The following is a 144,179-nucleotide window of genomic DNA, read 5'->3' on the forward strand; positions in this document are numbered from 1 at the left end:
AAAAGAGGCTGACTTTACAATACAGAGGTTATGGCATGGATTGGGGGGCTCTCCCTTCTCCTTTAGGCACAGCTCAAAATCCAACACCACAGCCAAAGTTTGAAAGGAGTTTAGCACAAGTGGACTTTGCCTTTTCTGAGGCAATGACCATCTGAGCACATCATCACCACTCCAGCCAGAGCAGGAAAGGCACATCAGGGCCCCCTGACCTTGGCCCCCCAGCCACCCGATGATGTCCTTCTGCAGCCGAGTCATATTTTTAGGTCTTTCTCTCTGCTGATTCATTAGGGGAGCTAATGTTCTCCAAACTGCTGGGCTTTCTGACCCTCGAGGTGTGCACGCCATGCTCTTCTGATAAATATAGACCACTTCAATTACATAATCTGTCTAATAAGCAGCATCCGTCCTCCCTGCAGGCAGGCAGGGACCAGGAACAGAAATGCCTCTGCCAAGGGTGTGAATGGATGCCTTGCTCTCCATTTTATTTCCGTTGTTTTCTGTTTTCAATGACTTCCTGCTGCATCATCTTAAAGACTGACTCAGTGAGGGTCCATGGCCCTGGAAGTAGTCCAGGTTCAGGGCGGCCTCTCCACTCTGCCCATCACTGCTGGTGTGGGGGGCAAGGCCCCTCTTTCTAATTCTCCCTTCTGCTTGGGGAGACGTGGTAGAGTGGGAGGATTAGGATTTGGAGACACTGAGCTAAAAGTTGGCTTTGTTTCCTAGCTGGATGTGTCAGAGCCTTTGGCAGACGAGGAGTAACCCAAGGACTTATACCGAGGGGGTGCAATGGTGTGTCAGTGGAACAGACACCTGGCTTAGCTAACAGAGCAGCAAAAGCACCTACCTGTGTGCTGTGTCAGGCTTGAAAAGTGCATGTGCTTGGCAGTAAAGATGCCTTGGTATCAAGGAGTGAGATATCAGGAGTCAGGCTGTGATCTTACAAGATGAATGTCTGATAACTTTAGGACTTGGATGTGACTGCAATGGCTGAGTGGTAAAATGCAGAGCAATCATTAAAAACAGCATTCAAAGTATAGTGTGAAGCACATTATTAATAGACTTGACAAATGCATGTACAAATGGATGATTTCTTTTTGTGCCATGGTTTTTAAATCCTGGCCTCTGGTTCCTTGTGGCACTTGCAGCAAGATCCCTGCAGAGAGGATCCAGGGAAAGCAGGTCTGCCCCACAGCAGGAACTTTCTTTCCTTGAGGATGCAACCCTTGTATCATTTAGGGAGAGAAGGAGCTGTTCCCATCAGCTGCAGCCATGGTTTGGCACCGCTCAGCCAGGCTGGCTGCGAGCAGCATCATGATGGCAGAGGGCTGTCAAGACAGCTTGAGGGATATTTATGACAATGACCACTCTACTTATATTTGTTGTTCCTGCTGTGCCAGCATCCAGCATGTCCTGTAATAACTTTAATAGCTTTTATGCAATGGCTAGGAATGATGAAGCTAATTCAAGATCAGGTGTTTAACCTCCCTGGTTTTATTCCTGTCTTTATCTGGTCCCTTCCAGCTTCCCTCACTGTTGGATTCAGGCTGAAGCGGGGGGAAGAAGGCTCATCCCAAAGTGGTGGGATCTGCTCTGACCTTCACACAAGCAAATAGCCCTGTTTTGCACCCAGACTGTGCCTCTCCTGACATGCTGTCAGGAGGAGATGTCTCCAGTCCTGCTGAACCACCTGGGATGCAGGTGTGTGACACATGCCACTGGGCAGTGGCAGAGCCAACAGTAGAGTCCAAGGTCTTTGCCCCAAGGTCCACAGTCCCCCTGTGGGGCCACGGATCTGGGGCTTGTCCCAGCCTCCAGCAGGGGACACCAAGCCTCAGCACTCCTTGCCTGCAGTGCCCTCCTCTACCTCCTGTCCTTAAATGATGCAGAAAGTCTGCTAAGGACTTTCCTGCTGGAAGGACTCAGCAGGAAGCAGTTAATGCAACCTCTCTTGTTCATCCACGGGACTGATGTCCAATGGGTAATAAAACCACAGGCTCCTTTCTCATTAATCCCTAATTATGCTCTCTCTCACTCACAAAGCACTTTCTGTCATTAGCAGAGGAAAGCTGAGAGCCTGCCTTTAACCTTCACATGTTGTGAGGAGGCAGACCTGAATGCCTTGCTGTGATCTTGCATAAAACATCTCCTGTGCTGCCCCTCAGGGGCTTCTGGAAAAGAATCTCCCTTTCGCCAGTGCAGGCAAAAAGCAAAACCTCTAGAGGAGCACAGCATCTGTAGAGAGAGGCTGGAGATGTCCACTGGATGTGACACCTGGCCACAGAGTGACCACGGGATCAGGATTGCCCTTGCCCTGCTCCAAGAGCCCTGTGATGGACCAGAGAGGCCTGAGCCAGCTGCCTTGCCCCTGGTCACTCATCCCAGTGCAGGAGTAGAGAAGGAGACCAGATTAATCCAGGAGCTTCAACACCTTAATTTAAAGCCAGGCTGGGCATGAAGGCTGAGGCACCCCACATTCTGAGACCACACAACATCCTTCACATGGTGCAGGAGCAGGAACTGTGAGAGAGCAGAGATCACAGCTGGACAACAACTCCCAGCTGTGTCAGACAATAGGATGAACTCCTGTAGGGGGGGGAAAGTGCTGAGCATGTGGTAGGGACAGGCCCAGGCAGCCCCCTGGGTTGCAGTAGCTGGAATTTCTGTGCCAGCCCTCACTGCTGCTGGCAATGTGGCATTTGCTGCCATTATCCTGCTGCATCCTGCGCTGTCCTGCCCTTGTCCCAGCCAAGGCCTGGGACCAGGAATAATACTTGTCCCAGATGGACATGCAGCAGCAAACCCACAGGTGAGTGTTAGAGCCTGTGCCAGACAGAGTCCTGCCTTGCAAAAAGGTGCCTGTGCTCTGTCCCTGCCCTGGGCCCACATCACTCATAGCATCTCTGCTAAGAGCACCAAGGCCACCTGAGGGCTGCTGGTCAGCAGGTCCTTTCCCAGGCTGGCTGAAGCTCTGAGATCCTGTGGAATGATGCTCCATGTCCCTTTCTACTTGTGTTAGCCATGAGGATCTCACGTTCTTCATGCAGATGAATGAGTGGTCAGGTGCCCACACCAAAGCCCAGTGTAGGTGAGGAACTGGACCCAATCTCTCTCCTTGTGTGTCTCCAGGGGCAGACAAGTGCAAGGAGCCTGCAGTGTCAAGCAATCCTCAACTTCTCCTTTGTGAACTTGGCCAGCACAGCCTGATCCATGTAGGACAGTGGCTCCAGCATCATTATTGTCCCGCTTCAAGCAACAGAGGGTGTCCCAAAACCTTCTCATCTCTTACTCCTTGGAAGGAGAGAGGAGAAGGGAAGGCATAGAACAATAAAGGAATCACAAAAGTTTTGTTTGCTGCCAAGATGCCAAGAGAGGTTTAGAGCAATTCCTTTAAATGCTGTTTTTGCTCCTGCAGGGATTGGTGTTAAGGCTTGTGAGAAGCACCACAATTTCAGACCCTGACCTGCCTATGTCCAGGACTCTGCATGTTTTTCTGATCATCAAGTGCTGGAAGGTTTCCCTGCTGTGACCTTGAGGCCGACCCACTGACTGATCATTTGTGCCCATCACAAAGCACCCTGGGAAAGTGGGGACCTTTGCTTAGGTAGCTATAAAAAGGGCACTTGAATGAAGTGAGTTCAGAGCTGAGTTTCAGAGAGCTCCTTGAACAGCACTGGCAGGGGGTAAAAAGCTGTAGGAAGCAAACCTTGGGACCTACCAGCAGGCAGAACAACTCCACTTGAATGATTTCAGTGGATAATCGGGAAGGGAAACTTACTGTGCCAGTGGGGAGGGGGATGATGAGGCAGCTTCTTGCCAGGAAGGTGAGGAAGCACCTGGCTGCCAGGCAAAACATGGATTGCATAAGGCAGCACTGTTCCAAATGATTTTGCAAACTTCCCTGGAAAGGGGGTAGCTTCCCATCCTACCAGTGGGAATCTTACTGACATTGAGGGATTATTCTATCCTTAAAGAACTCAGGGTCTTGCACAACTGACAGGAAAAGAAGCAGGAGGAGCCATTTGCATATCTCTAATAGAAGGACATCAAGTGAGAAATGTGAGCAGAGAGAGGAGACAGCAGTCTGAGTAGCTACAGGGACAAACAGGCAATGCCAGCATTGGTGGGCAGCCTGTCAGAGAGAACAGAGAGATTCCTAGGGCAGTCCAATGGTCCTGCTGGGAACCACCCTATGCTGGATATTCTTTCTCTTCTCACTTTCTCAAAAGACATTTAAGTAAAGAAGTATTTTAACACAGACATTTTCCTTCAGCCTCTAAACCAGGAACACATGCTCCCAACAGCTGCACCCAGCACTGGCAGGAGCCAACATCTTCCCTAGCACCTCTATCCTGTTATCACTAACATTTCCCTCCTCTTTGGGTTCAGTGCTAATCTACATCCATTCCCCTGGCTGACAGGACACCCAGCTGTTCAAAGAGCAAAGCAAGCCTTGAAGGAAGGGGAATAAATAGTGCAGGGGGCAGAGGGCAAGACCCAGCAGTGATGTTTGTGCCAGGTTATGGCTCTGCAGAAAGCTGTGCCTCCTGCTCCTCCCACAGCATCTCCTCGTGCTCTCACACCATGCAGCAGCTCATCCTCCTTTGCTACCTGTCCTGGGGATGCAGAAGCAATGCTGAGGACTCAGCCCCTTTAGCTCTTCTCTCTGGTAAAGCTGAAGGTGCTTCTCTGCCCCTGAAGCTGTGGGTGAAGGGGCCCTCGCCTCCTCCCTCAGGAAAGCAAGGTGGAGAGAGAAATGCAGGGAAGACGCTGCTGACCACCAAAACCATGACACTTACCTGCACCTCCACATCTGCCTCTCCCATGCAGCCCAGCAGGAAGAACCTCAGATGCAGCAAACACTCCCCATCTTCTACTGAGAGCAGCAATGCCCACATGAGAAACAGTCCTCCCAGACAAAGAACTCCAGAAAAGGGATGACAAACCATCTGGAGGCCCTGCTGTAATGGAACAAAAACATCTACTTAAAAACTCGGGGCCTGATATCAACTCCTGATAAAACTGCTTGCCCAGCAAGGACAGAGGCAAACTCTCTCTCCCCCCATGCCTCAGCCCAAACCCTCTAGGGTGACAGTGACCCAACCAAGTTATAAGCACAGACCGTGCTCCCTGCTCAGGAGCATTATCTGCTTGAGATCGCTTGCAGTGTGATTCTAAGTTCCCATTTCCTCAGGAAATAAGACCACCTTTCCTCATTATATGGAGCTGCAAAGGAGGGGTTTGGGGCAGCTGGAGGGTGAAATCTTTGGCCTCCATTACTAATGTTTTATGTAAGGACAGGTAAGACAGAGAAATACATTTTTTCATTGCATAATTTTGAGGAAACCAAGAGGAAGAGACAACCACCTTTGGAGAGTGACAAGTCATTAATTTTGACTTTGCGGAAAGGATTTGAATGCTCTGAGCATATATAGACATGGCCAATGTAATTTCCAGCTGCAGAAACTGCTACCAGGGTCTCTGTTTCTTCTTTCTGCCACAGGATCCCTGCTGGAGATGTGGGTATTTCCCTAGGGCTAGCACAGCCAGGCTATTCTCACTGGGTAATGAGGAGCTGAGAAACACAGCCCTCTGTCCCCACACCGGATTAGCACTCAAGCAATGGCGAGAGAACTCAAGGGCCCTGTGACCTGAAGTTACATTAAAGAAAGGCCCTCTAGGAATGTGAACCTTGCCATAGATGGTTTTGTGTGTCAGTAATTACATGGGAGGTAACAGAATACAGCTAAAATGGAGGACATACCCACCTATCACTACCTAAGACAGGTTATTCTTCAGCAATCCTGGTTAAGCAGCACAGCAAGGCTAAAGCTGAGCTGTAGTTCTTATACACTCAAAGGTTTCTATGCCTCTTTACATGAAGAAAGTGGAAGGGAGGGTAGAGCCAGGCAGCCTTTTCCAGACTCCCATGGAGAGATGAAGGGTTCTCCTCCCTCAAGAGCCACAATCCATAAGTCAAGCATGGAAATAGACACCAGTCTGCCCAAGCCAGCCAGCCAGACATATGATTGAAGACAAGGTTTGTTCCTTACAGGTGCAGTAAAAAGAAAACAGCAAAATTAAACACATGCAATGCTTCAGGTCTTTATTGTTGCTGTAGAGTAACTGGTACATGGTTAAAACATTCTAATAATATCATCAGTGAAATCTGAAAACTAAGGCTTTCTGTAGGTTTGTAGTGTCCTGGTGTTTCCTTTCACACAGTGCACATATAAAATCAAGTTATCAAAACACAGATCTTTTTTAAACAACACCATTTGATGCAATGCACAAAACTAGGAACTACATTTCCTATGATCAAGACAACACCTTACAGACCAGCTTTGGGCCTTGCAGCTTTGAAGTCAAGAGAAAAACATCTTGGTCTGACATCCTGCTACCCAGATGAGCCTGATGACACACAGAGATGGCAGGATTTCAAACTTCTGTTCTGAGCAGAGAGAAAGAAACCCCCTGATGCTGATGAGGAAACATTTGATTGAACAAAGGGGAGCAGCATCCTTAAAGCACAGCGTTGATCCCAAACAATGTATGCAAGACCCAGCAAGACCTGCAGGCCCTGCAGACAGAGCTCAGAGGGGCAGCTGCTGGGACTACAAGAGAAGGTGAACTGGGACAAACCTGCTGCTGAGTGAGATGAGACCCAGTGCCAATCCATGTCCCATGGAAGAGGGCTATGTGATTCCTGGAGTACTAGCACCTTTATCCCAACAGCATTGAAAAAATTTCCAAGTGATTCATCCAGCACAGAATCACAGAATGATTTAGGTGAGAAAAGATCACTGAGTCTAACTGTAAACCCAGCAATGCCAAGTCCTTAAATGCCAGCTTAGTGATCTTTGAAAAGGGAGACAGGGTAGGAACAAAGTAGTCTCCAAGAAATCTGTATATCAGAACCTTTTGATTAAAAAGCTACATTTTCACCAGAGGGAAAAAAAGCATTCACAGAAAAATCTTCCCCCAGTTCCTTAATCACTTTTTAAACAAAGAAGCTTCTCCATCCACAAAACTTTTAGTTTTTATTCAACATTTTTCCTATCTTGCATTTGTAATTGACCTGAAAAATGATGCACATAATCTAAACATCTATATCAAACACAAAGCCAACATCCTTCCCTGTGAGAGGAGGACTCTTCACCTCCCACCCACTCTGCATCATGGAGTTGGGCACTGCAAACATGACATTACCAGCTGAAAAGTGGATTATTCTTTCTCTTTGATCCAAACACATGAGGGAGGAAGATGAATTACAGATTTTGCAGAATGTTTTTACCACATTACAATAGTTTACATGTTGGGTCCAGCTGGGAGGAAATCACTTGTAAGGGTCAATGATGGATTGCACTGACTTCATTTTTGGAACCCAACTTTAATTACACAGAGACATAAATCCGGCACTGTGCCAGGACCAAGACTCGCACTGATGTTCTTGGTACATCTGATGACACCACAAAGTTCTCTGAACAACCGAGAAAAGCGTAGCTGGTATTTGATGTCACCAACTCATGGAACCTGTCCTCTGAAGTCATTCCTGAAGATGATGTTAAGGCTATTGGAGTAGGCTGGCTGTGGTTACTCCTGTATGAAAGCACAGCAGTGGCTCAGGACAGACTGGAAGAAGCCTTTTAGGTCTCCTCTGCATTAACCACAAATGAGGTTTTTAGGTTTTCCTTTGCAGTGGGTTACCTGAATGTGCAGGGTATTGGCAGAAGAAAAGACAGGCTATGGAAGTTTAAGCTGCAACCATGCCTGTGATATCACAGAACTGCTTTAAAAAAAGACCTCCTTCCACTCATGACAATGCAACACCAGTTGTCAGGTACACAAATACAGATATGAAAAAATAATTAAGCAATATAACCCTAAATATAAACCTACTTTTATTTATTTTTAAGAAAAAAGGGATTAAAAAATTTGGAGTAAACCAGATGGCTTCAAGTACTTTCCACATAATAAACAATTAGTTATTATAAGCATAGATTAAAAAAGACTTGTCACCTTGCAAGGGACAGTTGAATAGAGGCTGGTGATTTGTCAAAAAAATGGTCTTTAAAATAAACACACTAGACAACATGCTTAGTGTTGTAATTTCAAAGCAAACAGGTGTGTCCACCATGCTGACCCAACACTTGAGACACACAGCACAGTACGAGGTACATTTTGCACTCTGGACTTTCACATTTCATGGCCACGCCACTCAACAAATGGAGCCAGGCCATCTAGGTCCAGCTCAAACAAGCCCTCATGCAATAGAAAACAAATATTTAGTAAGTCAGGAAGGTTTTGCAGCAATACAATTGTTCAAGTTGTCTAAAATTTTGGAGGTTGCAGAACAATTTAACCTGAAGACCTGAAGTATCTAGGAAGTGCTGGCAATGATTTTGTCTTTTTCTAGGTGAGCATGAACATTACTTTTATTATATATGACAAGGGCAAAGTGCCTTGCCTGAGTTTACGCCTTCAGGTTTTGTGAATGTCATGAAAATAAGGGAAAGTACCAAAAGTTGTGAAGGAGGTTGAAAAAGTAATTATGTCATCAGGAAACAAAGCCAGTATGCAAAGGGAAGATGCAGCTGTTCCCTGCGCTAAGTCCAAAACTCAAACCCATCTCTTGTACCACCAAGGAGAGAACCATTGCATTTCAACAGGTCTGTCTCACAAGAACAAGCAATCTTCCTGCTTACGTACATGGACACATGAAATGCCAAAGGAAACAATGTGAAAACCAAAATTAATACTAGAAAAAAAAAAAAAAAGTAGTATCTTGCCTATTCTGAAAACTAAATAAAATGTTTTCAACCAAAGAATGTCTACAAGGTTACAAGGAAGGCTTTTTTAAAAACATTTTCCAGTTACTCAGAGACAGCTATTTTTGCCTCTGTGAGAAAAAAAATACCAATAAACCAATAAAAAACCAGCTCCCCTATCCTGCAGCTCTGCACACTACAGTAGGAATGAGTCTCCCACAGCTAACAGGGAGACTAGAACAGTATGAAACAGAGCGAGAGATAAAAATTTAGCTGCACAGGTCTATTAAATAATCAGCAAACACTTAAATGGAGGCAGAGTGAGCACTGTACTGATTTCTGTAGTATGACACAAGACTGCAAGGCTTAAAAATCCTCCTGAGTGACCAAGCCAGAATAGTTGAATAGTTGGTAGGTTCAGTAGTGTTTGGAAAAGCTTATGCAAAAATAATACTACAAAATAAGTTTGAATATTTGAAATAGAAAAAAGAAACAGAACAATTTCTCCTTCGACTTTTATCTACCGTCAAAACTTACCAGTTTTCCAAATTCGGTGCTTACTTCACACCAATGTCACTCTAAAGAAATCATACATCTGCCTCTCTTTGCTGAACTGTTTGGGTTTCTACATGAAACTTCAGCGCACATCACATTTATTAATGTCCTTATGATTGTTCAGTAATCCAGCAATTTTTTTCTTAATGACAGCAGAATACAGTTGCTAGTTGCTTGTGAGAGCAATGTTGAAATTACATTCAGAGATTAAAAACTACCATTTTCACGTGTAGCAATAACTAACATTTTTCTTTCTCTTTACAGAATCGTGTGCAAATGTCTAACAATGGCGGTAGCAAAAGACACTTCTCATGCAAAAATTATTCCCTGTGCATAAAATTTGCAGGGCATCTCAAAACCACCCTTCCTTCGCCCCGGAACTAATTGATTTTTACTTTTGTGTCGTGAAATTTCTGTTGCTTTTTAAAATACTGATGGCAAGCGAGTTCAATGAGTTCCAGCCCACCAAATATCTTTTGCTGCACAACGAAGAAGATGATCATGGCTGCAAAGTACCACTGTGCAAAGCTGTACAGGTAGAGCAGAGCCAGCATTCCCAGCGGGAACACCGTCCAGTAGAGGAGCGAGGCGCACTTCACCGCCAGGACCCTGAGCTCGGATTTACAGGGCGGGACAATGCTTTGCCCAGTGGCACTGAAGCATCTTCCACCTTCATAGAAGTGTCGCAGTCTCTCCTCTTTCTCTTCCCAGCGCTGCCGGCACCAAAGCTGCAGCTCCTCCTTGGAAGTGGGCACTGTGTCTATGGGGTATCTCTGGACGTGGAAGTGAATCTCCTTTGGGAAGTTTCCTTTCAAAAGGTGCTTCTCTGTCTGAGGAATGTTTTGGGGGTACGCCACAGTTATGTCATGGATAGCATCGAGGTTGTCACCTAGAAGAAAGGTTTAGGGGGGAAAAAGATCAGTACAGATTGTGCAACATTCAGAATACTAATCTGTTTCAAGACATGATTGAAAACTGTCAAAATTATGGCAGAAATCCCAGAGATACATTAACTGTGCAGACTGTGTTTCATCTGCTAGAATATCTGAAGGCTGAAAGGTCAAACTTTTCCCAATCATTGCCCATTCTAAATCTGAACAAAAAGCTTTGGGAACAAGATTATACACGGTACAAACGAATGCAGAATTACAATAGTAAGAGAATTAAGTCAAATGTAAAGGAGAGAAGAGGCACATCTGGTCTTGGATAACAAGTACTGTATGCGAGTCTGATGTTCAGCTGTTTGGGTAAAGGGAACACAGCTAACCATTCAAACAGCAATTGCACATTAGAAATTCAAGGGGCTATTGATGAAAAAAAAACCCTAGTCTTCATTAGCATGCCTGAATGAGCCAACATTTTTTAAAGAATATCAGTATTGCCAAAGCAGGGCTTGCTAGAGCATCCTTGTACGAAGTGTTTTTACATTTTGCACTTTCTAAATACCGTCTTTATCCCCCAGCCTCTGAACAGACATTCTTTTTAGATTTCATAAAGTAAATTCTGCTAGTGTAAAACTGATCTAAAAATAGGCATGTGGTGCACTGGACGTTGCGTAACTGCTTAGTTCTGCCAGCAGTGATTTATGTTGCTGTTTTTATTTGGCTGGCTAGCTCAGGGCAAAATAGAATTGGAGACTAAAAGCTGTCTCCAGTTGCAGCAATTGAAGACTTTTGTTCTCACAGATGATGCCACTTCTTGCAAAGATGATCAAAACCTACTGTTTAGCCCCACTCTTCATTTTCATTTCCTCTCCTTCCCTGGCATTTTGGTTTTCCTTTACAACCCTAAAAATGACAGGGCCAGAATAGAAAGTTACTTTAAAAGGCCATGTTCAAAATGATGAATCTAAAGTTCAACTCCAAATATCACAAGAGAGGAAAAAACCGTATTCAGCCTTTCAGAGTATTTTATAACTGTGCTGTCTTCAAGCAATCTCTCTCGGACAGTTTTGTGGTTTTAAAGAGATTTATATGGCTCCTTGGAGGTCTATCAGAGCAAAACTCAAGATTCCATCTTTTGTCTAGCTCTGGGATCACCTCTGAACTGAGCAGATAATCCCCGTGTTCTGCACAGGTAAAACCTATCAGATCTCTTTTTTTGGCATCAGAGATGCCATAATTGATCATGTCTTAGAAACTCAGCCCTTACAAAGGGAAATAATTGGCAGCCTGTTGCACCTTAGCACAAAACATTTTAGTTTTGAGAACAGCTCGCATTTTAACTCCCCTATTCCAAAATTCTACCATCAGATTTATAGTCATCCTGCAGGACAGACAATCCCTTACTTCCTGGCCCAACCAGGGGAAGGGCTGCTATATAAAAGTCCAAGACATTTCCATTCCTTACAATCTCCTTCCTCCTGATTCTCCATAGCTCCCCAGGTCTAGTGGAACATAAAACCTACACACTTTAAAAGGGAGGCTAGAAAAGTCCAGTCTTCCTGCTAGCCTTGCATCAAAAAAGGCTTTTATGAAATGAGTTTTTGACCAGATGAATTTCTTGCACGTCTTGCAGTCATTCATGTCTGGGCAGCTAAACCATCAGTCTGCCAACTACATGAACTACTTGAAAAATCAAGGCTTTACACTTAAGGGCCACTGGCACACAGACCACAGGTAATAAACGATCAGATCTGGTTAAGACACAGATTTTCTGACTCTTTGCAGGCAGGACTCCCTGCACTCACATAGCTGGTCTGATGTCTTTAGCACACAGGTGTATTTCTCCCCATGAATTCCAAAAACAGGGAAGCCTCTACTCCTTGCCTATGGATCCATTGCCCCCTGAGACAAGATACCTTCCAGCAGGGCTTCCCACCAGACTGCAGAAGATCTAGACTACATAATGGCTTCTTAGTTAGTCACCCAGAACAAAGCTGCAAGAGCTGCACAGAGGAAGGTGGATGTTACTGCTCTGACATTACACATGGGGAAATTGAGGCAAAGAACGATCACATGGCCTGCTCTGTGTGTCCAGCTGGAACCAGTATCTCCTAATTCCAGGCTGCAAGGTTCACCTGTGAGAGTGTATTTTACATAAGAAGAAAAGAAACTTCAAAGGTATATTTATCGTGTCTGAAAGAACAGAAATATCAGAAAGAGAGAAGACCAAAATACCAGGTTTCATATGCAAGAGGCCCCTTGCTTGGGTCATCCATATTTAATAACTCCACACAAATGGCAGCCTGAAGCTTTAATTCCCTGGCAAGGCAAGCTACAAGACAATCTGCTAAAAGGAAGAAAAGCCACCAGAGGAGACAAAGATAGACCATTCATGAGAAAGGGACAAAATTCCCTTAGGCTAGGTTTGATCAGGCAGCTCTGAACCTCCATCCTTTGAGCATCTTTGCTGTCACTTTCCCTGTGAAGTTAGGCTGTTGTCTCTGCAATCTGGAGATATCTAACCACACATATTTCAGATCCATAGCAAAGTGACAGTCAACTGGAAAATCAAGTGATAATAAGTGAAGACATGGGGCAATCACTGACTTCAGGATGTTTTTTCCAGCTGAATTTGAAGACCAGCTTCAACAACCTGTTTCTGCTTGTTTTGAAAAAAACATTCCGCATGAGAAACCACATCATTCTACATCTCTAGTGGGTCAAAAAAAAAAAAAAAAAAAAAAAGTAAGCAAACATATCTGTTCACAGCTCAGAGAAGCTGAGGAGGACAAAACACTTCTTGCAATATTTTCAGTGACCTCTGAAGAATTGTCTTTATCCTGTGAGTATCCATGACCCCTTGAGGAAGGAATAAAGGACAAAGGAAATCAAATAATGTTCAAAGATTTGCATCTGAAATCTAATTAAGCTAAGAAACTGCCATTTAGGCTAAAACCTCACGCAGGTAGGCCAGCTCCTCAGGACAAATAGAAACACCAATTTCAGTAGCTTTACAGTTCCGTGACTTTCTTCCTGCAGTAGTAGAACTATGTATCCTTCATATGCAAGAATAATATTTTGTCCCATGCTTTATAAGAGCACCTCAGAAAAGGAAAGCTTACTGCAGTGCTCAGGAGTGAATATAAAGTTTATTTCTATCTATTGCTAAGAAGCTGTAAACTGCACAACATGCAACATGCAGACGATGATTAAACCATGTGGCAGTCTCCATTTTGGGATGACAAAACGCCTCAAAAGCACTATTCTTTAACTTACTGAACTTTCTGTGCCCAATCAAAGTTATTTATATTTCTACTCTGTTTATACACCACATTACTTCAGGCAATTACAATGCACAGCTGGTTGCTTTGGGCACTGGACTCAGAGGTGGCACGGGGAGAACTTGACCAGGATCAGGACCAAAATACCAGCATCAGAGAAAGACACGGCTTTTTAAAAACCACTTCCAAGGAAAAATGAGGATGTTTTCTTTCACTACACCAGTTGTTCAATCAGAATTTTTATCCTGCAGTATCTGGTAGCCCCATACAGCTCAGTTTCTGCAACCCCCTCCCCCAGCAAGCCTGAGCACACATTCCCAATAATCTCACACACAACATATGTGCACTATTACACTGGCATAGCCAGCTGGCATATTTTATCTCATAACTTATCATAAACCTTTACAACCAAGAGCCTCTTACTAGGGTCAAAACAAAGATGTTACAGGTAAACTGAAAATCACTTTTAAGTGTGTGTTCAATAATAACCATGGCAGCACAGTATTTTAATTCCAGGGGAAAAACCCCTGAATGTAAAAGGCAGGATTAAATGACTTTCAGCTTCCTTCAAACACATTCACAAAGAGAATATTGCAGTGCAGCTACAACTGGAGACAACTGCCAGAGGTGAAGCTCAGCCCTACAACACAACCCCGAGTAAATGGGATGGACCCAGCCCCTGGTCCTGAATGGATGGATGGGCCCATTCCCTGTGCTAAAGCTTTGCTTGGGAGCTCAAGCACGGCCTTTTCCTCAGTTCTGACTCACACCAGCCACAAGGACGCTTGCTTGCTCCTACCCAGTGATGCTAAGCAAGCTCACTGTGAGACAAAGGGACCTGTACAAGCCAGGGCTACAGTAATGACTCAGAACAGGGGCTCTGAAAGCCAAAATGACCACCAGTGAGCTAAAAAAGAGGATGGCCCCAAGGCAAATCCATGCAATGAACTGCTCGAACTCTCAGCAGCCTCAAAGGTGAATTCAAGTCTCCTTGGCATTAACAGGGGTGGCTATTACCCATTTCCATCCCTACCAAGAATCTCAGCAGCCCTGATTTGTCCTAATTTGGTTATCATTGACCTTTACACCTCACAAGGATTATACTGGTTCTTTCCCTGCTCTGATCCAGCAGAGAGGATGCTATTCTTAACCAGGGTACATCACAGAACAGCAGCTGATGAGCCACCACGGGGAGAGGCACATGAAGATGCTCTCACAACAGAATATTAATTCTTAAATTAAGCTGCTCTGTTGAAAGTGGAGCCTATATGTGAGGCCCTTGTCCATCCTACCTCCCAGCTCAATATAACTGCTTTCTGCTGCAAAATGACATACCTGTCCTTTCATTGCACAGCTCCAGATATTTCATACATTTCCAGGTATTCATTAAATACTGGCTGTTGCTCACCCACCTGTGCCTTTATATCCCCCACCCTAATCACATTTCCTTAGGAAACCTGATAGGAGGAGGCCTGGCACTTCTGTAGATAAACTGATCAGCAATATAATGAAAGAAAACATGGAAACAAGTAGAAGAAAACTTGTCAGGTTATACAATATCTGAGTATTTTATGTTAGCCTTAAACACAGATATACTTTTGGACATTAAAACAAAAGCCATCTAAAACTGCTTACTGGGAAATATTACTGTCTTGGCTCACTAGATTTGAGTGATTTTTTTTTTTTTTTTTTTTTTTTTTTTTTTTTGAGAACACAGTATCAGGAGGGAGCAGCTTCAAGGATTTACAGCTCCTCCTGGGAAGTATCATGCTTGTGAGGATTTAAAACTTCAGGCAGCCCTCTTTAAAGCAGCGGTGTCAGCTGGGGTTAATCTAAATCACTTTCAACTCAGTAGTTATTGGAAATCTTTTTTAGGTAAGTGTAGCAATCAAATAAGCAAACAAAAAAAGACAGGATGATAATGCTGCTTTGATTAACAGAGAAGAATGATCCTGCATACCAATTCTTTGTCTACCTATCTGATTTTCCACTGGCATTGTGATACAAGGAGAGAGGGAGACCTTCCGCCTGCTGACACTAAGGAGTTAAGGACACTGCACCTCTTGGTCCCTGACGGTGGAAGCCAGGGGAAAGGACAGCTCTGTCTGCTTTCTGCTGCCCAGCAGGAAGGAAATGTGCTCTGGGTGCTGCATACAGGAGTAGAGGACTACTGGGATCCCATACCAGATACCTCCAGCCCAGACATTACAAAGATCAAGAGATGTAAGGACAACCTCACAGCTATCAGCAACCATTACATGTGCTTAATTCTGTTGCTACATACATTTAAATCACATAGTTTTGTAGCCTGATGCTACATCTCATTAATATGTAAACAATACCACTAACTGAAGCTGCTGAGAAGCAGCAGCTGAGAGGGTGGTGGTGGGGAAGGAGATTCCATTTGACTTTGAAACCTCTGTAAATACCTCATTTAATTATTTTAAGACCAGAGGGAATGTTATCATCATCTAATCTGATCTCCTGAATGACACAGGAGCTTATGCAGAACACTGCTTTCAGTTTTGCCATGGGATGTGGTGAGACAGACATGCTGCACTGCCCTAAAGCTCTCACCATGAGATAAGCAGTTCCCCTAATTAATCAGGGGGGCGTGTATGTGTCTGTGTGCATTATTTTTGTACTTCCACTTCCTGACCACGTAACTTGGCTAAATTAGTGACCTGTCTGTTCACAGAGGTAAGTGGTGGTATGATCTGTCAACCTTGGAAGTTGCTCCTGAACACGCTAAATCTACTTAATTGCTGAAATCTCAATATGAAACATGGCTTTTACAGCTCAAACCCCTTTAGTAGCTCTCTGAATCTCTTCTAATATTTCAATATACTTTTCAAAGCATGAGTGCTGGAACCAGTAGAATTTTCCAAAATGGCCTCATTAAATCCATACACAGGCATCTAGTACTAACATTCCTACTTGCTTCTTGTTTTTCCACTCTTACCTGTGACAGAGCCTGAGATTCTCATTCCTTAGGCTGGTGTCTGCTAATTGGCTCCTGGGCTACATCCAAAGCAGTGTAGCCAGCAGGTCCAGGAAGGGGATTCTCTCCTTCTGCTCCACTCTAGTGAGACCCCACCTGGAGTGCTGCATCCAGCTCTGGGATCCCCAGCATTAGAAGGACATGGGCATGTTGGAATAAGGCCAGCAGAGGCCATGAAGATGCTCAGAGTGCTGCAGCATCTCCGCTACAGATAGGCTGAAAGAGTTGGGGTTGTTCAGCCTGGAGAAGAGCCCTGTGGAGACCTTAGAGGTCCTTCCAGTAGCTGAAGTGGGCTACAAGAGAGCTGGAGAAGCACTTTTTACAAGGCATGTAGTGAAAGGACAAACACAAATGGCTTATGTGAGGAAGGGCAGGGTTAGATTAGACACTAAGAACTTCCTTACTGTGGGTGTGGTAAGGCACTGGCTCACGTTGGCCCAAAGAAACTGTGGATGCCCCACCACTTGAGGTGTTCAAGGCCAGGTTGGATGGGGATTGGAGAAACCTGATCTAGTGGAAGGTGTCCCTGCCCATGGCAGAGGGCTTAGAACCCAATGATCTTTAAGGTCCCTTCCAGCCCTACAATTCTACAATTTTATGATTCACATTTATTGCTTGAACACGTCTCTCCCCTTGCCCTCTCCATCGATAAATTTATAAGGAGGACTGCAGTTAAGCCTGCCAGCTCCCCTCCTCCTCTCCAGACCAAATCAGACGGTTTAATATGGAGCAGTCCAGTTATGCTATCAGAAGCCAGTACTGTGGAAGAACTAAGAGCAGATCAAGAAGTATCTTATCCTGATCTGCAAGGTAAGATGTATCAAGTGCTAAACTGACCCTTAGTTTGTGGATTAAACTGGACAAAAATCCAGGGAATTGAAGCAAAACACAGAAGATTTAGCTCAGAATTATTGCAAGCATTGTTTACACAGCTGTGCTTTACAGGATACATACAAGTATGGGTTATGGTGGTGGACTTCATCTGTTTCAGCACAGCTTACAGCCTCCACTAAGGTTTCACAGATAAAACTCAGCCTTGCCATCTCTCCAGCCTTGGGGCCTCTGCCCCTGCTGCTGTCAAAGTCACAGCCAGCTGGTTTGAAACATCTCACATGGCTCCTGTCAACACAAACCCATTAATGACTTCAGGAACCGAGGCTGCCTGTTAAAAGAGGAACGAATCTCTGTGCAGATGAAGGAAGGATGTGCATGGGAAAGGGGGGGATCCAGCCACAGCAATAGGGAATGATCCAGGGCTCCATCCACAAGACTGCTCAGGAGCTCCTCAGTTTTCCCTCCCCAACTCTGAAGGGTTATTTTACAAATTGCAAAGGAAAAGCTGCTTGAGCTATAAATAAAACACAAAAATATGTGGAGAGAAAGGAATGAAGGGATAAAAGGGTTGGAATAACAAGTTATTTTCAGTCACTGGAGATGACCAGGCAAAACTGACTCACCACTCTTTACTCTATCATTCCCAAACTATATTTATCAAATCCAGATAACAAAAATGCCATGTTTATTCCCTTGCCTGCATATCTGCTCTCTCCAAGCCTCCCCTGCTACAAGTCTTCTCTACACACACATATGGGATTTGGTTTTCATAGGTATGTTACAAGTTAGGTGGAAGAAGACATTGCTGTTTCTAGACTTATAGGACACCACTGTTTTTTCAAGCAGAAAAATGGTATTTCATGTAACAGAGAGATACTGACACACTGGTATGCAAGTTTCCAACTCCTCTGAGCTCAAACATGCATTTCCTGGCAAACAGCCAACCAGCTCAAAAAGAATCACAATTCTGCTTAAAATGAAGATAATTTGCTACACTTCAGTGAAATCTTTTCAAAAAGCATCATGTGTACTCTACCGTGTTACAGTAAGATGTCTTGCTAGGTAGGCAAAGGTACCTAAATTAGGAAATGGCTGAGTTACTTCTATTAAAAAAAATGCTAAACTAGTCATCCAGGTATTTCTGGAAAGCTAAGTATCATTACAATTAAGCAAAAATAAAGACATCAGATATCCTTAAAATAAATAATACACAGACATACAGAGCTTATTCTTCTCTTTAAAATAACAGACTACCCATCTAATTTTTCTGTTACTGCTTGGGCATTTCAAATCACTGGGAATCTGGGAAAGAAATAATCCACCCCAATGTACATTTTTTTGTTGTCTACTTGAATGATAATCTCTCTCCAATGCAGACGAAATTGAGCATCAATCTCTACAACAGAAAACACATTCCTATTTGAGGCAATCCAGTTCTACCAGAATCCAGCTGTTGTATCTGCAATTTCCACTGCTATTTCTGACTGGTTTCACTGAGTTAACAGTAAAGCAAAACACTCTGAACAGTTTACATACACAACTGTCATACCAATGATGCTCAACATTGCAGGATGTTACTGCTAGGTAAACAATGGAGCTGGCTTAAACCCTGGAATTTTTGGAGAAGAAAAGTGGTACATTTTTAAAGATGCAAGCAGTAGCATTTTGTATAAACTGTTGTGCTGTAGTACAACAGCATATGTAGGTTTTTGGGATCCCAATTAAAATACAAGTGTTAAAGACGTTATACTTCCCAATCTCCCTGGTCTTCTTATTAGATGTTATTTAATTCCCTCAATTCTTCCAAAATCCTTGCTCATACTCTTTTCAAATGCTTCTATCTCTTTTCTATACTTCTAGGATTTGTCAGCATGTAAAGCAGGAATTTTCTCATAATTTTCTCATAATTTTTAATAATTGCCTTAAATAAACATTATGCCAAACATGCAGACTGAGCGTGCAACTTATTTTGAGCCTTGTCTTTGGTAAAGTCACTACAAAATCAGCATGAGTCACTGTGAGTAGAGAAAACCAATTCACCACAGATACTCAGGAGGAAGTAGCTGTGGCAGTTCTTACTCGGTAATCAAGAGATCTAAGTGCACCCTATCTCCTCGGAAATGCCACGGATTCCTGCTGTCCACGGCCCTCACTTCAGGCCAGTGGAAGGGTGCTGCTATGAACAGCACAACACCATCCACTGCTGTACTGCAACAGCAGCAATAAGAAAATAAACGACGACTATTCGAGACAAGACATTTTATTCTTGGCTTCTAGCACGTTACAACTATTCTTTTTTATACTTCAGATATAGAGGTCTGCTTCCTTTCCTCACCTGTGTTTCTCCCTTTCTCCATGCTGCAGTGAGCACCCTTTCCTTCCTCCACCCCGCAGCCTGTGCTCACTACGCGCAGCCAGCCGCTAGAGAGAACTCTTCAGCTGCGCACTGACCGCACACCGCCTCCAGCCCTGCCCCTCCGACCGGCCCAGCCATCACTCTCGGCCTTAGCAGCCCCAGGAAGGGCAATCAGGAACCAGGGGGCAACTCTGATTCCGTGCAATATGACAGATTGCCTGGATGATATACCCAGTGCCATTACATTTGGGATACGTGACACTAAAAACGCATTTTGAGATATTTGCCATTATAAATATGGCCCATCCCAAGCCAAAACACTAAATGAAAATCAAAATACCCTGAATCAAAAATAGAGTATGAACTGGATATTGAAAAAAACACCTGCTATCTGCCACCTCAAATGTTTGAATGGAGTGCTTCTGCTGCTGTCCTGAGCTGATCTCTTGCACGCCTCACCAATTTGTGCTATTGCCATTCTTGGTCACAGTGGTTTGTTTTCATTTCTGTGTACAAAGCAGGAGGAATGCAGAACAGCACCAGCAGCTCCACAAGAAGGCATAATTTCAGCACACAGAAAACAGTGATGCTTATAAGCTCTCTCCAATGAATATATACACTAAAGCCATATCAACGATTCAGTTTAACCTTGACTTTGAAACCCAGGACAAGTATTTTGCTCTGAAAACATTTCATTCTCTGCTGTTAAAATAACTTCTGTCAGGAGCATCTGTTTTATTTGAATTTTCAGCTAAGGCATATTTACATAGAAATGGGCTCATCTATACATCTCAGGGAGGGAAAATGGTTTGGGGTAGAAAAGCACTCAGGTTTCAACTCAGCAGCAAAGCCCTAGTCATGAAAGAGTCAAGAAAACAGAGCCTCTAACATACTTTAATCTTCCCTTCTTTATTGTAACCCTCTACATGTAACTTAGCCTTTTGAAATTCAACTCTAACACTGCTAATTCAATTTCCATGTTTTTTTTCCACTGCTGGCTGACCACACAAACCATAGAGCTCCCTGAAACAAGAGTCTGCAGCACTGCGCAAAACAGGCATTAAGACCCATGGCTGCCTGCACCAAGGTATGAACTTATAGTTCCCAATCCCCTGGTGCTAAAACAGTTTCCACCAGACCATGATACACACAAGTGAACAAATCTTGTTAAATTTAATCAGACCAGTACTTGGGGGAGCCATCTTAATCAGAAAGGGATTTAATGAAAAGCTGCAACGCCAATGAATACTCTTTAATTACGACTGACTAATATTTATTCGCAAAGAGGAATTTGTTTCAGGATTAGTCTGAGACCTGGAAGAAGCCAAAGACATCAATTTAATAATGGAATGCCTAATTAAAGTATAATGGAAACCTAATTGTGATATACTGCTTTGTAGCGCACAAGATTTATTTAGAACAATTGCTTTTCACTGGGCTCATTAGGGAAAGTTAAACAAAACACGGTAGTAAAAAAGAAGAGGGAAAAACAGACACACTGGAACTTCCAAGATGATTATAATCAACTGATGAAAGACAGTGACATATTTTTCAGATAAAACACTGCCATCCCTCCGCAGGCTGTGATTAACTTTCTAAAAAGTATAATGATTATATTACATTGTTTCTTTCCTCCCTAACGACACAGGATCATACCCAAACCCCATTGCAACTACTTGGTGGAGCTCCTCTGATGGAAATGAGCCATAACATTGGAGGGTCTAATGGCCTCTGGATCCTCCTCATGCAGAGAAACCTCACATAACACAACCACCCTCCCAGCTACTATGGGAGAAAGAAAAACCAGTGCAGACCCCTCCAGCCCTTCCTACCTGTAGGAATTGACTGCAGGACTGAATGTTCCTGATCAGGATGCACTTCTTTAAGAAGGGATGGCCCTACAGGTACCCATGGCACATAACTGAATGTCTCCTATTTTTTTTTTTTTTTAATAAATTAAAAAGAAAAAAAAGCTGCCCAATCAATTCTTCTTGCAAAACCAAACATCCTCCTGATGGCATCTTGGTGGCACTGGCATGGCTGCTCCCACAGAACACTGGGCTGGTTGCTACCCCTCCCTTCACTCAAGCCAAGGTGAAGGACATGAGCTGTTTATCCTGCAGCACATTTCTAGAGTGTCAGAGCAGTGTTTATTCCCTTCACTGCTAAAGTGGTAGGAAAACTGAAGGAAGTGCTCCTCCACCCAGCAGAAAACAGACATAGGGAGGTCCAGGAGCAAATGAGCTTCCTCTGACAGTGACTGCTGGAAGCACTGAACAGTTCTCTCAGCTCCAGCCCAGTTATGGAGATGTGAGAATGGCTGCACCAACAGAAGCTGTCATGACAATGCCATAGAAAAGAGAAGGGGATGCTACATACCATGGGATGTGTGAAAACACAGTACACCATGGCCTTACAGATGCATGAGGAATTGCAGCACTTTTAAATGCAAGGCAACAAAAAGATCTGTCTCCAGTGATCAAACTATTTGCTAATGTTTTTTCCCCAACTACTGCTATTCGTAAAGATTCTCAGAAGAATTACACTAAAGTCAATTCCTTGAATGAAAATGAATGAAGACTGCTGGAAGTGCCTGGATAGTCATTCCTGTGCCCAGACAGAAGGTGAATTTTGGGCACCCATCTGGTATTTCCACTTGTGTGGTGCTGTCAGTCTGCCAGCTAGAGAAGCAAAAACTGAATTTCTTTTGCAAGGACAGCCAAAGAGTCAGATACTGGCCAGTGGTTCATCTTCAGATCTGGTCTCAGTGTCACAAGAACAAGACTGAGAAAGGCCATTTATCCCAGTGTGCAATGGCCCAACACTGAGCCAATGTGCTTCTCTGCTCAAGGCAGAGACAACCAGGTATAGGGTCATCCTCTATGCTTTGTACCTTTGAATTAAAGATGTGTACAGCCATGGTGTGCTGGTTTTTATACTGATCAGAAGGCAAACCCATGCTGGCAGATGAAGTCACAGATGAGAAATGTTGTAAATCCTTCTTGCAGACCCATCTTTACACAGAAGTCTAAAATTGGTTTCCTAAAAACATCTGCTAAAAACTTCCATTTCTGAACTCCAGTGGAACATTTAACTCCATTGGCACTGCATGCCAGAAAGCTCTGAAAGCACTCATCACTAATGTTTTTAACATTGCTTTTTAACACAAATATGAGTATGTACATAACTAAACCACAATGAATAGAATCAACTTAGGCAGTTGAATTTATTTCATAGGAGTTACAGAAACAAATGGCCTGCAATTTAAAAAGCCCATTGTTGTCAGTACACAATTGTTTTCCTTAAATATTTTAACTCAAGGAAAAATGTAGCCCCCTGAATTTCACACAGTGTATGGAGAGGACAATGCTTAATTAGAGGGAGAAACTATGTGTCACAACAGAAAATCCTTCTGAGCAATGTTTTCCACTAATACTCTTTGCTACACCTAACACATTTGAGTTCAGAAACACTTGCCCTCAAAACTATCCGAACAATTAATCTATCTGCATGTTGCTCCCCTAAGGCTTACCACTGAAAGCACAAAAGACATCACAAAAATCTTCATTCCACAGCTTCCTCCACTGGGAGATCCCAAGGTGTACAGGAACAGCAAACAGATGGGAAACACTCACACTGGGAGGACATCCCAGAAAACTCCATATTCCTCAGCAGAACGTTGCTATTTTCCCTCAAGTGCTCCTGAACATAACCCTGTTCACTGCAAACAACATTTAACCTTGCTAAATTCTGCCTCAGTTCCCATGGACAAGCTACACACCATCTGCACAGCCTTCAGAGGAAGACTGCTATTCCCACTCATATTTGGCCTATGGACACAAACAGCTGTGGAGGGCTTCTGGCAGGAGGGAAAGGACAAGAGACCTCCTGAACACCACTGACCACACCAACACCTCTGCTCTGGAGGAATGAGAGCCAAGGAAGAGACCCAGCACAGGGATGATGGAAAACTCTCAACTGCCTTCAGGAGGGCTCTGCTGTGGTACAGCACAATGCTTTCACCAGCCAGGTGCAAATGGATGTCTGCCATGTTCTGTCCCAGTGGGAAGGGAAAAGGCTGTCCTTACAAGCAGGAACAAAGAAGTTGCCATTGGGTCACAAGCAGGTCAACAAAGGTGGTGAGAGAGTTGAAGTTTATCTGAAGAGCATAATCTTTCTTCTGAGGAAGAATCAGGCTTTTCAAGAGCTGCTGAATGATGAACTGCCAGTTAGTCTTCAAAAAAAACTGGGGTGGGTGATGAAAAATCCAGTGTGGCTTGGCTGAGCAAAGATAGTTTAGCTCTAAGAGGTAATTCTGGTCAAAACCTTTCTCTCTTCGGGCAAACACAAGCCAAGGAGAACTTCAGTAGCTTTGATACATTTTTGAAACATGGAATGCTGAAATCACTCAGTATATTTGCTGCCTAAGTAATGGTGACACAAGCTACCTCCCACCAACTCTTCCAACTGCCCTGCTTCCAGGAGCACTAAAACAAATAAACACAGCAAACAATAAGCAGTTACACCATGAGTATCTCTGGAACTACACACACTTAGTGACTGACACAAAAGAAATATAAACCAAACAGTAAGACCTCTTATTTTTATTCTCCCAATGCCATGTCAATCCACAGTCATGAGTTCATGAAGTGATGACAGAAACAGTAACTGTGTTGCTCTATCATAGAAATGGCCTTTCAAATATCCAGGCTACAACAAAATTCATTTGGCCATCTGATGACAACTGTCCAAACACCTGCAGTAACTCATGTTTAAGTGGCCTGCATGCCAAAGTTATAAATTTTTTTATTAGCTTATAAGACATTTTGTAAGACAAATCAAACACAGTGTTAGAAGAGTAAGTATGCTGCTGCAGGAACAGCTAATGTCTCAGGTTACAAATGGAATATTTTTCTAGATCAGTCTGTGATCTGAGAAATCGTCATAGTATCGCTCCACTCTCCAACTGCAAACATGAATGAATAATTCTATCCATAGAGTAAAACCCTGGCACATTTTGGCATTTTTAATTGACTAGTACATTGAGTTATGGCACTGCCTGTGATGAAATAACATTGTAGGCAAGAGACCCAAGATGGAAATGAATTGGCTACTGTCCATCTGTCTTCACTGACTTTCAAAACTTCTCCCTCAACACTAAGAGTGAAAAATTAGGTACCAAAATGTTTTTAGACTCACTGGTAAATTATCTTACTTAATCTGAAATAGAAAACTTACAGAAGTTTGGAACGCTAACTTTATTCACACCTTTGAAGCTATTTTGGCTACTGCTCAGTTACAATTGCAGGGGACATTTCTATATTGCTCCCTGTGCTACACATCTTCAGAGAAGTAGCAGAGATGTACACAGTAGGAGGCTGATAAAACCACATCTCCACTGCTCTCCTGGCAGAGTCAGGACAGGCAGGAGGGCAAATTAACTACCTGTTCCTAGGAACTTACCAGGAACACCCTCCTGGGGCAAGCAGCAGGGAAATCTCACGGAGACTCTCAGAGGGAAAACTTCAGGTGTGTCCAGTGCTTAGCAAGGATGCCCCCCCTAATTTGCTGTATTGGGAGCTGGTGGTCTTTGTCCTCTCCAGCCAGGTTAACAAACACCAGGCAGACCCTACACATTGTCCAAGGTCCTGCGCAGGACCACATGCCAGCAGGGCCTCAGTGGGATTTGTACAGTGCCTGAAGTGACAGGATCAGCCAGGGGGGAGCAGGAGGACTGTGCTGCTGAGTGTTGTCACCAGCCCAGTCCCAAGTGTGCCATCAGAGCACTCTGGCTGAGCAGGGCACTCCTGAGCCTAGCAGCTCCACCAGCCATGGGTCTTGAGCAGCCCAGGCCCTGAGGTTTGGATTGACCATCTGCAACAGGAGCAAACAGCTCATCCATCTAGAGATGCCACAGACACACTAACACACAATAATCATTTACACAGCAATTTGAAAAATACCCAAGAGTGCTTGTAACTCTTAAAAGGAACTGCATGCAATAAAAGTGAAAAAGACCAGATGAACAATTACCTTCTCTTGTTTTCCTGCACTGAAGACACACTTCTACTGCCAAAAATTGAACTCAAACTATGATGTACAAATTCGAAGTACACAACCAGAAATGTATCCCTAAAGCAAGATGAAGATGACTAAATGCTGAGGAAGTACTTATTATCAAGGAAGGATTCAATAACATTGAGAAGACCATGATTTTGTTCTGTCATAAGCAGTAGTTCAACTAAAAATGTTGATGCGATAGCTGATCTATGTAGCTGCTTCTGATTTACCACACATTGCTTTCCCTTCGTGATCCAGGGTCTGAAAATGTTAGCCAGTAACAATACCTGTCTCACTTTTAAAGACTGAAAAAGGGAACAGCAGAGCAAAATACCAGTAAATGCATGATGCCCTGAATTCCTGACTCTTAAGTATACATTCTCAAAGGGCTGTTTTAAGGAAATATTTACTTTTTGGTTGTTATGGTGATCATCTTTTCACAGCAGTTTATAAAAATAGGGATGGCTAAAAATAAAAATCCAAAGGAACCTAAGGCACTAAAAAGGAATATGGCATGCGGATTTGTCTGCTTCAGAATAAATCTGCATATAGTGTCCTGCAGCAGCACGTTTTACAAAGGGAATTAAAGCCATGAAATTAACATTTTAATGAAGTAGAGAGACCATTGACGTCAGGACTACTCACTGATTGTTGCTTCCAGGTGGCCTAATGAGATGAAAATGGAGTTTATATCTTCAGCTAGTCTAAGCCAGCCTTGTTTTGTGACTGTGACTGAATTTAAACGAGAAGATACTGCTGTGTGCAAACATGTCTAGGCAGTTAAGTCGCCTTATCAAATCAAGGCATAATAAATGCTTGATTTTAAATATTTTATGTTAAGAAAAGGGATTTCAGTCTTCTTTTCACAATTCAACACAAATGGAAAGCCCAAGTCTTATCATTAATTGTATAGCGTGCGACAGCTTTTGTGCTGGTTGCTCCAGGAATTCCCATATAAAATTTTTACTGCAAGATGTGCTCGTTTATCTATCCAGGCACAGAAAATATTCTGCTTGCAAAGGTGAAATAGGAAATTGTAAATCCAGCATAGCCTGTGGATAACCCACAGTGAGATGTTTTGGCACCAGAGGCATGTCAGGCATTAAGGCACACTGATGGAAATGTGAGACCACCATATATTGTGAAACACAATAAACACAATATACAAGGAACTGCAGCACTTCATAAATTCCATGCTCCTAAATGCCACAGAGCACTGTGTTTCGTTTTCTGTCTTCACTATCCATAGTGAATAGATGTGTATAGATATTTTTCATTTTTTTTATTAGAGGAATGAAATGACACTGGTTTTGCTTTAAATACCGTATTTCTACCTAGAGAACAAGACAATCATTGTGCTGGGGACATACCCTCACAATTTCTGTGAAATTCTGTGAATAGTTTAGAACTGTTTCACTTTTAACCCTCTGACACCATATCAAAAGATAAATAAAAAGCCTAACCCTTAGCCAGTTTCTTAAGACCACACATATTATTTAGGTCTAATTCTCACTTAATTCCTGAGTTGACATGTCTGTGAAGCAGTCTTCAACAGTTCTAATTTCTCACTTCCAAAGATGTCCTGACATGCAATCTGCTACTGCTGTTATAATTTATCAGCAGTAGAGACTAGCAGGGCTAGAGAAACACAGACAATAAATTGGCTTGCTTTCCAACTCAGCTCTTCTCTGTCTTCTAGAGGGGATTTATTTTAGATATTCTCTATTTCATCCATTGCAACATACAACATAGTTTTAGGTTCATAGCAAGAATAAAGGTAGCCCATCAACAGCTCCTTGCTCTTTTTAAAATCTAAAAACCTCACAGGAAAGCCTCTTGTTTCTCTGCAAGATAGGACCACTAATATTTACTACTTTTAGCAAACTGCCTGTAAGCCTTTTATAGACATCAGCTTCCAGGCAAGACACATCTCTGGATACAATATGTATATTTACATTCCTAATTTTTTTTCTTCTTTTTTTCCCTCTTCCCCATGGGAACAAGGACTGTTGCACATGGATTACATTTAAGGACTCTAACTAGGTTTAAAAAATGGCCTCACTGGTAATGTAAGAGTCATACCATGCCTAAGCTACCCCTAACCCCTATACAGCATGGCCAAACAATTTTCCTGCTTGTGAGGGTGGAAATTTCTAGAAATTTCATCCTGTTTGAGATCTCGAGATCTCCAAGAAAGCTGGTGAGGGTCTTTTTATAAGGTCATGTAGTGACACAAGGAAGAATGTTTTAAATTGAAAGAGGGTAGGTTTAAGTTAGGTACTAGGAAGAAATTCTTTACTGTGAGGGTGGTGAGGCACTGGCACAGGCTGTCCAGAGGAGTGGTGGTTGCCCCATCCCTGGAAGTGTTCAAGGCCAGGATGGATGGGGCTCTGAACAACCTGGGATAGTGGGAGGTGTCCCTGTCCCTGGCACGGGGCTGGAACAAGATAATCTTTAAGGTCCCTTCCAACCCAAACCATTCAGTGATTCTGTGATTTTACTGGGTATGAGGCACAGAGGCTGTTTGGAAGGACTTCATGGAGCGTGGTCCATGCCCTGCAACAGGAAAGGGAAAGGGACTGCTGGGAGCAGGAGGTGCAGCTGGCAGACATGTATGGGGGATGCTCATGCATCATCAGCACAATGAGCCATGTTCTCACAGCAAATAAACACATCTGAGCTCAGGACTGCTCTCTTCCTCCTGGGAACACCTTGAATATGGATCTTCTGATCTGCTGCTTGGCTCCTTTAATTGTTGAGACAACTGTCCTGGACAGAGGGCTAGACAAGAACACAAATATTCAGTATGCTACCAAACCAGAAGTGTAGCCTGTTCAGCCTGACAGCAAACACCTTTCCCTCCAAAAGGAGATTTTCAGCCACTTTTATTCTTGGGATGCAGGTGACCCTTACCAATCCAGCAATATCCCATCTCTGAAAGGAACTATCTTGTTGTCTCCTGCCCCACACTGGATGCTCCCTTTGCTTCACCACATTCTGCACTGAGTCCTTTCAGCACATGGAGTCAGCAGAAGCCAGACTTGCTGAAGAGTGGTACTGGGGCTGCTGAGGAATCTGAACCCCTGACTATGGATAGAAATGGGCCATAGGTATTCCTACTGCTAGCCTGTGGAGCCAGGGAAGTCCATCAGGGTGGATGCTATAGGAGCAGTATATTTTCTTATTAGAAACCCCTTCCTTCCTCCACCAAAGAGGGTAAATGCTGTTTCCCCCATCCACCCAAGATGTGGGTCCAGGCTTGTATTCTCATGGCAGAAGACCCAACCTGCAGCTGACATCTGTTGTGTTGGTAAGATGCAAAAACAAGATTACACAGAACACAGCGTCCTCCTGGAATTTGTATGAATTCTGGGCCAAGGGTTGGGACATTTTTTCTTCATTATTCTCCCATTGCCCAGCGTAGCATTTTCCTCTATTAGTTGCTATTGCCTAGAAGGAGCATCTGGAACAAGTTAGGTAGCCAGAGGAGAGTAACAGACATGAGCTCAGTGTGTTCCCAAGACCTGATTTTCAGAGATACAACACACCTGCAGCTTTCAGCAAATTCATCGCAGAGCTAAAGGGCTCAAAGTTATCTGAAAAAATCGAGCCATGCTGATTAAACCTCTTGGGAAGTATGCCACTGCTTTGTACACACCACACTAAATGCTTGGGAGACTTAGGAACATTTACTCTAAGTATGGATTGCAGTATTTCAGCCTGGGAGGTGACAAAGACATGAATAACCTCAGCAAGATCCACATCCGAGAAGGATGTTCACAAATTCCTGGCTAGCAACAGATGGAAAAACAAAGGCATGGAACCACAGCTGTTCCTTTTCTGAAATGCTGAAGGGCTCAAGAGGACCTCCAAGCTACAAACTGCAGCAGAAGTGAGGGGCACACCCTCCCTCCTCCCTCCAGAGGTGTAAGCACTCACTCCATCCCCGCAGACAAACATGCACATCACTGCTGCTCAGAACCCAATCTCTTCACCGCTGACAAAACAAAAGAGAGACTGCATTACAGAACAGGTACCTCCTTGTGCTTTATCCCTAAACTAGGTGAGAAGACAACAGCAATGATGGACTCAAGTTGTCAAGAAACTGTGGGATTTAGCACTTTTTAATTCTTCCCCCAGTATCCTTATGCATTCACTTATCTAGAACAGCAAAAGTTGCTGCATGTTCCTGAAGTTAAAAACTTTTAGGGAGGAAGAAATCCATATTAAATATCACCCTGTGCCATCAGTCAGTGCTCAGCTGTGATACCTTCACACTAATAAAAAGTGTTGTCAATAGAAGATACTCAAAACAGCAGTGCCTCACGAGAAGACTGGAATGAGGACTGGGCTATGCCACTGCCTCCAGATGCATAGCCTTGAACTCCTGGATATTGGAATGTTACATATTCCATCTTATAAGCAAGATAAAAGTGCAAACACAAAAACAAGTGGAATACTTTCTTAGGCTTTTTTTTTTTTTTTCCCTTTCTTTTTCCCTTTTTTTTTCTTTTTTTTCTCCTCCACCAACAGAAAAAAAAAAGGCAGAACTGAATTAAATTTATAATTTCAGGTTTGGGGGTTGTTTGTTTTATTTCTTTTCGAAACTGAGGTCCTGTGCTTTAATACAGCAATGTTACAAGATGTTTCCTGCCTCCCATCAGCCACCCAGCTCTTGATCCTAACTGATGGGGAACTGACAAGACACATATATTCCTTATTACACTGCAAGATGCTTAAAGCTCCCTCTATGACATATTGAGCTGATATTGTCTTAGTAAACAGTGCATTTCTGCCTTTCAGTGCTTTTCAGTTTCTACGTAAGAATTCCTACTGAAGGCTTAATACATACACTTGTAAACTGACAGATCAACCAGTGCTAACGCTTGATGCAACATAATTGCTTCTGCTACAGAAAGCACTGTTGAAAATAAGTAACCATGTCCAAAGAAAGAAAGAAAGAAAGAAAGAAACAACCCCTGCTTTGCCTACTCCTTCAGTCTTTCTTCCTTGAGTTTATACTGCTTTCCAAATGGCAAAGTGCTTGACCGAAAAGTTAACTGCAGAGACAAAACTAGTAACCAAATCCCACCTAGGGTTGTTTATCAGAAACCATCTGAGGCCTGAATGCACCTATACAGTAATAAAACTCTGAGTAAATGGCTGCAAAAAACCTGGTTTAGACAAAGAGATTTGCCATCAAATTTGCATCAAATGTATCTTTTGGAAAAGACAAGCCTGAACGAGACACAGGCATTCTCCACTGTGATTTTTGTTACAGGTATGAAAAAGTAGCTATAAAATGATGCTTAATGCATTTTCTCAAAACCAGATTGTAGTCTGTGCACCTAACACTTGGAATTTACAATGCTTTAGGAAACAGGAGTATTTTTTCCACACGCAATGTGCACATGAAACATGCATGCTTAAACCTGTCTAATTTTATTTTCTGCCTTTATGAAACGCATCTAGAATTTCCATCCTCAATTACACCTAGGATTCTTTATTGCAAATGATGTGACTCACCCCTGTATAGGTAATCTGCCAAAAACTGCATGGCAGGCATACTACTGGCACCCCTGCACATGGATTACCTCAGTCCCCGCTCTCCCACCCACCAAAAAGTGATCAAAGATGTTTCATGCTGCTTTTTGGGAATGCTCCCACCATGTGCAAAATGGTGAAAGATCTGCACGGAAACAATTTTCTTCTAGGGAGGATCCATATCTTTTTGTCTGTTTATCACGTGTTCTCTGTGCTTGGCAGATATGAATCAAACCTTTGGGTCCTGGTTGGAACCTGCAGAACATTATTAAAATGCAATTCATTACAACAACTTTCAGCTTTATGGATGAATTTCAAAACCATCCCGTGGGTTCCAGGGAGGCTCTTACTAGGACAGAACACATAATTTATCTTTAAAATTACCCAGACTGGTTGCTGAAAAGCTTGGTTCAGGTTTTTAAATTATTTCTATGATGTTTCACTGCCTGTTTCTGAAAATTAGCTTCTAAGTGTAGCAGATTCACTTTCTCCTGTTGCTTAACTGAAGTACTTGGCAGTTTAAGAATACCTCACTCAAACAGAACTTGAGTTTGTACTTTTCCCTCTCTCAAGTGGAAACAAGATCACACAACTAAATGCTATGTTCACTTCTTGCTTCATGCACAGAATTGCAATTAAATGCTAACCTCATACATTCAGAGAGATCAACCAAGGTTTCAGAAAAGATATTTTTATATTCCACTCCAAAATAGAAAGGAGATGGGCTATTTGGAAAAAAATTATGCAGCCACTCTGAATTGAGGATGATTGCATTGCATTTGTTGAGGAAAAAATCTGCATCCCTCAACCACATTATAGCACTGGATATCCTGCATGTGAAAAAGACCCCAACCCAGTTACTACACAGAAAGATGGCAAATTTTGGTTTTGAGAGAAATGCAAAGCCAATTGTAACCTACTTCAATAATCTGTAAATATATTTTCATATAACAAACCTTACTAAATTAGCCTAAAAAGGAATGCAACTATAGTTTTAAAAATTTACTATTTTTAAAATAGTAAATATATACACATCATATACATCAATATACATCAACTGCTCATATGGAAAACTACATATAAAAAAAACCCTCCTTATATATATATATGCAGCTGTATCTATTTATCTACATGTCTTAAAAAAAAAAGCAAGCTGAAGGTTTTTATTCCTGTGGTTTCAGGGTAAAAAAATTATTCAAAGTGGATAGAAAGTCACTACTGACAGCATTTAACAAAATGTGCAAAATACATTTGGAGAAAAACACAATAAAATAGAAATCTGGCCTGTTTCTTTTTTTTCGTTGACAGGGTAACTAATAAAAATATATTGTGTTTCAACATGTTTGAAAGAAAGAAGATGCCTGCAGAAGATGAATTACATAAGGAACGCTGTTTGAATTTCATATAAATTGTTTTATTTTTATTTTCAGAAACCTGAAGCACTAACAGTCCCGAAATCAGATGTGCATAACTTGCCCTGTGTATTTTTGCAGTCCCTTGACCACAAATGAAATTGCTAGATTAGGATCTAAAATTTTAAAAAGCCCCTTTCACCTCTTGTACCTGTTTATTCATATGCATGGCCACCAGTGCCTTGAACAGTTGACAACTGCGTATGCTTATTAATTTTCCCTGTGCCAGCTCTTTCATTTCTCCTTATTTCCTGCAATCCACAAACCACACTGGTGCAGGCAGAGGAAGCCATGAAGTGGCCAAATGAGCCTGCTTAGGCAATGAGTAAGAGAAGCAGAGCATTATATAACGTGTTATTCTCTCCTCTCCAATATTATCTGATTTTCCCAGACACAGTTTAAAAGGATGAACACAGACCCCATGTGTCTCTCTGTTTGCACACACAGTTGCTGTAGCAGGACACAGGTCAGGTGAGTGCACACTGTCATTCTGGAAAGTACATCTGCATATCCCGACCTACAGAGTTTGCTATAAGCCCACCTATCTTTACTGCTGTAATTTTTAAAATCAGCACTAAAGGTTATTTTCACAGATTTGACTTAGCTCATGATTAAAAGTATTACCTCTAACATTTACCAAAAAGGACTCCTAAATCTTTGTTTTTTAAAATCTGCCAGTGAAGCTAGGAAAACCTTGGCTTTTTTACAGTTCCAAATTGAAAAGATTTAAAGAAAGATAATACCTTTTAAGTTGCATCTCACAGACCCTTAGTCCTCACTGGAAAATGTTTATATAACATTTCCAAGTTATTCTATGTTGATATATAGACCCTGAATTTTATTAACAGAATTTAGTGTGATCAAAATCCCAGTAGGGTATGCTGACATTGCTCTCCCTCCAGCTGCTCCTCTCCATCTGAAATGTTCTCCAGTCCATAAACAGGAAAAACTACTTAGAAGCCGACAGCTTCATACGCTGCAGACACATGTGTCCCTGCAAATGTGCAGTTTACAATATCAACAGCTGTATGGAAAAAACCACCCAGAAAACAAAAAGGAACATTTCATAACAAGATTAAACAAAAAATAAAAAAAAAAACCAACCCTCTTAACAATTAAGCAGTTTTTCACTGAAGAGCTGAAGCTTATTACAAATATCCTGTATAAAAGGCTCAGATTTTCCAGATGCAGAAACAAAGATAATATACAAAGACAGATGTCACTCTGAAGATGATGCTGCATGCAAAAATGTTAATTTTCACATCTACTAAAACACAACAGAGAGTGTGCAGGAGGTGGAATCCTTCTGCCAAATGGACAGAGGAAAAAAAAGAATTTCAATATGGGATCTGTCCAGACAAAGAGGTCAGAGAAAAGAGAAAGGAGAAAAGGTCACATTCAAGCTTTTAATAGGCAATAATATTTTCTGGAGGATATAATTCCAAAACTATTTGGCAAAACTTCAGGACATCCATCAGCACAAACAAAATGAGGGTCAGTTGGCTATTCTGTGAAATATTGAGCATTTTATGAGTCATAAATTTAATAAAATGTGGATGTGCTAAATTTACTCCACTCCCAAGTCACACCCTTTTTTGGTAACCTCTGTCCATGATAGTTTCCAATGCATCAATAACTGGAACCCTCTAAAAAAACTAAACTCAAAGGAATTAAAACTGAATAAAACCAGACAATACATGAAAACTTAAGTCCCATTTAAGGTTACAAAACAATAGGGTAAAAACTACACACAGACACACAGACACAAAAACCCCAGATATGTCATTTTTGCTACAGGGTTGTAATTAGTGATGGAAGAACCAACATTTCACAAGGCTCCCATACTTGAAGGAGCAGAATCTCATTAAGAGTTTTGCTAGCATCTGATAGATGTTTTGCACCTATTTTACTGAAAACCCCAATTTTTAAGCTAAGCAATTTCCTCACACACCTGGTATATGACACTACAGAGCTGCAGAATGTGTCCCTTCAGTCTGTCTGCCCACTGCCACAGCTCACTAAAATAAATTTGGCTAGACACAGATTTATAGCATGTACAAGCCCATGCTCCTCTCTGCAGTAAACCAGCAAAGATCTAGGTGATAGAGTCAGAGCATTTACATCTTTAGGTGATTCCTAGATAGGCTGGTTATTACACAGTTTATTTGTTTTTTGTATTTCTTCCTGAAGCAGCTGCTGACCGAGTTTGGATATGAGTTTTCTTTCTTTCCTTTTTAAAAAGACCTTTGTCACTGCACTACAATGTCCTCTCAAACCCCATCCTCTCAACCACAATTTCAGAGGACAGGGCTCTGTTTCCTGAAGTCTTCAAAGGGAGCATGGGAGACTTGCTGCAACACCTCTCCTTTGCAGTGATGTTCTTTTTATTTTGACCATGAGTTCCTTGGTTCAGCATTTAAACTACAGTTGAACAAAGAAAGAACTATACATTAAAAAAACAATAAAACAGAGCAATGTGTCCCAAATAAGCCAGACTTCATGTGAGTTACACATGGTGGAGACTCAGGCACAATTTACAGAGGGCCTCACAGACATGCTCTGTTACAGTTTAAAATAATTCCTGGAAGAAAAACAGTAGTGGCAAAGGGACAATCTGTAGATCCCAATACTTTTAATACCTACAAATTAGTGTGAGTCATGAAGAAAATGCTGGGAGGAGTGGGAGGGGAGGGGAAATTCAAGAACTAATTCAAGAAACCACCAAATGGAAGCTTTAAGTCAACCAACACTTATATGTTCCCTTTTCAGGAAAACAAGAGAGAGAAAAGAGGACAGGAGGCTAAATAGAACTGAAACTGGCAGAAAGTCAGGTTCCCAAACAAATCTTCATGTAAGAAACTACATCAAAACCACTGATAGATTAATGGACATTTAAAGACACTGTTTTAAGGAAACTCTTCTGTGGCTGAGACTTTGAATTTCAAGCTCCAGCCAAGAAAGAAAAACAAGAAAAGTGTCTCTTATTCTTGGAAATTCAGAGGAGAAAATAGGTTATCACCGTTTTACAAGCATGACAGCCTGTATTTTGGCGTCCTTCAAAAATCACATTTGTTTTTATATTCACTTATTACAACTGACTGCATATTTCCTTGGGAGTTTCAATTCATCAGATGTTTTCAGAGAAGCTACAGCAGTCAGCACAAAATGAACGATTTCTTAAATTGCCAGAACAACTGTCACCACAGGTGACAGATTTTGCATTAAATACATGTAATTGCTCTTCACATCTCTAAAGCAATCTTCTGAAAATACTCCTGCTTAGTTTAAACTCTTAGGATGGTCAAGAAGAAAGGCATTTGCTCCTAAGGCTGTGCCTGTTTCCATTGTTACCCTAAAGCTGCCTGCACCCAGAGGTTCAGCTTTTACAGCTCCTTTTGAAGTACTCACATGTTAAACTTAAATTATGCAATCTCTTGCAAAACCACTAAAATTGCAACTGCTGGTAAGGCTACCAAACAAGCTTATGAAGTAAAAAAAGAGTTGTTTTGTTTCTGTCTAAGGGATTTTGTTTGTTGGTCTGGAGCGAGGAGGATATTTGCTCATTTTAGAAAGATCCTATCTCATATGAAGCAGAACAGACCATGTCATGATTTTATCAAAACCATTTCTTTATTAGGGTCATTACAACACACAAGCCACTGCTGGCTTATAATTTCAAATTAAATAGCTTTAAATACAGGATAATAGCCACATTTAGTGGAACATTTCGTTTCTTTTGTTGACTCCTGTTGTTTAAAAAGCAAAACAGAAATTAAACAATATGTGTAGTATTTGTATAAGAAAGAGCATACATTAAACAAAAACAAGTGATGAAGCTCTATAAATTCTGGGAAATATGTTTTATCTTTTGGTATTTCTAACACATTCATTTTCAAAGGGAGACTAATCTCAATACAGAGATTACCAGTATTTTACCAAATTATTTTATACCAAGCACAGTGGTTTTTTTGAGCTTTAAAAAAAATTAAAATATAACAAGAATGCCACAACCTAAAATATATTCTAGAGAAGAAAATGGTTTAACTGTTCCTTGTTAAATATTTGTAATTAATTGCTTTGCCAGGTTGGATGGGGCTTTGAGCAAGCTGGTCTAGTAGAAAGTGGCCCTGCCTATAGCAGAAGATGGAACAAGATTATTTTTAAGGTCCCTTCCAACCTAAACCTTTCTATGTGTCTGAGATTCACTGGTTTTTGGAACCCAACAAGTGGCTCAAAGAACTTGAGATAATAAGAGATGGACCAGAGAGTATTAGAAGGCATTTACATTTGTTAATAGCTGTGGGTTATGTTTTTGATTCATCTGTATCAACAAGACATGAGAAATTTAAAACCAGCAGTATCAACACCTAATATCAAGCTGACTTCTAATGAATTCATGTTTTTTCCTTGATCAGTAGAAATAAAGCATTGAACTCTCAGCAACCTCTGCTCATGTACAAGAGGAGACAGCAAATACTAAATTTCATGAGATGACAGTCAACTGGAGAAAAAAAGAACAGTATCCCAGAAAATGGCAAATGTACACCAGATTTACCAATTTATTCTGTAGTCCAGCAAACACATGAGTGTGAAGAGGAGGTTTTGCAGAGATCTGGACTCGTCATGTGCCCACCCCCCATGAAAGAAAAACAGTTTAATACCCGTGGTCTTTTCAGATGTATCAAACTGAGTCATGTGCCTTTTCATGCATGAAAGAATCAATTATTTTCTTTTGCCAACTGGACTGATTGCCCTGCTGCTTTAGATGAAGTTCCAGCACTTAAGGTGGCATTTTCCACCGTCATCAGAATGAAACAGCTTCAACCACCTCCCTTGCTTTCTGGCTGTGGCATTGTAGGTTTGCTCCGTCCCCCTACAACCACTGCTATGACATCAGGATTTGCAGGCCAGATGGTGAATCACATAAGAAAAATTCTCCAGTTGTAAAACAATCCTTTTCCTGTATTTTTCCCCAGTGGCAGTTGCTGGTTTACATGCACATAAAACTACACAGTTGGTTACAAAGCTTTTGGGTGGATTAATAATTCCCCATCCCCTCCACCCCAGTTGTGTAACTTGTTGAGAACCAAAGCAACTTACAAATGGCTTCCTGGTTTACCTTTACTAAAGTTTAGCTGGGAAATAAAAACCTGAGCTTAAAAGTGCAAATCCACACATTCTAGCTAAAAAAAAATGCAAATACTTGACTGCATGTACGGTGACAAATTTGTCTGTATTTCAAGAGTTGAACTAATTCACCCCAGACTTGCAAGAGAAGCAGAAAAGCAGTGAGAGCTGGATTCAACTTGGAAGGCAGCAAAATAACTTTACCCATAAAGGGCAAGATGCTATTAGTAACAAAATTCTTCACATTCTTGTCACAAAAAGATGTTTCCTATTGCAAGACGATACCCTAAGAAACCAGCCTTAGATGGCTGGACTGGGTCTGCACAGTGGCAATGCCAACACAGCACACGTTCTGCCAACCAAGCAAAAATCAAAGTAGGACAGATTGTACAGTCCAGATTAGGCCATTTCATCTAAAAGGAAATGTCCCTGAACACCAATTTTATGTTAGTATGAAACAACTCAGATGACAATAGCCAATTTATTTTACTATAAAGCAGGCTTAGTATCGCCACATTACAATTTCCCAACTCTTTCATTACAAGAACCTACTGTAATTGCTATGTATAACAACAAGTTTAAACTTCTCGGACTGAAGTGGTTTAAATTTCCAGGCTCTTTCAGACTTGGATCCCTTCTTCTATTTTTTTTAAGGGAAGAAGGAGTACCACAATCTCAGTAAAAGCAATTCAGCTATATCAAAGACTGAGGCTATGGAAAAAATGTTTTTGTTACTTAAAAAGTCACAAAGAATTTCAGATGGTTTGCTCTTCGGAAAGGAATAACATCCCCAAGCCTTGGAACCAGGACTTGAAGTTTGGCAGGAGATGGTATTTGTGTCAGTAACATGCCTTCTGCCAACTTTCAAGAAAACATCCCAAATTTGGCCAACAACTATGAGCCTTTGAAGAATCTTAATTTTGCACATGCTCAGCAAACATTTGTAGAGTTTGCAGCTGAAATTTAAAAAGAATTTGCCCTTACTGAGTATTCTCAACTTCTGGTCCTTAACTCATGCACCATTCCCTCTGAGTAAAGGACCACGCTATAGCCCCATCCCCTTGTGGCTCCTGCATGTGGCCACCCATGCAGCACGGGGAAGGAAGCCGTCTGATTCAAATACAAAGGGGACAACTATTTAACAGCTCTTGAAGGGAATCTGGCAACCAAAGCAGAGACCCAGCCTGTGGAGGGAGGGTGGCAATATCTGTTGTATGGTTGGCAGCTGATTTAGTGTTTGAAAACATCAGTAATGAAGAACATTAGGTTGTAAAGTTAATTTCTCAGATCTAGGGAAATGCCAGATCTAAGGTTGCCTCTGCCTCCAATATAATGGATATTATCTTTAGTTCTGTGATGATATACTACTTTGCCCCAGGACCTGAACCTCCAGTGAATCAGGGCTGTCTAAACAGCTGAATGCAGGAACTTTGCTTCATCTGCTGCATAAAGGTCTGCAACAAACAAAACAGAGGGAGTGGGGAGCAAACAGGACAAGATCAACTTTAGGCAGCTGAGTCTCAAACCAACCTTCATGCTAAATAAAATCCAAGATAACTGCATGCTATTTCTGCCTTTTTCATAAACAGACTTGAATTTCCCATCTTCTGGCTGGGCTGAGTGCATGTTTCTGGGGTCTGTTTTGCAGCGCTGCTGAGCAGGCTGAGCTGCATGGGGCATGGAAAGCACCCTGGCTGGAAAACAAACCCACAGGTGGCTGAAACCACAGAGCAGACCTGACCTTAGTATTGCTGCACACATCCATTTCCCACACACATGAGAAATACAGGCATTGTGAAAATAAATTCTTTCAAAATCGGGAAGCACTCCAGCACGAGAGCAGCAAGCAGCAGTGATGCTTACATAGAAAATCTGTTTTCAGAGAAGAGTTTGAATAATGCAGCACATAAGCCCCAGGGCCACACACTGAAGAGGAGAGGAAAACAAAATATTTTAAAAGTTGCTCCTTCAGTGAGTGCTCAATGAGGCAGAGGATGTGTGTGTGGAGAGAATGGCATGCAATCATTTAGCTAAAGACCAAATAATCTCATATATACATGTAAGAAAGCCAAATTAAGATTCCGCAAATAACTTTATAATGTTTGTCAACTTCTGAGTGTCAAATTTTCCAAACACTGTACTTTTTTTTCTCTTTCTCTTTTTAATTTTGCTTTCACTGTTGGTTTCATCCAATTAAAATTACCAGTTCTGCAACTAATGAAATGAAATAAACTTGTAAGATTTGTAAAAACTTGTAAGATTTAATGATATTGGATACAGAAACATGTTAAAGAAATCTGGGCTCAGTCAGAAAGAATACGTTAAGACTTTCATATATTCAGTTTTGCACCAGCTTTTAAATTCAAAGCTCAAACCTATATGTGCAAGAAGATTCAAATTTTATAATGCCATTATCAATTCTTAGCACTTTCCATGCATAAAACCAGTGTTCATTAGCACCTATAAAGCTAATTCACTATGATTTTTCTGATTCTGTTTCTCAGACATATATAAATAAAATTATTAATTTATTTTAGACTTTAAATCCATGTGAAAGTTGTAGATTTGGAGACAAGCTAAGGAAAAAAATAGAATTTTGTCATTTTGATTTTCAGCTCAGTTGTTAAAGCCTCATCCACAAATTTTGCACATGTAAGCTATTTGCAATAAGAGCCTATTTTTATTTTAGCCATTATAATATGAATTCAGATTATGCTTTTAATATTTGTTAATCATCCCTAATACAAACACTTTTCCTCAGCCCTTCCAAAGTTATTCAAACCTTTGTAATACACAGCACTGTATAACACAGAGGTAAAACACTGTGCCCTGCATGCCTCTGGCAGTTTATTTGCTGATGAAGGACTCCTATCTTACAGGAAGCTGAGTGGTGGCTCAACTAATCAAATTCTGCAGTAGATTAGAAGGAAGGAATAGCACCAAATTTGCAGCTTCAAGCTGAACTCTCTGTCATGACAAACTCTTTGACAGGCACTGATCTAAATGCCTTGGGATTTGTACTGCAAACTTGAATAGCCATATGCTTACCACTGAAATGTGCCAAAGGCAGCTGTTCTTTCACAGGGCTTGAAGTTTGTTTACCAGTACATATTAATAAAAGTACATTTAATAACTGCTTTAATAACTTTCTCCCTGCCCCTCAAAGACTAACAGCTCCAAGAGAGTTTTAGAAAGTATACAGTTCTACATCTGAACTTTTTGTGTATCCATGGAAAACTCTGAACTGAAGTAATACGAGGAGCATAAATAAACCATGCATAAAGTCATTATAAACATTGCCATCTATCAAGCAACCTGCAGCAGAAGGCTGAAGACAAATGCACCTCCTGTTTGAATTTTTTGTTCCTCCTCAATGCTCCTCAGTTTTTATTCTCCACTCAGTCACTACAGGTGAGCTTTCTTTCTTTCAGATAACAGGCTGGAGCTGAATTTGTGCTGGAGCTGTGCCCCAAGGAAGCTGTGTGGTGCACCTGAACCCACCCCCACAGCATGTCCACCTCTGCCAGACCAGTCTCACAACACACTTCCTTGGGAGGAAGCACCATTTCCACTACTTCCAAAAAGTTTTGGAAATAAGTTAATCCTTACACAGTCTTGGCATTGACTATGCTTTCTCATCACACTGATTCAACACAAACCCTTTTCATCATTATAAGAGAGAACATAGACATGAAACCCCCCAAAGAATTAAATTAGCTTTTAAAAGTCTAAATTGTCTGATTGTTTCTGGACAAGATGTTACCTATGAGGACCAGGTTTTTAACTGTGAATAGAGCAGACATTAAGGTATCTACCCAGGAAAAGACAGTTTAAGAAGAAAGGCTCTATTTCAAGTGTGAATTTGCTGCTTTGTTCTATTCAAATGAAAAACAGTGTTGTTGCTTATTATATTGCCACTTTCAAAGTTGCTTAATTTACATAAAAATTAACTAGACTCTTCTTTTGCATGCATCAAGTATTCATGGTTAGCTATCTATGTATATTTAATATATTTCCATGTCATCATCCATTGCTAGGTAATTAGTTCCTGGAACCCTTACTGTGTTTCAAACGGTGAAACATAAGAAGATCTTACTTAACATCAAGTTTCCATTCAACAGATGAGTAGCAATTTCCCCCTCATCTTCACCTCTTCTGTGTTTTGATTCTATTTTTTTTCTGATGTTTTACATTTAAAGGAGATGCACATTTCAGTTTCACTCAACTGAGTTCAAACACATCTAAAGCTCTCCCCTCCTTTGTACTGCCCCTTCTCAAAGTCATTCTACCTATCCCAACATACTGACATACAAGATATGCAGAGAAAGCCTCACCAAATTTAGAATAAACACATCAATACCTGTTTGACACACTGAGATTTTAAAAATTGCTATATATAGACATTATACATTTTTTTGTCATATGCAAGAACACATGTAACTCTCTAGTACCGTCAATATGAAATTTTCTACTAACTTCAACAAGGGAGGGATTCTGGAAAGATCTGATGGTCAAAACAGACACCTAAAATTACCTTAAAGCAATCATGTGCTAAAAGCCACTGAAATTTCTGGAAAGGAATTTCTAGATAATTACTAGATAAGACTGAATTGCTAAAAAAAAGCCCCAAAACATTAAAAATGTTTGTGCTTTGACAGTACAGTAAGACTGAACAATACCAAGATATTGGAATAGCTGGGGCAAGATTTGACAAAAACAACTTTGCCATTTCCTTCCCTCTTAAGATACCTAAAACAGTTTGCATTTCTGGGATTAGGTTCCAGTCACATCTGCTATTCCTGGCCTAGACACTGCACCAAATTTCACCTACACTTAAAGGTGACTACATGCTGTTTGTTTGCTAGCAGAGACTTAATCTTTTTTCCTTTCCAGACCTTTATTTTTAAGGCCAGTCAAAAAATTATGGCAAAGCTACAGCTGGGCACCTGCCCTCCAAGTCTCTGCCTCCTGCCCAGAGCATCACAGAACTTCTGGTACAGATGTTCCTGTCCCTCACACATCCTGAGCTTTACTCACACATCTTCTAGGAGCTTTTCTCAACATAGATCTACCTTCCGATCTTATCTATAAGATCACTGAAGCTAGAAGCAAATAAGCAAATTCCTTTGAGACTGACCAGCTGGCTGGCTGTCACCTAAAACACAAGTTTGGGGGGACTCTACTGTTCATGACTGTTCATAAAGAGAGCTCATTGAATTTCACTCAGAATGTGGGTGCATTATTTACACTGGGGTGCATTATTTATTTATATATTATTATATGGGGTGCATTATTTACACTGAACAAAAAAAAGGAACCAAGTATATCTCAGCAGTGTGAAGTTGGAAAGCTTACTGTCACAAATGTCTGTTGTGTGGCAAGAAATTCTATCTATTGTATACTGGATTAAAATATTATTGTACTGGGCAACTTCAAGGCACTAGAACAACCAGGGCTGCCCTGGATAGAGGAATGAAGAGCAGAAGTCTCACAGAGGCTACAGAAAGGTCCTTCTGACAAACGCTTGATGTGGAGTGACTTTCTTTAATATAATTAGCAAAGCATCATGTTTTTCATGCTTGAGAGAGGGCCTATCCAAATTATGGCTTCTTGCAAGAGAAGAAGTTGAGCATAACACACTGAAACTACCAGCAATTAATTGCACTGTAGTCAGTTCCAGAGCAAGAATATTGTGATGGGTACACAGAGAAGAAATGTTCAATAGCCAAAATCAGGAACTGAGATTTCTTAATTCTCCTGAACTTGAGAGTTTCCTCCCTCTGCTCTCAGATGAAGACAGAAAAAAAAAACCAAAAAAAGAGGTGGTGCAAGAGAGAAGAAACACTGAAGAATGAACAGTCTTCTGCAGAACTATGATGCCACTTAGGACACACTTGCAGGTCTATCTGAGGGAGGGGCATCAGGACATGCAGAGGACAGACCCACAATGACTTAGAAGTATTACATGGAAGTGTATTTGGATCGTTTATAGCAGGGAAGTGTAGGAAGAGAACCTTCCTAAAAACCCTGCTAGCTCTAACCAACTATGTGGAAAAGGTTGAGAATTTGGATGACCCTGAGCTATTGTGTAATAGCACACACTGTAAATCACCTAAAAGATCTTACTGGCTGATAAAGAGGTAGCTGGCCATCAGGCTAAAACCTAAGCATGTCGCTGTTCAGGATGGGGTACACTGGCAAAGGCACCAAATTCCAAAGCTGCTGTAGGCTGCCTGAAAGGCAGCTCCATTTTAGCAGAATTGCATTCTATGGTATTATGACTGGACTTATTTGACCATTGTGATGAACACAAGTGCTCTGTGGTGCCAACAGCTACAAAAAGGCACTATGCCTCCTCCTCTACCCCTTCCTTGTCAGCAACTTGCATCAGATGGCTTCCAGTTAATCTATTTCAGCACCAAGGTCATGCTGATAAGAATCTGCTCCTCTGGACTGGATTGCTTCAATCTCATTTTACCTGGGTTGATAAATCAGAATGTTTAAGATTTTCGTGTAAATTTGAACCACAGATATGCAAATATATTAGTTAGTGCTCTTTGGTTTTGACCAAAGTAGAGTATTATGGAAAAACAACAGAAAGAATAATTTATCTCATTGATGTCAGCATTTTGTTTCTCTTGTAACTTAAAGTAACTCCTTTGGTTTATTCTTATTTAACCAGGCTCCCTAGTGTATTTATCTGGTTCTGAACATTCTTTTGTATAATAAACACTGCTGAAAATAATATCTTATGAATTACAATAACAGCTTAAGACACTTTATCCTTACACTATTCTAAAACCATTTTCTGATAAGTCAGTCACATTTAGATATGCTTCAAAATTCACCCAACATTTTCAAACACAAAATTTGTTTCCCCAGACCTTATTTCCTGTGAGTAAGAATACCTGGTTCTCAGAGTTCATTGTAATGCTAATGAAAACCTTTTTTCATACTGACTTAGTTGAAGGATATCCTGTCCTTCTGCTGCATTATTAATACTGCCAAACCACTGGAAAACTAATTGCAAATGCCAATTCACTTAGTGCTATCATACGGCTCTACAGAATTTTCCATTTTAGCTACAGTGTGTGCAAAGTAGCAGACAAATTATATTTTACTTGCAGGTCTCAACAGTCTTTGTTTATTTTGTGACAAAAACCTGACCAGCATACTGTTCATGTTCCTATTTGTTTATAATTGGTTTCTTAGTGTGTTTAGTATTTTTCAGAGAATGATTATTGTGAAGTGTCATCCTTCTGGGATTGAAACTATGCTGGTGCTCCTTTTCAAGACACCTCTTGATTTTTTTTCCACATCAGGTATGCATAGCAAATTCCAGGGAAGAAAAAGCAATGTGACATTTCTGGTCCATAAAGCATAAGTAAAATTTTGTAATGAAAGTTAACAAAGAAATATATCACTTGAAAATTAGAAAAACTTTTGTGTGGTCTTTTATTTCTTTGATTGATTTGGGGGTTTTGTGGTTTTGTTTTTTTTTTTTTTTTTAAAGAGAACAAAATCTGAGAGCTAGATGCCTATTATGCAACCATGTGCAAGTATCTCTTTGACAGACTGTTTCCCAAAGTGAAGTATGTATTACTCATGGGCATAAACCCCATTATTGTATTTACAAGATGTGGATGTATGTGCTGCTGTGAAAGTATGAATGTTCAAGCCTCTAATTTCTTTCATCTATCTCCACTGCTTCCATCCTTTCATATTTGCCACAACTCTTCTACTAAAATAATGAAAATATCTCAGGAATGTGTTTCTGGATAGCAAAATATTTTGAGAAAACAATGCTGAAATAGCAGCTGTAGAAGAGTTACTATAGAATATTTGAAAATGAAGGCAACATTTCAGGAGTTATGACCAGATACTCCCAAATTCTACCTCTCTCCAAGGAAGAAACTGCATTTCCTCAGGTTCACAGCTCTTGGGCTCTTCCAGAGAATGTTACAGATTATGGAATTTTCTTTATCCTTTCATAGCTTCTCAGACAGCAGATCAACCTGAAAGTCCTGCCAGCAAAAGCTCTCCATTCTGACTTTTTTTTACTGTAGTTTGAAAGGAAAAAGCATGAAATACATTGTTAGAAGCTAGTCATTCTATGCAAAGAAAATACCAAACTGGCAAAACACGTTTGTTCTCGTTCCAAAGCGAACACCACAAGAGGGCTGCATTCAATCTCCCTTCCTGAAATTCCCATTTCTCAGTGTTTAGTTATGCAATCTGAATGCTCGACACTTTCCCCCAGTGTTACTTTGAAAAGAAGCAGTGCCCTTTGAGGCTGTTTCACTTGTAGATCAGGACAGGGCATCCTGGACAGCAGATGTTTGAACAGCTTCCAAGCAATGTGCACCTACTTAATCAAGTTTCTCCCCTCAGCCAGCTCAGAGGCAGCAATGGGCCATCAGCACGAGGCCAGTGGAACTCATTCTGAACAACAATCTCTTCAGTTTGAGTGCAAAGCAGCTCTGGTCTGCCCATGGTGATTTCAGTCAGCTGAGAGGGAGGGGCAAAGTAAAACCATTTTGCTTGTAAAAAGTCATGGGGAATACATCCTTATGCATAAATTCATAAAGGCTAAGTAAGATTTGTTTTCTGTAAATCTGTTAATGGGGTTTTTACTATATGATCCTCATCCTAGACAGTTTGCCAAGAAAGATGGAAATCTACCACCAGAAATCCTCAATATACATACACACAGTTCTGTATGTACACCTTACAAGAAAAAGCCCCACCATTTAAGTCACAGACACATTATAGCCTATCAGCATTTTGGCTGTTCAGTTTTAATGAATTCTGTGCTGTCCACTACTATTCAAACAAGAAGACATGAAAAAGAATATGCTGTTGGTTGATTACATGTGCCAGAATACAGAAAGGCACAAGGCTGAAAGTCAAGAGAATTTATCCCTTCAAGAAGGTGAATAATCCTTTGAAAATGTTCTATCCTGATGTACAAAACTGCTATTATAAATCAGAAAATATGTATATATTTGAACATTGAGTGCATACTTACCTGTGTGTCTCAGTGTGTAATGTCAACTGAATTTGTCAGCACCACAGGTTGCATAAATCCTGGTGAATCTCCACAGCCTCCATGGTTTGGAATGTATTATTAACAGGTTTATTAAATATTTGCGATACTGTGGGCATTCAGAGTGCACTGTTTGAGACAGCTGTGGCTTAACTGCTACCTGTTCCAACAAAGCTTATACACCAGTGAGATAGGTGTTTCAGACACACCAAAACAAAATCCCTGCCTCAAAAAGACAGGCCTCATAGATGGGGAGTGAGCAATGGGGAGGAAAGAAGAAGCCACAGAGCTGCTGAGCATATGTTTCATTTCATTCTCTGATACCAGCTACAAAAGCAAGCAAGCAAAGGGCTGATAGGCAGCTTTCAGGTCTGTTGGAAGGAATGCTTTTTGAATAAGTGAAGGCAGAAGTCAACTGGTTAAATCACAATGGTGCTGCTGACAGGATGAACCTGCAGAGCACTTAGACAAAGAATGCTTTTGAAGGATGATTTTTCAAAAAAAGAACACTCATTCTTATAGGATCTTAAATGGGACTTATGTCCCTAAGGCCCGCCCTCTGTGTTTGGCTTTTAAACACCGGTACCCATAGCAACTTCAAGGCAATGCAAACTTACCATTCCTCACAAATTCCAAAGTCTCTGAAGCATTTTGAAAATGCCTCTCTTCTTTTTATTTATTGTGCATGCTCTTCTTTTCTCCCAATAGATGTCCTTACTGCCTACCATGCCAGAATCCATCAGGTCAGGCTGGCTCCTTTCAGAGCAGAGCAGTTGAGGACTGGTGATCAGGAGAAGCCCTGCTCAGGTCCCCACTTCTGGAATTATTTAATAATCATCAAGAGCATTTACTTTTATTGCTGGAGTGTAAGGGCAACAATGACTATCTATGCAAACAAAATGACAGATTTACATAAGTCTAAATATAGATTATAGGCATTTCAGAGATGCTTATTTTAAGATATTACTTGTTTTTAATGGTATGTAATAGAATTAAGGAGAGACACTACCGACTCAAATGTATATTGAAACAGTTCTCCAACTCTTAATTGGTAATCATTCTATAAATAAATGAATTTATGGGAAAATATATTCAAACCCTATTTCTGAAATATACTTCATTACAACACTTAATGCATGTTGCACTTCAAACTACTGGCATGGCACACAGGCAGTAAAGGGAAACCCTTCCTACATCCCACCAATGTTTAGTGAGAACACAGAGTCAAGACCTTACTTCCTGCCCTCCAAAATCCTGCAGTTCAGAAGAAGGTTGACAAAATAAGTCCCAAAGACAGGAATATTTCAGATTACATGTAAAGTGATGAATGAGGTGTAGAGTTGAATTTATGCTGAAGTTTATGTTTTGATAAAAATCTATTTTAAAAAGCATTTATGCTCTACTACAATTTTTCCCAAGCTCCTCTGTCCCCTGATGTTTTTCATTTTTCAGTATCAGTTCCATAGCAACATCCAGGATTCATGGCTGTGGCACTCCTCAAACATCTCTGGAGCAGTGCCTTTGAAAGCGATTGCTAAACTCAAGGATCTGAGTCAGCTCAGAAAAGTCTGAAGCTGGGCTCATTTTTTATATCCTGAAAGTAGTGGCAGGGGACTGGGAGGAGGGCAAAGGGAAGGAGAGCTGAAGCTGTAACAGCAGAAAGGAATGAAACAAACAAACTACTTAAGGTTTAATGATACATAAGCAGCATATTTTGCAAGTAGATGAGACTGAAAGCTTTATTACTATCTTACAGTTTTGGAGGCTATATCTGAACACTTTGGGAGATTCCAACATTTCCAGTAACTGAAAGGATACTCCATGGACCTTCTCCCCTGCCAGTAATTGCTCACATAGAAAAGTGGTTATCAAGAATACACAAAACACATTTGCAGCAACCTTAATGCAGCTGGAAATAAAAACAGCTAGCATCTGCAAAAAGTGGAAGAGTGGAGAATACAAAAAAATGACTAAGAATCTCCTGTACAATAGGACTCCTGATTTGGGATTAGTCTGTTCAGCCTGTAGATGCTGCTATTTTTCTAATAAAACACATCAGGAAACATCATCTCCTAATGGAAACTAAAACAGTTAAAAAAAAAGAGTATGGAAAAAGTATGTTTAGGTTCCTCTCTACTCAAGACTGCTTGAAGCAATTATCTGCCTCACTAATAAACTGAGCTGAGAAATGGGTAAGCTGTGTAAAGCATGTGGTAATAACATGTGAAACAAGTAGATGCCAATACTACTCCTCTGCTTATAGGAATTAATTTCCACTTCAGCAATAATTAAACATGCTACCAATCCAACCAACATCACCTGCAAATTCTTGGATCATTAGCTGACAAGAATGAGGAGTAATTAATGAACTTGTACTTTACCTCAGGCTCACCTATTGTCTGTCCTAAGTCTTTAAAAACAACCATAAAGCTCAGTACTCAAAACACTCAAATCAGTGAACAACCTTTCAAAACACACACCCAGAGAGATGCTGACCCAGTCTAGACCAGTAGATACACCTTGTCACTCACACACCTAGCCCACCACCTAGTCAAAGCACATTAACTACTAGAAAAACCTTTCTTAAAAATATCTTCAAGAGGAAATAAACATTAGATTAAAATCAAACAGCAGGAACATTTTCATAATTCTGAAGAAATTAATTCTAGTTTTTCCTGAAAAATCATTTTTCCTGAACTCATCGGTGGCCAAAATTCATTTTTATATATGCAATCTGATGAGCTAGCATCGTTCCAGGCCTCCAGTTGAAGCAATTAAAAAAGTCCACACTTGCCAAACATTACCACATTGTTACCACAGATACTGTGTATTCTGAGTCAAGGGAAAACAGTGGAAACCTCTAATACCACTGTGGGGTAACTGCTGGCAAATGATAACTTTTTAGTACGGTTACCACTGCAACTATTAATAACCTATGAGGAGGTAAATGGAAAATGATCCACTGCATGGTGTATCTGCTTGTCACAAGCCATGACTCACACGTGAGAGACTGCAAGGGAATTACTGCAGTAGGTGGATGTTGAGAGGCTCGAGAATGTAAAACCTGAAATATTTCCGATGAATACCAAAGATGTGTGGTGACTCAAATATGTCACCCTGCAAACACTAAAGGGGCAGCGATTCTTACACCATAAACCCTCCAGTGAAAGGCTGTGCTCCCTTCTCAATAGCAGTGAGAAGTGGAAAATGGAAAGGATAGAGGCTGACAGAAAAGAGTGGTTCGGAAAAAGCAAATCCTTCCCAGGAGAAATGAAACAATGGACTGTTTTCCACAGAGGTGTGGCAAGCAGTGCAGAATGTTGCTCCAGTAAGACATGAAAGAAGAGAAACAGAAACTTCAACGTGTACCAAAGGCCAGAAAATATCTAACAGAAAGCTGGTGCTCATTCTGAGAAGTACATCACAGCCAACACACGCAGATGTTTTCAAGACATGGTAATCATCAGCGGTTAACATGATTCTGGAAAAAGTCGAGCTGCCCTTTCCCATGTTCAGAGTACAGAGACGACTGTCAGCATTTGCAATAAAGCACAACAGCCTGCATCCGATTTTCTGCTTTGCTGAATTTCACAGACATGCCCAGTGATAAAAGCGTGCTTTTGAACCAGGTCCCTGCTTTGTTATTTTTTTAATACAACTAATGCTATGAATTTTTTACTGACATACAAAAGGCATAAAAAGTATGCAAGCTTCAATTTACATACTGATATTTCTGTATCAAAGACTATGCTATTCAATGCACAGGATCCAATTCTCATAAAAGCAGATCAATTACAGCAGTCAGTAAAGCTCTAAGACTGCATTTTCAGCTAAAAACTTCCTCAAAGCTCTTTCACAATAGCTCAGTAATTTCAGAGTACCAGTCTACTTAGTAACATGACTCTGGAAGGAACACATGCACAGAGGAAAAAGAAATAGTGAAGAAAGAATTTCCTTGCATTGAGGGAGTGATGGTTTAGAGCTGCTGTTTAATCTCTGCAAATCTGATGAACATATGGGTGAAATTAGTTGATTGAGGACCCAAAGCTCAGGCTGATGTGGACACTTATGTTTTCCTATTTCAAAAACAGACTGGTTTTAGTTTACACAACTGAGCAACCAGCACAAACAGGCAAGAGCTGCTTTGAGAGATGACAGGGCTGGTCAGTGTGCAAGTGCTGGCCTTGCCAAAATCCACAGAAATGTTGGCAGTGGCCCAACATATAATTCTAGGAGTCAGAAATCTGTTCAATCACAAAGAGGGAGGCTAAATTTCACTGAAACAACAAATCTAACCTTTTCTGTCATTTGATGTGAGGTCTTTTTACGTCCTGTACCTTTGTTACACACAAGACAAATTATGCACAATCCTGGAAACTGCTGCAGTCCTGCTACACAGTTCTGTTTGAGCACATAAAACCTCTGCAGGAAATTCAGCAGACACTTCTGCGATTGAGACCCACATGCCTCACCCAATACATATGTGAAGAGGAAAGAAACTATGTAATCAAAATCAAAAGCAGTTTATTTAATATGTACATTTCTTCATTCATACACCCCTCTAACCATGGCCTGAACATTTCAGTTTATGAGTAGACCTGATTTTCACACTCATATCCATTTTCTCCTTAAGAAACATAACACACTTAGAAATTGGTATTACTTTGACTTGTGCTTGAAAAAACAAATAGCACCTGTTTTGTAAGCTGTAGGTGCTTTGGACATAAGTGTCATCAACACCAGAAGACAGGCCCTTGGCAGGCAGTCTCCTGGTAGCATTTCTCATTGATGTTTCATCAACTCATTCAAGCAATCTCCTGCCTCTCTTTTAAAGTCAGAAAAAGAAAATAAGAAAAAGTAAGTAAAAGTAAGAAAAAAGTAAAAAAAGTAAGAAAGTACGTAAAAGTAAGAAAAAAGCTCTGTGTGCTCCTAAACTCTGGCTACTTCAAGCTGAACGGTTTAACTCATAAATATTCTTGGTGCACAGCAAGGATGTCCAGGCACTGCTCACAAAGACCTGCTGCCTAACCCTGGCTACTTCACACCTCAGCAAAGGGGAGCCAAACTGTGTGTCAACTTTCAGGAACTGTTAATCATAATCTCCTACTGACTGCCTTTTACACTGATCTGCAAATCACAAACTGTCTCTCTACATCATTAGCTCAAAAGTGCCACATAAGCAAATTGTACCAGAACCCAAATAAATGCCACAAAGAGTTCAGTACATAAATATGCATATCTGGATACTCTACTGACAGAAAATCTGAAGCTACACTACTACTGAGTCTACATAATGGTCACTAAGCATCCCAGGATGAAAGCATTTACAGTTTTACATAGAGATAACCTGGACTGAACACCTAAAGAAAACTTTCCTGCCTTAGCAATGAATCTGGTTGAATGAAGCAACTGTAAAACCCAGGTATGAACATTAGAAGACATTAGAAGATACTGATTAGTTTCAGCTGTGTGTATAAACATTAATTTTAGGGCAAAACTGTCATTTCTGAACCAATCATGGAAAAAGGATGAGAATCAGAGTTTCTTTCCATCAGTAAGGATGTGCAATGAAGGCAAGCATGTTAAATTTGTATCTTTGTTTATTTTGGGATCCTGCAGTTGTCAGATGTTATCTGCAATATTTTTTTCAGTTGGCTAATTATGAACCAGATATAAATTCAAAGCTGAAATACTATAATAAGACAACTAATTCTGACTAGTCATTATACTGTACAACCAGTAAAATATGAACCCTATAATGGGAACTTCCAGTCCAATATATCCAGCTGTTAAAGACTGTTGATGGCTGTAGAGGAAGGGTCAAAAAGAGGTCAGTTTAAATTTAATGTTGGCAGAAATTATTGTCTACAAAAGCATGAATAATTTTCTAATGATGCTTTAAAGTGTTAGCTCTGTCTTAACACTTACTGTTTATTTAGTCCTGAGAAAATGCTTAAAAGCCATGAAGCAATTTTAAGTAAACATTTGTAAACAGCTATTTTCTCTTGACAGACTATTTGGCTACAATTACAGATATTATGTCAAGATAATACATGTAATTCAATGAATCCAGACAATACTGAATCAAATCAAACCAATATTATTTTCCATCTCTTTGAAACTGAGCATTCAAGTCAGCTGAACTTTCAATGTCATTTGGCACTTCAGAAAAAACTTTGTAAAATACAAACAGGTCTGAAAACTTAGATGTCATTTCTGAGTAACCTCCTGACCTCTTATAGAAAGATCTCACAAACTGGATCTTCAAGAGCATTATATAAACCACAAATGTTTTCAATTAACATTATTAATGGCATGATTTTATAAAAGTCTTATTTAAATTCTTTTGCATTTCAGCCATTTTCAAAGTCCCACATTTTGTAAACGGGGATGTGTTACTTTAACCCAAGTTCTGCCAAAAATTCCTTCATACATAACATCTACTCAAGATTTCATGCTTTAAAAAAAGGATTAAATACAATTTTAGGAGATGGTTTAAGAGAGGGATGAACTAAAAAAAGTAATGATCAATCCTCATTTTGGAGACTGGAGTTCACTTTCTGTTGCTCATTCATATGCTCTTACTCTGTCTTTCAAAAATGCTCATCTTTATTCCCCAAAGAAATACACAAAAAAAAATCGAGTTGCTTTGTACCAGGTGCTGATTGAAATCAGGATTCCTTACAGCTCAGACAAGACAAATTATTCACTTGATCAAGTGAACAGAACTAGAAAGAAGCAAATCACCTATTTTATTTCTCTTAGCTTTCAATCAATAGTCAACCAACCAGGTATCTCTTGCTTGAAAACTAGCAACAGCTGAAGTCCTTATTCTCTTGAGTATATGCATCATTAATTATACATCTAAAGCATGTTCTGTGTTTACTCTTGGGTGATTCTATGGTTTCTATGAACGAGAAAACAAGGTGATAATTTAAAAGTAAAACAATGTATTTACTGTTTTGGCACCTGAACATAATGAAAGGAAAAAACAGTCAGCTTCTATGTGGGTTTCTGTTTAGAAGAGACAGCTCAGGGGGGAAGAGCTACCACTCAGATGAACCAGAATGGAGAAAGAAAAGGTATGACTCAAAAGCCCCTTGGCTATATACCACTTAAACAACTTTTATTGTTTTTTGGTGGACGTCATATAGATCTTTTTTTCTTAACTCCCATAATCTCAGCAGTGACTTAGAAAACATCACAGCAACATATATGGGCCAAAGAGACCAGACAGTTGAAATAATGACCCTATAAGAAAGAGTAGCCAGCCAGAGGAGTTTGAGTGCTTTTTGCCACCTGTGGAAAGCAAAGAACAGGTAACTGCTCGGTTTATGCGGGCAGGGTGCAGACAGTGCTTCCTCCAGGAACAAATCATTTGCACAGATACAGGCAAAATTTTATTTAAGGTTATTTTCACCTGATTCTTCATTTCCTATTCAGAAGGGTCACTAATAGTATTTTTTATATAATAACAGGTAATCCTTTCATGCTACAGCTTGTGATGCATATTAATGAGGCTTCTTGCCAAATTAAATTCGTTTCGTGAACATTTGAAAAGCAGTTAAACTTCTAAAGACATTTTTCCCCTTTTTTCATCAACCTATTTTTGGAGCAAAATAATGTACTCAGGCCTGAAGAAAAGACACTTGAGCCTCAGGAATGGAAAACAGCCACGAGCCAAAATGTATTCACAGGAGAGCTACAGGGCAGAAAGGTTGTCATCTATGCACAAAAATACTTTCAAAGACGCACACATGATGTTAAAATCTCCACCACTCCCTCCTGCATGTTGAAGTGACACACACTTCGTGCCTGCAGGTATGAGCAGTAAAAAAAGAAAATAAATCTGTTTTTATGATTATTACTATGACTGTTGCATTAAGACAATTCAGAAAAGGAGACTCAGGTTAACACTATATCCCTTGACTGCCCTGGTTTTTATTTACTACTGCTAGTATCAGAAATTAGGATTGTAAGAAAGCATTCTACCAATATAAATTATAACTCAAACCAGAGCTGCACAATAACACCAAGTAGTAACTGGGCCAACTGCATCTGAATATCGACCTTGATATCTATATTGTACAGATGAAAAGACAGATATAGATTTGCACATCTATATGATATAATGAAGTATTTTAAAGTCCAGCAACTACAGCTGGGTTGCATATATATACATATATAAAAAAACCCAAAACTTTTCAACACAAATGGTCCCCATTTTGCACACTTGGAAGCAGTTGAAAACCAATTCGTAAATTAACAAAAACCAAGTACTTTAAAATGTTACTTGAACTACCTTCTCACACACAATTTGCTACATAATAGCATACAGTTATAATACATATAGCTTACAATGCCTATCAAACTATCCAATATCTAGTAAATTCACCACAAAAGGGACATTAATATTTCACACAATATTTGCCTGCCTTAAATAAAAAGGAGACGTAAAACCACTTCAAAGGCTGGACCGTTATTGTTTTTTCCCCAGCTTTCTACTGCATAGAATCAGTTAATCAGCCTCAAATATTTTCCTTTTTATAACCCAACTGCCTCATTTGCAAAGATTGCTCATAGAGCAATGGAAGAGAAAAACATTTTTATAAAATTAGAAAATTATTGTATACCACAAAGCTTGCTCCTGCAGCAAATACAGAAATTTTTTAAAGTTATTAATATTTCAAGTGGAAAACATTTCTTTAACTGAAAATTTATTCCAGGTTTGAAATACTGTTATGCACTAGGTTAACTTAATGCTGTGAAGTTTTAAGTAAAGCAAGCTTTTGAAATTGTGTATGTGGAAAATTTTTTTAGTACACCAAACTGAATAATAAACATTCAAGAGAGATGAAAATCTAAGGTGTTCAACTCTGAATGTGCAATACTAATAGGGTCAAATAGATAAATGGGATTGTCCAACTGGACAAAATTCCAAAGTGCTTGCAGTGATTTTAGGATATCTGCTTAGAAGGAAGCAGGTAAAATGCAAGGCAGGTCTGCTTCAGAAATCCAGCAAAGATTCCAGCTAGCAAACAAACCTACCAGAAGGCCTCTATTCTTTTTAATAGGCTCTAACTTCTTCTTCTGGCAGTCAAAATAACCAGCATATGTTAAAGATCTAGAATTGCTTTTCCCTGAAGAACCAGCCTATAAAAAAGTCACTTCATATCTACTGTACATGTTTATTTTCTTCAACCATATATCCTGCAAATATTCACTCATCTGTACCTGAATCCCTGCCAAATCTGTACCATTTAAAGGTTACATCCTGATGGCCTCAAACCTCCTCAGTGTGTCCATTCCCAAAACAACTCAGAGACATCTAAGTGTAACAATCACATCTTCATATTCTGTTCTCCTGATAAAAGGGACTCAACCCTAACCCCTAGATTAATATTGGGATGGAAAACCACTTCTGGGTAAAAAGCAAGTATCATACACTCTCTTGCCCACCACCCTGCCAACCAGCACAACTTTTATTTCACACAGCTTCTCTGAGTCACCATCATCCAAAACACCTGGCAGCACGGGCAGCTGACTTGCTGTACTTCCATGCTGCTGTAAATTCCCCTTGTCCATTTAACATAACAATTCATTTACTCAGCTCTAAGAATTAAACCCAGAACCCTTTTAAGAGAGGGCAGTGTGACATATGTGCCTGTGTGTTCAGTGTCAATCACCCACTTGGGGTTGAGGACGGTACAGGCTGAACTTCCTTGGGATTTTTTTCCACTAGTTTTCTGATGTAAGACTGCTAAACAAGCTAAAACATTTAAAACCAAACAACACAAAAGTTGCTTTCATTCCCTGCATACCTCCTGATGATACCAGTGTCTGCTATCAAGTCTCTCAAATATCTCCATGGTACAATCATTTCAAAGGAAAAACAAGGACAGAGCAGGATTACCTTCCCTTAGACGCTCAACCACAAAGGTGAATCCGGTTGTTCGCGGGTGTAAGACGTACTCGTATTTTTTAAGTCCGTTCTTCTCAGCAAATTCATTACTACGGGCTTTGGTGTTGTCTGAGGAGAGAAGAAGAAGCAGCACTTTGTGTAACTGTGCAAGCAGACCACGGATTAAATGGAACGATTACACGACAGGAATGGTACAACAGCAGCTCACACATATGGATGTGGAGGCAGACACAAGTGTGCTTTCACTTGGCTATACCATGGTATGAGGAAGAACCACGTGGATTGCAAGAAAAGCCTTTTTACCCTCTCATTTCATTTTAGCAAATGATCATCAAATCTTTCATACTTTATCAAATGCAATCTGGAATTTATAAATTAATAGTCTGTTAACAGTTCTCTGTACACTTCAATACCCAATCTACAATAAAATGTATTAATTGGCTCAGTTGTGTTTTGGGGTTTTTTCAACTCAAAAGGCACAAAATGTAGGTTTGATATTATGAACAAAAATATCCTGAAGTCAGTGTTTAATCACATTATACTTATTTCAGAAAGAAAATATTAAAAAGAGGAAAACAGTTACTCTAATAGCTTAAAACAGTACTTTACATCTTCATTCTGAACTTGCCACATTTTATTCATCAACCTGTGCTGCACACAGCTCCCCATTTTAACTTTTTGACCAAGCACCTCAGTGCCCCAACACATGCCTGCCACTGTACACACAGTACACACAAGGCAGCTGGAAAGTACCGTGGCTAAATGCCATGACAAACGTGCTTCAAACCTCTGGTAATCAAAAACTTCTCATGAGAAAACAACAGCCTTGCAAGGCTGGTTGCTAAGAGAGCCCACTAAGCAAGGAAGACAAGGCCACCAAAGCAAAAACTTCTGACAGGTGAAGAGGAGACAATTTGTTCTCCTGTGATGTGCAGAAGGCTCTTCCAAGCAGCCTCATCAACAGCCAAATGGTCTTTGCTGGCTACCCTCAGTTCTTTACTGTGGATCCTGCTGTGACTCCCCTGGGGCCAAAAGGCAATGGACATATGCAGTGTTCCCTTGGCAACCTGGCAAAAATCAATTTGAGCAAATAACTTATTAAATAACTCATATTTATGAAGTTTTACAGGTGCTTAAAAGAAAATATCCCAGCAACTGTATGGAACAAAATCACTGCTTAAGCAATCGATGTTTTTTAAAGCAAAATAAAAATCTTTTTTTAAGGGTCCACAGTTAAACTTAACAGAGATGGGAGATAAAGTAATGGAAAACATAGTGCTGTTTAATCATTCAACAGAAGTGATACTTAGAGATAAATCCTTCCTTTTACAATCCTCATAATTTTTCCTGTGAAAGTACAATAGCACAAGTGAACAAATCAACAGCAGTGAAAGATTTCCTTTTTGCTGTAATGCAGCATTCCCCTTTCTTTTTTTCCTAAATTATATGACCTCTTTATTTCTCAAAAATGCTGATGCCTTTCTGAAGGTTTGTCTACCAATTAATAAATGCTGTAACATACCACTATACTAAATATCTTTTCCTTGTGACCTACTGTTTCCATGCCTGAGTGTGCTTCTTTTCATGTGTGCAAGCCTTAAGATTCACTGCACAGATTTCCTGACCATATGATTTGGAGGAAAGGAAAGCTGTTGCACAGTGGCCAAGCAAGTGATTCAGCAAAGAGGATCCAAAGATTTTATTCTTGCCAAATTGCCAAAACATACAAATACTTGAAAAATGTTACAACTTCAAAAAGCATTCTAAAATTATGGAATGTGTGAAATACTAAAATTACACTTGGCTACGTAACTTTAATTTATCTTCCCTTGGGCATATACACTATGTATTTAACCACATGGTCAGACTATCTATTTTTGTCTGCTCAACTACTACTCCATTCAATACTGTAAATGACTATTCTGAATCACCAAAGGGGACTTGCCTTGCAGACTCCCACTGCAATGGCAAAACTTGCAAAGTGAGCCAGAACAGCTGACAAGGCAACAGTAATCTGGTAATTATTAAATGCTCCTCCAAAAAAAACTGATTCTACCTCTTAGGTACACCAGTATTAGCACAAGAAATAAAACTATTTTCTAAGAAATTACACTGACAACCAAGTGTGTTCCTATAAAAAATACCCAAATCAAGAGCTCCTCTCCAGATTCTGGGATGATTCAAGTAAAATATTTTAAATTAATTTATCACAAAAGTTCTTCAGGTAATGTATTATTGTTTCCAAAGGACAGAAGTATCATCTTCTTCATTTTCAGCATATCCAAGTTTGGGTTTCACTTCAGAAAATTTGCAATCTGCAAATCAAGTCAATCAGAGCTTTGAGAAACAAGTGCCATACACATCTACATAAAGTTTAGCAGTCTAAAAAGAAATTCTAAGTTTTAAGCACCTCAAAGTACACACAGTTAATGAGCACTCAGAAGAAATATCTCTGTGTGTTTGCTCACTAGCACTTTGCTTCAGAGGGAGCATGAAAATGCTCCTTGGTGTTTGCAAAACACTTCTACCTGCACCAAAGATAAGCAAGGAGTGAAAGGGCAGTTATGTTCTCTGAGTAAAACCCAATTGAAGCTGCAAGAAAAATCTGGGACCTCCTGTGCCCATTGCCTTGAAGCAATCATCTTCAAGCTTCCTCTAAGTGCACCTCCCAATACTTGGAAAGAACTCACTGTAAACATCTGCAAAACATCTTCCAAATTCCCCTTTACTACACTGCCTTTCTGAAATGTGTGAACAGCTGGACATCAGCACACTGGCCAACACTATTCAGCTATTTCCTGACATTTGTATGCCTGTCTTGCCTCTGGACTGTAAATTTTATATAACAGAGACCGTTCCACTCCCATTTTGCATGACCCTAGTGTAATGGGATTTTACAACTAGAATAATGCTCCCAGCTAATGCAACGATCATTGTCATCTGGAAAAATCATCTCCCTCTCCCTTTCCTAACAACTATAAAGCCACAGGTTTTTTTGCATTAAACATTATTTATTACAGCAAGTCAGGAAGGTCAATGTGCTTTGATGATACACTGAAAGCGAGGGGAGGATAAGCCTCCACACTACAAAATAGTAGGAATGATGCCCTTCCTCCCCGTTCTGTAATCTTGGCATTGGAAATAAAAGAGTTTCTTACTCTTTCATTACTTATGACCAAATGCTCTGACTGTTATTTCATCCAATGTTAAGGACCTTGGTGCCCACTGCTGTTTGGGATCCTTTTGCCAGACACCAGTGCCCAAACTTATGGGGGGAGATTCAGAGCAAACTCTGCTGCTCAGAACCAGAGCCAACAAAAGGCAGAACATACAATGCTCCCCATTCTATGAAACTCAGAGGTTAGAAAACCAATCCAGGAAATTAGAAACCCATTTTTACATCCTCAGCAGCTTGGGGGAATTCACACAACCAATGCCTCTTTAAAATCCCATAATCAATAAACCAGGCTACTGGTCACTGCTGCACTGCACTGTCAGTGCAGCAAAACTTATGCAGATGTCTTATTGTTCCATAGGCAAGTTTATAATAGTCTTGGGTGGAATAATTTTTAAAAAGTGAAGGATGCCTAAAAACTTACTTAAAAAGAGGAAACATATATCATTTTCTTCCAAACTATGGACACAAATAGCATCAAACAGCTCTTGAAGGAGGGCCTAGAAATACACTCAGTTTACCTCAGTCTCAAAAGGCCACTCACATCATTAGGTTGGCTAAAGGCAATGTCCCCTGTCACCAAACCCTCTGAAGAGTTGAGCAAGTGTTGCTTTCTAGGAACAAGTGTTTTCTTTCTTAGACTGTATTTAAGTCAAAGCAAATTTACTCCCCAAGTTTTTGCTCATCATTCCTATTAGGAGTATTTTAACCCATTGGTTCTATTTGCTGTTAAAAAATAATAAGGAGAGTAACTTATTTTTATGGAAAGCCACCAGTTTATCAATTGAGGGTGATGTGGGACAGTTCCACAGCTGCTTCATGTCCTGTCTCCTCAGGTCTCATACATTTGCCTCTCCTCCCCCATCTCCTTCAGCTAATGTATGCAAGTTCTCAGAGCATATTCTTTGGGGTGGTGACAGGCAAAACCATCCAATTGATTTGAGTCTTTAGACATTTCTGCAGAGCAACTATCAAGCTACACAAAAACACAAGAATTTAAGGGTTATAGCCAAAATATTTTGTGGTCACATGCCATCTCTGGTAAATAATTTGATCATATTTTTTCCAAATCCCATTTGCCACACTCTAAAAATACTGGAAAAGCTCAAAGTCAGCATTTTCTAGAAGCACCACACTTCAAAATTTCATTTAAAGTAACTGAAGGAAGAAATATTGCTAACACATTTTTTTATTTTTTGAGTTACAGATTTTAAAGACTTTAAATAACTTTTGCTCCTGAAAAAGCTGTGCATAAAATGAAGAAATTCAATTTTTTTTTAGTAAAATGCTATTTTTAGTTTGTGAGCTGTAATTTGGTATCAAGTACTACCTTTTCCTTTAATTTCACTTGTGATAAAAACACACTGTTAAAAACATGCATGTTCTTCTATGACTTCAAGTATTCTGAAATTGTAATAGTGCCAGACAGTGAAAAAGTAAATGAGTTCTCCAAAAGTCTCTCAAATTGGATAAAAAATAAAATCCTCATTTACCTATTAGAGGTTTGCATAGATATGATAAAGCTGTATTGGCTCACAGTTAATATTTTGAGAAAAAATGAAACCATTTTTCTTACTTGTGCTACTTTCAAACTATTCCACGTTAGAATAACCCCTTTCAGTGCTTCTGATCAATATTTTCTTTGCACTACCAAAGCACTTCACATTTACTGGCAAAGTTAAAAATCCAACTGCAGTTCATCGTTACCTTCTGTCATCCACAACACATCACTCCTGCCAAAATCTGAACTTCAGCAAGATTTCCTACTTGATTTTTAGTTGTTCCTCAAGGAAAAAAGCTCTGTGCAATCACACTCTGTCCACCTGTTTGTTCCCCTTAACTTTTGAAGCTATTGTCCCCTGCAAATAGAGTTTATCAGGGACAAGAGATTCAAAGACGATGCAGCCCAGCTTTAGAAAAGCCTGGGTAAAGGCAAGCTTCTGAGAGCAGAGGTGCGAGTAAGGGAGGATGCGGGGCAGGCTCTGTGGCTGTTGGCGTGCCGGGACCGGCGGGGCAGCCACAGCCAGGGCACGGCAGCAGCTTTGCAGCTTTGCAGCAGGAAAGTCACACGGAAGGGAACACAGGGAAAAGGAGCATTGCTGGAGAGAAACAACCACGTACAGGGATGCACACACAAATCCAGAGGGAATGAGGCTTTACCAGGCACAGAGCAACACAGCAACTCTTTTTTTCTTTTTTTTCCTTTACTGCTTTCTGAAGAATTACTACAAACAATCTTGTAAAGAACACCAGGAAAACCAAAACAAGCAAACAAAAAAACCCAGGCAATATGGTGGGTTCCAGCTTTCCGGAACCATGAGACTCATGGTTGCTTTGTTTTCTTCAGGGCTTCAGAAAGTCTGGCTACATGTTTACCTGCTGAGGGCTTCTTTTTAAACAATTACAATAAAATACCTTTGAGCTTTAACCTTCAAATACTCCAGAGTGAAAAGATGGCCGACCTATCAGAAATAAGTATACAATTATATAATTATTACCTCATCCTCTATGCAATCCAGTCTGCAAATACAATGTTCAGGGTTCATGACGTTACTATTTCTAAAATTTATTTATGTTGTGTCTTCCACACCAAAGTACTTCACCACCTAAAAATGAGGCAGTAGCCCATATATAAATACAGTCTGATTTTACATTTCTTTGAAATCTCATTCTCAAATACCTGAAAATATGATAAAGAGGAGTAAATCTGTCATTGTCACATGACCACTGGGAGGATAAAAAATGACAGCAGCACAGAGATGCATAGTAATTTTGCTCTTCAGTGATGTAGAATGTTACTCTTCATTTTAAGCACCAGAGGAATTTTGTTTTCAGAAGTAATTAGCAGTTTTACCATTTGGCCAGAAAACAAGTGTCACTACCTCTATTTTTGCAAAATGTTCCCTACAATTCTGAGCAACTGTTCAGAAAAAAACCAATTTATTTCTTACTCTAAAGGATGGAACATGAGGTTGAAATATGTCAATAAGGCAACAATTTTCTGAAAATAATTTCTTCAAAATGGTACATATGTTATGCTCGAGCATTCTCATATGGCATAAATTTACTGCTTGGTCAGGATTAGCTTATCAAGGGATTTTTTTTCTTGTCTCCTACAATATTTTAAAATGTATATTAAGCAATATTTCCTGTGAAGACAATCAGAGAGGGAGAGCTATTTACTTCCAGAGAAAAAAACACAGGGTTTTGTCCATCTCTATTCATCCTTTTATGCACAAATGTAGTATGCAAAAGGCATTCAATACTTGATGGCAATTTAAGAGTGGTAAACACAGGACAGTTTAACATGTCAGAAGCCAGCACAGCAGTGCCCTATTGTCTTCCCCACCCATCACTCCATCCTTCCCATCGTTCTGCTTCCTCCTGGGTTGCTCACACCCACCTGTGGTGGCCTCAGCAGAACAGCACAGTTAGTGCATCTCCACTGGGCATTGTGAAGTTAAAGAGAACATGTTACACAGGTATAAAGAAGAGAAATCAGAACAACAGAATTATCTTACCAAAGAGGAAAAAAAATATCTGTCAACAACCTGTGTCCAGAAATTAAATTAGTTTTTTTATTAATTAAATAAAGAAACTTGTTCCCATGAGCTTCTCAGTGGAGTGCATCAACAGCTTATACCCAAGTTTAGTCTAAGTCATTTATATCAGTAACTACAGCACAGAGAAAACCCTGTGTTTCCTTAAGGAGCTTTACATTCATGTGGGAGCATCTTCACCACTGCCTTTTGGACTCTGCAACACAAATGTTAGCACACTGCGGCTCAGTCCTCAGCCAAATCTCTTTTAAAGCAGTCCTCAATTCTTTAAAAATCCCTTGTCTCTCAGAAATATTAGATTCCTCTAGAGATCAGAAGGCATACATAATTTATGGAATAAATTCCAAACAATCCAATTCTTTCAGACATCTTGAGATGGAAACACCTGTTCAGAGCATGTGAGTACTCTAAGGAGTTGTCTCTGACTCTATGAGTAAGATAAAGACTGTACCTCATAATTTAGAGCTAGAAGGAAACAGTTCCTCATGAATTCAAAGAAAAAAAGTTGAAGTGTGATGATTTTGGAGAATCTTGAAATGGTTTGGGTTGGAAGGGATGTTAAAGATCACCTCGTTTCAACCCCCACCCACGGGCAGGGTGGGACACCTCCCACTAGACCAGGTTGTTCAGAGCCCCATCCAGCCTGGCCTTGGACACTTCCAGGGATGGGGCAGCCACAGCTTCTCTGGGCACCCTGTCCAGCTGCCTCACCATTCTTTTAGTGAAGAAAATTCCATCCTTCTTCTTAACTATAGATACAAAATAACCAATTCAACGAGGGATGTCACATGAAGCAGTCCGAGAATGTTCAATTAATTTAACCTCTCCAAGGAAGGCTGATCAAGTGATGATAATTCCCTACAGTGTGATAGCATCTGAATACTACACACATACCCATTTTAAGAATGTTTAGAATACAGTAGGAAAAACAGCACCATATGCTAGTTATTTTTATACCATGTCTACTACTTACTGACATGGTTTTGCAATAAAATATGATTTGAGAATATCTGTAATGAAAAGTATAACAAAAATATTTTAAATAAGCTAAAAGTTAGAATCTTAATTGCAGTTCATTTTCTATTTAAAGATAATATTTATCAATTCAGGCATAATGCTGGAGGCACAAACCACCATGGAACATTTATACAGTATTTTCTATTATAGGCACTTGAGTTGTCTTCAACTTTGATTAACAGCTTCCTAATGATGCCATAAGATACCTGTATTAAGGTAGATATTTGATTAAAAATTAATTCTACAGAGTCAAACTCATTACATTTACTCCTATGATAATCTCAACATCGGTTTTACAGAGCTATTTCCTTTATAAAGGCAGATACAGACTGCTTCCAGTGCTTATGTGGGCTAAGCAACAATGTTCCCCTCTTAAAACATTAGGCAAGAAATCAAATAGAATCACGAGACCTTTTCAATCCCTTTCATTGGTACGAAATGATTTTGTCACAGAAATTCAGGAAATAGGAGCATGCGAGTGACAGATTCCAGGTCTTGAAGCCTGCTTTTGCTAATGCAGTGTATGTAAAGCACTGACCACTGAAAAGCAGTGTCAATCACTAGATGCTGTGCAATTTAAGTTATTTCAGGAAGACTGGCAAAGTCTCCCAGTGCAACTATATTTGTGCCTCTCACATGAATCAGCACTTTGTTTGATCATTTACTATCATTTCTACTACCCATGGGAACCAAGTCTTACTCCTGCCTTGGACTTTATTTAACTTTTTCTATAAACAACTAAGAATGTCCATGTTGAACATTCCCTGAGAAGATTACAAATGCAGCCTACCTGTAAGATCAGTTCCCTCTGGAAAGATGAGGAGTTGTAGTGGTTCATGAATGTCACAGAAATAATCCAGCATTTTCTCGAAGTGGCTCTTGTCATCTTCCCACTTTCTCTGAATGAAAACAAAGGCTGCAACCTGCATTGCCCAGCCTAAAGTTTAAAAGAAAAACACACCTTCAGCAACATTTCACTCTGATACTTCCACAGTGTCTGTTATTCCAAAGAATTTTATAAATTATATTAGACTCAATCTACTGCCCACCTGTCATCAACTCTGATTAAGAGCACTTGGTTACATTGTGAAAAGACTTCTGGATTGGTAAAAAAAAAGAACGCATAAATGCATTCAAAACTCAAGTTACCAGACCAGGAATAGCGTCAATGCTGTCCTGAAACGAGGTTGTAGCAAGGCTGGAGTTGATCTCTTCTCCCAAGTAACAGGCACCAGGACAAGAGGAAATGGCTTTAAGTTGCACCAGGTTTAGATTGGATATTAGGAAAAAATTCTTCACCAAAAGCACTGTCAAGCTAGCCCTAGGAACAATCTACCCAGTGAAGTTCTTGAGTCATCATCCTTGGGAGTATTTAAAAGCTGTGTATATGTGCTGCTTAGGGATGCAGTGCTTAGGGATGTGCTCAGACTTGATAATCTTAAAGGTCTTTTCCAACCTAAATAACGCCATGATTCTCAGAGGTGAAGCATTTAAAACCAGAAATTATCTGTTCCTTTGAGAGCTTTATTACATATGCCTCCTTTTAATTTTCATTACTCACAGAAGAAAATACTTTCAGCTTTTCTTTACACTTGATTATAGAATAAAAATTATATATATCTATTTGTTTGTATTAATGCCCACAAGGATTTGCAGCCTGCCATCAAACAGACAATGTAAGTGCAGTGAAGTAAGTGCAACTGCTGCTGACCCTGCAGCTCAGAGGTCACACCCCATTATCTTCAGTAAGTATTCTTGGCTCTTTTTGGCACAAGTATATGGTGTACAACACATCACATAATATCATAAGTTCTGTCCATTAGCTCAGACAGCAGGATGAAAAATCAGGGCTCCAGCTCCACCACATGCCTGAGATGCTCCCTTGCTAAACAGGGCTCAGAAGAGCATGACACTGCCTTGCCAGTGTACTTGGCAAGCTTGTACCTCATCAGAAAACCTGCAGAGAGATCCTGCACATCAAAGAGAAAACATCACAGCTGTCCATTCTCCTCTTTGCTCACCACTACTCTCAAAGCCTGTTTTTCCTTTGCTGGTGACCTAGAGCATGTTATTCTTGCCCTCCATTTCAGCTTCTCTTCACAGGATTCCTTTATATTCTGTTCATAGCAGTATCTCATACAGACCATATGCTAGAAATTACTTATTAGAGTCGCTCATTTTTCCATCAACTTTGTAAGTCAGTCAGCCTGGACAATACATTAACCTGATGCATTATCTCTTCTGTATTGGTAAGAAACATTAATTGTATTTTTAAAGATTTGTGACCTATATCATGGGGTAAATACTTCTAATTTTTAAATCAGTTAAACAGATGGAATATGAATAACTAACAAGCTGTCTGCAATCTGGATCTAATGCATCTCAGATATCCAGATAATCAATGATATTCAGAAGTTAATAATAGCAGTGGTTATATGACTTAAGAAAAGAAATGCAGTCACAGCAAATCTTTTCATATTTGCATACTATATTTATGAAAAATCATTTGTAAGGGATATTCAACTTTAATCACAACATTTAACGTGTATTTATGCACCTATTACATTCCCACATCTGCAGTATCAAGAAGTGTCAGCACAGCTTTATTAACAGAGGCTATCCATGTTTAACAAATTGCTTGCAGGAAAAAAAAGGTAACTAACTTACACTAACTTTACACTAACTTTACTACTAACTTTACACACACTTTACACTAACTTTAAAATAACTGATGCAATTTAACTATGCTATCTTTTAGCATGTAATAATCTACTGTTACAATACATGGCACAAAAATGGTGCCACACTAGTATTTGAAATTGAACTAATCAGGGCTTCATTTCCACACTAGTGCTATGTAAAGAGGACATCTTTGCATGCCAAATGGTGCCCAAGCATTTCATTGCTTTAGAAGATAGGTGGAGACTGCACAAAGCTACATCAGGGAAATTTCAGATTGGATATTAGGAAAAGGTTCTTCATTGAAAGGGTGGTCAGTCACCAGGGAAGTCATCACAGCATCTCACCTGGCAGAGTTCAAAGAGCACCTGGACTGATGCTCCTGATCATGGTTTGGCTTAAGGCAGTCCTGTGAGGAGCAGGGAGTTGGACTTGATGCTCCTTATGGGCCCCTTCCAACTTGAGATACTCTGTGATCCTTCACCTCATATCAAATTCATAAAAATGGACAATCCAAAGAACAAAATCCCTCTGAGCAGAAACAGAGGTGCCTTGAACCATACCATGTACAACTCTGAAAATGCAGATGGCTCCACAGGACAGAGTGGAAAAATACATAGAGATTATGAAAGTTCTACTGTGGTTTCAGTGTTTTCCCATCGTTCTTAGCTCTCAGCCCAGACCTTCTATATGTTTTATGTACACAGGTCACTACACCTAAGTTAGTATATGGAAACCTGTACTGTGCTAAGCCATTTTATTGTGTGGTATCACACATCAGGCCTAAGTTATTCATAAAGTCCTTGTGTTCTCATTGCAGCATAGTCTGTAGACTGAAAGAATGGAAGCAAAAAGCAAGATAAATGCTCACTTAAGGAAGCCTGCTGATACTTTCCCAGGTCAGCAGCTCCTTAGGAGTGATTTGGGTCCATAACAAAGGGAATATGGAAAAAACTGCCAGATCCCATCCTCTCTCCTGCCCTTCTTCATGCAGCATAAGGCTTTAAATTATATAAAAACTTGCACATAAACTCACTCTAGCTATCATTCTTCAACAGCACTGTGAGCATCCAATTATAAACACCTTTAGCTACCAACAAAAGATGGTGACTTGTACTTTACCTGACTAAACTGCATAAAACAGAGGATAGACTGCAGTAGTTTCCCATTCTTGCTGTAAGTGGTAGTGTTATATATGGGCTATGAATAATTAAACAGAAGCAGTAATGTAATGACAATATGATGTCAGGGAGAAGGAGTAGGAAAGGAGTTGGGAGGCATCCAGTTTTTAAGATAAACAACAGGTTTGATTTTCTAACCTTTCCAATAAATAATATCCAGTGTTCTGGAAGAATGTCTTTAAGTGTATATGTAATTAGATAAAACAGTCCTGACTGTTCAAAAAGGAAGAGATTATATAACAGATAGATGACTAAGAGTAAAGGACCCAGGTTTCCTCCTGACTTACTCCAGCACAGCACACTGGGCCAAGCTATTTTACCATCTATGACTGTGGAGAAATTTCCACATTTGCTCATGCTTCAAGGCCTCCAGGCAAGAAAGCTGTGAATTCCTGATTTCTATAAAGCTCATGCACCAGTGGGGACTGTGCCTGCTGTTCATGCATCTCACCACCCCACCAGTGTCAAGAGGGTAAGGAAACCCCACTTTTGCTTGCCATTGAGCAAAGCAAAGGCAGCTCTTGCTTTGATTTCCATTCCAGTGTGTCTGCATTGTGCTGCTGCAGAAATAACATGTTACAAGTCCAAGACATGATGTGGGAGCCAAATAGGAATGCATGGGGAAACAGGAGGAATTCAGTAAATCAATGGGCAGAATGAAAGGTTTTGCTAATCAGTAATATTTATGAAAAAGCAGCAGAAGGCAGTCCCTTCTCATGCGCAGCCTGCAGTAAGACTTGTTATTCAGTTTAGGTCAACATATTGTTCAACTGAGTTAAATGTATTTTGCTCTCTTTGCACAGCATTTCTGGTTGTCTAAAAGCTTCAGGACAACAGGAATTTTCCTAGCAAAGGCAGCATTTACTTGACTGGGGGAAAACAGTTGCTTTTGGATTTGCAGATTCTTAAGAAATCATTGATGACAAAAACATAGCAAAGAAACAGCAAAGTTAAAGAAACCATAACAATGCACATCCATTTCTTTCCTAAAATAATCTTCTTATTGCAGCTGACATTTTGGATGACTAGCATTGCTTGGAAAGGCATACAAAAAGCATCACACTGCACAGCTCTTGTTCCAAATTGCCTAACAGCAGTGCAAAAACCTACCAGAGAGAATAGCTAGCCACATTGACCTTTAAATCAACATTTCAGAGCTGAAAAAATAAACAAGCAGCTTAAAATCTCTAGGAACACAGACACAGTAATGATATGTATCCTATTAGGATGTAATTCTGTGCAGGGAAAAAAAAAGTGCTTGCACAAAAAGAAAAGCCTGCTATTGGAATAGAGAATGTGCTGTACATCAGAATTTCCTTACTGCCTTGGGGATAAAGAGAACTACAGCTTATGCAGGTCGAGACTTTGCAGCATTGTATTAAAAATGCTAGCTCCAAGTCTAAAGCTTTTTAAATTCTAAGACACTGCACTTCTATCTTCCTCACCACAAAATCCTTTAGAAGAAAACAACACTCAAAGATGAAATTTCCTTAGTGTGTTTTAATTGCAGAGGTAATTTGGAAGTAAGCAGATATCAAACATGGATGTGACAATGAACAAAAGCAAGAAAGAGCTGAGTTGTGCCAAGAAAAAAGCCTTTGTTTGGTTTTGTATCACAATCTTATCTACTCAATCGCAGAAATTAGATATCCCCCAAGATTTCACATCTCAAAGAGGGATATTATGGCTGATATTGAAAACAAACATACACACACAGACACACGCCCCTCAAGAAAATGGTATCTACAGTATGCTACCTGTAGCAATGTAACAGAATAACTTACAATACTAAACCCCCTGCAAACAAATTCAATACATGATTCAAAATTACAGAATCAAGTAGGAAGGTAAAAGGCCTAACTATGGGCTTTGCTATTATATTCATTCATCCTGTCTCTTTTCTGCAACTGGATTACTCACTGTTTCTTCATAGTACTGTCTTGGTCAAAAATAAAAGCCTTATTCAGTGTGTCTGTATTCAACAGGGGTCTGGTCCTGATCAGGGCTTTTGAGGCATCAGGGAACCAGACATCCAGGCTTAATAAGGGAAATCACTCGGAAGATCATGATCCCACTGTGCACAAATAATTGGGCCCATTAACAGTTTGCTACTCCTAATGTTTTGCTGCATAAAATTACCACTAGGCAACAAGTATGCAGTTGTGAATGTCCCCTGTTTCAAAGATCTGTGGGTACTGCAAAGATGCTGGCTCATAGAAGATCACACACAGGAAGGCAGGGTGTAAAGTTACTGTGCATATACAGCGTTGAGTTTTAAGCAGTATAGACTCATAAGCACATTTCTGCAAATTCAATTAGAATTGGGCATTTTGCTGTTGTTCTTATTTCCTACGTAGTTTTATATCTAAAAGCCCAAAGCAAATAATTTATTTTATTTTTTATATTTAATGAATGGTTTGAGAGCAGAAACTAGAAAAATAAAGAAAAAAATGGTTCTTGAAACACTCTCATAAAGTACAATCTCTGCTCCTGGCAAGTTTTCTTTAACCATGCTCATTTCCAATAATTTAATTAATAGGAGTATAATGAATTTAATGACTACTATCTGATTGGGTGAATTCTTTAAGCAAATTACAAGATAAACTAAGAGATAAAATTCACAAATACAAATTCACAGTAATGCTCCTGGTTTTATTGTGAATAATATGATTCAGTCTATTTGTTAATTTGATTCAATATGTGAGGTGTCCATTTAAAAACCACCATGCTTTTGCTATTGCCTTGCACTAACAGACTCTGAACATTAATCTACATCTGTTTTAAACTTATTTTCATGGTAATTTCCACTTAAGATTATATATTTCAGAGATATATATATTCAGATATATAACAGATTATATATGTTCAGATGATATCTTTCATATATGTATATATATATATATATATATATCCCTATGTAGTCTACCATGCATTCTACAGAATACCATTTCTTCCAGTGTATGTGGAGCCTAACCAACCTTTTTTTCCCTACTAAAACAATTAACAAATGGCAATGTTAAAAACACAGATTTTCAAGGTCACTGAAAAAAACAAAAAATATTCTGGCCTTACTCTGATTAGTTAGTTTTATCTTTGACTTCCCCATAGTTCTCATGCATTTATTTCAGTACCAAATTATGACAAATTTTATGATAATTTAAGTCACATTCAAGTCTTAACACTTTCTTTATTTCCTTTGCTCTGCTTCATTGTCATGTGGAAGAATATAGGATGTGCCAGTACAAAGCCCTGCTTTAGCTTACTGTTTAGTGAGAACACAATTAGCAACTTCTTCAAACAAGGTTTTCAGCAGAAGATTTCCTTGTCAGGGCAAGAACAATGTTGTCAACAAGCTAGTCAGATACAGTGGCCATGGAAAATATAAAATACAACTTTGGTACCTTCTAGAAAGAATATTCCATTGAAGAATTGGTATCTCTCAGCCAAGGAACACACACAGAGATGTGAAAACGTGGGAAAAACTCATTACAGCAGCAGCAAGATATGTGTGTATATAAAGCACCCAGAGACATACTATCTTCTTGGAAAGTATTCTTTCTATATTCAGTGCCTTAATTGTGGTTCAGAAGGATATTATTTGGACACTTCATACTCAAAATTTCATTTAATTTCCTAAATTATGCCATTTTTATAGATTATGGACAATTAGATTATTAACTCTAACATATTAGTGCTACTTACAAAATGCTATAAATGTCATTATGGATTATTAAACCTCTAGTTACAGTATGCATCTTAAATTTTATTTTCAATTTTATTTGATTTGATGCATCATATAAAATCAGAATAACATAACAGAACATAACATCACTCAAAAGTAAAGCAAACTAAAGCAAAGGCTCTGGGATCGCTGGAAAGTAGCTTCTCCTGACACATTTTTAAAATACATCAATACAGTGAAACAGCACATGAAAACCTGAGTGTTAAAAAAGATGAGTCTTGCCCAATACATATCCGGAGAAAAGCCCTATGTCACTCCAAAATCTCCAAAGATATGCAGAAAACAACCTCCTATTGTGAGACTGTGAGGAAGAACAAGCAGGCTCTACCAAACAGTGTGAGAGTGTCCATGGATGTGTCATCTGAACTGCCAGTCAGGAATTGGGAGAGATTCTACAGCAAAGTACCTCTTCCAAAGCCTGCATCCTCTTCAGATGCTTCATCTCCTCCATGGGGGACCATGAAAGGAACACAAACTGATGAGCTGAGCTGCACAGATGTTGCATAACCCACTGATAACAGCACAGGAATGCAAGTCAGGAAAATATGCCCATCTAATTCTGCTCTCATTTGTTCTGTAAGCTTGGACAAAACAACCTCTCCCTCTATCACTTATTGTTTGTAATATGGGGAGAAAGAAGGAAGCTAGCATCAAATCTCACACTTTTGATGTGCATTTTGGAGAGGGAAAGGGGTAGAGGATAAATGGAGTCCTTATTAGATGGAAAGGATAAGGAAAGTTTAATGGAGCACAGGCTTGTTGGCTTTGGTTGTGGGATTTTTTTTTCCTTGACAGGGGTGGGAGAAACCTATTATGCCTTTCCTGGATGAGACAAACTGGGAAACAGACCCCTAAGCTTTTCTTCCCTACAAAATTAAAAAAAAAAAAAGGCATATAAGGTTACAGCCAACTTAAGCTGCATTTCTGCTGCAAAGTAATAATCCTTCATTCACACTTAAAATTTCTTCAAGAGAGCCTTCACCAGGAATAACTGGTAGAATAACAATTGTGCTTGCCATTAGAGAGTATGCATTTCAGCTTCTACTTTCAAATTCACCTAGGTTAACAACTCTATGGTAATTAAGTCTGGCAGCTCATAATTGAATTGCTAGAAGACAAAACATTGCAGCTCCTCAAAACTCTGAGACTATTTTAATGTAAGATACTTGACACAGGAAATATACTAGAAAGTTCAGTAGGTAACAGATTTAATTTTTTTATAAATAATAAGCTTGATTGGTAAGATTTTTAATGTAAATCCGCCTATAGATTTTCTTTTGACTGAGCAAAGAAGCTTTATGCTGAAGCATTTCCATCCCTACCTATGGAAGTAGTTGTGGCAGCACAAACACTTCCATGCCAATACAAATGTATACAGATCCTCCACAGTGCACTGCTTTAGCTGCACTCCAATTGAGTTAAGTGTTAAAATTTTTTAGGCTTAGTGACAACAATATTTTACTTCATGGTAGCTGATCCATCATAGCTGTCAGTGTGTATGCTCTTAGCCTGTGGCAAAGGCAGGATAATTTGAGTTGTTTTGCCCTGCTTCATTGAAAAACAAGATGACTCAAATTACTTTGAGCTTGCTGCAGGCGAGGCTCGCACACTTGGACAGCTATAATGGATCAACTGACGTGTAGCAGGAGATTGGTGGGGCTGAGCCCAGTGCTGAAACAGAGCAAACGTCCTTTTTTCCCCCCCTGGCATTTAACTTGAGCCTTTGTGAGCTACGACATGTGAGTGAACAGATGAGTGAAAAACAATGACTAAAAAGCTCCTACATCTTGCAGTCTTCTCTGAGAGCAATGTTAGCCACAGAATAACTTGAATCCAGAGATGAAGATCTGGACAGAGTTACTCAGTTATCTCTGCTCCTAACAACTCCAGGCTTGTCAGCTTTGCTTATTCTCCTCTTTTTCCTTTGTCATCTTGTCCTTTCCTTACCCGTTCCTGTCCAGTCTGCTTCAGCTATAATTCCCTCCTTTAGCAGCCTTAGTGACCTTTTCAGAACAGGGAAGTCTTCAAGATATGTCCATCAATGGTGCCTGCAACACCTCCACACTTTACATTTGTACACTGAATTATGATGGTATTTATCTTTTCCATCTGCACTAAGCAAAACTAGAATTAATATTATCTCATGTGGTAGCCATGCTCTGACATTAGTCCCTCTGGTTACCCTCTTTCACTTTTCCATAAATTTATCTGATAGTGCTCAAATTAACCCCAAATTTCAATTTATTTTTCACATACATGTTGAGGCACATTTAACCATTAAAATTCAAATATTACTGTAAACTCATCTAACAAAACCAGATTGTCCATCATTAAAACACATACCTATTTCCAGTGAAGTCTTACTGGTTATCACAAGAAGACTTCCACAAATGAAACTGTTGAGAAAAAAATTAAAGCCATCTCCTAGTCATTATCTGATTATCCCACACTACCTTGTATGTTCCTTGGTACCTACTGGAACAGTATGTGTTCCATAACACATTCTGAACATGACTGCAGCATAATCTGTATCACTTCCCAAACTACTCCTAATTACTTGAGAATAGATGAGAATATTAATTGCTCCTATCTATTACAAGTACTGTAGAGAAGTCCTATCATGTCAGACCATGCAGGAAGCTGTCAATGCCATTAGAAATTCTCCTTGAAAACTGATACTGCAGAATGTGTCAGTAGCTTCTGATGATGTCAGATGAGAAACTGCAGCAAAAGCCAAGAGCAGAGTAGTGCTCCCTGGAGACGCCAGCTTTGGCAAGATGTACTGAAATGCTGCAAGAATGTTTCTGAAATTGAGATTACTGAAACGTAATATCTCTTTTTGAAAACTTTACTGCACACAATTCATCAAGCCAAAGCTACAGTTCCAGGAAGAAAGGACCATCTGTTTTTCTTTGGACTTCTTTTTTTAAAGCTCACCTTTAATCAATTTTAAGATTTTTTTCATACACTGGAATGCAAAGAATGAATAACTTGAGAACTAGATAAATGACTCAATGTGTCTCCTTGAAATAGTGAATCCTCTAATTTTAATTATAATTAACTAGAAAATAACGGCCCACTTGTAATACAGGCTCATTAAATCGGATACCTTTACACTTTTAACCTACAAAGGGGGCCACAGGAACTCTGGATCTATTTCCATTCCCAGCTTTGCCTTTCACCTATCATATATGCCACTGGAAAGAGAATAATCTCTCACAGACCTATTTTTACACCCAAATGGGAAATTACTTATGACAATAAAAGCGTTATGCTGAATACAGCAAGGCTTCCAGAAACATGGATACAGACAGTTTGCATTACAAATCTTATCTTAAACATAATTTTAAATTTAATGCTTGTTAGAAAAAAATAAAAGCCTTTGAAAGATCACAAAAACTTGCACAGAAAGAAATATGGTATAGTCAGGCAAATACTTCTGAAACTCAGAGCATGATTACCGCTCCTAACCCTATACATCTGACTATGTACAACTAATCCATATAACTATATGAAAAGATAAATCTGAAAGACATGATGAAAATAGCTCATTGAATTATCACAAATATTATATCTTAAACAATCAATGTCTAAAGTATCAGTTACAGATGCAGTGCAGTGAAATTGTCTGGTTGATTTCCAAGTGATCTTCTGGCTTTTTGCAAGCTCATAAAATAAAACATTTAGTTAAAAACCACAGGACACAACTTAAAAACAAGCCAAAAACCTGAATAAACACTTACTTAGGGTCTATCATATAACACAGCATGGCTGAGAGCAATAAGTGGGAGAAATTCTGCTGTCACTGATGAGATTTAGGGTTCTCCTCTTTAGACACCATTCTCTGCAGTGATCCTGCCCCAACAAACCTCATATAGATTAATCTTTTTCCATCAGTCTTCATTTAATCCAAGAGTCTCACTGTCCAACAATCCCCTAATTACATAGATACACTGAATATTTTTGCAAGAAAATGTCACCCAAAACACAGCCTGACTGAACACAGAGACATGCATTTTTAAGCCCTCTTTTTTAGATACACTAAGATAAAACAGAAGCTTATCTTTCAAAATTTCAGGACATCAAATCATGGCTTCAGTGAAGGATGCAGTTTAGCTGAACTCCCATTCTGTGATTAATAATCCAACATTAACAGTTTACTGGAAAATAAGCAGTAAGTCACAAAATTGCAACCAAAGTCCTCAAAGCCTGTGTATTGCGGAGAATTCTTGGGGATCTGGCATAAAAGTAGCTGTTTATAACACTACAGACCCAAGTGTCAGCTCTACCACCAGAAATTGTCATCCTATAATGGAAATAACAGGAGCAAATGTCTGCATGTGTCACGTCTACATCACAAAGTGGAGGATGAGCCCAGAATTTTGGTAGTGGCTCTAAGCTGGTATATCAGAACAAAGATGGCACCATGGTCTGCTAATATTGACCTGACATGGATCTATCTGCCTGAGCCCACTGATCAAATCTATTATATATGCTCAATTTATGCAGAAAACTGAGAACTGAATTTAAAAAAAAAATTTAAAAACCCAACAATCTCTAAATGACTCCTAACATCCTTTCAGGAACTACATTTTACCAAGCACAGCTTAGCATCCAAGCTCCTGGAGCTGACCTTCCAATTTTATTAGTGGCATTAATAAGCATACATACAAATGTTTTTTTTTAATAGCAAGACATATGTTACTTTTAAAGACAGAAATCTATGAATCTTTGTCAGGATAGTCTTGATTTCATCTTCCATCATTGCTATAAAAAGTTGCATAGGTAGCTGATTCCAAGATTTCAAAACATCTCTGCTGTACAATGAAGATACCTAATATGCATTTGCTCATTTCCTCTCACTTTAAAAGAAATTTTTCTTTTGTCAAGTAAAATTGACCTTAAATGTGGCTGTTAGGGAAATAAAAGCATTTTACCCTGTGGCTGCTGTTACTTAAAGAGCACTGAATGCAACACAATGCAACAGTGAATGAAATCCAATGTAACAGTAGGAGAGTTCCTCAGGATGGAATCTTGCCAAAATTATCTGTTCAGATAAATGGCCTGACAAAAGGCAACCATAAATAAGGTTACTTTTTCGACATCATAAAGTTGACGCATATCCTGCCCAAGCTAGTTTTGTACAAAACAGCAAATAAATCTAAGAGATAAATAAAATTCAGAGATGCTTTTATTTCAGATAAGTCTGCCTATTTATTCAGAAACCATTTGTGCAACAATTTTTGGACTATCTGAAACAATTTCTCTGAATATGTGCAACTCGGATCTCTTTCCAGCCTACATCATTATAAATCCTGATGATTTCATATCATGCACAGAATATTTTGCATAGCCTGGTTCAATTTAAAATTAGTTATTAAAATGATCCATTAACTTTACAATTGCCTACAGAGCTTTTTTTTAATCTTCATAATAGTTTACATTGGATAATGAAGAAAGAAGCTTGATGAGAGCATTTGCGATGTGGGGTGAAATAGCACCCAAACCACAGTGCTGAAAGAGACTTTGAAAAAACCAAAAATCATTTTTTATCACCCTGAAAAATGCTTTTGGTATGTAAAGCAGAAATATATTTACCTACAAGCAACAGCAGCACATGTAGTATCTTAAAAAAGAAATGCTTAGGAATGTAGTCCAAGTGTCCCCTGGAGATTTATGGTTTAATCATTCCACATGCCACATGTTTTACACAAGTTTTTTGTTTTAATACTGAAACAGAATTTAAACCTATGTCATTGAGCAGGTTATGAACTGTGCTGGACATAATTTAAACATACTTTCCCTTCAAATTAAAGGGTTTAGTGACATACCAAATCCTGGAATGCTTTTGAGACTGGATTTGAGACAGATTTTTTCAAGTCTGAGGTAGCTGTATCGCAGCAGGCAGTTCCACAGGAACATCCAGTCCATTCGTGTGCGATGGTTCATGATAATGACACTCCTTTCTCCAGGAACAAATCCATCTCCAGTGACAACCACCTTGGCACCACACACCATTTCCAGCAAGGCCTAGAAATAGTATCTCAGTATTATGGCTTTACTCCCAGAAGAAAAGCATCACCCCATTAGCAATAAAAATTAATTTTAATTATATCATTTCACTTATTCGCTCACATTACAACTGGTAAACAAACTTCTGTTTTCTAATAAAACAGCCAGCTTCTCTCCAGTAATAGCTGTTCAGTGGAAGAGGAAACAACAATTAAGCAGCACTTTTTAAAAAGCACTCTGTTCCTATCACTACACTAACCTTTCCCTGGCTTTCCACGAATACTACCATGTAGGAATGTAAGTGAGTCAGTATGGATTATAACTTGGTAGGTAATCTAAGGAGAGATTGGCTGCATATCCCTAAGGTCAGGGTCACTGTCCAGTCAGCACAGAAAAAGAAACCAGCACAGAAAAAGAAACCAGCAAAATACCATAGGAGAAAAGGCCTTCAAATTACCTCCTTACCCTCTCTTCCCCATTCTTTTTCCAAAACAAAACAAAACAGAACAAAAAAACACCAAAAAACCCACCAAAAACCACAAAAGAACAAACACTGGGATTTAAACAGAGCTCTAGAAAGTAAAACAACTTCTGTTCATATTTCTGCAAGCTCTGTGTGTGCCTAATATAAGCCAAACTAAACTGAAATGGTTAAGACCCACCTCACTGTCCCACCCTGCTGACTCCTAGAAAGGAAGTAAAATGTGATAGCCGAGTGAGGAAGGTGAAAATTTCTTACATCACAGAGGTCAAGTTCAGAGTTTCCCTGCTGGAGTCCAACTGGCACAAGAGCACTTTATTGTTCTGAGACACAAACCAAGAGCCTACTTCTTCTGACTAGGAATGCAGCAAGTATAAGGATAGAAACCTAAGGCAGAAAAGGTCTAAGCCTCAAAATAGTTGGATGCAAAATCTTTTTTAAACTCCTTTCTTGAACCTAAATCCCCAAGATTCTCAGAAGACAGAATCCTTTTCACAAAGATATTAAAATTATTTTGGTCTAGCTCTAGTGTGGACTAAAAATCAAATTTCTATTCTGAAAAAGTTGTCACAAACTAGTTTTAATAACCCAAAATTATAAAGTCCGGGCAATTAATCAAAGAAAAGACTAGTATTCGATTTTGGGGAGCTTGAAATGATAAAAGAAATCTGAAGACAAACAGAGAAAGAGTTATTTGGTGACAGTATCAGTACCCAGTTAAATTTCATAATGACAAGAAATAAAAATCTATTTCCTTTACTGTTGATTACATTGACCCTCCTAATTTCAGTGCATTTAATAATGATAAAAAACTACAGAAGTTTTAGAATAAGAAACAGCTGAAACCTTTAAAACACACAAGGCAGAAGCAGCAAAAGCAGAAACTATTTGATATACAGTAAGGATAGAACTTCCTTTATGACACAAGATACATACTACTGCACACCAATATGGCATTTTACTTCAGAACAAGTTAAACAAATCTCTAATGGCCTACAGGAACAAATAGAAGAAGAGACAGATCCCATTCACGTTGCCTTTCCTTTGGAACAATTCAGGGAAGAACTTTCTTATGGATTGCCAGACTCAGCTGTAAAGTTGATGCACTGTGAGGAATACATCCTTTCTAGGGGGAGTTCTTCTTTTTCACCTGAAAACATCTGTAATTCAACTACAAGGGCTAAATTCTACAAAGGTTACGTAACAGAATGGTGAAGGTTGACAATAATTTACCAGACAGTGGATAATTTTCCTAATACAATACTTGGAGCAGTTCAAAGAAACAGTTTACAAGACAACTCATTTAGGAAGTTAACAGTTTAAAAAAAAACTTCCTTCTGTTTATTAAAAGTTTCACCTACTCTTCTCTGCATCTGACTGACACTGGATGAAGATGTCAAAAAAAGACCTTTTTAAGCATAAAATGAACACATAACATTAACTGATATATAAATTAAACTGTGAAAGAAGAGGGAGACTGTAAATATGCACACAGCTTACAATGCTGAGCTAAACCCAAAGTCTCCAAAGATAGTAAGTGCATAAGGGCCTGCTTAGACAGAAGCATAAAGAGCTTTAAAAACCCCAAAATAAAATCCAAAGTGCTAGTGAGCAAGCTAAATTGTGGGATTATGGAGAGTTGCTCAGACCTGGACTATGTGCCACTTACCACAGGGAGTGTGAGCCAAGTGGCCACAATGCAGTCGGTGATCCAGCGGTACCAGGCTGGCGAGATAAACATCACAGGCAGAAAAGGGCCCAGCATGAATATACTTCCAAAGAAACTTCCCAAGAATAGTGCAAGTGCAAAGTACATCCCCTTCCATGACACCATGGCTCTGAAAAACAGGGTTGGCATTAAGTTAGAGAGACAAACTGAAAGTTATTACATAATTCTTCAAGTCTGCAAGCCCGGTCTGAGGTAATATTCCTCCTTTTCTCCACAGCTAACAACACAGGACAACAGTAAACACAACCAAAACATTGTTCTTCTCCAGTAGCAGTAAGAAAAGGACTTTATAAACACAGTGATTTGTAAGGTGAATTGTGATATTAAAGGGGCCATAAAAGTATCAGCTACATCATAATTTCCTCCCATTACTACAATATGTAGTTCCACTCAAAACCTTCTGCAAGCTATTTTTATTATCCAAAGGTACAAAAGGGCCATTAAGAGAACACCAGTGACATTAAACTTTTTGGCCATTATCTTTGTCTGTGGAGAAATACTAATGTTACCATTTTCTAAAGACAGGAAACTTTTCTATTTCTCCATCCCATTTCTTCTTGCTAAACACAGTGTTGCAGAAACTCATCTTCCCCATCTAACAAGGCTCTATGTGTGACCTCCCTCACAAACCACTCAAATCTGGCAAGACTGACCAGCCCTTACAAATACCAGTTCCTTTTTCATCCCAACAAGGCAGGCAAGCAGTGGCTGAACCCTCCCAACCCACCCTGGCTTAGAGAATTCATCACTTTTTGAAGTCTGCTGTACTTCAACTGCCCTTATCAGTTATTTTCCAACTTGCTGCACCAAAAAGCCAATAGCCTGTGGTTTTTAAGGCATAGTCTAGACTTGAAATATTTCAGTGTCTGTGCTATCAGCTACACTGTCTTATTATAAATTGAAATGTACAGTACACTGAGCTTCTTAGTGCATTATGGCAGAACACTCAGCAATCCTCCAAGCATTTGTAATAGCTACAAGCTTTCACAATTTAGCAACTACTACCAGCTATGACAAAGCAAATGTAGAAATATCCATTCTCTAAATTAGGGCCTAAAAATAGTCTGTTTTCATCTATTTAGGACTCAGCCAATTGTTTATAAAACCAAAGGTTAAGCAGAAGTCACTTTTTAGTCACTTTACTGAATTCCTTTTTTTGACAGGCTATTTTAGAAATTTTAAGAGCTCAGATAGACGGGAGTTCAGGACAAGAAAAAACAGGAAGCTGGTGGGTTTAATTTTAAAATGAGCAATGGAAAAGCAATCCATTAAGCCTTGTGTATTGTAACATACATGATTTATCTCAAGCATATTTTGTACAATGTCTTTAGCAATGATGCTTGCACAGCAAAGTATTTGACAGTCAAGAAATGGCAACACTAGGGCTGCTAGAAGATGAAATTTGCTTCTGCTACTTCATGTTGACAAGAAAGTAGCTCTACTCTTGAGATATTTCTAGGTTTAAACAATTTCCTAAACTGCATGATATTTGGAGAAAGGCTGAGACAAGAGGCCATGCAAATTTTTAATGCAGGAAGGATATAGGAAGTTGTATTTAACTTTGCTTCTGCAGCACAGCAAAACAAGCTAAATTCAAATGTTTGCTGACCGTGGTATCAGAAAGATTTTGACACAATGAAATTTGAATTCAAACAAATACATAATATTTATATCCTGGAATACAGAGCTCTCTCTTTTCTGCCAAAAGCAGGAACTAAACAACCACATCTGCACATATGCACACACTAGGTAGGATCAATTCTGATACATTAAGGGATCCTTGAAGAGTAAGGCCCTGGAAGAAATTTGCTTTTTGTAAGGACTTTTTCTATTTGTTATAGCAAACCTCTGTGGGGGAAGTCCACATTAAAGGCAGAAGAGGACAAAAAAACCTCAAAACAAAAAACCCAGAAAAAACTAGGAACCAAAAGAAAGGGGGGTTGGTGGAGAATGATTAGTTGCAGCCCAACCAGAAGAAAAAGCCTTCTCTTAACATCAAGATTTGAGACCTACTGCAAAAGGCAGCAGACAGAATTAAAATTCTATCTGCTTGGTCTGAACAGGCATTTTTGAGGAACAAATGTATCCAAACAACTGGAAACAGCTTTAAGACAGGTAAAACCTGCTCCCAGACACTGAGCAGGAGTTTGCTAGGCTTTAGCCAGCTGCTCTGGTCCTCTGTGAAGCTCTCAGAGCCATCAGTCAGACGCAGTGCCATTTGCCAGGCAGACACTGCAGCTCCAAAAGGCTGCCAGACAACAGGGACAGGGGGCACGCTCCAGTTCCAAACACTGACTGCTGCACACAGGTACCTGCAGAGCTAACGAGAGCAGACAGTGCTCTGTCATCCTTCTGAACTCTTCAAAAAGCAACCTGGGTCATTATTAGGGGCTGTCCTTTTCACAGTTTACACTGAGGTCCTCCCCTCAAATTGTTAAACACAACCAAAGACTTAAGGAAAAAAAATCTTGCTGCATTTTCTGTGAAAGACCGTCTCATAAATACTTTTTGTTTGTTTGTTTGTTTGTTTTAGATGAAAGTATCTGAGCTATGGAAAAGACCTGAGGAAGTTCTGAATTTCCTTTTCTTCAACCAGAACGAAGCAGTACTTTCTTTTACATTCCAGTGTATACATAGTAAGTTACAGTGCATTCCAGTGGGTTAAACACTGTGCTGTTTATTTCCAGACACAAACTATACCATGTGTGTTTTCAATCGATGCCATTTATCACTCTTAAAGCCATGTTTTTAAGTGTGATAAATACCACATTTTGTTTATTGCTTCTATATGACACATTATGTATCTTTAAACATGTATTTATCTAGAGTAATGAATAGACTTGGACTTTGTTTCTGAATTGCCCCCACTGCAATGAAGGAGAGAAAGGGAGAAAGTTTCAGCAGATCCAATTGGAAGTGCAGTGCACAAGTTGGTAAGGGTTGAGGATGTAGGGCTGGCACACAGCTGGACCAGGCTGGGCTCTGCAAACCCAGGCTGCTGTACCCAGCTTACCATTCCACACACTAACCACCAAAGACAGGAGGGAAGTGACTACTTTCATCCTTTTGCACTCCTCAGCCCTTAAATACCTACCTTAGAAACAAACTGTCTCTAAGATATGTCAGCCATCCCAAATCTAACACCTTCATTCAACAAGTAACAGCTACAAATCAATGCAAAAATACATGCCTGCAACTTCAATACATGATTAAAAGCCAGCCAAAGAAAGGAATTTTTAATGAGGACTTGGAAAATGATCTAAAACAAATGTGAAAAATATCAAAACAAAGAAAATGGGAGCTGACTCATGTCAGAGATTAGACACCCAAGGAATGAATTACAGGATTCAACAGGAAGCCTGAACAGGACTCAAGCATTTTCAAAGTACAGAAGTATTCTCTTACTGCTGCTGACAACTCTCTTTCTAATGCAGCAACCTCCCTCAACACTGAATTTAATGTGTAGGATGATCTTTATGTATCTTAAAGCCACTTTCCATTAGCTGTGTGGATCAGAGCTGTGGGAAGACAGTCAAAATTATTTTACAATTCAGACTGAAAGCTGCAAACAGTGATAAAGACAGCACCCTCATACTGGGCTTGTAGTTCTTCATCTATTTCGTGGCAGAACTCCAAGTTATTGGGGTACTGTACTTCACATGTTCTTGTTGCCATAGCAGAAGGAAAACATGCTCTGTCTCCAGGTAACTGGAAACAATAATTCTTTAAATACAATTTTTGCTTTCTATTTCAGTTAATTTGAAAAACTCTTGGCTACAAGGGGAGAAAATACTTTCTCAAACAGTTTTTGTAAACTTCATTTTTATTAGAATATTTACATGAAATTATTTCAATAATCTATGCAAACAAAATGTTTGCATAGTAATATAAAGCAAAGACACCTTCCTGTGATTGGATTTTGGCTTGTTTTTTTTAACATCTAAATGCTTTTATTGAAGGTACAGCTGAGATCATAGACAAACAACAGCTCGTTTTGATTATGATTTCAAAAGGTTTTAAACAGACTGTTCTCTACAACAAAACTTTTCTTCACAACTGCTTCTGTGGCTTGTAAGAGGACAGAGGATGCAAAATAAGTTTACCTGATAAGAAACAAAAAAGTTCCAAACTTTAAGGTCTGGAAGTCTCAGCATAGTCAAGACTCACCACATGATTCAAATTTCCTTACCACCTCCCAGCTAATTCAAAGTGCTTGTACAAACAGGTTAATTCATCTTCCAGGCTCAATGGAAAAAAATATTTTAGCCTCAGCATAGCATTAAGCAATATTACCTGACAAAGAGAGCCAGCTGCCTGATAACGAGAGAAATTTTCAAGCACTTAGTACTACAAAGTGAGCAAATCAGGTTTTATTACACCATTGGAAAAATAAAGAAACACTCTTCAGTGCCAATAAAACAGTGGCCTACTGGTCAGCACATTTCCATTCAATCAGCATGGGCAATAAAACTGCTCATTAGTCTTCAAACCTGAATGGCAAATAGTAAGGAACTGGATTTAAGGTTCTTCCAGTCAATTACCAGTAGAAAAGGTAAACATCTTCTATTAAAATGAAGCAGAAACTCACACAGAGAGCCAGTGACGCCTCTTCTCTAACAGTTCTGCAAAGAAAGTCAGCATTTAACTCCAAACTGACTTAACTTCTCCATTTCCTCCAAGCAGGGCAAGTGAAACAGGTGAACTGTAAATTCCAGCTCCCATTTTCAATTTTGCATTCAGAAACATAATTTCCAAATCAGAAGATACCATTTTCACAACAGTTTTTGAAACCTTTGATCTGGGTGCTGTGAATTGAAGTTCCAGGAGGTGGGCAAGAAAAAAATAAAGTTTGTAAACTACTTAGGTGTCCATTAAATGAACCAGCAGATGAATGACCCACATTTTCACTTGTTTATTTTTTTTAGGTTACTAAACAAAATCATCTAGACAAGAGAGCAGGCAGATTGACAACCCTTCCTAGTTTTAGTGATGCAAATAAGAGGTGTGAGCAGGTGCTGAACATCAGCCAAGCAAACTAAGTTTCAGTGGAAATGACACATCTTAGCAGAACCTTTCAAGTCCAACAAAATCACCACGCTTTTCTATTTGAGCATTTTATAGTTTTCTTCCATAACAGCATTTCAAAGGAAATTTTTATCAATTCTTGCACCCAGAGCAAGAAACTAGCTTCTGTGTAGTACTGTATTTAAAAAGAAACTTGCTCGCAGAAATTTTGTGTAGACTGACTCAGTTGTATTTCCAGATCTGCAACTCACCCCATCTCTTTGATTACACAACATCTCACTTGTGCCTTAGCTAAAAGAACTGCAGAAATAGAAGAAGTTCTAGGGGAAGCAATGGCAGGAGGAAGCTGAATTCCTAATTGCAGCGATAGCCATTCTAATCAGAAGTCCACCCAACAAAGGCAGGAAGCTCCCTCAGTCTCCACAGAACTCTTTATGAACTATATTTTAGTTTTGATCCTTCTCTTGGGCACTTCAGTATTTTAAGGAACATACAAATATGGCACAGATTACAATCACTGAAAAAAAATGTGAAGAAACAGGCACTTGACCACTAAAACTACTTCCTTTTTATATAATTCTTGCATTTAAAAAATTTAAGAGATACATTCATCATAAAACAATATAGGGTAGGGCAATAAAAAGTTAATTATCATCACAAGTCACACCCCTGACAGTATATAGGCTTACACATAAAATACAACAAGTACAAAACTTAATGAGCAATTTCCATAAATATTACAAATAAAATATGATTATTACTGCAACTTACTATTTATTATATCTTTTATTTGCCAAGACATAATCTGACTATTATAATTTAATAAAAAATTTAATAGAATATTCAATTTGCTCTTCCAAGTAATTGTGTCTTCCCAAATGCAAAAATGCTGGCTGAGATTCTCTGCAGTACAGCCTTTACATACTGTAAGCAGGTAATTCAGTCAGGATACAGACATCAAATCAATCCGATGCTTTTTCACCCTTGTTTACCTGTTCTCTTTCCACTGTTGCTTCAGACAACCATTAGACCAATAAAGTTTGAATGAAAGCATGAGCTAAGATATTTGAAATCATTTGTAAGAGGGTATCATGCAATAGCTACAGCTGCTTCCTGGAAAAAAAAAAAAAAAAAAAGAAGCAATGATTTATGGAAAAGTAGCTTGCTTTTATTCCTTACTATAATCAGAAAATCTAGATGAATTGACAAATTCGCTGAAAGAAGAACTGTACAAGAGCTTTTACTCCCAAAAGCTACCTCATTTTTTTTTGTTATGCATATTGCACAGACACTAATAATTCTGAATTCCTTCTTCATTGCTTTCCATGCATGGAGTTGTGCTCTGCACTATCCATCAAGCTGCTGGGGCCCCACAAGCCTGTATTAAACAACAACCAATATAAATAGAGTGCCCTGGCTGACAAGTCATCAAGAATAGGTTTGGCAGATGAAAAGCAGCTGCTGTATTCCTCCTATCCCCTCTTTAAATAAAAGAAATAAACAAAAAACCAACATAACCTTGTAATAAACATGGAGCACTGTCAGTTCTAGGGGTTCATTAAGTACTTTATATAAAACCTGCAGGTCGGCTTGAGGCCCAGCCTATTTTTCAAAAAAGTTACTTGTGCTCAACAGCTGGCAAATCTGAGTCCTTTGGTTTTCAAAGTCTACAGACCAAAAACTGACCAACATTGATGGATAACAAATCCAAGTCAAAATTATGAAAAACAGTTAAAATATTCCACTTTGTAATTGGAGATGTTACAAACAAACCAATAAATCAATTTCTTTTCTCCTGCATAAGAGCACCCCAACACTTTAGTTCAGAGCTATTCTTGGTGGGAAGGGGTGACATTTATAATTTCAGAAGTATCCATTTCACAATAAAATCCTCAGTGGGAAAATAGAAATAAAGGACTTCATGCTGAAGAACAGTTACTCAAATAGAAAGCTGGTAATTTTCACAGGAGTATCTTTAAATCTCTGCCACTGGCACTGAACTAAAAATCACTCTCAGAGAAGGAGACATCCATGAAACTTCTAGTGGCTTTTTTGCCCTCAAGACCGAATTTTCTCATCAGGTTAACAACTCAAGAAATACATGAAAAGTGTATGAACAAAACTCACATGGCCTAGTAGAACCAGTGACTATCACCAGGACAGTAACAGCAGGACAGCTTATGCTAACTCATATTATTCAGAGAGTGCAATTATGAAAATAAAGAGGGGGGATGTAAAAGCAGACTTTCAGAGGCCTTAAGCAAGGTACCCAGCTTGGAAAAGGTGTCATTGAGAGCTCTGTACTGGTGACCATCCTCTATAAAAACCTCTCTCAGTTTTGTCATGGAATATATTAACCCAGATAATTCCTCCTTTACCAGCTATACTGTATGCTGCAAATGAATTTGATTCTGGATGGGTAATACTGCAGTGTGATTTGTTTTTCTTATCCAATACAATAAGTATGTGGTTTGTTGGTTTTTAGCATCTTTTATACTCTGACAGTCATCACCTATACAGCAGCAACAATTGCTTAACTAGTTTATTATTTTTCTCAGTAGCACATTATATGCTGCAAAAATTCAGCAGGCCCTATACTAAAAATCCAACAGCAAACTTACTGAAGCCAGTGAGTTTCCACCTAGAATCAGTTGCAAGACCAGATTACGGATTTCATCTACTCTCAGAATTATTAAATGACTGAAGAGAAAGACTAGACACTTATCTTCATTTGCCCACCATGTAAGTAATTCTGGCTCAACAGTACTTAGATAAGCGATGAAGAAGAGCACTGACAGACAAATTTATGTCACTATTTTTTTTATGTCACTATTTTTTTTTCAATAATAATAAAGATAAATTGCTATTATCAATGGAATATCTCTGCCAAGCCTCTGAGTATCTGCATCTGCCTTGGGCTTTTAAAAATGTATTTCCAAGACAAATACCAAAGGAAAAAAAGCCCATTTGCAAACAACATTAAAAATGTTCTAGCTGTTTAATTGGAAAATTCCATTTGAGAACTTGAAATTTTGCAGGGCTGCCTTTGTGTCAGGAGTACACAGCACTCTGAAGCAGACTTACACATCAGCAAGTATCACAAGTTTATAACAACTTTAAAAGTCACATAAATTGTAGTTTTCTAGTGAGCTGTGCTTACAAGCTGGCTGCTTTCCAAGGTAAGCATAGAACAAACAATAGATGGGTTACCTGGCAGGCTCCAAAGCAAAAGAAGAAAAATGCAGCAGTTCTGCAGAAAATTTATAAATGTTTCATTCTCACCAGAAGCAGCTAAAAAGTATTTATTTGCATTTGCTCCATTTCTGAACATGAAATCCTGTTTTCAATCTATTATATTTTGGTGTAGATCAATATCCAAATCATAGCCAAAAACCATGCAGCCAAACTACCGTCCCACAAGTAACTAACAATATTTCTGCTTCTGGATCTTACAGTCAGAGAGGAAGATCTGCTGTGCTTTTCAGTCTTCTAGACAACAGCCTTCACATCTCATTTGCACAGCTTACCAGTTGGATCAGTCAACAGCATATCTGGCTATTTCTAAGATTATATTACAAACCACTGCTAAGCAGGGTAGCTTTAACCCCATCTTCAGCTCTGTAATTTCCTTTTTCCATCAGCTACAATGGGAAGCTTTTCTCCTCTGACCAGACTCTGAAAGGATGTCCCCAGGGCTTCAGGTGGATTGAGGTCTTCAAAAGCCATTTCTAGCAGAGCATTTCAGAGTGCAAACCATGGGTATTGTGCTGTGCATGGATGCAGGCTGGGCATGGGAAGAAGCACAACTAAGTTGGTTCATCAGTACTTCTGCTACTAAAGCTCCATGGCTCAGCAGGATTCTCACAGCAGTAGCCTGATGCAGACATGTTGCCTCTGCTTCCAGGGTTATTGAACCTGATTCTATAAAACATTTATCTTCAGACTTAAAATATCTCATCAGACAGAAAATATCTCATCAGTACAGTACAACAAAGCAACTCATGTTCCTTGTTAAAGCTGAATGGCTTTGGTCCCTCAAACACCTACAAAAATATAAGCAACCATTTGAATTCTAACATGTACATTTTTTGGCATTTAGATACAAAGGATCCAGGGCTATTGACAAATGAGTGACAAAATGTTTTGCATGAAAATTTATCAAGGTCATTTTAGCCTAAAACAAATTACCAGCATAAGAAGCTAAATAAAGTAATTCAATGCTGAGACAACTGGGGAAGTTTATCTGCCAGTGCTTATGCAATGCTTTACTAAGCTGCCAGAAGACAAATGGGGGGAAAAAAAGCAACATCTAAGGCCACGATTTTTAGCTTTTTAGCCTTTTATTATGTAAAATAGTAGCTCATTTGAAACAGAAACTCAGTTTCTAATAAATTTTGCCAGAACTGAAAGGAGCTTATAAAAATAATTAGAAGTGTTTAATAGGTGCTGCATTTCCCATCACAATGACCAAGTCAATGTACAGTAAGAATGAGCTTCAAGTCAGCTGCAAACACATTTGGCAGTTGCAAATGTTTTAGACAGACAGGCTGTGGCAGACACAGAGATCCCTGTCAATCCAAGAACAAAGTATCCACGAAGTAATTACAGAACAGCAAGTGACCTAGTCAGGGAAATGACCTATTACAGCTATTCAGGGACTGCTGGATTTCACACATGTGAGCAATGCTCTGGCTTAACAAGAGCCACAAGGAAAAAAGGTGGGAAGGAGGAAAGCCTTCAAGGGCTAGAGATAAAGAGCCTCCCAATAACATCTGGGGCATTGTTACAGACCAAGTAAAACCCCTTCCAGTCTCCGACTCAGTACCACTCATGGTGCTAGGAAAGAGTCTTAGAAGCTGAAAAGTGATAGGGGAAAGAAACAAAAAGAACAACTTCTAAAAGACCACTGAAGCAAAACAAAAAAATTTGTTTGGATCATTCAGAAAACTACACAGCTCATACCTAGAGAATGAGAGGCCAAAAGATAAATAATACCTGACCTACACCAAAGCTATCATGTGGAAGATAAAGGAAATGGTTGACAAGGTAGAAATAGTCTAGAAAAGGTTATTTATTGGTCTCCCCTCTCCCCCTTAAAATAAATAACAATAAAAAAGGAATCTAAGAGGAAATGCAATGAGTCAATCTTTTCACTAGATAAGTCTTATCCAAAAAAGGAGAAGATCTGGCTGTGCAGGTCATGCTACCAGAAATACCTAAATCAAGAATCTTCTCACAGCAGCTCTTATAGACATGAAACACGTTTAATATCAGCCGTATCTAGATTTTTCTTTAGGGCCAGAAAGATTTCATGATCTAACAATCCACTATAAGATTTTTTTCCCTTTTTTTTTCCTTTTCTGTTTTGCTACAAGAATCTCTTCCAAGAAGACCTAGTATTGTCTCCGTTATTTCCAAGTGGGAATACACCCTGATGTGTGCTTTCCCTTTTAGCAAGGGCCCTGATTTTGTATAATCTTTTTCAGGAAAAAGATTACACAAAACCACAGAATTCCTGGAAAGAATTTGCTCTTTCTGATTAGCACAGTAATATCAGGGAAATAGAAGCAAGAACTTACCTTTGAGGTATAAAACATGCTCATTAGAAACTAACTGGGCTAAGCATATATGTGAGAAAGCAAGCACATCTTTTTAGTTGCATTTTTAGAAGGATTCTCAAATGTAACTACAGCTCTTTAAATGCTTTTAATGACTTCATTGAAAGAGGCATTGAGGAAGTGATGTTTTTATCAGGACTTCTCAAATTATGGACTTCTCAAAAATAGCTGCTTATGACATTCCACTTCCCTCTCTTCCTCATCAGGTTGAGGCTTCTCTCCCTGTGTTGTCTGAAAGTAAACATGGTGCTGAAACTCCCAGAGTAGTTTCAAATAATCAAAGGACAGTATGCTTTTACTTACTGGGATATTTTGCATTCAAACACAACAGCCTCAAGAAAATCACTCCACCTTGACTGCAAGGCATGCTCAAGTTAAGAAGAAAACATCACAAACACAGGTACAAAGTTAAACACAGAAATGCCAGCAATAAAAGTAAGAGCATTCCTTGACTATGAAATACTTATGTTCCAGAGTTAAGTGACATTTTTCATCTGAGCAATGAAGAGACAACTATATACTCCTACACTGAGATGTTCACCTCTGAAATACTTTTGTTGGCAGAAAGACCATCACAAACAGTTTAATAAACGAGAGCAAGAATAGTGATAACAAATAATTCAACACAGAGATCAAAGACCTGAAATTACACAGGATCACTTGGAGTGTATTAAAACCATTAATTTATGCTAAAATAAGTAAATACATTGCAACTATTTAGAGAAACTGTAGTTACATAAACTTCATCAAACATGGCACAGGAAAATTGTTCCAATCCTTTACTAAAATGTTATGAATTAATTAATTGGCAGCTGGGTCAACTTGCTGTCTTTCCCGAAGGCATAAACCCAACACAACATGCAGGGACACCATTTTCCAAGCTCATGGGCAGAATGAATAGTAAGGGAATTTCTGCTCTAGTGGAGGCACCAAATGAAGATAACTCCTACGAGGCAGGGTTTTACACCTAATTCTCCACAATGGCACTGAAATAAGAGACGAGCAAGGTTTTGCTCTTCATAGTTCTGACTTCTCCCCTCAGCAGGCCCAACTTAAACAGTAATTGAGGCAGTGGCATCTCTGAAAAAGTTAGCTGTGATTGTTAAGCTAAAAAATCCAATTTCTACCGGAGAACATATGTGGACACTTCTGAATGCTTCCACTCCTAACACTAAATATGAGTTCTTGAATGTACTTTGATCTGAATTTATACAGGAGCACAGGCTTCCATGAGGGTAGCTCTTAATATGTAGATGGCCTTAAAAGCTCTCCTTAGAAATGCACATAGCATTGTATTGTGTTATTTCAAGATAAATAATGAATTTTTCATAGTTTAAATAGAAGATAAAGTTTGCAACTTCTGCTGGTGCCTACAAATATGCTGTGAGAAAAATCTCTGGCAGTTAAAGTATCAGTTATATACTTGGACTAACAGAAATAACTAACAGAAAGAAGGCCATAATTTCTCAAGAATAAAACATATAAATATTAATTTTACATGAAGTTGCTTAACATTCAAAACTTTCCTCTCACACATATCGTTTTTACCTGCTGTTGCTGCAGATGAACAACCAGGGAGAGAGGATGGAAAGAAGCAAAACGCAGCATTGGGAATGAAGGAACACAGTGTGTCAAAGGGGAAGCCTAAAGCTATTGGAAAGCTCTGTACTCCAGTTAAGCAAGGCAATACAACAGGCCTTCTAACAAAGACAATTTGAAACCAATTACAATTCAGAAAATTAATGGACTGATTCAGGCATGGATGAGCCTGAGTTTTCCACTGCCTGTATTTCCCAAGAATCCTTGTCTAACTCATGGAAAGAGGGGTAGAGCTGCTTAGAATTTTGAAAATGCAGTAAGGAGAAAATTTGAGAACAATTTGAGGAAACATGGATTCCTGCTGAGCACAGAGTTTTCAACAACAGCTAAGATTTATTGTATTGAAATTTTTTTCCAACATAGACACAAGCTACAACAGCATGTGTTTCCTTTCCAATTCAGCCACAGCTGAACACTTCATTGAACCATTACAGTAAGAAAAGAAGCTTTCACAACAACTTTATGAAGCTCTCTTCTTTTGGGATCAAACAGATATATTATTAAAACAATGCCCCTAAGAGGAATCAATCATTAGACTAAATGATATCAAGGATTTCTGGGCAATTAAATCCAATTATTAATTTCAACGTATTGAGAACTTCAGAAGAGAGTACTGAGGAAAATAAATTGAAGACAAATGCTCATTAAACTATTCTTTTAGTCTTTACTTTCCCTCTGCCCTGGATCTGAATATTAAGAAATGAAAGAATTCTCTTCATCAAGATTTCAAAAAGTTTTATGGGCAATGTATACAGCAATTTCAGTTTTAAATAATTATATTATTAGCATATTTAATAAGTAATCAAAGTTTTATTTTGTTTGGAGGCTTTTGCTGTAGAGAAATGGGGACAGACAAAAAACATCACACCTTTGAGGACTTCTGCTATGGAAGGTAGGTTAACAATAGTTATCAAATCCAACATTTTTAGATCTTTCCTGCCACCTTCCTGAATCCAATTAATCGAACTTTTTAGCTTAGTTTAATGAACACCCTTTTCAAAGAGAAATACATAACCAATGTATACAAACCCCGTGAAATAACACAGCCATATGAACTTTGTTTGGAAGAGGCTGACTGGTCAAACACCACATGGGTCCCACTGTGTGCTGCTGTTTGTTTTGTTTCCATCAAGCAAAGGATATTGAGGTAAAGGTACAGCTGGTTCTTTGAAAGGAATATCATTAAGGGATAAAAATAAAAAACTCACAGTACCAAGGTTTTATTACAGAACAACCCATTTTCTAACATCAAGGAACGTTCCCCATTATTTCCTTCCCTTACAGAAAGGAAAACACTTTTTCTAGAATACTACAGTATTTATAATCAAATAATCTTTATTATTTACATAAGTCACTTTTAAAACCTCTCCTTGTAAATTACATCTAATTCTATTATTTGGTTTTATTTTATCCTTTTTTTAAATTAAACTTTGCTCCACAGAAACATCAGGAATTATGCTTGCTGGAATAGGGTAAGAAGTTCACACAAAGCTCTCTCACTGCACAGGCAGTCATGACAGGTTGTGTTAAATATGCATTTTCTCACCTTAAAGATATTTCCCTGGAAGAGCCTGAGCAGCAGAAGAAACAGTAATGGTCTCTTGGCAAGCACATAGAAGCTGCCATTATTGTGATGAAACATTAAACCACAAGCAGCTTCCACAGCCAGACCTGCTTATGTAAAGGAGCACATTTCTTCAAGTGTTTTAGTTAAAGCAGATATTAGTGCACTTTTAAGAATTGTCTTCTAACTCAGCTTTCACCTCTTTTGTATGTATAATACAATACATTACTGTGTTTTTGGACTAAAGGCTTGGTTGTTTTTATTTTTTAAAAATCTTTGAGGAAAGATTAAATTGAAAAGAAATTAGCTACCTTCTGCTCCCTACCAGCAAAGCAGTACAGACTTTTCAAAATCCTGGAACAAAATTACCTTATGCAATTTTGAATTTGCCAAGCCCAGTACCAATCCATTAAAGAAGGATTTCCTTTATTTCATTTTGGGCATTTACATAAGTACCTTAAGTTGGGTCACTGGAATTACTCTCCCTCATTCCTCGTCCCATCCCACTTTATTCAGAAGGCTCATCCTATAATCTAATTTCACAAAAGAAAACTGCACTTTCTCTCCCTGTGAAGCAGCAAATATACATACAACTTATAATCATGGAGGCTTGATCTACAGGGGGTTAATATTTTAGAACTCCTAGGTAAAATTTGCAATCACAGTAGGAAAAGCTAAAGAGACACTTAACCTCAGGAATGCCTCACATCTTTATGACATTAGAACCCTCCAAATGCAAATTACCGTGAAAGGAAAAATTTTTCAAGCTTTTCCTCTGAGAAAAGGGGGTGAAGGAAAAAGGCACAATATGCCCTGGAAGAACCACCTGTTAGGAATAAAAGGTTTTTTTACAAGAATGTGCTTATCTCTGTAGAGCCACACAGCTTGGATTTCTAAACTGAATTTCAGAATATAATGAAATTTAGCCCTTTCAAGCTGTTCTGAAGATCAGTTCAAGAGCCAGATCATCAGATTCACTAAGATATGTAAATGATAAAAAGTGACAATAAAATTGCCATTTTCCTCTTCACATTTAAAAAATTACTAAATGTGCAGAATCACAACAAACTTCAGTAAGGGAAAAAAACTTGTTTGTATAATTAATTGCTTCTACAAAACAGCTCCCTCTTCAGTTTTCTTTCTGTTTGATCCTGCTGATTTGAACATGCAAAAGATCTTTTAATCAAGGCCACCAGTTTGGAAAAACTGTGTTAAGATTGAGGTGGTATTTTAATTATCATGGATGTGTCCTCCTCAAAGTTAAAGGCTGGAAGATGTCATTAGTTCACTTAATCAAAATTTTATGGAATGCTATTCCACAATATTCAACAACAGTTGGTCTGCAAAAAGGTTTCCCCATATTTTCACATGGTAATTTTGATCTATAAAGAGAATTGTAAGCTAACCACAAATCTTCAGTCTTCACTTAGCTAAACGGGACAAAAGTAATAATATACCATGATCAGCCAGTCTCAGTCAAATTATACATAATCCAAAGAAAAAACAGTGACCAAGATCAGAAATTTCGTTTTCCTAGTTTAACAAAGAACTTTCTGAGCAATTTTGAAGAACTTGGCCTTTCAACAACTACTCCTTACATTTATTTGCATATTTGGAGACAAGAACATAAAAATGAGATTGCAAAGCTTTTGCTCAGGGTTCCTATCTGGTTGAACAAACAGTTAGAGAGGATCTATCAATATTTAGATACCCCAAAACAAGAATTCACACTTTACACCTGGAAATGCACAATTGAAAGTAAGCTGCAACACAGCTATTTACTCCTGGATGGAAAACTCACTTCATTTGAGAAAGGGGAACTAAGACAGCATTGCCACAACTGAGGAAAATGCCACTTTCTATTAGTATTTGCAAGATCCTACCAGGTAACAGCTGTAAGTTAATACAGGGGGTATTTTTCTAGTTACGTTGGGATAGGAAGTCATGTGTGGGTAGTTTTTTATTTTTATTAACTTCTTTTAATCTCATTTTGGATTTCAGTTTCCAGTTTGTTCTTGAGACTCTTTTTGAGTATCCTGAACTTGCTTCAGGTGTAGCAATTTGTCCAACTAGAAGAAATTATGCTATTAGTAATGCACAAAGGGCCTAGATAAGAAGTCACCTGATTTATCTAACAGAAAAGCTCTTTTTTCATACAGGATGAGGATGCTAAACCATTAAATTCTCAACATTTAGGAGAGCTGTACTGCTTAAGTGGGGAGCAGGTATTTCTAATTAAAAAGTGACATTCTTCTTCCAAGGTTCTCCATTTGGTTGCTTATGTTTTAAAAAGGGAACAGTTAGTGATAGAAGTAGTATGTATTTATGTAAATCATTATGCAATAGTTTTGATTTCTACCAATGTAGAGATCTAATTAACCTCTGCAGAAAGTTTCACTTACAGTATTTATGCTTTGTTTCCCAGTAAATTAGTGATTGGGAATTTAAATATTTTTGCTTCACTAAAGGGATCACATGATTTTTTAAAATAGTCACACTGATCTATCTGAGCCCTGGATAAGGGTAGGGAGAGGAGTTGCCTTAATTCACTGTGAGGAGCACTCAGTTCAGTGATCTGATCACACAAGCTTCTATGGAATCAGATATTCCAATAAACACTGCCAAGGTCCTGAAGAGTTTACAATTCTTCAGATGCACTGAATTGCTCTACTAAACACTAGTTGCAAAAGCGGGACACATTTTTATGTATATTTCCATAAAAGATGAAAGTCTTATCTTAGCAGTACAACAAGAACCCTGAGAGTATTGATTTTTCTCCCTTGCAAGAGAAGTCAGATTGTACAGTTTTAAGCATATGCAAGAGTTGGGCCAGACTACATGGAGTCACAGTAAATAGAAGTGTTTTTCAATTCCATTTTTGAGTGGCAATGACTATGCCTTGGTGAAACACTGGCATTCTGTCAAGCTTTTGCATCTCCCACCCTGAACAAGGAAAAAGAGTTAATTATACAAGTTTTCAATCCAGAAAATAGCTGCCTTTATTACTTAGAAGATGGTAGGTCACATTTCAGGGAATGAGTGCTCGAACATTCTATACCCAGCAGGGAGTGTACATCAGCATGAATGGAAAACTGCAAGCCAGAAGCTATGAAACCATTACAAACTCCTTCACTGACCTTCTTTCAGCACAGGACCTTTGCAAGCATCAAACCACATCTGCTAAAATAAAAAACCTGCTTCCCACCACCTCTTCCCTCACACAATACACATGACTTATATCTATTTGCTGTGGAAGTGTATTCCTTGCTTCCTGTATTTCCTCTGTGCAGAGAAATTAGAGACAAGAGGACAACTGCCCATATGGAGAACACACTGCAATGCCCATATGTGAAATATATACCATTGCAAAATCAACATCACACTGGGGTGGAAAAAGTCACCAATTTGTCTTTGAAAAGAAAAAAAAAAATTAAAAACCCAAACTACAGACTTAAAAAGCAATAAAAAGGAAATGAGTCATGGGGAAAATTTCAGGGAAATTTCACATGAAAAGGAAACCCATAAGCAATTTCATAAAGTTTTCCATGCTCTTGTCCTCCCCCCTCCCCCATGCCCTTTCTTTTTTCATTCCCAGAAGCCTGATGGAAGTGGACAGGCCTCAAAGTACTTTTATTTATCCTGCTATTAGAGGGAGAACAAAACAGAGAACAGGCCACAGTGTGCTCTGAAACTTTGAAGATTTGTCTGCTGCATCTTTTTATTAATGGAATAAAAAAATGCATTGCATCAAGAACTGGCAACTACAAGCATTCAAAAACTATGAATCAGATTGCCAAAACCCAAACACATTAAATAACCATTCCATCTCCAGTTTTCAGACATGCTGTCAGGAAATGAATGGTTTCTTTCTTCTCCTACGTCAAATGGGCAGGTGGAAAATTCCCAAGCACGTTCTTCTCATGGCTATGTTCTCAATCAGCTGGAAAGCAAATGTGTCAAAGTCCCAATAAGGTCATTTGGATTTATATCTTAAGTCCCTCCCTGACACTCAGAGGCAGCGTTCTGTCTTTGCTCCTGCACTACAGAAACCAGAAACTTGGGAAAGTTCAGATGTAGAAGGGGAAAAAAGATTCCAAGAGATAAAGCTGGGTCCTCAACATCCCCATTATTAATTGGCTTTACTTAAGCAAATTATCTTCTTTCCTCTGTAAATATCTTAAGTCATCACCTAATTAAAGAAAGAAAAGCAAGCTGCTTTGCTATTCCAGACCAACATACTTTTCTTATGGAGAGCACAATAGTTTCTAGAGCAGATGGAAACACCTGCTGGAAGCTCTAAAGAACACTGATCTTCCAAGCTGCTCAGAAGACTGAAGCACACTGCTCTGCCTGATACATTAACCTGTTCACAAGCTAACAACCTCTGTAGCTTCTAAACATCACTCAGAGTCAGACCTGTCTCCAAATGTGGCCCAAGAAAAGGCTGTCTCAAAAAAAGTTTACCACAAATACAGTCTGCAGGGTAATTTGTTTGAATTAATTCAGAACAAGAAAAATTGAGCCCTCATGCAAAACACTTGTTTCCAGGAGGCTCACAAAAAGATTCTGCTACTGAAATGACATAATGTTTGTCTTGAACAAGTGTGGTTTTCCAGGAGTCTTCCAAGGAGACATTGCCTGTATTCAGTGAATCAGATTTTCTAGCTTTAGCACTTTCCAAAGTAAATAAAAGAAGAAACTATATTGCAATCAAAACAGAAGCAAAAACACAGGAATTGAGAAGCTCTTTTCCTACACAGACATGGTACTCAAATTCCAGACTATGTCTCAATTTGGATGACTGTTCCCTTTGATTTAAAATTCTACTTTGACAGTCATTGACCTGGAAATACTTTATAGATACTTAACTCTTGGGGAATGGTCACAATTAGGATCCTGAAAAAAAACCCCAACATTTTAGGGAGGTCACAAGTCCCACCATGACTCATACATATAGAGATGGTTTCAAGGAATCAATTATTAGCTGTTTGATTGTGTCATGGCACAGTTCACACACAGCCATTTCATTATACAGATCAATTTTGCAGACCTGACACATCAAAAAGCAGCAATCTCAACAGTTTGAGTGTATAAATTCAAGCAGAATTTCTTCTAGTAAAGCCACTGATAAAAAAATTATTCTTTCTTATCACACATATGACCATGTTTAAGTTCAATGGTTTGTTGATAAGAAACACCTCTGAGGGGAAAAATAATCTCTTAAAATGCTCCTAATAATGAATTCATTGTAGCTGCAAGAATTTCAATTAAAATAAGAACAACCTGTAGAAAAAGTGGCACATATGACTCAAGACAAAAGCTGCAGCCAGCCACCAGCACAACAAGAGCCAAAGAGCTGACCTTGTGAACTCCATCAGTGGAGGTTGCCACACACTCCTGGTACAGAAGAAACCCAAACAGGGTTTATTCTGTAGCTACAGATAACATCTTGATTATTGCTCTCAGAACCTGCTTCCCGTCCATCTTGCTGCCCTTTGCTCTTAGGTTCTGATCCAGCAGTGCTCTTTGCCCCCTCAGTTGTATGAACTCATTGTATGAGCTCATTCTGCCAGCAAAGCCTTGGTTTCTAATCCCACCTCTGGTCTGCTTACCACCAATTCCTGGATCTCACTGCCTACTATGCCCCCTCCCCTTCCCTACTATTTCTAATCATTGCACTAACACTGGGGCAGGAACAAGCAAGCAGGAGAGAACACCTAGCCTAGAATCACTCTATGGAGCTCGTACCCCCTCATTCTCCATTTCTGTTTTATTTCACTCTTCCTGCCCTAAACTACAGATCTATCCACTCATGACCCATTTAAGATTCCTTGCAACCAATTAAAAGCAAAGTAACTGGCACCAACCCAATTGATAGTCTAGAAACAAGAATAACACCTGAGCATCATCAAGGACCTACCAGTTCCCTAGAGTTTTCTGCAACCTTAACTGATCAGGAATAAAACCTTAACAGTCAGATAAGCCATATACCCTTTATAATACTTGTTCTTCTAGCAATTTCCTTTTCTATTCTGAATTGGAGCAGAGGATTAAAAAGAGTCTGGTTTATTTTGTGGATTTTTTGGGAAGTTTTGCTGTTATGCTGGGACAGGGAAGGAGAGAAACATTTACAAAAACTTGGCAAGAAGTGGCAACATCCACTTTTCTTTTGTTATTTTGGCCCCCATTGACAAGATTTTTGGATTTTCCTTCTGGAAAAAGGAGAAAGATGAGGACTTGTCTGAAGGAGTGTTTGCTGGGCTGCTTGCCCTCAGAAAACTGGAAAAGTGCCGAGGCTGAAGAAAGAAAGTATTCTATAAACTCAGATTTGACTTGTGTTGAACAGAACAACATTTATGGAGAATTAATATTTCCAGTGTCTTGACCTAGGAATCTTTGTTATCTTGTATGATGTTCAAAGAAATGACCAGTGGAAAAACCACAGAAATTGCCAAACAATCAGCAGTAGTGCTGGCTAGTTGTCCTCTCTGACAGTGTCTTGTCAGAAACCTCGATAAGAACGTGCAGGAGGAAAGCCTGCAAGAGACAGAGATGGTGAGTTTATTCTTAGCCTCTGGTAACATTTATCTTATGCCATAAAATCATCTGGCTTACATTCTTCTCACTACTACTCATTCATTAGCAGACTGTTCTTGTCTTCGATATAAAAAGACCTAATCCTTTTGTTCTACAAGCAATCTTTAAGCCTTCTTCACTCTTGCTGAATACTCAAATTCATGAAGGAAAAGGATTGACAGCAGCCAGACAACCTGCCCATTCAAGCAACAAAGGTACAAATTACACCCTCGGGTTCACTCAGCTACCAGTAACAGGTAATCAGTCAGAAGCCCTACTTTTAAAGTCCTGCGACTTTAAAATAAAGTCTAAATTATGTATCTTGTTTTAAGGAAAAGTTCCCATTTTATGGAATATCTTACTAGGAGGCATGTGAATGGTGATTTAGAGTGTGTAAAACAGCTTCAGGGAGCACAGTATTAAAGAGAAAGAAGTAGTAAGGAGAAGATTAAATCTTACATCTGGGATTTGTTCAGTTATTACAGAGCAAGGGATGCTCTTGAGAAGCTGCCACTCCAAGCCAGGGAGGTCTGGTTGGGCTGGCCAGCTGTCCAAGGTGTCAACTACTTAAGATTTCATCAATCTTTAACTGTTGGAGGAAGTTCTCATTCTCCTGCACCAAGCCCAGGAGAGGAACTGGGCAAAGGAAGGACACAACCATACTAAAAGGCACCCCTGGTACACCCTTTAAAAAACAGCTGGGAGCCACCAGCTCAGACAGCAGAACCAGCACAAACAGTCATGTAAAAAGACCAAGTCTGCAGTGACTCCTTGTAAAACAAGTATCTGTAATATTATCCAGCCTACATGGCTAAAACCACAGGGGGTAAAGAGAAGGAAAGGAGCCAGCTGGAGAAGGCTGGTGGAAGAAAACAAAAATCTGAATTCCTGTTGCCTGCCTTATTTAGAGTATAATTTATTCATCACCACCCCAGACTGAAATGTCTGAGCAACTTCCAGAGCACTGAGAAGTTATTTTTGCCCTCCAAAATATAAGGAGTATAAGAAACACGACCAACAATCACTGTTTAATACAATAATAATGCGATACTATGATTCACTTACATTAAGTCTGACTAAATATGTCATTATCTTTAAATAGAAATGGCAACTAATAATTTTAAAACTAAAAATAGAAAGATATGTGATGTGAATCCTATATGACTTACTCCTAGCATGAATATATTATGCTGTCTTTCAAACGATTTCTCAGGTGCTTTCAGCTTTGGTTTTTTTTTTTTTGTTTTTCACTCAATTTTGCTTTCTATTTATTTTGTGCACCAAGATACCATCTAGTCACAGAAACGTATTTCTAGAATTTTGTACAAAAAAGGACTACATCATTCCACAACTACAGAAACCATGCTGATATGAAATGTAGATGCCATTGTAACTAAGGAAAATCAAATGGCAGAGATGACAACGAAATATGTGGGAGCAAATAAACAAATAAACCCTTTATAATGAAAAGAATACTAAAAGTCTTCTAAAAATGTCAGCTAGGGGAATCAATAAAGGTCAAGACACTTTGAAAAGGAAAAGTTAATCAAAGACATTCGTATTTACTGTCTTTTGTTCCATAACATAGTACAATATACTCTAGGTTACTTTAAAGCTGTGACCTTTCTTGCCGGCATTCACTGTTCACTAACATAAAAGTCCCAAGTTTTGCTTGAAGAAACCAAACCTGTTGATGTGTAAATTATGAGTCTCCCAAAGCATTACTTAAATGACAGAGCTTGACCAACATGATTACTTTTGACTGTTCTTGCATAAACCAAAATAAACAACAGGTGGGGAATGACCCCAGAACTCCCTTCATATATTTTAAACAGCCTTTAATGTTACCATTCCCACCACTAGCAAATGAAAATAGGTGGGGCAAATATCTTTGTGCCAGTAAAAATGTTTCATTTAACAACAAAGCATGTGTTAAGAAGGACAATTAAAATGTACAGGCACGTTTTGAAGTCACTGAATTTAGAGTTATGAAAATAAACCAGCATTTTCAAAATGGAAGCATTACAAAAACGACAAGCAGATTTCCATCACCTCAAGGAAAACCATGGTTTTCAAGTAATTTTCTTTAAACTGTCACTATCAAAATCAATGCAAAAATCAAGAATGAGAGATATTGTGAATAATATCAAAACCACTCTTGAAACTTATTTTTTTGTGGCTCAACAACCACATTTTCCTATGTTTTAAAGTGCTTCTTTCCTTTCTTACAGGGGAAAAGCATTAACACAAAAGGAGAAACAGCCTATAGCAAGACTACATAGCAAGTGCCTCTGTCCTTCCTCCCCTCAGGAAAGAGTATTATTTTCTTAGTGTGGCTTAGTTAAAACATACATTTAAGTTGTTCTAACAGCAGCTAAAACTACAGTTCCTGCTTTCAATTCACATGATTCCCAAGACTTTAAAGTGGAAAGGAAATTTGTTTCCCAAATAACACCCCTTATTCTTCAGCTTACTTAAAACTAAGTAGTTATTTCCTGTGAAAATTTTTCAGGAGTTTATAAGACATCTTTTTATTTTCAAGAGAAATCATCCATGAGTCATCTCAAACCCATACAGACACAATATCCCTACAGACAAAAGATCCACACAGAGTGGCTGAGGTTGGAAGGCACCTCTGGAGGTCTTCTGGTCCTGTCCTGTTCAAGCAGGACCAACTGCAGGCAGTGAGCTTATGAATATCTGAGGGAGACTCCATAACCACCTCAGGCAACCTGTGCTGGTGCTCACTGACCCTCCCAGTCAAAAAAGGTGTTTTCTGATGTGCCTCAGTTTGTGCCCATTGCCTCTGGTCCTGTCACTGGGCACCACTGAGAAGAGTCTTTTTCCATCCTCTCTGCACCCTCCCTTCAGGTACCTGCACAAACTGATAACATGTCCCTCCCCAACCTTTTCTCCCCCAGGCTGAACAGTCCCAGCTCCCAGCCCCTCCTCACACATCAGAGATGCTACAGTACCCTCACCATCTTCGTGGCCCTTCACTGAACTCTCTCCTCTATATCCAGTATGTGTTTCTGCAGGGACTTAATCCTAGACATTTCTGGAAGAATTATAGTATCCTGATTAGTGGGGAGGTTAAGCCTGAAGGGTTAAATATTTCACCTAAGCTGCTGCACAGTGTTTTACAAGGAGGCAAAGAGCCCTCCAAATTCACTATGAGGGGGTTTCCTCTTTAGCCACTACAATAATAGCTTTGGTCCTGGTCCTAACTCAGAGCAGAACAATTAAGGCCAGCTTTCAGGAAACTGAATTCTGTCTGAAAATACCTCCCTGCTAGCTGCAAAATTAGGGAGACTATAAAGTCACTTAAAAATTCATCAGTCCTCAGCTTCCTTTCAAACAGTTTAAGCTTCATGAAGCAAATAAAAAAGCTGATAATGTTGTGAAATATTGCAAGGCTGAGAGAAAAAAGAGCAGCTCTGTGTGACAGCATGACCCACCAAAATAGTTCAAATTACTTTAGGAAACCATAAATATATTAAAAAAAAAAAAAGTTTACTGTTCTACCAACTTTTCTCCCTCCACATTTTGGTAAGGAGACCAAGTACCTAGGCAGACTAGAAGACAGAAGCAATAACTGCAAGTTCCTTTACACTTATTTATAATAAGCCATTATTCTTTCATAATGCTTCAGAAGCAATTTACAGTAATCTGCAGTATGAAAAAGGGATGTAACAAAGAAAATGAGACATTATGTGATGAGCATTTCTGAGGATGTCAGAATTTTTAATAACTAACCCTGTAGCAAAGAGGAAAGAGATTAATGGCAAGAGAGCAAGCAACAAAAGGGATTTTAGGTATATTATGGAAAAGAAAAAATTGAAAGTGAGCTAAAACCTGTAACAGCATATTTATAAGTCTTTTTTACTGGTAAAAGATTCCAAGCTTCAAATCAGGTTTGAATGCATGAGTCAGTAAGGAAAAATATAATAATTTCCAGATACTTCACTGAAATTCTTAGACCAAACTACAACAAAAATAAATAATAATCCCTTTTAGAAGGAATATTAGAACAGGATTCTCCTACAGTTGTTCAGGAACATTAGGGATTTAAAGTATTTTAAAATGTCTGGCTGCAGTACAACACAACCCATAGCTAATGGGACTCAACATGAACTCTCCCATAACACTTTATCTAGTCAAATAATTTCTCTTTATAACTTTCTATCTCTCGATTCTATACTGTCAGACAGAGATATCAAGCATATAGATGGGAAATTACGTTAAGAGATATCAGAATTGATTCTTTTAAGCTGCAAGTAGGTTTTTTCTATACATTACAAACCACCTCAAGTCAGCTGTAAGATACCCTATAAAATAACATCTACAACCTGTAGATGCAATTTCTGTAAAGCTGTTACACATTTTGATAGCATCATTTAGTCACTTTCTATTATGCAGAAATATACTTAAGAAATATTAACACTTTTTCCCCTCAAAGTTTACTTGGTGCATAGAGGAATATTATCTTTTACCACTAGCAGGGAATTCAAGGCATTAATTGTAATTTGTTATCAGATGCACCAATAAAGGTGATCACTGTACCCTCCATCAAAAGCTGAAAAAGATTGAACTGATTACCAAATTAGGTAAAGTCTGATAAATTTAAAACTCTAAGCTTCCCACCTCTTTCAAAATGCATCTCTCCAAGTTATCAACTGCAAAGATGTCTGCCAATTCATCAAGTCAGCTTTGTCCCATTCTAAATACCATAAAAGACTAAGGTACATTTACATTAAGTAACTTCAAGTACATTTTCAGGAGGCTGAAATTCACTGTGAAAGCCAACAAAGATTAGGGAAGGCTGTCTATCACCAATTAGATAGTAAAAGTCAAAGCACAGAGGTTCAGTATTAATTCCTTGGGAGAAAGGCATCCCAATCAACATCCTCCACCTTAACTGCAGAGGTATCAGCCTGAAACTGGAAGAAGTGGTCCTGGATGGTCAATACAATTTTCACAAGTTACTTGAGGAAAATTTCCAAATGTGAGTGGAGAAATTAGAACAGGCTATTTTTTTCTTATTTCTTTGAACAATATCCTATGTGTTCAATCATGCATATGTAAATAGACAAGGAACTATTTCACTCTGGACCAAAGCAAGACTTAAGTGAGAGGCATAAAGCAGAATTCAGTCAAACTGCAGAACCATTTGCAATTGTAAATGGCTTTATAGAAAGCTTGGAGTACTGACAGATTTCTTTTTCTGGTGCTCTTGATCCTATATTCAGGAACTCAATCCAGTGACCTCTCAGTGGAGTCAGCATTGATCTTGGGTATCTATCATTTGCCTACAATAAAACAGACTGCCAGGAATTCATAGTCTCAGACTACAGATGAAGCGATTCTGTGGAAACCTAATACATAATGATTCATTATGTATATGACCAAGTGTTTTGGTCATATACAGCAACATCGGAATTTACAGGAGGGAGAAGATGACATTTAGCAAGGGGGCATCCTCAGTGGAAATACAGGTAGCTATATTCATAGTGGACATCAGGGGATTCAGCACCACTCAAAAAACATTTGGGATACTGAAGCTGCACAATGAAATATAGAGAAATTATAAAGCACCAGATTTAAGGCTGTTGCTCCCTGGCTGGTTTGTTCTTTCACACAGGAACCCCACCTTATCTAATGCACAGGCCTTGACAGCAGGGTGAAGAAGAAGAAATTATTCTCTATTTCTTTTTCCCCTTCCCATAGTAGAGTGCTTAGGTATTAAAATTCTAGGGCAAGACCCTCTTTCCCACCCCTTTTTCTTCTATCTTAAGTTTTTTATATTGCTATCTGAAAGTGTTGTGTTTCAGTAATTTATTTTCACAAAAGATCCTATTTATATTTTTATAACTCAAGGCCTATAACTCAGCACACCGCATATGAATTGTGTCTGCTTAATCTGGAATGTTTCCAGACTAATTTTTTTTCAGAGTATTTGTCACTGTGCAGTACATCACAAGCACAATTCACAGTTGTTATCAGCTTCAGTTGCAGCTGTGAAAGCTTTGCATTCTTTATTTTAGAAATGTCCAATTTGGAACCTTACTATTCAAATACAAGGATCACAAGTGGTTACTGTTAATAATGTTACATATCTTGCTTCTTAAGCAAAAAGTAATATCCAGGTCTTCAGTGGCATTTAACTACAGAAACCTTCAGATTATTATCTCCAATCCTTTATTCAGTTCAGGAAACATCAAGCACATGCAACAAGTAAAATGGTTTCTACAGACCACATTCTTTATATCTTTAAGGTGTTCCTAAAATACAAGCCACGGTAAACAGCAAGATTTTTAAGGGGAAAAAAAGAGAATGTGTTAATGGAAATACATCCTGTCAATTCAAATAAGGAGATGTGGGTGACATTAAAAAACTTAGCCCATATATCACTTGTCACTTATGTTTCTGTTGGTATTTTAATGAAGTCTAAGATCATGAGCCTACTGTGAAGAGAATCTGGGAGAATAACAGCTGCTCATCTCTAATAGCGATCATGTAACTTAAGAAATGTCATTTTATTATTTTTAAGGAACAAAGGAAAGGAAAACACTCCAATGACAAGGTAGGATATCTTAAACAAAGGAAGACCCAACATTCCTATGTACAATATACATGCTTTCCTAAAAATCAAAACCTCAACATTGAAGTTGGCCAAAACCCGTAACTTCCAAGCATTCCCTTCAAATTCTTTAGCTAAATAAAAAAAAAACAACACACACACACAAAAAAACCCCAAAAACAAAAAAAAAAAAAACACTCAAAACAAACAACTGGAGCTAGAAAGGAATCAGACATAACTGTTTCTGTATTTGCTACATTTCAGGGTAGATCTGATAGCACCACCAAGTTAATGGATGAAAGAGCAAAGTATTAATTAAAGCAGAAGCTTCTAGTTCAAGTCATTAGAGTAAATCTGTATAGTCAGTGTACAATTCCTTAAACCAGCAGGCTCAATTGAGTTAAAGAAAGAGCAAATTCTATCATATTTAATGTTTCTCATGCCTAATCTAGGTACCTTTTTATGAGTACTTCACTATTTTCTTCCACAGAAGCAAAAGAATGTCTTCTAGTACTATTAAATGCTCATTAAAGAACTGATTTTCAAATAAAAACAATAATATGAAAACCCTAAAATGTAACCTATTTTCCTTTTGAAATAAATTCTGTCCATCAAGAAAAGACAAATCAATCGAACTATAGAATTTGAAGGTAATAAAATAATTACTTTAAGTATTTTCTTTTTCTTTTTTTTCCTACTAGTTACATTGTCAGAAAATTTCTTTACATTAAGGAACAACTTTTCCAAGCTAACTTCCTTCTGAAAAAATTAACTGAACTTTTATTATGATTGCATTTAGAATGCTTATATAGAGAATTCCTAAGCTTTTTCCAGAGCAAAAACAGTTAAAATGTTTTAATTAAACCACTTTTCCTTGAGAAATGTTTCCTTTACAATGTTTTTAATATAACTCAACATTGGCTGCATCTTTCTTGACAGATGGTATTTCCTTAACAGAGAATGTCTCAAATGGTTTATGTATAACATTCTTTCTAAAATTCATTTCCTTTCTGTGTAAGAAGTTAATACACCAAGAAAAAAAAAGAAAACAGGAATGTTTCATGCCATGTGGGATATAAGAGTTCTAGAGTTTTGCTTTAAGTTAGCCGAGTAATATTTTGTAGAAATATTATTAATGTTATTGAAGCTTAACATTTGGAAAACGCAAAAATACTTGCCCACAACACTGCTTCTCTCCAGATCCCACTCCAAAATTAACTTCTCTTTTATGTTCTACTCCTCAGTCCCATGTCTGGTAAAATCTGACAGATATTAGTAAGGTTCAGCTTAGGAAAGAGATGTTAACTGGGTGATTGTTTTCAAGAACAACAGACTGGTAGTTCTGTAACAAATACCTCCCAAACCAGAAAGGAAAGTTCTTATAACTTCCCTCCAAAATCATTCAAAACACTGAAATCAGCAGAAAAGCACACTATAATCTTTCTCAGGAGGACAGACACTGAGGTCTCACAGAAGTTGATGCAGCTACTAAGGGTGGGCCACTCCTCCGTATTAACATCAAAACACAGGTTCCTAAGAGGGAGACTTGTACCAGGTAGATGCAGAAGAACTAAGGTTCCACAAGCAAAAATCCTGGGGAAATAGAATCTTTGCAGGATACTGAGGCCAAAAGTATTGGGTTTGCAGCTTGTAATATACACTCCCTATAAGGGTTGTAAACCTCTGGCTAAATGGCTGGAGAGCAACAGCAGTAAGAGCAGTCTTCAAGTGATAAAGAAATACCTGTTGATAATTTCTTTTCCTTCTTATTATGCTATAAGCATTCATTGAAATATCACTTTTCTAATATATCAAAGAATTTTTGTTACAGCTGAAAACTTTTTTTCTAAAATATTCTGCCACCTGTGGAACTATATTTACAACAATATTTTGCAGATACTACTTTTCATTTTTGGGCATCTCTTAGCCAATATGCCATTTTGTGAGACTTCTAGTAAATATTATCATCTGTCTTACTACTGTGTTCATAGACAATATCTTGCACTCAAATACAAAGCTACCAGACAGTTTCCCTAAATCTGAAGGTTTGCCTATTTTATATTTATGAAGAAATGATGTATTTCTAAACTTCACGAAAACCTGTCCTAAATAGGCCTTTTTCAGCTACTTTTGTCCTTCAAGGCACAGTGAGAGATCATGGAGACTGGGAATATAATCTTTATTTCTAGTATGCAAACTCATTTTAGCTTTCTGCTCACAGCAATGTTACCTTCAGTTCTGAAGGGAAGCTGAATGCCCAGAACTCATGATAACAAAGCTTTGGGCAATATGTGCAGTGCCAGTTTTCCTAAAAGATTTTTATGGATGCCTTCCATAAGGTTAAAAAAGAAAGAACAGCTGTATTTAGCACCTCTATTTGCCACTGATGACATGTAAAATGAAGAAGGACCTGAAGTATCTTGGGGTCACTGACAACACAGGAATAACCTACAGCTTCCCTTTAAAAAGAAGGATTTCCTACAGCCGCTTCAGGGGCCTGGTGCTGTTGCAGAAGGGTGAAGGTCTGTCAAGCTGCAAAGGCACAGAGAGAAGGCAGACCATCAGAAAACCCAGCTAACATGTGACTGAAAGAAGAAATCTTTACTAAATCCTCTAAACTTTTCATAAGAGTCTTTCCAATTAAAAATAATTGCTATTAGTATGTTTTCAAAGAAAACTACTGCACAAGAGTGCTGTATAACTAGCATATTTGTTCTTCAGTAGACCAGCCTACCACAATTACTTCAACAAAACCCACATAATTTCAGCTATTTTTTTTCCTTTAGACAGAATATGTATTCCTGTGCTATCAATAACCATTTTGGCAATATCCCTGTTGTGACCACTTCAGGCACATTTGCTTCTGCCTAAACTTAATTTCCATCCTTCATAACTACAGAGCCATTGTCTCAATTTTGCAGGTCAGTCATCTCTCAAGGTCCTTTGACGGCCTGCTGTAATTAGAACACACACCAAAAAATAGCTGCTTGACCTTTGACAACTTCACAGGCGTTCGTCTTTTGAAAACTATTAAGGTGGTAGACAAGAAAAATACGCAGCTTTTTTACCCACTGTCATAATCTAAATGAGATGTGCTGCTCAATTCAAGCATTGTTTTAAACTATGAGTTTTTTATTGCTTAGTGCAGTTGACACTGTTCAATATCTAACACTGTATCCAAGAGAGGAGCAAAACTAAATGCTTCTCAATATTTACCAAAAAGACCAAGGTTCTTTCTTCATAGTAGGAATGAGATACAATTCATATAATGCCTATCTTTACACACTTTACCTGCAGCACAAGTAAAAATATTCTGTGAGATGGAATAATAATTTCTATTAAAATATAAGTAAATTTTGAAAACTGGCATCTCAAGATAGAATAATTTATGACAAAATAATGAAGTATTCATTCTGTAATGAATGGTAGACCCATGCAAGTGCTCAAAATAGCAGATAACTGTAAGGATCTCATTTCAAACTTGGTATTCAAGAGAAAATTTAAACCTGATGTTCCTAATAAAAGAACACACTTCTCTGAGCAAAACCATAATTTTGGGAGAGACACACCCTTTGTCACTTCCAATGGTTAGAAATAGATGAGTCTGAAAAACATTCATTGTAAAACATATGGAGACATGAGTATTTTTTTAAGGAAACTCTAGTGCAAAACCTATCCATCTCATGGAGGCAGCACAAAATGCAGCAAGACCAATCCTCTTCTCAAACACTCTATCACCAAAGTTTAGAAAGATCAAACATAACCAGAACACCACATTCCATCTTCCTAGACAGTCTGTAATTATTTAAGAGAGATTCAAACAAACCAAACACCCCCTTTCCAAAAGTAAAATGCATGCCAATTCCCAGGATATTATCTGGGAATTCCACTATCTGATGATGAATTACACATAAATAGCTGGCAACATATCATTATTCCTTGTCCCAAGGACAAATTTACTGACCTGGACAAGAGATCCTAAAAGAAATTGCTAAAACTGTTTTCTTTTTAAAGGAATCCACTAGGTAAATTGACAGATTAGTGGTGTTTTCATACTGAAGAGGGAGGATCAGAAGAAAACTACTGTCTGTTTAGGAGGCTGAAAGGAAATTATTAGCCTCACCTTACCTTACCAAACTACAGGTTGTCTCAATAACCTTGTTATGAGCGTATTGCCTCACACTTTCTAAAATGTTGGACTCTTAAGAAAAGAGGATTTCCATGAGTGAAGAGTTTTAAAAAAAAATGGACTGGTTCACCACAGAGACTTATCAGGTAAGTATTTCTTTTACTTGTTTTGCTCTTTGAGAAATCTTTTGCAGTTTTTCTCAGCTTTGTTAAAGAACCAAGCAATGACTTCCCTGGAGCACATGGCCCCCAGCTGCAGCTGATACACAATCTCAAAAATTTACCCAGAAGAACCAGAAACAAGCTTCAAGTTTTCACCATAGCCTGAAAGCCCATTTTCAGCTTGATTCACTTTGAAAAGTTGTATCTTCCATGGATCAGGATGTGGTCACCACTGTCTCCTGGCTTATCATACCAGAAGAGTTAGAAGTTGTTTCTCAATGAGGACAAAACATATACTTGCTATTCCATGATTAGAATGCTTAAGAAATTCCCACTGTACCACAAGAATTCTGCAAGAGTTAGTAGAGTTTATGAGAAAAAAATCATTGACTGAAATGAAAAGTGCTTCATCATATAAGTTTCTTAAAGGTAATAGCACAAGCTGCAACAATTAGAAAAATGAAAGCTTTACCAGTCATTATTAAATTTATTATTTTTTATTCTTGCCAAAGTACTATCTTCTTTTTCAAAACCAATGCTTTTTACGTTCAAGCAGATCTCAAATATGATCTTGATAACAAATGGAATTCATCAGCTGAACAAATGCCTGATTACTGTAGGTATTAAAAACCAGAAGAATCTAGGCCTTCTAGCATCTGAATAATAAAATAAAGTGTCTAAAAAACTGAATGAGCTTTCTCACAATTCCATGTCCAAACTAGGACAGAATTTTTTGACATTATTTTCACTAGAGAAACAGTTTATCAAAGCTAACCAGCACATCTCATATAAAAACACAAAATGGAAATCCAGAGGACTCATCATTTTCTTACATTCCTCTTCAAACTCCTTCAAAAGGAGTTCACTCTACCTGTGATCAGAGGAAATGGTCTATCTGAAGAGAAGTCTGCTGACAGATTGACTCCCTTGATCTCTGAACACTGCCAGTGGGAAAATTTTCTCAGTATAGCCAAGACCTTTTTATCTGCATTTGGGTAAAACAGTGATACAAGATTGGGAACAGGTTTTGGGGTCTTTTTACTTGAGGGTTTTTCTAGCACTTCCCTAGAAACTGAAACAAGCAAATGTTTAGCAGCAACACAGAAGGTTGTAATAGTCACCTGACAGATGCAATTCAGATTCCTTCCCACTTCTGCGTGGGAATATATAAAATGCCAAATATCATCTAGCCAGAGCTTTACACTTGCTATACATCTGTTTACAGCTTTAACTCACCAACTGAAAATGGTAACTATATCCTGTCCAAGGACATACAAGACAACCTATAAAAACTTCAGTAATCTCTAAAACTTCACACACTGCTTGCAGAGAAGTGTGGGAAAACAGAGGCATTTTACTGTGTTTTGATGTTTTAATTTACTTGCCTGATGAATGGAATTTTCAGTTTCTTTTTGAACAGCTACCTTTCAAATTTGAGAATACAGCATGAAGTACTTTCAGTGGTATTTCTTACAGAGACTACCAGTATCCTATCTGAGGCTGTCTATAAACAAGTTGTAAAAACATGTGAAAAATATTAATCAGCTTTAAAACATTAATTCCTGTATACATTTTTCTATGTAAGTTAAGTCCCATTAGGAGAACATAATTTTTAAAATATGTCTTGAGCTAATTTTAAAGATGGTTGGAAAAGTTTGGCCTACACTGATTAAAATCTATACTTAAATGAAAGGAAAATTAAACCACAAAAACTGTGCTCATTTTAGAAAAACAAGCATATCACTGCCAAAGTGCAGTCCTAAGTTTAGATTGCTGTCTGACTAAAACATTATAATTATGAGAAACTGAAATGGATTTCTAAATGTTTCAAGATGAAACAGACATTGGGTAATTTGCAAGATATGCAATTATCTTCTGAATTCGAACACATAATGCTAATACTCAGTCTGAACAAATGTAGGCTGTTTGTGTGAAGACTGAGGAAATCAATGTTAAACATCAATACCAACACTAGATAGGAGTAACCATAATGAAATTTAAGAGCAGAATTTACCAAGTGATGTGGAATTAATTACTTCAAGAATTTTCTTGGAGGGAAAAAAAAAGGCTTGGAATTTCTCTCTGTTGTTTCTGTCTCTCCAAGAGCTGCTCAAGCTGAACAGAGGATCCTGAGCCCTTTCATCCCCGTTGAAACTGCATTGGGAGGCATTTCACCCAAACTCTCATGTGTAGCAAGAGAGCAACATTTTTACCTTCAAACACCAGAGAGAGTCTTCAAATAGATTCAAAGGGTCATAGAACATATGTTCTGTTACTTCATCATTAACATTCACATCTGCATGGGTTCATTATCATACTTGACCATGTGAAAGTTAAAAGGAAACAAAAATTAAATATAATCACACCCTCACCCCAGGTCTGTTTGTCCATTTCACGTATAACCACTGTAAATTCCAGTTACTTTGAAAAGTAAGTTAAATCTTGATCTGCAACAATCATTAACAGTTTGATGCAATTAGCAGGATTGCAAGAAATTCAAAGTAGCTCCATTCTTGTTTCAAAATCACGATGGCATGTACTTGTCAGTACCTGCACTGCTTTTATTGTCTGTCTTTGATTTAGAAAGATAAATTAATGACTTGGTTATGTTCTATTGCTGGGTCTCCTTTGAAAGCCTGAGTGTTCAGTTATCTTTCGACTCTTCTGACTACAGCCCAGTCTGTTGTTTCACTGATTTGGTGAAAGGAGTACAAAACAATCTGTCATTTATATATGAAAACACACAGGAACTGTAAGGACCATGTCTGGGGACACAGCAACTCGCAGCTCACAGGACCACCATCATTCAAACAGGAATTTTATAAAGGACAAGAGAAGCTTTTCAGCAAAAATTAATTCTCTTTCTATCAGTAGTGTGAAGTGATCCACATAACTGCTTCATACAGACTCTTGAGGCAGTCTTCATTTAGCCTTCATGGCACCTCTGGAGCTGCCATCAAAGGAGAAAAGCAAATAGAGATCAATTTCTCTCAACACTAAGAGATGCTGAATGCCTTAAAAATAATAAAACCATCATAAACTCAATGAAAAAGCACATGAGATTAAGAAATATATTTCAGAAACACTGGAATGAAAGCAATACCTGCTCCCTTGATACCTAAAATAACATCAACAGCAGGTTTTATACCAAAGGATGCCTGAAACAAGATCCTCAAGAGTCAGGGGAGTTTTACTATCACACATGCAAAATCTTGGAAAAGCAAGGTGAAAAAAAGCAGTTCTGTTCTCAAAGGGAAACCACCTTAAGCCTATTATCAGATAAAAGGCAATTTAATTTCCTCAAACTCATGAACGGATAGTGTGTGAACCCAGTGAAGATACTAATTTTGCGCAGGCAAGTAAAGGCTCTCCCAGTTTTTAACCCCTAAGCATACAAGAACTCTAATACAAACAAATGTAATTAGGCAAATTACATCTATTGTATCAAAACAAGATCAAGTTCACAAGTAAGCAGCTTAGCTAAGAGGAAAAAAAATAGGAAAATGAAGAGACATTTTGGGCATGTTTGAAGAATTCTGCTAACATAGCTCTATCACATCTCACTGTGCCCTGCTACAGCAAAAAATTGGACAATTCACAATGCAGAATTGTCTTTCAGGAGCAATTTACTTGTCAGCCAAGGCAACAAATAGTAAAATCAAAATGTGAGCCTTTTCCCACAGTCAGCAAGGACCCATTCCAAAAATTCAACTCTCCAAAATTTCTGTCTCCCCCTCTCTTAGCCCTAAGTGCTGACCAAGCACCACACACACGACACAAACAAGCCAGGTCTCCTCAGGCCACTGCCAGGAAAACATTTAACCAGACTGTGGGGATCAGTGCCTCATGGCTGTGTGTTCCCAGCACCACAACCTGAAGAATCTAGGGAACAAGGAAGGGACAGCCTTGAACAAGACTGCAAGTGGAGAAGAGGAGAATGAAATAAGGAAAGAAGGACAGAGGAAAGCACAATTATTTGTAAATAATGATGAGGTGGGAAGAAAGCATCAATTGAAACAAAGACTCTGCACATCCCAAGAAGCTGGAAGAAGAAGTCAGCAAAAGTAAAAAAAAAAAAAAAAGTGCTTTGGCAAAACAGAGTTGGGAAGAGTCATGGATAGCAGCACACTAAAGGATGGGACAAGTGACAGGAAAGAAAAGACATACAAAAGATTGTCCAAACAAAAATTAAGAAAAAGAAACTCTATGGGGAAAACTCTTGGACAGAATCAGGTAGAAAGCCAGCAGAAGGACAAGAGGATTTGTACTTATGGCAGTTCAGATTAAGAATCTAAGAATTAAAAATCTGGCTTTACTAAAAATAGCTGCTGCAGGACCAGATGAAACACGTGGGAGTTTCCCACATGAGCAACTGGAGAAAGGGTTATGTGATCCAGCAAATCCTAACACTGCTAAAATCCCAGGTGAGTGTGAAGATAACACCTCATTCCACTTCCAATCTTCTTTCCAGATTGCTTTTTTGGGGAGGGCAGACAACACCATGAAAGCAAAACTCATTGAGACTGAGGAGCTGAACCATATTAGAATCGAGGTTTCCCTGCAGAATCTCAGTCTGGCTTTCAGAGGTAGGGTACAAGCTTATCTGTCCTTCAAGATTCTGTCTGAGTACACATGGTGGACCAGCCCTTGAGGTTTAAATAAAGGTTTGTGACTTCCCTCTTTCAACACAGAAACACTTTGGCAAGCAGTGAATAGAGAAAAAACCCTCAGAAGATGGGAAATTTCCTTCACAGGCTTATTCTCTCTTCAGTCTTACCACATATTGCCTACACATGGCTGATTTTTTCTTCAATTGAAACTTTTCAGAAGTTTGAGGTGTAGTTCTGATTTTCTGAATGATCAATTTGAGATTTAGTTTCTCAAGGTACAGTTTCACATTATGGTTGACCCACAGCTGGGTTACATTAGCAGAAGGAGAAACAGCTTCCATTCATATCAGAGCAAGCACTCACAGGAATAACTTCCATCCCCATAAAACTGTTAGATCAACTGTCCCTGAAATCATCCAACCACTAAATCCACTACAAAGAGAGTAACAAGAATCCATGGCCAGCAATGGAAAGGAGTGAGACCACACTCTTCAGCTGCAGCCCACACACTGACCAAACTATGAATTCACACTGGTAAAGGGGACCTTGATTTGCTGAGGTACAGCTTCCACTGCAGCTCTGCATTCAGACTGTTAGATAATACTGTAAAACATGATTGTGAAGTCCACCAACTCATTTTAGATTTCTGTGTTCAATTTAAGACATATTTTGGCTTTTTTTAAATCCTAGTTTCCCCATTTGTTAAGTAAGAAGCAGGATTGGGGGGGGGGGGGGCGGTGCTATCTATTAATTTCTGGTTTACAGTGGAATAAGTTCATGCTTGAGAAGCATTAAAAGATTACCATACTATGGACACCTGAAAAGTCCAATGGTCCAAAAGCAGAGGCTGGGTTGTGTCTTGAACAGAACACACAGCTGATATGTAGTAAGTGAGACATAGTGATCCTTTTAATCAGTAAGTAAAATCCATCACCCATTAATGCAGCCCACTCCACGCACTAACAAAAGCAGAGATTAAAGAAGTCCAGTGACCAAAAACCGCATTGCAATGAATACACACAAGCAGCAGTGTGAAGCTGCATGCCCAGTTTAACTCCAGCATTTATTTTTGGTGGGCAGCTTCCTGCAGCCACAGCTATGTGCTGAACAGCCCGGTTGTGCAAAGCTACGAGCCTTGTTGCAGCACTCACCCTGCATTCACTGCATAAGAGGCCATTCAGGTCAGAGTTTAGCTTTGCCAGAGGGCACATCCAGCCCAGACGGCAGCACACATGCCAGTACTAACGGGAAAAGTGACAACAGACACAATATCCAAGGAAAACCACAGTTACAGCTGGGAAAAAAAAAAAAAAAAAACAAACAAACCCTGACTGGCTTCTGTGTATGCACAAACCAAAACAAGAGACTCAGTTTGTTCCCCAAAAGGAACGAGACTAAGGATGAGATTATAACAACAGGCCTCCAGTTATTTATTCCTCCAGGTGCAACAAAACCAGCAGCACTGAAACTGAGCTTTCGGGTACCGTACACGTCTCACACACACGGACCGCCTCCGCAGACAAGCTCAAGCGCTCTCCTCCATCGCCGCGGCTCCCGGCCCTCCTACAGCGCGGCGACCATGCCTGGGGACAAACGAGAGGCGGGTCAGAGCCCGGCGGGCGACAACGACCCGGCGAGGCCAGGGCGGCTGCGGAGCCCCGGCGCCGCTGCCACCGCCAGCACCGCGGCCAGCCCTCCCCTCCGTCCGCCCCTCCCTCACCTGGGCCGGGGCGGCGCGGCGGCGGGATTTGCTCACGGGGCAGCGCGGCGGGAGGAGCTCACGGGGCCGCCGCGCCGCCGCCGCCCGCGGGCGCCAGGGCCGCCGCCATGTTGCCGCGACCTCTGACCCCGCTCACTTCCGGCACGGCGGGCACGCGTTGCCATGGCAGCGCTGCGGCCGGGCCCCTTAAAGGGACCGCGCGGGGCGGCCGCGGCCCCGCCGAGGGAAGGTGCGGGGTAATGCGGGATGAGCCCGGAAGGGACCGGGACCGGGACCGCGACCGGGACCGCGACCGGGATCGGGACCGGGACCGGGATCCACCCGCCCGCAGCGCTGCGCCGCGGGGAAACCGCACTGCTGCTTCGCTGCGGAATTACTCATAAAACAGCCTGTGCGCTGGGGGAGTAGTGGAAAACGACCGTGGCGTGATTTCCACTGCTGTGAGGAGATGGTTTCTCTTAAGTTTCCTCGAAATGGGCAGTATTTTCAGGTTTTATTGCACTGCCTTTGCCTCGCTCACTGTTGACGGAGTTAACCTCCTTATACTCTTTCCACATGTATGTTTTTATGAGGTAAACAAACCTGGTGAAACCGCCAGTCCAAGAAGTGAAACTCCAGGAGGTTTCAAATAAAGTTTTGTGTTTGTGTGAAACCAAAGCTTCACCCATGCCCGGCTGACAAGAGCTGCTGGGTGAGGACCAAAGCAACCTGGGCTCTCTGATTCCACATCAATTCCATGTCCACAGATGAACGCGTTCCTCTGCAAAACTCCTGCAAAGTACAAATGCCAGGGCAAAGCCTGACCCCATACCCACTTAGGGATGTACCCTCCCATAGCTGCTTCCCCTCTGGGACCCTTCTTTCCCATTGCAGCCAGTTTTTAGGACAACGTTATCTCTTTGGCTATGCCTACAATGATCCAGTGAGAATTTACTGCCTTAGAGAGTACCTTTGTGGACTTGAGAATCAGTCATCAACTTGGTCAAGACTTGAAATGAAAAAAAAAAAAAAAAAAAAGTGAATGAGCCTTTGGGGAATTCTTTGTAGAAAGTCATAAAAATGTTGGAAATTCTGCTGTCATCACTTTTTGAGGGCTCTCATTTGTTCATTCAGCCTGGAGAAGCAGGAGCTAAGGGAGGACTTAGCTGTTGTCTACAGCTGGTGGGAGGTAACAGAAAGTGAAGCCAGACTCTTCTCCGAGGTGCACAGCAAGCAGATAAGAGGCACTGGTCCCATGATGCAGCAGGAGAAATCCCAGTTAGTTAATAGGAAGGAATTCTTCAAAATGAGAGCCGTCAAGCACTGGAATGGACTTTCCAAAGACCTTGTGCAATCTCAAACCCAGAATGCACAGGGTCTTATGCAAAATTAACAGTAGCATCCCAAATCCTTTGAAACGCTTTAGTTGAAGAGATAAAGGCAAGTCCTGTGTTGGAGCGCTCTGCCTCTGTGTCGGGAGGCTCTTTGTTGTGTGATTCACCTCAGCTGACTTGTGCTAACCAGGAAACAGGCGTTTAGTCAGACTTAGTCACCAAGATTCCCTCCTCTAGGTAACTCCAAAAACTGGATGTCTAAAACAGCCCAGCACATGGGGAGCTGAAATGGCTCACCTTGAGGTCACTCTGGCTGATGCCATGATTAAAGCCAGGTGAAATTAATCATCACTGGTGCCTCCTGAAAATAAGAACAACAGCAAGGCAAACTGCTGAATTTTAAATAGTAATAACTTAGCATGAAAGACATAGCATCAGCAGAATGTCCCCAAAAGTAACATGTGCCATGGGCTGTCAGCCGTAGACTTCTGGCCAGGCTCCTGGGCAGCCTCAAAACTTTAAATAGAAACAGGACAGTGATAGCATCTGCAATATCTGCAGAAATTCCTGGTGCAACCCTGTAATGTTAAATAGAAAGCTGTCCCCAAATTTTTATACTGCTGTAGTGTAGGAAGGTGAGAGGGGTGAAACTGCAGTCATGTCTGTATGTGGCTTTTGGAATTTGTACCATAGGGCAGTCATGGCTCTTTCATTAGTTTGATAAACTGGGCAAAAATGCATATGGCTAATTGCCTCCTGAGTTTAAGCTCTTTGCATTGAAGAAATACATGCTAAAATGGGTTAATAAAATACTGAGAAAGATGTTCTAAGTAGCTAAGTAAGGAGCTTTGGCACTCCATGCACCAAAATCTAGACCAGAATCTTACTGCAGCCCACTCTCTGCCACTTCCAGGGTGACCCTGGATAAATCATCTCACTTTCCTATCAGCATAGTAAGAATAATGACATTTTCTTCTTGCTGAGAGTGCTGTCAGGAGATGATAATCAAAGTTTGTAATTTGATTAGAAAATGTGAAACATTATACAGCACTCCCTACAATGCCAACGCCTCATTATATAAATTTTCAGTTAAGATATTTTACTTAAAACTGTGGAGAAAACAAATTGGTAAGACAAACAATAATGAGAAATGATGTTACTGTTTTCCTTAAGAACCCCAGAGCAATTTTGTACCATTTGGAGATAAATCTATTTGTCTATCACATGGACATGCAGGCAGCTGAAGAAGGACATGACAACTTTTCAAGCATTCACCATAGCACTCTAGTAGAAAATACAAAGGCAAATTTAATTTTCAGTTGCAACTACATAGGCAAACTAGATAAGCACCTTGTGCTTTACACATAGACACTGAAAGCTGAACTTGTGTGAAGTGAGTTAGTGTAGGCATTTTGTTAGAAAGCAAAAAGTCTGCTCAAGAAAAATACAGGCATTCATAATGCCCCTACAGTTTTTGTGAAAGTGGAAAGTACAATTTCTACAGCCAAAGACAACAGTGAGGGGAAGAAAAGAATGTTCAGTATTCAGCAAAAAGGAAGAATCTGGCTGACTGGAAATGTATGTGCATTTCAGAAGGCTTTGTTAAAATAATATTAAGGTACTGGCTTTACATCCACAAAAATAATGCCATTTGATGCTGAAGTCAAGCTTTCCACGTGTTTGAAATAAAACAATATAGGTATAATTTAGCCGCAAAACAATTCCTGTGGGGACAGCTTGAAGCACCAAGACCTGATTCCCAACAGACATACTCCCTGTGCCCCTCAGCCCATCTCCACCCCCACTACATTAATTTTATCTCCTTCCTACTCCATGGACTGCATCTTTACAAAGCAAGAAGCAGTAGGTGCAGGTGGGCCAGTGAGTACCAGCTGCCAAGAGAAACAATAATGTTTGCTCAGTCAGGGCATTAATTTAGTTCTCACTCCTCTATCATAATGTCTGTATTAACAGATCTTGTAAGAGCATAATTGTTTCTGAGAATTCTGCCTTTCTGGCCTTCCATAAAATTTGAGCAAAATTAATCAAGCAGGTTCAAAAGCTTTTGGAAAGGGACTTGCAGCCAGACTGAAAAGCAGCATGGCTACATAAGCAAAGTTCATGTGAAAAAACAGATTGAAAAACTAAAAAGTTGCCCAGAGTGTGTGTGTGTGGGGGGGGGGGGGGGGGAGGGGGGAGAGGGAGGGGGGAACTCACAACAATCACAATCCTTTTGCAAGGGGGTGAAATTGAAAATGATTGAGTCTTTCAAGTTGTGTTAGCACCTGAGAAATACAAAGTGAAAACAGAAAATGATACAAGCTACTATCCGTCCACTGACAGGACCTGGAAACATATGGCATGAAGAATTTAAGATCTTCAGAGAAACACAAGAGAAAGACATTTTTTTTATTATAGCTGGGGTTAGCTTTACAAAACATTTTTTGGCTATATGATTTGTAGCAGGACACCTCCATTCATCTTGTGTTAGCTCAGCTGGATGACAAGTGTCATCATGGAGCTCATAACAAGCCTCCAAGAGGGGACACAGAGAGGAGGGAAATAATTTGAAAGCAGTATTACCAACAAGAGCAGTATGTCTAAAACATTTGGGGTTTTAATCACTATTGCTTAGCTCTGTGTTTTATTTGTGGACTAAGTTCCCTTGGGGCCTATATCTGAGTTGAGGGAATGATAGACCATGTGGCACTCAAAGGGAAGAAAAGATAAACAATATGGAAAATATCATTAGGCAGCCAGTCACGCCTCTCTATAACTGCCAAAGAACAGCAGAAAGATAACTCATGTTCTCCTGTTCCTTGGAAGAGCCTCAGTCACTTGAATAGACTTTCTAGGAGCTCTTGTTGAGAAATGGCCTGGGCTGTGCTTTCATCAAATGGTTTTCCAATTGAGACTCCAAGCTACTTATGGATCTGCAGTTTACATGGCTATTTCCACATCCTAAATCTCATCAGAATGTGTTAATTCCTTTCCTAATAGTCCAATACCATTTAAACGGTTGCAAAATTAGCCCCAGAGATGGTATTAAATGGCAAATTCAAGGAGTGAAAGAAGAGGAAGAGGAAAGGCTTGCATAACAGAAAGGGGTGATGATGAGAAGGCATCATTAAATGCCTGAGGTGGGAGGTCATGAGGTTCATTCCCCAAAGCCTTGTTCCCCAGAGAGCAGTGTGATCTCAGGGCCCCTACTGCCTTTACTCCACGGGCACCTTGGGATGGCTCTGCTCTCACACTCATGTGTAGCTCATTTGCTGAAACTGCCATAATCCACATCCACCCGGGTTATTCCTCTCTCCTGGGTTTTCTAAGCAAATTTCACTGCCTGTGAGAAGAGCTAAGTTACTTGATGTGTGGATAATTCGCCATCTCACCTCCATTTGCCTACTTTTCTGGAGGGTTTGAGATAAGGATATGACAAGCCTGCATAAGGATTTTCACGTCTCCATCTGCTTGCAAAGGAAATCAAATATCTGAGCCCACATACCCTCCTAGGTGTGGAAATTTGCTAACTGTTCATAACATGCCTAAGCTGCACTTGTTAATTTTTCTTCCAGAAACAGCACAAGTAGAGAAGGGGCCTTGACTCAAAGCGTATCAGCACAGCAGTGAATAGAGATTACTGTCACCAAATGAAAACAGGGGAGGCAGTGACAGCATGGAAATCTTGCACTGATTTAAGCTGGTATAATATTTCTGGTGCCTGCAAGGTAGGTGTATATCTCTGGAGACAGACTAAGCTCGTTCTTATGCACAGCCCCATGAGCAGCAAACAATAAAGGCCACTGTTTACTGCCCTACAAATATAGTAACTGGCACAGGTGATATAATGGATTTAGCTGATTTGGGAAACATTATGAGTTTAAATGTTTTTACTATCAAATTCAAAAGACATCTGTAGGTACAACCATAAAAGGCAATTCAATAAATTACAGGGTTTTTTAAACTCTCCAAAGCTGAAGAGAAGATGGAGTTGATTCAGAAATGTTTATTTGATTTAGTTGCTGTTTGGTTCACAGGAGACTCCCCACAGGGGCAATAAAAACCAAGGCTGCCTTTTTTATAGTGCAAAGATTTTACACTGCAGCCCTCTCCAGTCTGTTTAAACATGCCCCTCTCTTGCTTCAAATACTAAGAAATTCCATTCATCACAACTCAGAAATTTCAGAGATAGAAATGCTCTATTAAGCCCTTATGATCCATCTCCTGAAAAATGCAGGATTTCTCCCTATAGTGCATTTGTATTTTTAATGTTTTGTCCATCAAGTTTATAAGGTCACATTAGTGAAGTGTACATTTCATTACATTTCATGTTTATGTCAATAAATAATATGTGGTTACTTAATTTCAGTGTAATTGGTCTTATGGACTGGACGTACGAGGGAAAGGAAGCAAGCAGTAGCCAGCATAAATGGCAGATGCCAGAATCAGGAGGGGTTGTTTTGTTGCTAAATGTGATCAGTGCTGTGCACAGTAAGCTTTCAACTATTGCTCTTTGGAGAATGGTCATTCTAATATCAGTCATTAGCAATTTGCTGCTAGTCACTTGGGAACAGTGTGTTTCCTACAAATTGCTTCTATTAGTCACCAGTTTTTGTCCAAATAACTAAGAGAGAGAGATAGCCTGTGTGAGATGGGTGTTAGCAGGGTGGCAGAGTGTATGGACACATTGTTATAGGACACAACTTTTATGTTTTTTGAATGGCAAAAATTAGTGGAATGGGCTCAGATCTCTTTTATGCTGGAGTCAGGCTAGAGCTGCACCACCAAAGTCCAATGGAGCACTTTGAAAAGCCAAGGCTAATGCACATGAGGTCAGTAACTGGCAGTAGTACAGCAGCACATTTGCTTGTCTCTGAAATGCAGTCACCTATGGCATGAAACCTGGCAGCTGTTTCACATAAAATGGTCGGGATGTAGACCAATATCCTTCAGGAAAGGAGGAAGAGAAAGAAGAAGAGCATGGAGGAGTCTGGCTAGTTTGCATCATTCTTATTCCTGTCTTTCTGCCCTTTTAGTGAAAGCTCTTCTACACAGTGTTGTTAATTGAAGTACCTGCTTTTTTGACAGCCTTTTATCTCACTGAAAATAGGTTTTTTGGCATGACAGAAAATACAAGGAACAAAAAAATTTTACTTACCTACTAAAAAGAAAAATGTTCTGGAAAAAAAGCAGGTCACAGTAACACATCAGTAGTCAGCTATGTCATTCTCATCAGGAGCTCCATTCCTCTCACCACACCATCTGAATACATTCTGCTTTAGGTTATTGCTGGACTGCTTCACTGGTCCTGCTGTCTTGGTTTGTGAAGGCTGAACCTGAGTGAGTATGGGGCTAAGAGGTTACAAAGGCCCTCCCAATTAAACTCATGTCATAGTTATAAGGAAGTGTCAAAGATTGTTGTTGATAGGGTACTTCTAGATGCCAGAAAAGGTGCTTTGAGTTCATACAAGTAACTCTGGAGCCTCTGAAAATATATCTTGTGACCCTAATGAAGGCAGCAGAGGTGTGGAGAGAGAAGCAGCAGAACCTTTGAATCCAAAGCTGCCAGTCTCTGGGCTGATGTAGAGAGAACTTGAAGCCAACTCCCCAAATTCTGGGTAGGAACTGAGGAGGGTACTGGGAAACCAGAACTTAATTATTGCTGTCATGGGAGGAGGAAGCAAGAGTAGCACGACAATGGATGGGGATCAGAAAGGGGATAGAGGAGCCAGCCTTATGTAAGCCATTTCTCAAAGTTACACAATGGAGTAAAGTAATAACACTAATGCACTTTTATAATGCATTCCTACAGAGATTTAAAATGCTTTGAAAAGATAAGTAAATATTATATCATAAGGTGGCAGATGGAGAAACCAGAGCAATGAGGAAATTAGTGGCTTCCTTGTAACTGTAGGGAGAGTCAAAGTTGTGGTGAGGAGCAAGAGAAAGGTCTCTGGAGCCCTCTGAGCACTTGGGTGCAGTCTTCCAAGTGCCCAGGTATACTGGACAGGAGGAAAACTGGCAGGTTAGGAAGAAATTTTCCCTAAATCAGGAAACAAATCAGAAACAAGAAATGCATTTTTCAAGCTGAAAAAAGATGTTTGGTGAAAAAAACAGAGGAACATTTTGAGTTCCCAGGATTTTATTACCTTTTCTAGTGTGAGCCAAAGAATTCTATCCAAGTTTCCAGAGATTATTCCTCACAGGAAAAGCAAAGCTTTTATAAAGGACATAGCAATGGCACAGTAAAAACAACAACAATAATGAAAATATGTCTTTTGTTTAACCACCTGGACAGATCCTGCACGATGCAAATAAGATGTGGAATAACAGGCTCCAAGAGACAGGTCACAGCTACAGGGGCTTGTCAGGCCAAAGCAGCAGAGTGAGACAGCATGAGGTGCAGGTGAGGGGTGAGGAAGAGCAGTGCTCCCAGGAACACAGATCTGCCTGGGATTTTTGTGGTAAAGCTTCTTTGTGTCATCAGTGCCAGTGACTCTTAGTAGTTGACTGCTTTCCCAAAAAAGTTACTCAAACCATTACTGATGTCCCACCGACAACAGATTCTCCAGCCCTCCTTACTACTTTCCTAGGCTGGACTAGTCCCTTTGGGGTTACTGTGGCGGGAGTAACAACCTCGGGAGCAATCACTGGATGCAGAGGGACCTCCACCCTACAGAGAATGTGTTCTGTGCCTTTGAGCATGTCTGACCCATGCAGTAAGGGGTGTGGAGGTCATCCTTCTCATCCCTGGCTATTAATTGCTGGGTGCTGAGGACATCTCCTGACTGTTGCTTTGCTGGTGTTACAGCTCTTGGTCCATTCCTCTTTCTCTGCCTCCACTCATGTGTGCAGCTGTACTCTTTCTCACAGGACAGGCAGCTCCTGTGCTGTGTGTCCCCTCTCCTGACTGTGGTGCTGCTGTGGGCAGGACAGATATTCCAGCAATGATTATAGCTGAGGAAGTCAGATTATAGGACTCAGGACTTTTCCTGCAAGACAGAAATTAAGCCTTCACCAAAATACTCAGCTGTCACCCCTCCTGGACTGAGAGGAGGGCTCAACCATACTGCCAGAGGTAATGCTGTAGATCTGTAGGAATGGTCCTGTGTTTTCTGTGTTTGTTCAGCTTTCAGGGACTTAGGAAAAATATATGTTCTGTCATATGAAATGCAGTAACTAATAAATAATGGTCTGCATTTCTGCACCACTTAGCAACTGCTCATGACTGCAGTGTTGTAACAGGTCGGTGAGCAGACAGGTGTTGTCCCCATTTCTGGCTGGGGAGATCTGGAGCACAGAACCATGGCTGAAAATCATTTACTTTTCCAGAAGGGGTGGTACATGGCCTCCTTCCCTGTTATAGTCTCTCCATGGGCAATTCTGCTGCCAGGAAGAGCTGTAATCTCCCCTGGGTTGGGAAATGGCATAACAGGCACGTGTCCCAGTCACACTCACTGGCTCACTCATGCAGCAGGTTTATCTGCGGCTCTGGAGGGAACCAAGGTAGTCAAGTGCCAGCCCTCTCTGCTGGAAAGTCTGGACCTGTGGCTGCCAGGAAGACTTTGGCCACAGTTACATGAAATCCTGTGCTGTTTGGTCAGTCTGAAGCTGAAACTCTCCTCTGCTCTTGCTCATCTGGACAGGATCTGACATTCAGGGCAAAAGTGAATGCAGCAGCTGAAGCTGGCACAGAGGGGACTGAGCCAGCTTCAGAAAAAGCATGTGGCTTTCCAAACATCTTGCAGTCCAAAGCAAAACCAGCAGTTCTGACATGCTGTGAGCAATAAACAATGAGCTATGTCAGCATGTCTAGAGGAAATGATAATTCCTGGAGTGTGAATGATGAAATGTTAACCAAGATGGAGGCTTTGGATAGCATTGTGGTTAGGAAAGCATATGTGCATCAGTGTGGAAGAGATGACACTAACGCAAAGAGCCCTAGCTAAGACATAAAGATATTCCAGGTCTCTCAGCTTACTGCCAGTGGTATTTTCTCCTGTTCCCTGTGTGAAGCATAAAGCACTGCTTGTGCTGAAAGGGAGATTTGCGGTGCTGTAACCAGCACCTGAATCTGCTCCTCTGGCTGCACAGCCCTGGCTCTTCAACACCCACAGCTCAGCGCTGCTGTCAGCCCTCTGAGACACACAGGGCTTGGTCAGGGTAATTTACTGTTGTACCTGCATTATGAGATTTGCTGTCCTTCTTTTCTCTTCTTTGAATTCAGAGGCAGCTCCGCTCACTCCCGTGTAATCGAAAAACCTAATGAATCGGGGGAGTGTTTTTAAGGTTACAGTGACCTTGACAGAGACCTGCTATCCCTGTGCTTCAATATTTTAAACCTGTTGCACGGTTTTGAGGCCAAAAAGAGTCAAAGAGTATTTTCCTTTTGTGCTTGGAAAATGTTAAAACTACTCTCTGCAAACCATGTGAAATGTTTCCAGTCACTCCAGCAATGAACAGCATTGACATGCATGTATTAGCAGAAAACAAGAATAACTACAGTCAGAGAAAATTATGCAATTATTCATAGTAATAATATTAATTTCACAATGTCATCGCTTTAGGGGCCTCTTGCAATAAATAACCTTGAGAGTTATCTTAGTGTGTGTGACAGAGGACGTGTGTGCATTTGAGATCAGATTGCACAATAACTTTTTCCCGATGTGCCCAGTGAAACATGGAACCTTGATCTCACTCACCAGTCACCCATGCTGGGGTTGTTTTAAGAAAAATGACATTCAGGACCATTATTCAATGCTGGAGGAAAAGAAAAAAAAGAAAGACTCAGCATTCTGCTATGGCTAGTGTTACCCTCAGGCATTTCTGGCATGTTTCCGTTGTAAATTCATTTTACATGTGGCCAGGAAGTACAACATCTTATTGCATCTTGAAAAAAAACCTACCATATTTCTTCCCTGTTGCTCATTTCCAAACTACAGAAACATCTGGTGGGAGCATGTCAGAAGATCTGTCAATAAATGTAAGAAGTTCAGCCCCCAGTGCACTTTAATGCCTGCGTCTCATTTAAAAGAACACAGTCAAATAATATTTTCCTCCTCTACATTTTTAACTGTGATTTTTTTTTTTTTGTGCTCTCTTTTGAGTAGGACAATATTTTTCTACTAAATACTGTTTTCACCACTGTCACTTCTGAGCAATTTTGGATGGAGATAAAAATTAACACTGTTGCTTTCCAGGAAAATCCTAGAACCATAAGTTTCCACCAAAGCCTGGCCCACGTATCCAAGATTTGAGACACCCTTAGCGAAAATACTACACAAGGAAAAGTGATAAAAGTCCAAACACTCCAGTCTATGTGAGTGGTACGGCTTGAGATGATGGCTGGCCATGCTGTGGCATTTGCCAGAGGGGCACAGATTTGCTGGAGAGTATGAAGGCTCATGTTTAGTGTCACAAATGTGGCCTCTGTCCCACCTCTCGTTCCTTTCTATTCCTCCCTCTCTAGACCAAGCCAACATCTGCACTGCCATTCCCACCACTCTCACAATAGCAACCCCAAAAAATGTCTGTTGATTGTTAGGAAGAAGGTAAAAAGCCATTTGCACAGCACAGAAATTGCTTTCATTGCTCCACATTCCAAGCACCATAGTCTTATGCACTTTCTACTGGCACAGTGCCTGTCCATTCCCTGCCCATGAGCATGGACCTGGAGCTCTGTGGTGGCAGAATTGGATAATTTCTGCCATGCTCTTCTCCCATGACCTGCTTGTTTCTGTCCCCATGCCTTACCTCCCATGAGGGTCATGGTCTCCTGGTTAATCAGGGAACTGAGCTGTGAATAAGACAGGTTGCATTTCCCAGTGGTCAGACTGGTTCCCCTGTCATAAGCCTCACGCTTATAATAGAAGCAGGAAAATTTGAGAAAATACATCTGATGTAATTAGTGTAACCTTTCTGCCAGGTGGTTAACAGCAGAGAAAAATGTTTGGATTTAATATACCCATGGCCCCTTTTGATAAAGGACTAAATTCCAATCTCCACTTAGAAACCTGAGAAAACTAAACATACCCTCCCCAGGAACTTTTAAAGAGAGGGATTTCCACCACTCACTTGCATTCCCAGATCTTTATTAGGCAAGAGGGAGCACAGTCATAAAGTTAGGCAAAGCCAGCAATGGCAATATATATCCAGATAATGAGCAAAATAACCCACTTTTTCAAATCTGTTGACAGAGGTCCACCTCCCCCCTGTCTAGCAAAATGGTGCCCCAAAGAGAGCTCCACGGCTCCAGCACCTCAGCCAGGGTCAGGAGCAGGGAGCAGACCTACTGAAGGAGCGATGCAGGACCCCAGCTGCTGATGCTATGGACAGAAGATCTCTCAGCTGCCTGCACAACCACCCAAGGACCTGGTGAGAACACACACTGATACAGCTCAGGGTGAATCAGGCCACAGAGTGGCACAGAGTTGCAAGGCAGGAGTTCGGGCAGCAGAGTGCCATCAAGTCATGTCCTCCAGTTGTCAACAAAGTGCTGATGGAGTGCGGTGTATCCACACTTCTACCTCCTTGTGGAGCCCACAGGCAGAGGTAGAGGAAAAAACACTATTCCAGCCCTTTTTTTGGCATGTCATGAAAGCAATCCATGTGTGCAAAGGACAGACCACTTTCCCATGCAACTGTGATGCTGCTTTCTCCAAGGTACTATCATAAAAGTCAGGTTTTCATTTCAGCATATCCTAAGCACAAGGGTCCTTAAGTCTTCTGGGCCTCAGATGGCTGGAAAGGAATCACTGAGGTCTCCAGAACTCTTTTATCTTCTCCGTTGTGCTTTACTGGGAGGTTGCATCGTGCCAATTTGGAGATGGGAACCTCACCTCTCCTGTCTATTGGGTTGCTGTAATCTGCTTTGCCCAAAACTTATCATTTCAGACTGTTTGGAGGCTGCTGCTTCATACTATGTTGTGCCCAGGGCAGTATTTACCATGAGAAGGATTTCTATATGGGTGCCATAATTTACAGCTGCTTGTGAATGATTTGGGGCTGAAGTTGTAAATACTGATCTTCAGTCTGAAAGTCCTGGAGGATTTAATGTGTTTAATCTATGTTAGGAGACTGACAGCTAATTACAGAGTCTATTACTCTCCCCTTCCACTCCGTTTTACCGAGTCTATTTGGAGTTTACTGAAATCGGCTGGCTACCAATTCAGTGAGGTCTAGGATGGATTCTTCACCACATTTAGCTGAAGCTAATTTCAAAACTAAGCATTACTCTCAGAGCTGTGGAGTTAGAAATTATTGGAAGTTGTATGTGCAAAGTCCTAAGTGTAAGGGATTTGGATGTTTTCCAGATTTTGTATATTTCAACCTTTTGTGTGATTAATTTATACATTACATCCATTCTAAACCTAGAAACATAATCAGAATACCAAAAATAATCCCACTGAGACCCTTTAAACCTACCTTTCCTGGAAGAAAAGGAAGGTGCTTTCTCCTTTCACAAAATCCCTCATTGCAAAATTACATAGCTTTGAATGCAGAGCAAGAAACAGCAGGAGTCAGGAGTAAAGGAGGAGACTTACATGGAAAAGATAAAATAATCCAAACAGAAGCAAAGGGGCAACATGAATTATCCATGGGCATTTATCCAAGAAGATTTGCTCATCGCTACCTCCATCAAACAGGGATGGTGCCCAATGGAGCAATGAAGAGCATTATTTGGTGTTTGGATAACTTATCTGTTCTTTGGCTAGCTAAACACATCATGTGGCATGGACACAGGTAAGAGAATCTGCCTGAGCAGCTTCAGCGAGGAACAGAACTCATTTTCCCACCCATATTCATGTGTTTCCTTTTAGTCCTTTTCTCTCTTCTTTTTTCCATTCCTTTCCCTCCCCTCCCCTCCTATTTTTTGTTCCAGAAGGCACCCATCCAAGTGGCCCCACGAGCTGCCTGTGTTGTAGAGCTGTTTTCCTGCAGAGCAGCCATCAGCTGGCAGCAGCTGGTGGGGGAGCTTGGCAGCAGGAGCTGTGGTGACCTCTCTGCTGGGGCTTGCACAATGCCATGGGAACTCCTGGAACGGATGGGAATGATGTACACAGGAGATATTCCTGGGGCCATGACACAGTGCTGGAAGAGGCTGGATTGCAGCGGTCCTATTAATGTCTTTCATTCATCTCCAGTGAAGTCAACAGTTGAAAGCAATTTTAAGCACTTGGATCATACAGAATATATAAATACCTGTGTTCTGTCTAGCTGTAACAATTCAATGATAAGTATGACTCCCTGGTGAGTGAACAGGATATCACAGGCTTATTTTGTCTTCCAAATGGGTCAGAGTTGAATCTTTTACTGGATTTCCACATTTATTTTCTCTTAACAGGTTAGATTTTCACTTGAAGAAGGCATTGTTATAGTTCTCAGGCTCGTGATCACAACAGAAACACCTCCAGCTCTTCTAAAGATAATTAAAACAAATTTTTTATAACCTGCAATTTGGTTCTACATTCTAACGAAACCTTCATTTTTATATATATCAATTTAGTTCTGGTTTATGTATTCCATATATATAGAGCCACTAACCTTGAATCAATATGTATCACTTCATGACTACTTTAAGAGGTATTAAGTTCATTAACCTTTATAGGTAATAATGACCTTCCCTGTGGTATCCTTGTTTTCTACCATTATCTGAAATAATGAAGTTACACCCATTGCTTCAGATATATGATTTTCAAAGACTATTGGCATTGTTAGAAATGATAAAAAATGTTAAATATAAATATCTTCAAAGAAGAACCATTTAGCATTTCTTTAAAATGGTGCAGTTAGAGCATTTCTTAAAATTTCAACAGCCATTTACAATTGCTGAAAATTTCACCTGACAGCTGGTTGAAAACTGTGGAAATACCAAAGCGAGCTCAAGAATCAGATTGTTTTGGCTAGTGTGGGTATTTCTCTAGGCTTTAAAAATAAGGCAGTGGAATAAAACAAATTCTGATCTTAGCATTAGACTTCCAGGCAGACTGTATTAGGTGTGCTGTGCTTTCCAGTGTGTTTTTGCACTTGTACTCCATGTGCAATGTATATATCTATAGATACACACATGCTGCCCAGTTTTCTTTGCTTGCATGTTCAGCTGAGCTGTGTTTGGGCTTCAGAGGATATGCATACAAATACACATTCATGTGCCTGCACACAGAGATAAATCCAGCTCTGAACATGTACATGCATTAAATGCAGAACTTGTATTTATATCACACCTGCTGCCTTATAATCCAAGATCTCAAAGTATTTTGAAGTCATTTAAATACCTTTTCCTGTGGCAGGCACATTCTTCTCTCTCTCAGGATTTTTTCATAGAGGAGCACAGAGAGAAGAAAGGGAAAACAATTTCTATTTCTTCTCCTTTTTTTTTCCCATGTGGAATGTGTTTGGAGAATTGTTTACCTGGGGTGATTGCTTGATTGGATTCTGGTGAGGATTGTTTGAGCCTGATGGCCAATCCAATCCACCTGTTGCTGGACTCCAGGGAGAGGGTCACAAGTTGTGAGTTAGATATAGTAGTTAGAAAGTAGGTATGTAGTTTTAGTATCTCCTTTAGAGAGTACATTAATGTATTATAATATAGGTATAATAAAGAAATCATTCAGCCTTCTGAACTGGAGTCAGACATCATCATTTCTTCCCACCGGGTTCACCTGCATTTACGATACCTTGTCCCTTCTTCACATATGCTTCTCTCTGCTCACGCTAGCTAGGTAACAACTAAGCCTCTCATCACTGTTGCAAAGTGAAGATATTTATAAGTTTCCTAATGAAGTGAGCTGATTCCCTCAGGTCCTGCAAGGTTTAGCAGTGCTAGGAGACCCACGTTATCACCTTAAACCATGTACTCATCGTCAGAGCTGATGATTTCGCCAACATCTCTTTTTTGCCACATACTTCTCTTTTATTTTCATATCCTGCTCATCATCCTGAAACAGAAGGAGAGACATCTGAAGCTTGTGAAAATGGTTTTCACATTTTCAGCTCTGAAAATGGTTTGTTTGGAACCTCCCAGGATTCAGCCTGATTTTGTCAGAGGGAACACAAGCTGGTGATTGCCAGTTATGTGAATCCCAAGGGAGGACCACAGGATTCCTGTTAGACACTTGATGAGCCAGGCACAAAGCTATCAGAATCCCAGATCTGCTCTGAACATCACAGAAAGACTAATAAAGTTTTAAATTGAAAAAAGAAATTCCATCAAGGTTAATCTTTTAAAAGCCATAGTCCATCTGGATGCCTTCTTCCTTGGTATTAATTATGAAGACTGTAATCCATAAGCAAAATATGAGTGAGATGTAAGCTCGCTGCCATTGTCTTTAATATTTTTCTTCCTAACAGGGCATCTAATCCACCATAAGCAGGAATTCATCAAACCTTAGGGACTGCCTAAAACACACAATCCTTCTAAATGAGCAGTAATCTCCTCTATGGAATCTTCCATCTCATGAACTAATAAGTGATGCTAAAAGCTCATTTTCTCTGGGATCTCCTGGCAGTGGAGGGGATGACACTTACCCAGCTCCAGGCACAGAAGAGAGCAGAGTCCTGGGACAAGTGTGGGCAATGAAGCAGATTCCTGCCACTTTTACCTTTGTAGTTAAGAGGAGTTCTTCGTTGGCACATGAGTGCTCTGCCAAAATTTGTGAGCATGTACACTGGACTGAAAAGATCCCACTTAGTGGTTTCAAGCAGTGGCATCAATAATAATTTCCACACTCAGCTCTTTTACATAACGCTTCCCTCCCTGCTCCCCATGGGATAAACAGTGGGACTCAAGGCTGACATTTTGCAGATGCTGGGAGCACGGGCAGTTCTGGCAGTGACAGCAGGAGGAGAAGGAGGCAGCATGGGGGAGAGGCACAGGCAACTGAAATTCATTACTTGGAGAGGTTGCAGGGGTCAGTGACAGTGGCGCTGAATGGATTTTTCCAGCCGTTTTGAGATGAGATTTGCACTCTGTAATCTGAATGCTTTTATCTATTTCTGAAAATAGACAGGAATTTTTTCCACAGGCTGCTCCAATCTGGCCATGGAGATGCAGGGAAGGATTACAGGGATAAATTCAGGTTTTGTTAAGCAAGCATAGCTTTTCCAAACCAAACATAGACAGCATTCTCGCAGCACAAACATGTGCACAAGAGCTCTCTTGTCGGAAGGACACGTCCCCTTGTGCAAGAGATGAAAGTGCGAGGTGCTGTGCACAGCCCTGGAACCCTTAACTCCTGTTTTGTATTCTGCTTGCCTCTCCAAGCCAGCTGTACAAGAGCCAGTGAGGTCTCTCCAAAGCTGCAGAGAATGATCTAGATTTGTTTCCCCTGCTGGACCAACAAGTACTAGTTACTCAGTGATTATTTTCTGTTTCACTCACATTTTGCTACAGTTGAGTTTCCTCTCTTGCTTAGTCATGTCCTCTTCTGGCAGCCGTTTCTCTGAAAAGAGAGCTGATTCTAGAAATTAGCTAGGACAGAAACTGTCGAGTGCTATATTACAGCACTTTCAGGGATGAGGAATTGACAAGAAGCCAGCTTTATTTACTAACTTTTTCTATTCAGAATAGAAAATATTATTCTAGGGCTTGGTATTAGTGTTACTAAAATGTTTTCAGCTAGAATCTAAAGGATGTGCTTAGGTGTGGATATACTGCTGTCACGGGGCAAAATAGCGTGGGATAGCAGGACTTGCAGTTGCACAGCATCCACTGTGGCCACAAGGTTTTACCACTTTCCTGGTGTCCCTCAGTGCCACCAGCCCCATCTACAAGGAGCGCACCTGCTCAGACTTGAGTCACACAGTCACTTTCCTGCCCACCTCCTTCCAAGTGCCAGGAATTTTTTCTCTTTAGCACCCCCACTTTAAATACAAAACAGGTGCTATGAAGCACAGATATACCATTTATGGGTGGGAAGAGCTGGGTACTGAGCTGTAACCCTGCTCTCTCAGGCTGCAGGCTGGGGACATGCCATTGATAGTGGCCAAATGTTTGTGCAGTGGCAAGTGTTGGGCTAGCAGATTGGGAGCTTTCCTTACTGTCCTGCCAGGAGATGGCTCTGCCTAGCCATGCCCAGGTAGCCCATAGTGCTGCAAAAAAACACCCAGGAGCAATAAGTCTTGGGAAAAGTGAGGGAAAGGAAAGGATAATTCTATTAAGCACTGCAGTCATTGATGGTGGTAAAGCCTTGGAGGTGGGGGGGATATGGATATGCATGGAAAACAGTACACATGGCCAGGGCCACAGCAGAGCATGCAAAGGCTGGAAAACCATGCCAAGAGCTCAGCTGCTGAAGCATCTTGACAGCTCTGAAAGATGATGACGGTGAGTGACTGTTCCTTGGAAGCCTCCTGGAGATTCAGAGCAGGGGAAAGGTCTCTCAGGAGGAAGCCAGATCCACTGAGCTTCAGCTGTTTGACAGAGATTTAGATCAACCCTTCTCAATGCAATACAGCACGTCCATCAAAACAAAAAACCAAACAAGTTAGCAAGTGCAAAAGCCCATTGGCATTCACCCATGCCCTTAACATTCACCAGCAGCCTCTCACCACCCTCCTGTCTGTGCATCCTGCCATTTGCCTGAGCTCAGAGCACAGTTTTATTTCAAGCCAACAACTGCCTGGGGAGTCTAGACACCTTCAGATGCAGCCGTTCAGTGCCATAGATGAGACACCAGCCATTTCCCCTTGGCAAGCTGATACCGACAGCAAAATTGAATCTGTAATTTGGAAATTGTTTCTATGATTTACCCATCCAGTGAGATTATGGCTCTAAAAAACAGCTTCTGGACAAATGAAGATACTAAAAACATACCCTAAGGAAGTTTACTGAGGAATTTTCTTGTGGGGCAGGATGTTTGTGCAGATGGCAACCTAATTCCAAGGATTTAAGATGGTGCTTGGGCTAGCAGTCTCTCCACACTTGTTCCTAATGGTCCCACCAGGTGCAGTTCCCCACAGTGATGGGCTCTGTGCTGTTAGACCTTCAGCTGGCTCTTCTGCCTGTCTCCCCACCTCCCCCAGTAAACAAATAATGGCAGCCTCCTGTTCAGCCTTGTCTATTTTGGGATCTCTAGCAGTCCTACTGATAATCACTGTTATAAATGTTTACACTGATAGGAGACTGGCCCATATTGTACAGAGATAATAACTGTACAATTTGATATTCATGAGGTGCTGATGATCTCTAAATATAGAAACAGAGTAATTATTGCTGGCATTGCAGGCTGGATTTCAAAAAGCAGACAAATAGAGAAATGGATATGCTATTTATTGCAACTTCAACAGTAACAACAGGAAGGCTGTCTCCCTTGATTAGGCAAAGGCCAGACTGCAGAAGGCAGAGCTCATGGTAAAGGGTGAAGAGTTGTGAGAGCTACCAATGGAAGGGAAAAGCACAGCTATAGAAGAGAAATCTGAAATGCACCCAAGGCCAAGCTCAAACCAATGAACATAACTATGCAAGATGGCAGTGGAACAGGTTGGGTGTAGCAGGAAAACCTATCATGACTGGACAAAAACATCACACTTTTCAACCAAAAGCCCTTGAGGAAAGGCAAAGCCTTTGGCCACCCCAGTCAATACCTGTCTGCAGTGGGAGCATGCTGAACCAAGATCCCAACCATTTGCATGCACAAATGGAGGCAGTGAACTCTGGCCTCACTCTGCACGAGCTGTGGGGGCACACAAGGCTGAGCAGGGGGAGTGGCATCCCTGCATGCTGGCCACTGAAGCAAGCACAAGCTACTACACCTGGCTCAGGGCTATGCCTGGTATCAATACAGGCTGGGGATGAAGGGATTGAAGGCAACCCTGTCAAGAAGGATTTGTAGGTTCTGATGGATGAAAATTGGACTTCAACCACCAATGTGCAGGCCCAGCCCTGAAAACCAACTGCATCCTGGGCTGCATCCAAAGCGGCATGGCCAGCAGCTCAAAGGGGGTGATTCTCACCATCTTCTCCACTCTGGTGAAACCCCTCTGGAGTTCTGCATCCAGCTCCTGGGCCCCAGAATAACAAGGACATGGACATGCTGGGGTCAGTCCAGAGGAGGCCACAAAGGTGATCAGAGGGTTGGTGCACCTCTCCCATGAAGACAGGCTGAGAGAGCTGGGGTTGTTCAGCCTGGAGAAGGGAAGGCTCTGGGGAGACTTTATAGCAAGTTCTAGTATCTAATGAGGGCTTACAAGAAAGATGGGGACAGGCTTTTTAGCATGGCCTGTTTCAAGAGAACATGGGGTAATGGTTTTAAACTAAAAGAGGGTCATTCAGTTTAGATATAAGGAGGAAGACTTTTACAATGAGAGTGGTGAACCATGGTAACAGGTTGTACCAGAGGGATGGTAAAGGCCCCATCCCTGAGAACATTCAAGCACAGGTTGCATGGAGCTCTGAGGAATCTGGTTTAGTTGAAGATATTCCTGTTTCTTGCTGGGGAGTTGGAAGTGACCTGTAAAGATCTCTTCCAATCCCAAATCTTCTGTGATTCTATGGATATGTGCATTACAGCATTCCCTTTTTCTGAATTCCTTTGCTTCATTTTAGGAAAATTTAGATTTTATGAATACAAAATAATGGGCACTCAGTGCTTCTGATGAACAGGATGCTGGCTAACTACAGAGTCCTATGATACAGGTATAGACTCTTAGCTTTGGGCAGGCAACTTGGTATTGCTGAGGAAATTCTTGGCAGCATCTCTGCTCTGTCAAATGCTGTGTATCTTGGGGTATGTGTTTGGGGCCATGTCCTTTTCCCAGACTCTAAAGTATGCCAGCAAGGTTAAGTACTAATGACTGGGCAGACCCCCATCTGTCTGGACGCAGGCCCTTTGCAGTCTCCACAGCAGTGGTGCCCATAGTGCTGGTCACTGTGCTGGCTGAATTGCCAGGATCATCCAGGATCTGACACTGTTTTGTGCAGCCCTTCCCACCCACCCCTGTGAGGAACCTCACCCTTGGCTGGTGTTTCCACAATAGGCAAAGCCCTATTTGCTTCGACTTTGCCCTTTACCATCACTGTGTGAACAAAGTGCTCACCAGTTTCTGTTGTTGTAGAGAAAAACACATGGACTGTAGCCAGCCTGCTTCCCCAGAGAGATCAAAAGAAGTGAAACCTCTAAACAGAACAAGGCAGGAGCTGTAGATTCACCTGGGGTTTGGCTGTTGGTAATGACTCTTGACAACAACTTACTGAAGTGAGATGAGGAAGGGATAAAAGTTACCCACCAGTAGCAGACTTTGTCCTGAAAGGTAATTGCAAAGAGGATGTTTCTAAGACCAGCAATTCCTGAGCCAGTCTCCTTATTAGGTGATTCCGAACTGATTAGGCGAACTCTCTCTCTCAGAACTCTCAATTCCTCCAAGGTTTAAGGAACTCATGCTTGCATGGGAATTTCACATAGATCACCCCAGTACATGAAGAGCTAAAATTATTCACAGGCTCTGCTGCTACTCTTCTGCCCTTCCTATACCTTCTCTGTGCTTACTACTGTAAAAAAGGGCAGAAGAGAAAATAAAAGAGAGAAGAAGGAAGAAAAAAAAAATCCAAAGACTCACAAGTACAAAAGAAATGCTGGTAAAACTTCATAGCATGCACACAGTGTTTAATATGTTCCTGCAGGTATACAAATATTGATTAAACCTTAAAATGTAGTATAGTAAACTGAAGTGGGTTATTCTGTGTTGGAGCAGAGGGAGTCAAAGTTCCCTAGACTTTTACAGCTCTTTGTCAGACAACACCTCAAAGTTTTATATAAGTTTTACAGTTGAGGAAACCAAATTGCTGAGAAGTTACATCACTCAGCCAAGAACTGCAGCAGGTCACTGGCTTTATTTCTATGGGAGCTCAGCCTAATTCTCAGCACTCCCAGATAAGAAGGGTCCTGGTTAAACTGGACCTGTGTGGGATTTCAAGCTAGTTGCTCCCAGCAGCAAGAGCTACCTGGCTTTGGGGAAGCTCCCCTGTGCTGTGCTTGGCTCTGCATCAGGATGGTGCAGAGAAATGAGTGGCTGTGACCAAGCCAGTGCCACAGGGACTCTGCAAATGGACCCTGAGCTCTTAGACCAGCTCCAGGCTTGTCTGCACCAAGTCAGCTCCCACACAGACACATTCACAAGGCATTTTGCTTAAATAACTGGCAAGGGATGTTCTTGTTGTTGAACGTGTGTTTCAGCTGGATAGAATCTGCTCAGCCTGTAGGGAATCTGTGCTGTGGCAAAGGCAGATGAGAACAGTAATTTTTAATTAATAATAATAATAATAATAAAGATATTTCAGGCCTAGTTTTTACTCTGCTTGGGGAGGAGCTCTCTGCCCCTGGGGAGTTTCCAGGATGCTGAGACATGACAGCAGTTGCTGCTTCCCTACTTGCTGCTTTTAAGCAATATATTGCTCTCATGGGCAGGTGATGATGGAGGCAGAGCACCATCTTCTCTAACATAATCCAAAGTTCCATTCAGTCAGTGCAGGTTACAAAAGAACCCTCAAACTGGGATGCTGCTTCAGAGCTGGAAGACAGAGCCATTCAGACTGTCATTTGTGGGTCCCCAAGGGCCTTGGAGGAGCTCCAGCGTCCAGCACAAGACACAGAAAACTGGGTGTGCTGGCAGGAGGATTGGATTAACTGAGAGCAGTGCTGCTCAGAAATCTGAAGGCCCCACAAATGAAAATTCTCAAGAATGCAGTGCTGAGGTCTGCTGCTGTAAGCTTTGTGAACTAAAAACAAATCACTACTCTCTTGGGACAACACTAAATTTTGTATAAGGAAAAAATGTGACATTCATTTGTAACTTCCAGGTTTTTCCAATTCCCATTTGGTCACGTTTCAAGGTTGTGCTTTCCAATTGCAGCTCTTTACTGTTGGGCTTCCCCCCTCCCCCCAAAATATGAATTTTGTACTGGTGAGGTCAATGATTGGAACCTTCTATTCAAGCAGCTTTTCTTCTCAGTCTCAGATGGCCACAGGCTGAGCAGCTACACAAGTCTGAAGGTCACCAGCATCCTATGGCAACAATCATGGTTTCTTAACCAAAATAATTTCTCTGTACCTGAGAGCTTGTGCACCCCTGCATTAATCTGGTTGTGTGAAACCAAGGGGTAAAATGGAAATGGAATAGGAAGGACAGGTCCTCAGAGATACTCTGGCAGCATTTATTTGGTGCCATAGTTGGTCTTGCTTTTATAGTTGTGGCTAAGAGGTAGTACCTTCTGGGGGTTGGAATCATTCACTATTTTGTAAACAGCTCCTTTGAAGAGCAGAGGAGAAGGAAGCCCAGAGAAGAGGGTTAGAGTGGAGAAAAAATGGGAATCCCAAATCTTGCCTTCTGACATGACTTGTCTTATGCACGTTACAGAGAAGTACATCAAAAGTGTCTTCACAGGTCAGTCTGCTGAGGGTGGGAACAATGAGAGTGGGACAGGGAGGGTGGGAAGTGGAAATAATCATTGTTTTTAGCTCAGATCAACATGTCCAAATCAAACCTTCACAGCTATCTTTCCTAATAACTTTTTCCACTTCCACTACCTGCAACTCTCCCTCTGGAATGAGCAGTGGAAACAGTCCTTGTGGGTCGTGAGAAAGGATCAGACCACTAAACATGTTGTTATTCCTGTTTTCCAGCTCTTGGCACACACAAAAAAAGACAATTAAATAGAGCAGGTAGCAGTCAACTGATCCAGCCATCCCAGCAGGTACAGGGAGTTCTCTGTGAGGAACAAAACTGCTGGAGTAGACATTTTCCCTATTGCATAGTCACTTGTTATGCTTTACAACCAAAGCAATGCAGATGCTGCAAAGAGGCATCACCTTACTAGAACACCCTTTCCTGCATCTTCAGAGTTATTGCTGGACACCTTGCCTGCATTGCCCTCTAACAAACAAACTGAGGAGCAAATCAGCATCTTTCATACTTTAAAAACACAGTCTGGCGTTTGTTTTACCCATGTAATTATACAGGAGATAAGAGAATGGGCTTTGACTTTGATCCAGGTTGCTTGTCATGAATAACAAAAAATAAACATCAATAACCACATAACACACATACATGCCTTATCTAGTACAAACAGTTCTGAATTTATGATAGCCTTATACCTTAAAAGAAAAAAAAAATAAAGGTTTCTGCCTTCCTGCAGCCCTCAGAGCTATGGGGTGTGTTAGACACAGACACCAAAGTTCATTTGCTGCTTATGCACCATCACTCCTCTCAGTGAGCTGCCTGGAATGCTCCTTAAGCATTTAGAGCCATCATGGCAGAATTAGTTTCAAAGCACAAAGAGGAAAAACATATGGAACAGGCCACACTCACTGGAAGCTGTGGGAATAACTTGCTGTGACCTTGCTGTTCCCTGTGTGTGCTCCAGAAGAGTTCTTTGCACACGCCTGGTCAAAACAGGGGAACAGGAGAAAGTGAATGGCAGAAAGAAGCCCACATGGCCTGCCCTGGGGGTCTCTCAGGTGGTTCCAGGAACCAGGACATGGGAGGAAATTAGGTGAGAAGGGAAAATACAGCAGGGAATTTTTATTATAGAAGGGGCTTTTTCTGTCCCTGAATGGACAAGGCTTTTGGCTTGTGGGAGGAATGGGGCCCCTTTGTTAGCTTTCCCCACGGCTCCTCATGATTTCATCAGCTGAGCAAGCTCCTTGGTTTCTGCTAGAAGGGCTGCAGGAACTTATGAGGCCAGGCTGGGGAAAGGAGTCATAAGTGTCTCTTGCAGCAACATTCCATGGAGGGGTCAATCAGACACAGAGATGAGAAAGTTTCAAAGCAAATCAATATGCAATATATGAAGTACAGAAGACCTCCAAAAGTAACACTCCATGACAGCCTTGGTCAGTGAGTCTGGAGCAGGATGGGGGCCAGCAGAGGCTACACTGCTGTCAAACACAGCAGCAGGAGTTCAGGACAAGCACATAGAACACCAATCTCACACTCTGGCAACAGCCCCCAGCTGACAACGACACGAGAAACAAGTTACACCACCCCCCCGAGACAGAGCCTGCAGGAAGGATTGCAGGCTCCCAAGCAGAAGCAGTACAGTCCATCATGTCTTCAATCTCACATCACTGTGAGTACACTCTGAGCCCGAACTTTGCTACCCACTGTGACACAAAACACCTCCTGGCCCGGCAGGTTTGGCTGTTGTCCAGCAGGGTTAGAGGTGAAAATCAGCCTTTGGGAAATGCACGGCCATCCCACAAGGTTTTGCTTCTGAATGCTACCACTATTCTCAGAGAAGCCAAAGCCATCACAGTCTTTGCTGCATGCATGGGCTCACTGGTGTGCAGTGGTCCCTAATGCAGCAGCATCGGGGCTCCTGGGCCAGCTGGTCCAGGTGAGGTGACCCTGCTCAGACCCCTACGTACAGGTGCTTTAATGCAGTCATTGCTCTGCACTGCCTGAGTAGAAATTCAAGGTCTGGCAGCCTTGGGAGATGGAAATCAGGGTCACTCAGTAGTCCTCAGACAAACTATAGATACAACACCTGGGTTAGGCACCTCTGGCAGCCCTGTGGACAGTGAGGAGAACATAAAGCTGCTTGCAAAACCAGCAGTGGTGCTGCTCACGTGCATGTGCATTTGGGAATGGTTGTGTTATAAGGGGAGAGTTTAAAAACAGCCAGACATTTTTCCTTTGATCTTTATTTGTTTCTGCCATGACACAAGGCAAAGAGCAACGCTCTACAGATGGTCAAAAATGAAGCTGTGTAACAAAAGAGAAAAGTGGTTGTCCTAAAACATCTGACTGGGATCCATCATGATTAATCAAGGGCCAGAAATAAAAGTGACCCTCACTGCACTGGTAGGGGGAGCTGGGAGCTGATTCCTGAGCATGTCTAATATACCATATCAAAATGCTACCTGAAAATCCCTCACTGGAGTCAGCCGAATTATTCAGGGACCTCAGCCAACTCAAGTATCTTCTGCTTTATGAGCCTTGAGGACCCTAAGGCATGTGCACTCTTGCTATTCGCTGCAGTGGATTCAGACTGGCTCTCTGCTATCTATATTTATCACGATCCCCTCAGGAAGTGTTTTGGCAGGATTTTGTAATGAAAACCCTGCCCAGAGCACTCTTTGGCATGCAGCGAGCAGCCTTAAAATAGTGCAGTGACATACTGCAATAATTACTCATATTAACACTCTTCATTGTGCTGTGTGACGTTTTGTCCCCATCGCCTGGCTCATCCCACCACTTGGCACGTGGTGGGACGGCAGGAAGGAGCTGACCTTTCCTAAAAGGCAAAGTTCAGCGCCAGGCCCGGCCCCGAGCCCCTGGAAGGCCGGCAGCCGCGGCTGCGGTCCCATCCATCACTCCAGCAGAGAGCTGGCACCAACCCCCCTGCTCGCTTCCAGATCCAAAGTTCACAGGTGTTCAGGAAGGATATTTTGGCTCCTCTTGAGCCCGTCGGTGTTGTTTGAGGAGAATGTTTAAAAAAACCCCAAAACATAAAAGTCCAACCACACAGGATAACTTTGAGCCCACACTGTAGGAGCAGGCTGCTTGCTCGCCAGTTACATGCTGGCTTCCAGTCTAACCCATACATTCAGGTTTTTTATCCCCTTTGGAGTAAATCTTCGTGAACTGAGCTATCAGTGTATCTCATTTCACCTTAAATAGTAACCAAAAAAGTAGTTTTCAGTCAGAAGAGAGATGGGGAAGTGGGGACAGCTTTCCTTGGAGTTGATAAAACTCAAAGTTTCAGTATTCTTGGGAAAAAGTTCACTGTTTAAAAGAAAAAACCCAACAACCACTTTAATTGCTTGAATTGTGCATCTTGAGCATCTGCAGTGTTTTTTCTGTTGATGATAAAATGAGCTTTGGAAAAACATTTGGTTACTCACGCCTATTTGCCTAAACTTGCTGGATTTCAAGAGCTCAATCTAAAACCCATCCAAGCCAGTACAAAGAGTCCCAAATACTTCA

At 40.0% G+C, this 144,179-nt stretch overlaps 1 protein-coding gene across 3 annotated transcripts; it reads right to left on the reverse strand.

Annotated features, from left to right (window-relative positions):
- Positions 1 to 6,086: 6,086 nt before the first annotated feature.
- Positions 6,087 to 118,034, reverse strand: LCLAT1 (lysocardiolipin acyltransferase 1). 3 transcript variants are annotated; one of them, XM_021534868.2, is made up of 7 exons: positions 117,946 to 118,034; positions 117,715 to 117,808; positions 80,304 to 80,472; positions 77,973 to 78,171; positions 65,330 to 65,476; positions 56,779 to 56,895; positions 6,087 to 10,209 (listed from the first exon to the last, which is right to left on the reverse strand). In XM_021534868.2, exons 3-7 carry the CDS (start codon positions 80,466 to 80,468, stop codon positions 9,701 to 9,703), a joined length of 1,137 nt encoding a protein of 378 aa, XP_021390543.1. In that variant the 5' UTR covers positions 80,469 to 80,472; positions 117,715 to 117,808; positions 117,946 to 118,034; the 3' UTR covers positions 6,087 to 9,700. The 3 variants fall into 3 exon arrangements, with proteins under 3 accessions (XP_021390543.1, XP_077638053.1, XP_021390542.1); XM_077781927.1 differs by having other exon boundaries at positions 117,710 to 117,808; XM_021534867.2 differs by lacking the exons at positions 117,715 to 117,808; positions 117,946 to 118,034 and adding exons at positions 86,381 to 86,501; positions 112,487 to 112,554.
- Between the last annotated feature and the right edge of the window lie 26,145 nt (positions 118,035 to 144,179).

The sequence above is a fragment of the Lonchura striata genome, chromosome 3, assembly GCF_046129695.1.
Source record: "Lonchura striata isolate bLonStr1 chromosome 3, bLonStr1.mat, whole genome shotgun sequence".
Taxonomy (NCBI): domain Eukaryota; kingdom Metazoa; phylum Chordata; class Aves; order Passeriformes; family Estrildidae; genus Lonchura; species Lonchura striata.

Bases quoted from the DNA above. Each gene is read 5' to 3' on its own strand.
- LCLAT1 (XM_021534867.2), bottom strand. From the start codon at position 86,442: ATGCTTTCATTCAAACTTTATTGGTCTAATGGTTGTCTGAAGCAACAG. The intron at 80,473-86,380 runs GTAAACAAGGGT...CCTGTTTTTCAG, and splicing joins CAACAGTGGAAAGAGAACAG to AGCCATGGTGTCATGGAAGG. The intron at 10,210-56,778 runs GTAATCCTGCTC...CCTTTCTTCTAG, and splicing joins GGTTGAGCGTCTAAGGGAAG to GTGACAACCTCGATGCTATC.